Source organism: Cyclopterus lumpus, chromosome 16, assembly GCF_009769545.1.
Source record: "Cyclopterus lumpus isolate fCycLum1 chromosome 16, fCycLum1.pri, whole genome shotgun sequence".
Classification (NCBI taxonomy): domain Eukaryota; kingdom Metazoa; phylum Chordata; class Actinopteri; order Perciformes; family Cyclopteridae; genus Cyclopterus; species Cyclopterus lumpus.
The window spans coordinates 14,567,644-14,676,569 of NC_046981.1; the positions used below are offsets into that span (position 1 = coordinate 14,567,644).

General features: G+C 41.5%; 6 protein-coding genes across 14 annotated transcripts; all 6 read left to right on the forward strand.

Moving 5' to 3' along the window:
• Positions 1-35,331: 35,331 nt before the first annotated feature.
• LOC117745680 lies at positions 35,332-36,551 on the forward strand. The gene is made up of 3 exons (XM_034554166.1): positions 35,332-35,408; positions 35,508-35,566; positions 35,703-36,551. The coding sequence occupies exons 1-3, from the start codon at positions 35,380-35,382 to the stop codon at positions 36,470-36,472; spliced, it is 858 nt and encodes a 285-aa protein (XP_034410057.1). The 5' UTR covers positions 35,332-35,379; the 3' UTR covers positions 36,473-36,551.
• Positions 36,552-38,949: 2,398 nt separating this feature from the next.
• Positions 38,950-51,329, forward strand: csf3r (colony stimulating factor 3 receptor (granulocyte)). 7 transcript variants are annotated; one of them, XM_034553124.1, is made up of 17 exons: positions 38,950-39,067; positions 44,763-44,864; positions 45,334-45,408; positions 45,582-45,878; positions 46,081-46,213; positions 46,346-46,512; positions 46,855-47,024; positions 47,482-47,632; positions 47,907-47,989; positions 48,109-48,316; positions 48,424-48,612; positions 48,791-48,892; positions 49,166-49,312; positions 49,394-49,534; positions 49,644-49,740; positions 49,830-49,908; positions 50,495-51,329. In XM_034553124.1, exons 3-17 carry the CDS (start codon positions 45,345-45,347, stop codon positions 50,972-50,974), a joined length of 2,508 nt encoding a protein of 835 aa, XP_034409015.1. In that variant the 5' UTR covers positions 38,950-39,067; positions 44,763-44,864; positions 45,334-45,344; the 3' UTR covers positions 50,975-51,329. The 7 variants fall into 7 exon arrangements, with proteins under 7 accessions (XP_034409015.1, XP_034409013.1, XP_034409017.1 ...); XM_034553122.1 differs by lacking the exon at positions 38,950-39,067 and adding an exon at positions 42,724-42,892; XM_034553126.1 differs by lacking the exon at positions 38,950-39,067 and adding an exon at positions 42,724-42,892 and having other exon boundaries at positions 45,585-45,878.
• A 921-nt stretch (positions 51,330-52,250) lies between these two features.
• On the forward strand, positions 52,251-55,543 carry mrps15 (mitochondrial ribosomal protein S15). The gene is made up of 8 exons (XM_034554405.1): positions 52,251-52,576; positions 53,548-53,616; positions 53,699-53,774; positions 53,908-53,956; positions 54,082-54,166; positions 54,264-54,322; positions 54,816-55,007; positions 55,268-55,543. Exons 1-8 carry the CDS (start codon positions 52,453-52,455, stop codon positions 55,373-55,375), a joined length of 762 nt encoding a protein of 253 aa, XP_034410296.1. The 5' UTR covers positions 52,251-52,452; the 3' UTR covers positions 55,376-55,543.
• A 679-nt stretch (positions 55,544-56,222) lies between these two features.
• Positions 56,223-58,320, forward strand: LOC117745274 (cornifelin-like). Its single transcript, XM_034553496.1, has 4 exons — positions 56,223-56,542; positions 57,192-57,341; positions 57,456-57,592; positions 57,805-58,320. Exons 2-4 carry the CDS (start codon positions 57,230-57,232, stop codon positions 57,901-57,903), a joined length of 348 nt encoding a protein of 115 aa, XP_034409387.1. The 5' UTR covers positions 56,223-56,542; positions 57,192-57,229; the 3' UTR covers positions 57,904-58,320.
• A 671-nt stretch (positions 58,321-58,991) lies between these two features.
• Positions 58,992-66,314, forward strand: oscp1b (organic solute carrier partner 1b). 2 transcript variants are annotated; one of them, XM_034553494.1, is made up of 11 exons: positions 58,992-59,921; positions 60,415-60,444; positions 61,079-61,233; positions 61,638-61,805; positions 62,393-62,473; positions 62,575-62,678; positions 63,346-63,474; positions 63,781-63,850; positions 64,108-64,247; positions 64,383-64,446; positions 65,321-66,314. In XM_034553494.1, the coding sequence occupies exons 1-11, from the start codon at positions 59,810-59,812 to the stop codon at positions 65,438-65,440; spliced, it is 1,173 nt and encodes a 390-aa protein (XP_034409385.1). In that variant the 5' UTR covers positions 58,992-59,809; the 3' UTR covers positions 65,441-66,314. The 2 variants fall into 2 exon arrangements, with proteins under 2 accessions (XP_034409385.1, XP_034409386.1); XM_034553495.1 differs by lacking the exon at positions 60,415-60,444 and having other exon boundaries at positions 58,993-59,921.
• Positions 66,315-68,083: 1,769 nt separating this feature from the next.
• stk40 (serine/threonine kinase 40) lies at positions 68,084-86,619 on the forward strand. 2 transcript variants are annotated; one of them, XM_034553273.1, is made up of 11 exons: positions 68,084-68,297; positions 71,811-71,935; positions 72,440-72,525; positions 73,201-73,344; positions 74,166-74,390; positions 75,696-75,748; positions 80,635-80,750; positions 82,070-82,214; positions 82,493-82,612; positions 82,882-82,966; positions 83,177-86,619. In XM_034553273.1, the coding sequence occupies exons 2-11, from the start codon at positions 71,818-71,820 to the stop codon at positions 83,393-83,395; spliced, it is 1,311 nt and encodes a 436-aa protein (XP_034409164.1). In that variant the 5' UTR covers positions 68,084-68,297; positions 71,811-71,817; the 3' UTR covers positions 83,396-86,619. The 2 variants fall into 2 exon arrangements, with proteins under 2 accessions (XP_034409164.1, XP_034409163.1); XM_034553272.1 differs by lacking the exon at positions 68,084-68,297 and adding an exon at positions 70,267-70,373.
• Positions 86,620-108,926: the final 22,307 nt, after the last annotated feature.

The window sequence follows — 108,926 nt, forward strand, 5'->3', positions numbered from 1 at the left end:
CATTGCAGCTGTCAAGGTAAAAATCATTATTTCAACTTTTCCAGGAAGTATACAGTCATACATTTCTTTCATGATCACATCTTTTTTATTCACATGTTTAGCATTAGCACAGTGGAACATTTTCTTAAACAATAAATGTAGTCCTCCAATTTATCTTTCGATACTAGAATTAAATCACCAAACAAATGCACTCTTTTCATCGTTTGTTCACTTCAACTCCCTCTGTTAATTTTCATCTTTCTTTTTACACCCCTGCAAATTATTTCCATCACTTCTACTTAAGTGACATTTACAAATGAGGGTAAAATCAGGAAGGCAGAGGATCTCAAATTGGAAAATGCATTGAAGTGAAGATAATGCCACAGGCTCCATAATATCAAACCAAATGATATGAAATGTCAAATGATGAGCTGAATTTTATGCTTTTATGCTCCACCCTCATCAATGCAGCATTTTTTTAGTAACCCTCTACTTAGGCTCGTAAAAAAAGTGAAAACCTGATTAGATTATTGTTATGGAGATTGTGCTGAACATCATATTCAGCTGAAAAATATATATTCAAAAAGTAAAAGGTCTAATTAGAATAAATAAAAGGTCAGTTTATGCAATGCTTCATTTAAGAAGTAATAGGACAATTTGGTATAGTGGATTTATTGCTCCTCTCTGCAGATTTCCGTGATTCTTTCTTTGCCTCCAGGCCAAAAACAAAGAAAATCTATCTGGCGCAGAGGGAAAACACATGCTGGTTTTATTTCACCTACTTACTGCATGCTGCTATACTTTACATGCAGCTCATACACTAGATGTTAAGAATTTTCTTCACAATAGATGCTGGATGCACTATGCTTCTCCAGTGACATCCAATCTGAAACAAAGTTTTCCCGACGAATGGACAATTTTTAAATTATCGTTACCCAGGTTTCGGTGATGATGGCTGTTTTTTCATCTCTTTTCTTCTTCTAACTGACTCTCTCTGTTGCGGTTATTCATAGCCTGCTTTCAGGGGCTGGAAATTGAGTTAATGTAGGTAATTTGTGAAACGGAGAACAGAAAGAACTGGGGCCTGGGTCATTGTTCAACGCGAGCAGTCAATTACGCTGATTCTAATGAGATCAAACTGATGAAGGCCATCAAGAGCAACATAAAGCCTTATCGGTCACAGATTAATAGTCAGTTTGAACATTTAGGATGTTTGAATGAAATGAAGTTCTGTCTCGCTTGTCTCTCCCAACAATCTCAAGGTCAGTCTCTTGACCCTCAAAGTCATGTTGCCACACCTCTGGAATAATTATCCATATTCAATAATGCTTTGAAACTCAGGCTTGTAAACATCGTATGGACGTGCGTTGTATCTAATTAAGGGACTTGACCTCACAGCAGTGGGATATGTGTCATGGGATGAGCAGAAAATCACATCATGCTCATGTATTCTTCACCTCCCTCCTGAACCCGTGCCCCTTGTTCCATTACATTTGATTTGGAAACCCATTCACGGTCCAGTGACTCCTATTTTCTCACAGGATTATCGACAGGGAGCCTCCATTTCTTCTAATCTATCTCTTTGTCATTCAAGAGCCGATGTAGATCCCGTAATTACATTTCTATCTTTCAGTCAGATCTGGCTGAAAGATTTGTATCTTAAATACTTAGAATCTAAATATACCAACTCTGAAAAAAACCTGCAATCTAATAGAGTACATTTTGATACCTACCAGAGAGACTGTTTTCATTTTTACTCTCTTCTCTGATACGGACTCAGAGGCACATGAGTCACTCTGTTTCTTCCTCGCCACATGTGCAACACCCACAGCTCTGGAGGAGCCTCTGTTTTGTGATAAGAAGAGAGGTGAAGGCAAGCTCATGTTTATGGCATGACAGTAATGTACTTATATGTGACCCCCGGGCAAATGTGCAGATGCTTCATTACCTTCGCTGTGCATTACTGGGATTATAACAAAACATGGATCACGGATGCCATAAGGGAGGAGAAACACATGGTGTACATGGGTGTTTAAGTCATGGGCAGACAGTATTCAGAGATGAAATTGCATCAGACAGATAGATAAATGATAGATGCAGTCTGGCTTGACATATATAAATGGGCTGGATGAAGTATGAAATACTAACACCTCTGAGCCATTGTTTTAGACTGGATTAGATGGACCTAATACACTGGCAATTGAGTGTGTACATGCAAGCAGGCAAAAACATCAATTTTTTAGAATATTTCAAAGCCCCTGTTCACGTTTTTTTAACAATGTACTTTTACTGCCTCAGATTGTGATGTGCAGAATCATTCAACATGGTCGTAACTCCTGGGGATACTCGGGTGATGAACACCTTGCCAGAACTGTAGAATCTCTTCTCAGCGTCAGTGCATTGTCTGGCAGTTTAGGAAAAAAATATATGTTTATAGTAGTCCAAATATTTCCCAATTCTTTTCTTTTACATTTCAGAGCTTCTTTCCTATTTTACTGATAATTTGTGGGTGGAGTCTTTGGTCGTAATGAAAATCTACAACCTGTCGGCTCTCCATTACACAAGGTCCGGCCCCTCTGGTCCGATTGAGGTAATAAATATGGTTTTATTGTTGTTGAAAGAACCTGTTTAAGGCCAGAGTGCTTGATTACATCATGTCTACAATAGTGGTGCTGGATAGAGGTTATGCTTATCTTACCATATATCAGTGATTCTTAACCTAGAGGGCCGCAAACAACTTTCAGTTGTGCCCCTGTGGGCCGTGGGACCGCATAGGTTATCAATTGAAGACACCAGAGATATTGCTGTTATCCATGAAATGCTCAGTTACAATATAGCTTCCCACCACTTGGTGGCGGTAATGCGTCAGTCAGTTGTTTTACAAGCTCCAATAAGCAAAAGAAGACGCTCAGCCAGCCGCTAGCCTGTAGCAAAAGTTATGGAGAAGTATTTAAAACGAACAAATGAAGAAGAAAGTGGAGATTAAAAAATACCTAAAGTCTTAATGTTTGCGCAAGTACAATCCCGACTTAACTAAGTAGGGCTTTGTTAACGGAGGTTACGAGGCAGCGCCAGAGCCTTGTGTGTGTGTGTGTGTGTGTGTGTGTGTGTGTGTGTGCTAACGCTACCAACGCAGCAATGAAGCCTTCAAAGCTAAAGTGGCATCTCAAGACCAAACATCAGTGCTGGAGGGAAACATATTATTTTGAATGTATCCATTTTATTACCACAAATTATTATTTATTTAAATTTCTCCCGTTTTTTTGAGTCCCTCCTTTTTTTCTCTAGTAAAATCTATTTCTTAGTTATTTTTGTGTTAATAAGCCTGACTTGAGCCTTTACATTTGTTCTTGTATTAGCTTGATTTGTTCCATGAATTGTTCGCCTGTTGGGCAAGATGTGCAGGTTTCCATACACATGATGAATAAATGTTTTTGTGATGATCACATTGTGTCATGTTTTTGCTTGTTCAACTGTAAGTGGATTTGATTTAGTTATTGATTACAAATCAAACTCGTTAATTCGTTAAACCAAAACGGTGTTACTATTTGAATGGGCCCCGAGGTCAAAAAGGTTAAGAACCCCTGCTCTAGATGACAACTCAATTAATTTCTTTGAAGAAATACTGGCAGAAATCTTTCAGGATTTTGTCTTTATTTTTCCTCATGATCCGTACCAAATTGAAAGGTCATTTGCAGGTAGTCATAGGAAATCAATTTGTAATCACAAAACTGTTAACCATAATACTCTCCAACAGTAAATATGTGTATCTTACACAAAATAGGTATAGGTGAAATAACGTATCTTTTCACAACAGTAAAGTGTGCATTAAAGCAAGACAATTCACTTCAACATGTAATCATTAAAAACATGTCATGCATTGTAACGTAGTTAAAAATACACATTATCATTTCTTACTTTCAATTTGTAATACTTTATTTTTGTTTATCATTTAACGATCATGTTGAGTGTGTGAATTCTATCTCAATTAGTTATTTTTATTTTGCATTATTCCTTAAATCTGATTCCTGAGGGAAATTACGTTTCACCTCTTCGCCTCCTAAGCTTCCGTTGTCCCGTCTTCCCCTCACAATGGTATTTTTATTGCTGAGGGTAAGTTGTGTGGAAAATGATGTTGCATGATATTGTTCAAGCTGACGATGTTCTGTAACTTTACACGTGTTTTAAGGTAGCTAAAGATAAGATAATGCTATGGTAGCTTTTCAAAGTGGTGTTTGGTTATGTTGCACAGGAGGGATGTATTGCTTTTATAGCAGTAATTTGGCTAGCTTGTCAAGGCACGAGGTCCTTGAATCAGTATTCCTCAAACTGTCATCGTGGAAGTATGCTCGCGAGGGGAAATGCAGCCTTTTTTTTATTTCAAGAACTTTATTGAGAACTTCACATAAAACTAAGTCATTAATACATACATGACGAAATGCCTGTATTTTTGTGTAACTGTTTAGTTATGTTGTTCAATCAAGCCTTGATTGGTGATGCACCATCATATCTTAAGGACCATATTGCCCCACTAAATGCGGGGCTACTTGTGGTTCCTAAAAAGTAGGATGGGAGCCAGAGCCTTCAGTTATCAAGCTCCTCTTTTATGGAACCAGCTTCCACTTTCAGTCCGGGAGGCAGACACAGTCACCTCATTCAAGAATAGACTTAAGACTTTCCTGTTTAATAGTGCTTATAGTTAGGGCTGAATCAGGTTTGCCCTGGTCCAGGCCCTTGATATGCTGCTATAGGCTTATAGGCTGCTGGGGGATGTTTTAGGATACACTGAGCACCTATCTCCTCTTCTCTCTCTCCTTATGGATGAATTTACATCTCTCCATTGCACCTTATTAACTCTGCTTCCTCCCCGGAGTCGTTGTGACTTCACGTCTCATAGGGTCCATTGGACCTGGAGGTGTCTGATGCCTGGTGAGCCGGCCTCCCGCGTTGGCCCTGCTGATGCCCCGCCCCCTCCTCTCTACCTCCTTCTGTTTCATGGATTGGAGTTCCATTCATACATTGTCATATTCATGTAATGTGTTTATGTAACTTTGTAAATGCTGTTCATTCTGTACACATGACATCTATTGCTTCTGTCCATCCGGGGAGAGGGATCCTCCTCTGTTGCTCTCCTGAAGGTTTCTTCCCTTTTTTCCCTGTCAAAGATTATTTTTGGGGAGTTTTTCCTGATCCGATGTGAGGTCAAAGGTCAGGGATGTCGTATGTGTACAGATTGTAAAGCCCTCTGAGGCAAATTTGTAATTTGTGATATTGGGCTATACAAAATAAACTGAATTGAATTGAATTGTTAATGGGTTGAACCCTGGCCAAGATTTGGCGACTCCGTCTCGCCAAAAGACGATCTCCGTGAGGTCAGCTTTTCTGCTGTTGCCTCTCAAAACAAAATACAGATCTAAGCTCAACTAAGCTTGACTCTGCAAAAGATTTGTAGGTGAAAGCAGGCTCATTGCAGCCACTAATACTGATAAAACACGCTGGCTTGCACATATCTGCACTAATTCTGTTTTGATTTGCACAGGTTGTCAATTATTATTATCTTATAAATATATTCAGCGCTATTTTTTTGCCCAGCTAGAAATGGACCCATACAAAAATCATAAACCTGTGCAGAAACGATATGACAGCAGGATAAACAACATGATCCACATGATAGAGGATATTTAAACCTGTCACAGCTTAGATACGGTCAGATTGGCAGTTAGGACGAGTCCTCAGCATCAGCAGCTGTCGGTACTTTCTCTGCACAAAGCGCATGTTTTTCCTCTCTGTACCTACACGACTTTATGGTTATGCAACACCCGTCCCATGTTTTATTATTAATTTAATTTAGTATTATGGGAATCATTAATCGCTATTCGCAATTAGCAACATAACACTGTTTTACACTATAACGTTTGGTCACAGTATAGAAAACAATAAACAAACTCTTATTTACCTCTTGAAGTCCAAACCATAGGGTAACTGCTCGTCAGCCACTAAGTTATGAACGTTATTGCTCTCGTACAATATTCACGGTTCACTCAACTATGCTAATTTGTTCCTGCATTCCTCAAACACACAATATCTCGTAATATAATAGTATAATAGTCAAAAAGGTTAAGAACCCCTGCTATATATGACCTTAAATAAGGCCCTGGTTGTAAAATATCCTCTTTTTTATTTTAGAGTAATAAGTATTGCAACCTGCAATAATATCACTGTCTCTTAATTATAAAACATTGTATTACATGTCAATATGTTACATCATTGACTGAACCATCTCAAGAGATCCCACCACCTTAGCTGGTAGATATTCACACCACTGTGAACAATATGGGTCTTGCCTACTGATTCTTTACCTCAAACTCTGGCATTGCATGCACATGAAATGTACTACATATTCTTACTATATTCAACTTTTCTGTTCCAATAGCAGAAGTGATGATCTCCACATCTCCAAGTTCATTCCTCTTAGCTTTTCTCTTTTGTCAGTTTGCATTAAGCCCAGCAGTAGATGCAGAGAGGCCTCTGACCAATAGACCTTGTATTTTATTTTTCAGCTCAGAGTTTTCACCTCACTAACTTTATTATGTTCCACGCAGACTCTGAGCATTTGCTCTCTGAACCTAAAGTCCAAAGAGATCTCAATCCCAAAGGAGTAGAGACGGATTCCAGAGAAACCAGAGGGCGCGCTACCGAAATCCAAAGCACTTTTAAATGCAGAGACTGAAAATAAGGCCTTAAAGGGCATTTGTATTAGACTGTGAGGGCGCTGTGATGAATGGGATGCACTGTTTTCACAGGGGAACACTATTAATGGTGGACCATATGACACGGAGAAGCACAGACAAATGCAGGAGGTGTTGTGGAGAGGGATTTTTGTGTTGATGGGTTTTTTTTTTCTTGCTTTTGAAGGTGCAGTGTCAGCTCACTTCCTGTGAGTTTTGCTTACAGAGTCAGAAAGACTGGGTCACCCGCTAGGTCACGGCAAGGCGCAGATTCCCTTAGTTGCATAACGACTGCTTTCATTTTCTTTTCTTTTGGAAACTCAACCTTGTAAACTCTGTAAACAAGACTCTCTAGTGATGACCCAGAGGATATAAAAGTAAATCATTTCTTGTTACCAAAGGGATTCTATATTGATACATGTCTAAACCGCGAGGCCTTTCTGTACACAGTGTGCTACAAGGCTAGTTGGTTCGATACAATAACGCATGAAGGCAACAACATTTTGTTTCACACAAGGACCGACATACACGGGCCAATTAGAACATATTAGAGCTGCATTGGGTGACTGTCCTCAGTGGCCCATTTATTCAGACTTCATTTTGAAGTGAGAAATCAGTAAACAGGCATGAAGATGAGATAAGAGTGTCTCTTTAGTCTAAACATCTCCTTTTTATGATTATTTATACTGCCCGTAGGACTAAAGTGATGGCCTCAGCTACATGACAACAGACTGATGCAGAAATTGGAATTGGGAAGTATAGCTGTTTCCAGACAGGTTTGCTTCTCCTATACAGGGGAAAGTGCAAATTCAATTACTTATTTGTGCATGTATCTAGCCTGCAGGCCAGGCTTCACAATCTAAATGGTAATCGCAAGCCTATTTATTGTTGCTGTGGTTTCAGACAGTAGTGTTATATTTGTACCTTCTGAGGACGCTCCTCGCCAAGATATCTTCATTACTTCACGGGACGCTTGACGCAATGATTATGTTTAATCCCTGGTAAAGCAGCCACCAATTTGTATTTGGCATCAATAATGATTTGGAGATAGATGGAGTCACAGCATTTGATGTTTATGCTCCTGTTCTAATTCTTAATTTATTTAAAATTGACATACTGTTTCACAACATTACTTTAAGTTATTTTGAGCTATAACATCTTAAACATTAACCAATTCAGTCACGTTTCGTGACTCATTTAACATTCGTCCTCACCAACTGGTTTGACTGAATAACAGCATTCATGGGTGACTTTAAGATGGACAAGTGGTTGGAGTGTTTGTTTGCCCCCAGCTTCAACCTGCCAGCCTGAATACGCTGAGACATTGTTTTGATTTGAGTCTGAGCTCCAATACTGCCTGTATCAGATTGTCTATGACGGGGGAAGAAAACTACTATACCCTGCCCTGCAATCTTCACTTGGCTGAAGTAAATTGCTTTCATTTTGGCTAGGCTACCCTTTGTTATAATGTGACAAGGCTACTGATTAGACGAGAGGGAGATCAATAAACTGTCAATCTTGTGGCTCAAAAGCAGTTCAGGGAAATCAAGAGAGAGACTTTCTCCACCCTGTCAGTGACTGGAGTTCATGTCGAGCCTCCAGTCTGGAGAGTTAACGCCCGCATCTGAATTGACACTTGTGAGTTAGACTAATCAGCTAGCTATGGTTAACGATGTGGCTGCTAGTTGCTGCTAGCTCAAACATGGAGATTTTCCTCATGATCATGACGGCCTCATCCCAACATAATGCTACTGGTGCACACTTATAGATGTTCTTTTTTTCCCCAGGGCTATGTACTGTTCAGGTATCATCATACCCAAGAACAGAACAATTGATCAAAACATATCAACTATAATAATATGTATACATAAAAAAAGAAGTGACCTCGCTTGTATGAAAATAAATATTGTTCTGATTTTGTCGGTCCGGTCTCGTGGTCAAGCTTGTTTGATTTTATGCAAACAGGCTAAACTGACTTTTGTCAAATTAAAAAGTAGCCGACGGCGTCACGGCGATAAAGCCAGCGTGTATTGCATTAGTGATAAGCAATGTGACGACATGATAAACATAATGTTATGTTGGTTTATAAACAGATAAACAGAGCCACTGGGGGCTGACAGGCCATCCGCAATGTATTACTCAGCCAAGAGATTTAATTTCAGTAGAGGTGGGTGGTGGGAAATTGGGCGGTTTCCTATAAAGTTTTAGTGTTTGAAGGTGGCGAGACGAGAGCCAGTGTACTGCAGGCGGAGCATCCATAAAGTTAGCGAGCGAAGGAGCGAGCGAAGCCGGATGTGAGCGTGCAGGCAGCAGTACTGTTATAGTTGTGAACGTAGCACTGCAGTGTGGGTACAGTTCAGGCTCTTTGTCGGTGAATGAGTGCAACAACTCCAGCAGACAAGTTCCCGTGTCTCGCAACCCCCTGATTAAAGAGACGGGAGTTAGCCCCAAAGATAGCAACAACTGGGCTAGTTGGGATAACCTTGAAAGATGACCAGCTATTCCCATTTTAGTGACAAGCCCCCCTCCGAGTTTCCGTGGAGCGCCGGTAAGTTGAGAGAGCAAAGGCCGACTTGCTCTCCGGTGCCAACCCAAACAGGATCATTCTGCTCTAATGAACATCAGCAGGGGTAACTTTTGTCAGAAGCAGTCGCAGACGACAACCGAGAGAGAGCGGCGGCCCGTGTGTGCGTTATGTGAAAGTTCTCCCCCCTCATAGAAGTGTTTCGGAGACATTCTTCAGGATCCCGAAGATAAACTGGAAAAGACAACCAAGCAGGGCGATTTTGTCATCGGATTGTTCTAATTTAATGGTCTGTGTCCAAAGGAGAAGTAAGCTGCCGCAGCGGGGCAGCTGCACGGTCAGCCGGCAAGGCAGAGAGATGTAATCATGTAGAGCCGCCGTATTATTACATCTTACTCTGTGCTGATTGTTGGAACAGTGGAAAGACTTTTCTCTGTCCAGTTTGAATGGTGTGTTTTACGACGAGGCAGTTAAAGGGAGTCTTAGTTCGTAAACAATCTTAAATTCAGAAGGAGGACGGTTCTATTTTTCGGTTTAGGTGTAAGAATATTTTGTTTGTTGAGGTTTTGTGAGTTTATTTTGTTTGTTTATCATACTAATAGGACATGTGTATCAAACTTCCGTGCAATGCATCTTGGTACATGTAGGCACAACCAGCACGGCTGCGCAGCAGAAGAGATTATAGCGTTCTCCGTTAATATAACACACACTGGGGAATTTATTTCTTCATTGGACTGTTTTTACCATCCACACTGATTGGACATCTACGTAAAAGGTGACCAATTTTCACTTTAATCTCAAATCGGTTAGATATGATTTCGATTTTTACACGGCCACAACACTTATGTATAGTAAATAGTGTAATACTGTGAGACACATCCAGTGCTAAATTCATAATTGTACAAGTGGCGTTTGAGTGGTGGTTTTTAAAGGGGATTTTAACTATTTTTTGGGCTGGGAGCAGTAACTTGTCAGTAAAGTCTCTCCTGGTTGCCTGGCAACCTCAGTCATAAGACTTAAAGAAGTCCCTGTCTCTGGCCAAGAAATAGTCCGGCACATAACGATCTGTAAAACAACAATCTGACTTTTTTTACACTTCTTTTACCCACAAATGTTATTAAATAAATATGACTTTAAGGGGGCTGGTAGGTTTGTTTAGTTACTTCTGGATAGAGCCAGGCTCACTAGTTGTCCCCTGTTTCTGCTGACTCCAGCTGCATATTTACTGTACAGTGATATCAATAATCTCATCAACTCTGGAAAGAAAACTAAGAAGTGTATTTCTTGAAATACTGAAGTGTTGCTTCAGGGGGAAAACACCATAATGGAGTTTTCATATTCTTCTAACTGTATGTGTCAGTGTGTACAAACAAACTGACACACTATGCATGAACAGCAATGACTTGTATAATTTTTAAAACATGCAACCCCAAGCGAAGGAGTTCAAGTATCTCGGGGTCTTGTTCACGAGTGAGGGTAAGGTGGAGCAGGAGATCGATAGGCAGTAAAACTGTCTTACTGGTGCGGCTGCAGCAGTAAAACAGGCGCTGTACCGGTCCGTCTTAGTGAAGAGGGAGCTGAGCCGGAAGGCAAAGCTCTCCATTTACTGGTCGGTCTACGTTCCAACCCTCACCTATGGTCACGAACTCTGGGTCGTGACCGAAAGAACGAGATCTCGGATACAAGCGGCCGAAATGAGCTTCCTCCGTAGGGTGGCCGGGCTCAGCCTTAGAGATAGGGTAAGGAGCTCGGACATCAGGGGGGAGCTTGGAGTCGAGTCGCTGCTCCTTCGTGTCGAAAGGAGTCAGCTGAGGTGGTTCGGGCATCTAGTCAGGATGCCTCCTGGACGCCTCCCATTAGAGGTTTTCCGGGCACGTCCAACTGGTAGGAGGCCCCGGGGAAGACCGAGGACACGCTGGAGGGATTATATCTCCCGGCTGGCCTTGGAACGCCTCGGGATCCCCCAGAATGAGCTGGAAAATGCTGCGGGTGAGAGGGAAGCCTGGGTCGGCCTGCTGAACCTGCTGCCACCGCGACCCGACCCCGGATAAGCGGCTGATAATGGATGTATGGATGTTATCAAGATGAGTACTAACGTCTTTATCCAACGTGGAGCATAAATTTGAAGGTGCTATCTTTCCCTCTAAGTGCGTTGGTTTTACTGAAGTCAGTCAACACAGAATCAAGTTAGCCTCCAGTCGTGAGCCAACTATGATGCAATTAATTATTGTATCCCCTGTTTTGGCTGTAGGGACTGCTGCTCATTGACGGTGATGCTGATAGGATGGGGCAGGTGTCCTTTTGATGTCCTCAGCACAGTTATTAACAAGTCATATTGTATGTGGAAACCAATCATAAAGGATAACAGGCAGTAATAGTTGTTGTCTCAGCATAATTGTTTGGAACTCAGGATGCACAGCGGACACACATTCATGCTCTCTGCCTTTGAAGATTGTCCTTGTCCATGAAGGGAAATGGAGCAGCAGGTAGCTATTTGTCATCCAATTTAGATTATTATTGGAGTTTAATAAGAATACACCTTAAAAACTTTTTTTTCATGAATGTCCAATACCCTTCTTTAATGATAAAGATAGTGAGATGCTTATGAACGCTGTAGACTCAGACATATCCCTCCAGCGAGCAGCAGCCAATCAGGATTCCAATCTCTTTTATCTATTAATGAGCAGATAAGAGTCTCAGCACGGCCTGCAGTGTAAGCTGTAAGTTCGCCATGAAGTTATCGCTGTTCAGTTCATTAAGCCTAAAGCGCGGTGAAGCCCTTTCACACAACTGACTCCATCCAGTGCTGTACAATGTGAACCAGCTGTGGGTTTGGTTACTCCTGCTGTTATTGAACAACATGAGTAAACCTCTGTCGAGCATAATACGGGGAATGATGTTTGATATTTGGATGCCGCTGTCACGCTCACCTGTAGGGTGGAGTTCACATTGAAATAAATGACACTACTTCAGGTAAACATGCCTAATGAAAAATATATAAGTTACTGTGGAGCGCTGTTGTTGAACATGCAGCGGTTTGTTGTTATGTGGATCTTTAATTATGAGAGTCATGTGTGGCTTTTCAAAGGCTTTCACAGAAAACCACGCCACGAGAGCGAAATGGCTTTGCGTACATAATACCTACATTTAAGATGATCCCCTTTAGACTTAAAGAGTTGTTGATGGAAAAGCCCCGGGGGGCAGAAGTCACATCCACTTCACTTTGATCCTGACAGAAGGATGGCTGTCTCCCAAAAATATTGTCACTTCTCAGCTTGACCCACTTGTTTGCTCTTATCTTCAACATGTTGAGGGGGAGTGAGATGATATGCTTTTCCTGGTAGAAATGTATTCTGAACCTTTTTCTCCATGTGACAGTGTATTTAGTAGATTATAAGTGAAACATGATATATGCCATTTTGCGGATGCTTTTATCCAAAGTGACTGATAGTACCGCTGCTACCGCAAGTGCATGGGGCATTCGCATGAGTGAACCCAGAGAATGTATGAGCTATAATATACTCAATGAGCTATACAGGGTTATGTCCTACAAAGTCATTCATATATAAGGCAGATGGCAGATAAGAGTGTGCCACCATGTTTGATTTGCCCTTGTCTGCAATAGAGCTGCAGGATAGTATCTGACTGCAGGTCCATGGGGGTGCAACAATACATCGATCTGGATCGATATAGTGCTACAATGATCAGCGATCCAATGTCTTTGATGCAAAGTAAAAGCAGGGCTACTATTATTATTATTATTATTATTATTATAGACACTTATTATAATGTTATTTATTCCCATGCATGCTGCTTAGTGTAGTTGCAGTGACACGCTTGTCTGCCGAAAAAGACCGAACCGTTGACAGTTTACAGCGACTTTGGGACAATTAAAAACATTTTCAGGACGGTTAGTCCAGAGCCTTACTGCAAATTATAGTTCATTAAAATAACAAATGTGCAAAATCAGAATCAGAGGGTCAGACTTGGTAATTGGCAAAGAAAATTGCAATCGGTGAATCTCTAATCCACATCACCTGATGTACGCTCTACCCACACAACGGGAGGTTGTTTTTTTAATATACACTTCTTTTCTGAAATTCCCATGGCTCGTCTGTGGCACCTTTTTCATAAGGAACTTGGTCATAAAATTGTCAAGTCATATTTGAGATGCTTTTTGTGAACTGATCTAAATGTAACTAATTTGGTCAAATGGGCATATGATATTGTCTATCGATTGCAGATTACCCCGAATTGAAATCTGAATCGTATTGTGGCAGATTTAATGGTATCAACAAATGTTGTATCGCTGTCAAAATAATTTAAATAATATATTGTGTGATTTACACCCTTGGTGACAGCTGCTAGATCCTGAACAAATCCAGGTCTCCAACATGTGTGCATGGGTCGTGTCTAACCCCCCATTAGATCCCATGTGTGAGACGGAGCACTCAGATCAGATGGTAGAAAGAAACTCTTTCTTATGTTTACAACCACTAACTTCGTCTTTGTCACCATCACAGCTGTGCTGTTTCTCACAAGTGCATCCCGGTGGGCTTAATGACCCCCAACTCAAGACTGTAAAATCTAAAAGACTTCATTATTAGTCTTCCTTAATAAAGTCAGATTGTTTTGTCAGAATGCGTTTCTAAATATGGGGTCTATTCTGCTATTTGTCAGCCGGATGCAGATGCTGTTATCATCAGCAGCAGAAACAGTTGGTTATGATCTCAGATAATTGATTTTGCAACGAGTGTACGCCTTCAAAAGATGCGGGGGAAAAACACTAAGAGACATCATTAAAAAATATTGAAAATGTAAACGAGGAAATCTTTTCCGCCATTTTAGTAATCATCATTGTCAAACAAAGTGTTCTCTTTTTCAGTATTAACTGGATTGTCTGGATTCTTACAATAAGAAATTGTTGTATTAATTAAAAAAAAGAAAAAAATGTAGTTTTTTTCACGTACAGCAAGGAAGGAATCTGAGTGAACAAGGACTGTTTCAGTGAGATAAGGTGTAGAGTCTCTTTTGCCGTCTTATCAGTATCCTCTGCAGTCTTAGTACTGCCACAGCTCCAGTGGGAATTGACAATAACAACCAGACATGTATTTTTTTTTACTCTTGCTTTTTCTGCAGATGGATTTGCGGGATCTTAAAGTGTGAAAGCTGTTGCCAAGTCCCAGTATTAAACGCTATCTTCCCTCATTTAGTCAGAGAGAACTCCTGGAAACTCAAATGCATTTACTCAACTTTACAGATGTTATTGATATGGACACATAAGAAGGGCATTCCATATTTCCATTTGTCTCCCACTGGCTGTTGTACTATCCCCTAACAATTCAAATGTAAGCAAAAGTAGGAGGCTGATGAATCTCTGTATAGCTCGGCTTTTTACTGCGTTTGACTTAACGCTGCAACTGTGGTTCTGAAACATGCATGCAGACCATGTTCAGTGATTCCCACAGTATTTGTTTTTAGAGGGTGTGGTGGCATTTTCCCCCGGGGAGAAAATGTTGTATATCTTAAAGTTAAATACATAACTATGATGCACATTAAGTGCAAAATTAAGAGGCTAGATCTATGACGCACTTTGTGCTTGTGTAAACAACTCTGTGCTCTAGTTCTAGCGATGGTGGAAATGAACTAAGTATGTTCAGGATTCTCAAGTAGCCTACTATACATAACTACAATTTTTGAAGGACCCTAAGGTAAACACTGTTAGCTCCGTCAGCACCTATTGTTAGTGCTGTTAGCACTATTAGCTACAAGCTAAAATATTTCCTGTGGCGGGACAAAAAAGACTTTGGCTGGCCACCACAGTCTAGGTATTTTATAGGGGATTATAGTTTATGTGAACAGGGAACATTATCTCTTTCCCAACACACAATTTGCAAATTTCAAATACAGTTTGAAAACACTGACTAAATAAAGGAAGAATACCATTTTTTCAGTACGTCTCTAAGACAAGTAAAACAAATCTAAAAGCATGATTGAGTTTGCCACTTGTCATGGAATTATAGATGTTCAAATCCCCAGCTTTTTAAACATATACTTTCTTTCATCTCTAACATTGAAGAACTTGAGCCAGTCTTAAACCATGTGTGTAATACTGCTGGAAAAGTATATTTAATAGCATGATAATGATATGATTGTAATGATAAGGTAGTAGTTAAAGTGAACAGTTAGATGTTGTAAGGCAACAAAATTGTCCTGAAATGAAAAAATAAACAATATATCCACTGTTTATGAAACTGCATTTTTTCCCCACTGGCCTATAAAGAAATGCCGTACATTTAACAGACTTTCTCACCCAAACCCTAAAACCTTAACAAGCGGCAGAGATATTAGATAATTAATTTCAGTAATATGGTGGCTCAGGCTTCCCCTCGCTCTGCTTGCATGGCTCCTTGTTGTCCTTTGTGTGGCATATAGAACAGGACAGAGGGGCTGCAGGGAGGTGACTAATGTATCCAGGTGGGTCATATCTAGCTGGCTGTATAATAAAAAGAAAGGGATCAAATTGTGTAAGTGGAAACGGATCAGGAACAGCATCCCACCCTCTGTGAGACTGATGTTATGACCTTCACCAGACTTGGAGCTCAGCTTTGGCTGTTTCACCAGAGGTTGTCCCAAGGTGATTTAGCTTAAGCTTTCCAGCATCTGTCAGTCATTGTGAAGTTGAGTGTTGTGAAAATCAAGTCGAGTGTCAGTCATTTTTTTACCAAAGTATACGGAGGAAAACTATTGAGGGACACAGTTTATCAAGCATAAAATTCCCACTGAGAAATGCTTTATCACTTATTGACCTACTGACTGGCCAAAGTGCCATTTTCACGGAGCACAATTGGCTGTGAAAAACAAAAATAACCAAAAAAAGAAGGATTGCGAGATAGTGAAATGAGGCATTCAAATGCTCCTCAGAACACACCAGTGGATCCAGGCAGTCAAGCCACGAAGAAAGAAGCATAGTATCCCTGTTCAGACGGTATTTTACTAACAGCTGCACAGTGCCATCTAGAGGTGCCTCAGGCAGTAGTGGAGAGAACCTACTGAAAGTTGAGTATCGCGCAGGTATCGCCCACATTTATGCAGGTGTGCATTCTGGGTATCAGATGGTGAGAGGTGATATCTGTGCCCAGCACATGCACATGCTCCGATCCTCTCCAGGTGAAAATAAGGCAACATGTCACTGTGTTTGCTGATTCTGTTCTTCCTCACTCAACTAATCCCTTACTGATCCTATTTGGGGAGAAAAAATGTGATGCAACCAAAACTGGAGCAAGAATGTCTCTACCAGCCTGTTAGGAGGCGAAGAGAGCAACAAAAAAAAAAACGAAAAATACTGTGAAATGTGTCGAGTTTGTGGAGCTGTCAAACACGTCATATTTGAAGTGCCTTCTATTGAGTAGCAATGCTTTGTCCTTTTTTGTATTTTATTTTTTTTCAATCACCAGCGCTCAACAGGCCTCACTAGCAGTGAGACATCTTTAACACTGCAGGTACACGGCTTCCAGATATATGCTGTCATTGATTTTCCTGCCCACTGAGCACACATTGTTCATGTTCAGTACACCCTTGTCACAAAGTTCGCCGTTCTTAAGTTCTCCTGCGGTTAATATTTACCGATTCACTTGACCAGATACACAAAATACACTACAGCTGCTGTCGGTACTGAGGGATGGAAGAAAATACAGCAACACTCCATATTCTCTTTTTGTAAATAAGAGCCTGTATTCTGGAATGCTAAAGGTATGTTCCTGCTTAGATGTTGTATTTTAGAGAAGGATTAGAATATTGAAATACATGAAATTAGTTCAGCACTGACAAGCTATTTCCACGAGAAGAGGACCTCGGATGAGTTTACAGAGTTAAACTAACTAAATAACACCAAGAGTCACCATCAAAATGTGCAGCATGGGCCGACAAAAATATCTGTCCCGATGAGCAAAATTAGTAACATAATTGTGCAAATAACTGTAATAACAAAGTTGAATGAACATATAATAATAATAATATTACAAATAATGATAATAGCAATAACAATGTTCCTTTGTTTGACCTTGCACGCAGCAGACACACGTTCATATGATGTGCTTGTTGATTCTGAAAATGAGAAGGAAAGTATAACACATAATACAACTGCTTGTGAGTATGTCCTGTATACGTATGGAAGCCGAGTGGGTGGGTGCTGTATGAGGGAAGGTGAGCACCATATTCTTAAGGAGAAATGGGGACAAAAGTCTGCAGTGGGCCCCCGTCTGAATTAATTGCCAACACCTAAAGCAAATATAACCTCAATTTAACCACCCGATGATTACAGAGGTCACTGTAGCTCCAGGAGCCCTTGTCCTCATTCTCATTGAAAAATATGTGTTTCTCGAGGGCTTATTGTGACTTTTATCAATGTCACAGATAAAATATTCCAAATATGGGGTCCTTCTAGTACCTTTACATCTGTTCTGAAATTATGATGCCTGCATATGAACATGTTTTGGGGGCTTAAATCTTTTTTCTGTTAAATTATTTCCTTATTAGTGAAATATCACTAATTATTTTTTAATTATTATTTAATTTAATTAATTATTATTTAATATCACTGTGATTATTACTTTGTGTCCATTGGGTGCAACATTTAAATATGTTGGGTGTAAGATTTAAATAATAAACAAGGATTTAGCACAACTATACATTTAGTCTCTCCTTGCAGTGAGGCTGAAGGGTGCTAGTTTTGTTTGTATAATCTTGAGAGTGTGTCTGCTGACCAGAGAAGGGCTTTAGACACATTTTTCAACACAGTTGTAGATGTCGAATCACGTTTAATAAAACGCTCCTATGTTTTCTTGCCTCCGTGGGTCGTTGTTTATTAGCCACATGGGCCCGGTGGGATGTTTTTATATACCTTCCCTCGGAGTCTCTCTTTCTTTGATTGCAGGCGTGGCTGTTTTGTTTTGTTTGTTGCATACATTTTCACACATGCTTTCATGCTCACGTGACTGGCTACTGACTTCCACGTATGTTACATTGTTTTATTTTATTTTGTCATTAGTATTAGTGTGTCCCGTTTTATTCCCCCAGTCTCAGAGCCGTAGATGGCACTTTTCTGGTTTTCAGTAAAATGTCTCGACAACTATAAGAAGCATTGTTTTGCATGTTAACTAATAATTTGCCTGAACTGATAATCATTTCAGTTGATCCAGTACCTTGGTTATTGGCTAAATATAATGCCATTCCATCAACCTTACTTAGTTAATTCATGCTAATTATCATGTTCCCGTGCTGACTGACTGAAATAAGATGGTGAACATCTTAAACTTTGTATCTGCTTAGCATCAGCCTTACAGCATTGTCACCGTGAGCATGTTAGCCACGAGCTCAAAGCGCGGTTGTGCTTCAGTACACGCTCACACAGCCTCTAGCATGGCTGGAGACTCGTACTTTAGAGTGTAAGGCCTTGTGTGTCTTCTTCATATTCCTCTTATCCCAGCAATATTCACTCAGACGACAGTGCAGCGCGCGTGTGTGTGTGTGTGTGTGTGTGTGTGTGTGTCTGTGTGTGTGTGTGCAGAGATAAGGCTGGTAAAATTCCCCGGGTCTCATTTGTATGCCAATCGGCAGGAACGATTATAAATGCCTCCCACTGATTGGAGTAATTATTTGTGAAGTCAAGGTGCACATTGAGTTTTTATTTTAATAGCACTGCTGCTGTTGCATGGTCTACGTCTGTGTGCGTTCACGTGACGATCATGTGTGATCGTAGATGACACACAGTAAACAGGATGTGTCAGAGAGGACCGGACACATGCTTTTCGGATTAACACAGCTTGATATTGGATAACTTTGTTTTAACTGGCTGGATGGATGACCTGGATAATGTTGTTATATGAGCAACACGATTGAAATATTTTACTTCAAATAGTATAATAATATAATAGGGACTGGTTTGGTTTTAATTTGGTGCATTTTATTCTCATACCTGCAAAACTTGGCAAACTTTGAAGATCAGACTTTGATAACACCGCCATTTATAGAAGGAAAAATCCATTGTAGAAAAGGCTTACGTTCCAATTTCAAGCGGAGTTTGATATCGACAACTTGGTTGAAATTGGCACGTAAGCCTTTTCTGCCTTCTGGGAAATATAGTTTAATTCCATTTTCATCCAAAATATGATATTTAGAGTAAAGCATAATGACAATGTGAGAACTGGCTTGCAGTTTATAGAGCAGAGGAATTGTTTTTATTTGTGTTACACACTGCTTTAGGCATCCATATAATTAACCTTTAGACCCCCCATTTTCTGCAGGAGTGTCACACCCTCTCAGGCACATACTGTGGATGTCCCACTTCTGCTGCGTATGCATCTCAATACATACAATGTTTCCATTGATATTGTGAGCCAATTCGTGTTTCATCTGAAACATTATTGAAGTTTATTCGCAACATGCTCCAGACAATTCCTTAAGGGAATAGCCTTGTTCTTTGTCTCCCGTGTCACTGTCTCAGCCTGCAGGCAGTATATCGATTCATCTTTCAAATCCCTTATGCTAAAACTTCCCCTTAAATAGAGTATAGGCTCACAGATGTTTCTGCTTGCATGTTATAGCTATTTGGGTATTTTTTTTATCTTACATCAAAAAAAGACTTTAATTTGACCAAGTTAGAATAAGTTTGATAGATTTTGTGAGCATCCTTTGCATGTGTATAACAAGTCTAAACGCCCAGCTTGCTGCCGCTAGTGGGAGTGATTCATTGATGATTGACAGCTACTTAGAACAGGTAATCATCAATTATGTGCCAGGTGGGCTAATTGTAAAAGGCTATTACGCTATTCAATATCTTGTGTGCGAGTAGAAATGTTTGGCCAGCAGCAGCACCAGATGAAAAGCCACAGATTTAACAAAATAAACGTGAATCATCCTCTGGGGATCATGACTGTCCATTAGAAAGTCAAGATAGATAGATGGACAAACAAAGGCATTTCTATGCCTCAGAGCGAGCTGATCAAACATGCATATATACATTAATAACAAAACGTAAAAAAGTGTTTTAGGACATTAGTTATATTCGAGAATCCCCAGCATTAAGAGGCTGATCACTTCATCCGACCAAGGCTATTTTTGGTGCAAGCTGTAGTGCAGAGAGACGGCGCTCTGGGCAGCCATCAACACTGTGTTCATGCTTGGATATGTGGAAAAGTGAGATGGAGAAATCTGTTTTCTTGATATGCCAGATGTTTCCTCAGGAGCTCCTCACATCGCCCCAGGCTAGAAAACAAAGAATTCATTGTCTCCTCTTCCTCAGCACACCAACTTCTAATGTTGTTGTTGTTGAACTGACTTAGCTTCAACATATTAATTATTTAATAATGTCTGTCATTGGGTGTCGCCATTCTTAATTCCTAATTTGTTTGGCTACATTAAATGGTTTACACTGCAAAATGTGTCAGCTTTCTTCTTTTTTTATCACACAATCAGCAACTTATATTACACACTTTTTACAGCAAGAGAATAACGCACCATATGGCTGTGGCATGATGCAATCTGTGATCATGCAACAGCAGCTTCAATGCAGAGTGTGTTTGGATGGATGAAGGATGGAGGGTCTGCTGACGGTTGTTCTTTGTCTCCACAGATTTTCGCCTCATATGCCTTCAACACTAGTTGACAGAGTTGAGTTGAACATACATGTGTCAAAAAAGTCTGATTTACAAACAACAAACTAAGAACAAAGACACTTCGTAACCATGTATGTACTCCTTTGATATTGCATGGTACCCATAGCAGTACATCTGCCCCTTCATTGTCGCTTGCGTACCATAACATGATGCTTGTCAGTGTGAATCAGAGCAGCAGTTTCACATCAGATAACCTGAGTTCTTGTGCTGAGGGGAACGAGTGGGTTGACACAGTGCAGGTGAAGAGACCTGAGGCACATCATCCCTTTTCACTCTGCAACTCCCTCCTTATAAATAGAGCATCAATGGAGAACCGGTCTGGTGTTTTGGGTGGGGAGAGGGAAGAAAGTCTACCTGAAGCCTCAGTGATTTTAGATGAATGGAAATAAGCAGGGCAGAGAGGGTGGATCTGATACCAGGTGCTGCAGCTGCTATTGAAGGCCGTTCCTCTCAGCCGCAATCACTTTGTAAAGCCTCACCTTTCTTTGTGCTCCTTCGCACGGATCTGTGGTGGAGCCTTTCACAACCTCCTCCGCTCTTATAGAAAAGTGTTGAACCTTTTCTTGTAAAGAGGACTTAATGTACTGCTGGAAATATCCTGTATCAATTTTCAGTTGATTATGAACAAATAAAATAATAAATGTTGTGGAGATAAAGTTTGCTTGAGTGAAATTTTAGACAATAAACATGACATTCCTTGATTGATTTAAAAATAAATTCTTTAAATAAATGATTGACAGTGAAGAGTTGATTTTAGTAATGCTAAGACTTGCCTGGTCCAACCCAAGCCAATGTGAATAACTTGATGACTACATCCAAACAGAGGCAGTTTAACCACTAAGCAGGTTAACAGCGAGGGTGGCATGAATGTTAACTTGTGTATTGGATGAATAACGGCACATGGCTTTTGGATGAAACATTTTTTTAAAAAACAAAGCCAGTATGACACTAGTTTCACAGGAAAAGCTGTTGAAGTCTAGATTATATTTTCCCAAGAGAATCATTTTGACTGTGCACAGGTGGACCTATCAATCTAGTGTCTGTTTACATGGCTGCCAGATGTTAGCCGCCGTGACCAAAAGCTACTTAGATTTTATTTTTTATTTTTTAGTCTTTACCTGAAGTTATACAGAGAGCTGTTTCTGTTATTTAGCCTATCCTCATTTGTATTAATGCAGTTGGCAAAACAATAGAACCCGTCAGTATAACCTGCATAAAGGTTATACTGGTTATATATATTATATATATATTTATTCCAGGATGGTTGTATTAAACTGCATTATTTTTTTTGTAACTAATAGGGTATCATCACAACCTCACTTCCATCCTTAAATATTGTATGTACATGTTACAATTCCCTGAAGAGAATCAAGCATATAAGGCCTCATAATGCTTCACAATGAGAATTAAGCTTACACCAATGAAGGCCGAGGCTCTCAGGATGTAGATTTCTACCCAACATAACCATCTGAAATGATCCAGAATTAGAATTACACATGTTTATTTCAACCTTCGCTCCCTCCCCAAAGTCCCATAATTCTGGGCAGCCAAAACATTGCAATTCACCTGTCCAACAACAACTACTTTTATCTTTTTCATTTTAATGGGAAATTCTAATGGAGACAACGCATCAACCTTGCAGGTGAAGTGACACTCGTGTTAGAGATCAGGCCAGGTTAAGTCCACACACAGCAGGAAGGCACAGGACAGGACATGACGAGACAACCAAGGTAAACAACACACACTGCATCACTGAGCAGGACAGGACAGGCGTGCATGCCACAGGACGGGATGGGACCATTGCATATTGCATATAGCATATTGCATTGTGTTGTTTTCCTTTGATTGCTGACGGTGGACACTGTCTGGTGGATCATGTCTATCTCTGCTTCGAGCCGCCCCAGTTTCCACTGTTTTGTACATCGCTCACGATGAGCACTAATTTCTAAAATAATAGTTTTGTTGGCTAAGACAACAACAGTCTGAGAAAGGTCTCAGTGCAGCGTGTATCAGTGTTGGTTTTTCTCTGGGGATTGTGTTTCTCCATTCTGTGATTCTGTGGCTGCCATGTTGTGCATGCTGATGTGTCCCTCTGCCTCCCTGGAGGACACACCTGGGTTCCTCAGCAGTAAAACTCAAAACAGGCTATGTGTCTTACCATTAGTAACATACGTTGAATTGATATTTTAATGTCTGCCGTGTGTTTTCATCTGCTGTCCCATTCTCGTGAGCGCGATATCTCAGGAACGCCTTGAGGGACATTTGTTCCCAGTTTGCCACGATCGTCACAATTTCACTCAAATGTCTAATATATAAAATGATAAAGTGATGACAGTTTGGACAGACTTGGATGTAAATTGGTTTGCGAAGATATTCAACTGTGAGCCGCTAACTCTACCTTTTTTTTGTGCGGCCATTTCAGGGTCACCAGTCATTTTATTATTAAGAGAAAAAAAATACTTCTGATAAGCATTTATTGAACTGCTCATTGAGCAGTATAGCTCCAGACATGAAATATATGCTAACATACAACAGATGTTATTTGATACATCCTCTCTGTTTCTTTCTGTTGGAATATTATTTTTTTTACATTATGGGGACCACTCTGTTCCCACTTGGTGTAATTTAATTACGGTGGACCTTGGCATACCCGAGCTATGCCCACGCAGAGCAGTGCAGAATGCCAGCCGGGAACATCCTGTCTTAAGCGACAGGAACATCAGAAGCGACAGATGGCTCATGAATCATGGAGGTGCACGCGCAGTGTCGATGGGAGGCCTTCCTCTGGAGAGCGCACTGTGAGCAGGTGGGCAGAGACAGCATCAGCTCAGCAACGTGAGCCCTGGACGCATTACCACTCTGACGGGGTAACTGGCTGGTGTCACAGAGGCAGAGTCGGGGGGGGGGGGAACATGGAGGACGACTTCCACTGCGTCACACTGTTCACTCGCAGTCAGCTTGTGTCGCAACATTTTAAGGTGTGATTTCATAGTGTGAAAGAACTTGTATTTGGTATCTGATGAGGATGGATCAGTTTAGAAGTAGGCTATAAAAAAAATAGATGTTTACACTCTCACCTCACACACTGCAATCGATTGTTGTAAATTAAAACTGATGTAGGATTTTGTTTCCCTCTGAATCTTACAAGGCAAAGAGCCAGAATGAAACAGGTGGGACTCATTATTTGTGTGCGTGGTTCCTGGAAAACATGGAATAAAACATCAGCGTTTTTATTTATTAAAAATGCCATCAATAAGATTCAGTATTCAGCAACACAAATAACGGGTAAAAAGCACCTTTTAAAATCAGCATTTACAAAGCATTTGTTGTTTTATACTTACTTAAAGTGACTCAAATAAGCACATAATCAGCAGCTCATTCATATTTTGACGTTCTTTTATTGAAATCTACTTCTTGAGACTTTTTTTTTGACTGACATTTTGGTGCATAAAGAGAGAAAATCCAGGTGAAAATATATTTTAGATATATTTCCTCAAGAAATGTCTATATTGTTCGGTTAAAATTGGTTAAGACTGAATATTATAGCCAAGTCTCCATTAACTCTCCGGTTTAGAGGAAAATGAAAAATGTTTCTGTGATTATTCTGTCTTAATTGTATTCCACATTAATTCTCCACCCATAGTCAGTAAAGTGCTTAAGTCTATGCATCAGGTTTCCCCTCCAGCATGTTTATTCATTTCTCATCTGTTGTGAGTTAATAAGACACCAGCCCATTAATTGATCCTGATATGTTATTCATTCATAGGAAAAGTAATTTCCTTTTTGATTGCTAACTGCCTCGGCTTCTAATCAATGTTATACTTTGCATTCACTCACATGAAAGAGATGCTGCTCCTGCGAGCGTAAAGCATAATGCAGCAGGTGACAATATGCTTCATCAATAAATAACAATTCTCTTTTGATTTGGAGCTTGTTTATTTCTCTTTGAGTCCACTTGAAAGGTCTGTATGGCTGACAGTGGACGCATCTCAACCCCCCAATGACACACTGTTTAAGTATCAGTAAGTATTTACTCTTTCTTTTTTTGTGGAATGTATAAAAGATGTTGTTCTTTAACCACATTTATGTCAAATATGCTGTTTCATTGATTTAACTTTCATAAGAATTAAATGAAATATAGCTAATGACAACATGACATTCAAGACAAAGGGATATTAAGGAGAGTACGGCACAGTGAAATATACTCTTAAGTATAATAATGCCTTCCAATATATCTTGTGAATTTATTTATGGGTCGAGAACATGTGTTGCTATGCAGGTCATCCACGTGAAGCCCAGTCTGGCATTGGAGAGCACATGAGAACATGAGGCTCTGAATTGGTGTTTTAGTTCCACAACAAAAGAGGTTTCAGAGCCAGACATCGCCAGCTGGCAAAGAACCAGCCCTGCAGATATATTAAGGTCATTTAATTATATCAGACAATAAATATCTTAGTTATTGTGCCTTTAGGCAAAGAGGACTTAATGAATATGCTGCGGTATAGTAATTATACCAGGGTCAAATAGCATTTGCTCATTATAAGTGCTTTTTATGTTTGGACCTGCTCAGAGTAGTATAGCGGGAAGTAAAAATTTGATTATTTTTTAAAAACTACAACAGCATGGTGAGAAATGTGGGGCGCTAATATTTTTCTTTTATAGCTGGCTCTCACTTAGGTATGAATCGGGTGAAATCGTTATGCTTTTTTTCCATCCATTTTTCATAGGAAGGCATTAATCAGTAAAAACAGATCTGCAGGATGGTCCATGTTCCAGATGATGCCAAAGTCCATTATTCTGGCTGCAAACCTCAGTCAGTTTATGTTTACTGTAAACATGTTTATGATCCCTTCTGCCCAAAAAAATATTTTTTCATTATCCCTATCTGAGAGCTGCACTATAATGAGCTCAGGAAGGTTAAAGCTTGACAATGAGAACCCACAACAAAGGTTATCGTGTCTGTGGATTCCACCTGCTTGATCAGTGGGGTCACCAGGAAAAAAAGGCCCCAGCTAATGAAATATGGAAGATCATTTCACTTGGTGACAGGGAGAAAGAAGCCTTTGATAACTGGATATATGGCTAGATAAATGGAGGAATTGATGAATAATACACTAACAGACTTTATAAGTGAGATTGATTTTTCTCAGCTCAATGCTTCTCATACTTACCTTGATGTGAAAGTGCAGGTATGGCCATTCTGAATCAGAGCACATCACCGGCTCTCTCCAGGGAACCCCGCTCTTCAGTGTGAAAAGACTAGCTGAAATATTCAGCCTTAACTCCACTTGAATCCAATGTCACTGGTTCTCCGTTCTCTAGCTGGCTTGCAGCACACACACGCGCACACACACACACACACACTCGCACACACACACTCGCACACACGCACACACACTCCTGCGTTAGCATATCAATGCCTGTGTGCTAAACACCTTTCCATCATTCCTCTGATGAAATCTCCAGGCGCACACCAATCCACAGTTGGAGTTGTTTGTTTGGAGTTTATTATTCACTTGTTAATGACACACAAATGCACACAGCATCTTGAAGTGAAGTGCGGCATGCTGTGGAATACCCTGAATATTGACATCAAAACTGTAAAATCTCCAATGGTAACTTATCACTGGGAAAATTGGAAAGTATATTGAAATTCTGCACAACAAAGAAGCATGGTGATGGATTGTTAGTGCTGCTTTTAAAGGAACAGGCAGGATGGCAATGATCCCGACATTTCATACAGACAACTAGCTTTCCCTCCAGCGCCCCCATGAGGTTGATATTTGTGATTTTAAGTGAAATACCGCCATAACTTTTGACTAAACTGCCATGAAATACGGTGCAGACATCCATTCATCTAGCGCCACCATCGGGCCACAATTTCTACTTTTTCTAATTTCTACTTTTTCAAGCACTTTGATTTATGACCTCAATACCTCCAAAACTAATGACTTCACAAGAAATTGACCGCCATTGTGTCATCGTGACGTCACCCATCCGCTGTCATGAAGCCTCGAGTTCAGAGATTTGGATGCCGCCATCTTGGATTATCACCATATTTACTTTTTGCAACCGGCAAATGGAGGTTACCATATGTGTAATGCAGAGGAGTGACGCAGAGACGTTATGGTCATAATGAGCATATTGTTTTTACATCCTCTCATTTTAGTGGTTTGTGCACACTAGTTCTACTGCTGACACAGGTTAATAACTGCATGAGCAATCAGACGTGATCATACCCAGGAAGCTCTGTATATGTACATGTTGTAGAAGGGATTTCTTCTGAAAATTTAGATCATGTTTAAAATAAGCCAAATTTCAGCGCATATCAGTCCACTCCCAGTATATGTTTCGCTTTGCTTGTACAGTTTGCAATTCTATTGTAAAAAAGCAACTGACATATGTATTTTTTTTAAATATGGGGTTCATTTTAAATGCTTAATCATACAGTGACTGCTAAAATGGGTGCTGTGATTAGGCTCCACTTGAGGCATCATACATATAAGATGTGTGCTCAGCAATCTGTGTCTACTATACTCTGTGTTTGGTGTTCTTTTTTTTGTTGTCGTTTGTTTACCCCAGCTAGTCTTTTGTGTTTCTACAAATACAGCTTGTGGTGAAAAAAATAGCCATATTGAAGTGTTGATTTGAAATGCTTTTTTTCTGTGCTCTTCAAAGGCCGAAACTATTTACCACAACACACACCTGATTACAAATGAGAGAGGCATGTGGGAATGTTGTAGCCGAGTGACTTGTTTCAGCCATTTAGACTTTAGTTAATGATTGGGGACTGTGGTCATGCGCGTTTTACATGTGTCATTTCCCTCTTTCAGATCATATTTCTTTTTCTCTGCATGTTTGCTTACGGAAATTAAAAACAAGTCAATTAAGCGCCTCAGTAAACAAGTATGATGGAAATTAATAGTAGACTATGGAAGTTAATGCATTATAACCATAGTGCTATGAGCACAGTAACAGGATGCATAGATGTGATCATGTGATGTATTTGCATTAATTTGCTCGCTCCCTCTAATGGTGCCGGCACCGTTGTCAACTGAAATCCATAAAATCTGTCATTTTAGGAGCTGCAGCACGACAAAGCTAAGGAGGGCCGGATATTGTTTTTATGTGGAGAAGTCTCTAAGGCATTAGATAATTAGATATTTCTCCATTTAGATGACCTCATAGTTATGGCCACCACTCCGAAGCAGGCCATGCTTTTACACATTTTAGTTGACCTTTCACCTGCATCCTCACCTGGAAGTGATATCCCTATATACCAAGGTAGGGGGGAGCTGAACTCTGCAATACTGCATTCCAGAGGCAGCAAAGTCAAAAGTATAAACTATTTGAAAGACATGGTCCATCCAATCCTACAGCATGAAGCGTTGTGGCCACTTCCTGTCCGTTGCCTCAGATGGTCCAATCGACCCATTGGGTTAGCAGTGCAAAGTCCCTTTGAGTTCTTCGTACATTATCACTGCAAGTGGCCAATATACATTTGATATATGTTTATGCGTATTGATGTTGTTACTGTGGTTGTTTTTAAGAGCATCAGCCCATCAGGGCGACTTTCAGTGCAGGTCTTTTGACACCGCTGACACTTCCTGTCAGCACAAATGAGACATTGTTCAATCACGCTGTGGTTGTTCCTGGAGTAGATTTCCGCTGTATTTGCAGTAATGTCTCCTTTCACCACAAGGATGCTGACCAATTAAAAACTGAAAAAATCTGTGTTATTCAGCAAAACCAAATGACTGTCGACTGCTGTGCAGAATTCTACAGTGTGGAGGACTGAACTTCCTCTGAAAGGTTTAGGGGTTAGCTTCCAGATGGTGGCCAGATCTGCTTAATGCGCCATCGGGGAGGATAGGACTCACATTTGACGAGTCGCATATGACACTTTCTAAGCATACTATGCAGCTATTACTATACATGATTAATACTTGGTCAATGTTTGATTATCTTAAATTACTCTTGTTTAAGAATTAAAGGGGAACTCCACTTATTTTACACATTTAAGTCAACAGGTCTCAGAGAGTATTGAGCCCCTTTCCCACTGGTGAAATAAATCCTCTAACACACACTAACATCTGTCTTTTGTCTGTAGTTTTCAGGCCTTTACTGGCACTTTCTTTGTCATGTCAGCCACAAATGATGTCCGTCTCCGTCCGAGCAACGCTCGAACATCCTTCCAAATGAGTCCTCACCGAGTTAGAAGAGATACTGAATACGTAACCATAGTAACATTTTTCACTGGACCCCACGCTGCTTTCTACTGTTTAGGAATACGGTTTTCCAGTGTGTTCAAGATGCTGTACCTCACACACCAGCTAACAAAAAAAGAAAGGCATACTTATCTACAAGGGGAGTCGATTACCTATTTCAGCTAGGGTTTTTTTGCATTTGAAAATGAAATAATGTGGGGCTGTGGAGTTAGAATGTGAGCTTACCAGACCTCTGTAGCCTGCTCCTCGTTTCTGCTCAAGGCTCGAGGCAACATTGGCGGTGGTCCGGCATGCTCCATCGGAAGAACATTTTGTACATTTTAAAGTTGAATGCATCAGTCTGATGCACTTTTAGAGCTTTTAGTGTTTCTCATTAATTACCACAGTCTTGGTAATTAATGAGAAACACTAACATCTGGCATATTTCTTTTAAAGGTCATGGAAAATGACTTTTTAAATAGTGCTTTTGTGTGCTTCACGACCCTCCCAAACACAGATTGTGAATAGTCACAAACTACAGTGGATGTTCTTGGTCGTGCTAAAGTGGTGTGACCTGTGCTACAAAACCTTGAAAAGAAAAGGTTCACGTGCAGTTCTTCACCGGGAAAAATACAATTCAAGTTAACGAATTGTCAGTTTACATGACGAATGTGCATCACAACTAAAATGGAAAATTCAGTTTTTGCATATGACACTTTCTAAGCATATACTATGCAGCTATTGTTAAAGAAAACTTGAGTGACTAGATATAATCCTTACCATACATGGTCAATGTTTTGATACATGTTTGATTACCTTAAATGACTCATGTTTAAGAATTAAAAGGGGAACTCCACTTATTTAAAATGTCATCGGAAAATTCTGTTTTCAAGTTAATTTCCCTTTCAGGCGGTAGAACGCAGTGCGGAGCCAGGTCTAGACACAGAAGGCCAGGTGGGTGCTGACAGAGACGGTTGCACAGACACCATGAACAGAGGGAAGGAGCCAAGGCCTGCCAAGCATACACAGACACCATCAAGCCCCCAAATGACACAACATATGGAGTGCCGCTCAAAAATCCCTGCACCCTTCTCTACCCGCCACCATCTCATCCTCTTTTCCTGCCGCACAGCAGCTCTGTGAAACACAGGCACTGAAGCTGTGTGAGAGCAAGTGGAGAATTTGAATATCTATTTTTGTAACAATGGCAACCGTGTTAGGCATTCTCAGAAGACATGCTAAACCGTAGTCCCCCTGCTGAAAACATCTAATTCTGTAAAACAAGTGAATCACTGAAGCTTGTGAGACAATAACATTTCCCCCTGCAGTATCAAAAGCCTGCCGAGTGATACCTGAACACTGCCTTCTCGTGAAGACGGAGAATGCTGTTATTTGTGATGCATGTTCCACTTGAGAGGATCAATTCAATCGACGTGTTGCCCTCTATAACTGCTGCCCACCACTCATTAAGGAGGCAGAGGCCAATTATGACCGAGACCAGCTTCCACGCCTTAATGTGAGGCGCACCCCTTGTCTGCAGGCTGAAGACAATGGAACAATGGAAGGAGCGCTTGACCTTGACTTTCTACCACTTCACTTTCGTCAAGGGAGATATTAACAAACCAAAAACTACAAAACTTTCCAGCCTTTCTTTGCCAGCGAAATAAATATGTCTCTGCTTTTCAGTGAGATGGAGATGATGGAGGAATCAAAGCATTGGCTGTAATCTCCAGCATCAGCCATCACAGCTCTCTGTCTATGTCGGTTATCTCTCTTCCTTCCTGGGCTTATCCCCCCTCTTTGCCGACCTTCCCCTCACTGTGCCACGTTATGTAGCTCCACTGATAAAGCCCCCAAAACATTACAACCTACCACAACAGCAGCATGGCTATGACTGCAGGGCATGTCCAGATGTGCAGGGGATCAGACCCGGCGTTACCAGCAGGCCCCCGTGCCCACAGACATTTAGAAGATTCACAGGATGTCACAGCCAACAAAAACATGCTCCTGGCTTCCCAGTTGTGAGGCATTCGAAGCTGATTGAGGTGCAACTAACATTTATCCTGGGAGTGAATCGCCTCTTCTGCAAAACCCAAAAAAGGAGACTTTACCCTGAAGTTTTACAGATGGCACATTATATAATGATGATATTGGTTTTTTTGACGGCAGATGATGAATTCAGTGCCAAGACATGACACCGCTATGACCACTTACAGTATTCATCACAAATGCCTGCAACCTTCTGTCATCCCCCACAAACACAGCGATCAAATGGCTGATTGTGGGCACACAGAGAACATGGAAACAAGTGAAGTACTGGACCATGATAACCAGGGTTCACATGTCTTCTATTCTAATGCCCACTACTTATTGGCACTGTAACTTTTGTATGGTTGGTTGTGTTTTGTCATATGCGTATCAATTTAGGTGATAGTTTTGAGTATACACTTGAAAGGGTCTGTTCAACGGAAACTGTTATAATGAGAACATATTTATAAATCCTAAAATGGTATAGAAAGTGAAACTAATTTGAGGAAGGGGAAATTCAACTTGCTGCTGCTACAACTTCTGCCTTATTTGTTATCATTGCTATTTTTATTATTAATGCAGTTGTGAAAATAACGAGAGACGTTAAAACAATATAAAGCTGGCTTCATTGAATATACCTTCAAGGAAAAGTTAAAGGTGCAGACAGGAGAACTTGAATACTTACAGTATGTTGGAAAACATGCAGAATGTGGAGATAAAATACACTAATAGTTTGAATGGAAGAACACATATACTTACTTTACCAGACTAAAACCAGACAGGAGAGTTACACACATGCTGATTTGCTACAGTTGAGCTTGTCAAAATTTGCTGCTGAGCCTTTGCTTGCATAGCAAAAACACTGTGAGGAAGACACCACTGTTTTTTCATAATTACTCTCTTACTTGACTGGCTTGCTCGGGTTTCTCGGCCTCTGTAGAACCAGACGTAGCTAATTAATCCCTGACACTGAGCCACGCGTGGTGAGATGGTTTGGGACGGCACCATGCGAAGAGGAATCCAAAATAAGGCCTGACAGGCATCTGTGTCCCCAATGCGGGCCACCACATGCATGCTGGAACCAGCCACGAGGGGCATTTTGTTTAAAACATCACAAACAATATTTGCTGACTGCCCTTCTTCCTAATTGGTAAGGTATTTAAACAGGAACCATCCTGGTGGTGTCATTATTAATTACACTTATAGGCCTCACAGCATCGTGTTGTCTCTTTTCTTGTTATGGAAATCCTAGAGAGAGGGACAGATTGCAACCAACAGCCTACGCTCGGTTAGTTAACGAATGAGGAGACAGGCTCCGAAAAAGTTCAATTAATTGTTGTCTCAAGACAAATTGCATGATCAGCAAGCCTCTGTAATGAAAGTAGGAAGAACAGGAGATGAATTGGAGGGCTTTCTAATTTGATAATGTGGAAACAAATGCTTTGCTTCCTCTCGTACACAATCATTCTTTTTTGGTTGTAGATATTTCCTTCTCACAGAGACTGTTGCTCTTTGTGTGCATGTGTGTCTCCGTTCCTCGGCTCCTTTCCCTCGCTCCCTCTGCTGATTGATATTTGTGCTGTGCAGGCAGCCTGAGCTCTAGAGCTCAGCGATTTCAGTATCTGTTGTCCACACTGGTGAGAGGGAGGAAGTGGAAGCAGCAATAAAATAATAAAAATGTTAGAGATGAGAATCCTGAAATTCCCTAAATTCCAGTGTGTTTCTCTGGTTATTGATAATTTCCATGAGAATTCAAGGCTGCCTGAATCCTGTGCTCTTCTCCATCTGGAACATGAGGTTGCTGGCAGTAATATTGTTTTATGTTATATTCTCACTCAGTACATACCTTACCGTACGAAATGTATTGAACAGTATTGTGTCACTTTTACGTCACATTACAGCCTCAATAGTGTGCTTTTTCTCTGTTATTATCTTATGTCTTATTTGCCTTACTTGTCTTATTGTCTAATGTTATGCACCACCCACCAAGACAAATTCCTTGTATGTCCAGCAATAAATGGTTCCGATTCTGATTCTGATTATTCAGGCTCTTGATACCACACAGTTTCACAGTGTCGTAATGGTACATGGGACCAATTTACAACTGGGTACCCACCTGCAATCACATTGTATATATTATTATGAATATAAATAACAAATGTATGTAGAGGTAGATTTATGGATGCATTATTGTCTTGGATATGTGCCCTTGTTATTGTGTCATTACAAATTTTATACATTTTTTTTAATAAGCCTGCTTTTATTTTTATAAGCCTGCTTTGGTAGTTGCTTTTAGCTGTTTTTGTCTTCAATAAAATTCACTGTAGCATTTTAAAACAGCAAATTTAATGTTTGTAATTCCCGGTTACCGATTATTTAGTTGTCTGAACTTTCGCATCAGGGTTTGGAGTCCTGGAGATAATAATACCAAGACGTAAAACAAATGCACAAAAACATATCTCTCTCCCTCGCCTCGTACGCACACACGCACACACACACGCACAGACACACACACACGCACACGCACACGCCCACGCACAACCACTGGAAAAGACACTCCGGCAAATAATGTTTACTGATATGCGGATTGGGTTTAAGAGCGGAACGCCGAGCATTTAAATCTAAACAGTAAACACTCTTAATTGGATTGTGTGCTTATGTGCTTTGATGTGAATCCTCTAAGGACTGTATATTAATAGGCCTAATTGATTCTGATACATATTTACATGATTTAAAAAAATTAGTCTAAAACAAATGCGAGTGGTTTCATCGTGAATGTAATAGCAGCACTTTAAGCGCCATGCTCCGGCCTGAAACAGACATTACCGGACCATCGTAGTGTCGCAGTGTCAGAGTTGAGGCGGCCGTGTCTGTGTCAACATCTTGTGGAAATGACACCGCTGACCTCCCGCTCGTCACAAATGAGGCCCAGAGGGGATGATGGGAGGCGGGCGAGGGCACTGGCCGTCGAGCCCGGGGTTGAGAGGTGTCTTTTCTCTGTTGCCGACCTCGTATCGCATCTCCAAAGGCTGCGTGTCAAGCCATTCAACCTCGGCCACGTGGGATATAGGCCCGCTTTAGTGTCCCCGAGAAGTGTCGGCCGGCTCCAAGCAAAGTACAGTCTCACTTCGCTAATGGACACGCCGGCACCACCAGTGTTTATCAGACAGTTTGAATGTGTGTGTGTGGGGGGGCTTCAAGACAAGCCGTGTCCACCCTACACGACAGATGTCCTTCCAAGTGCAGGAGCAGGTTGATTTAGGGTGGGGAAATAACAGGAGCTCCTTGGCCGAGCGGGCATTCACATCTTTGGTTTTACATCACCTGCAATTTAAATTCCATTACTTGCCATGCCACACTTCAAATAAAGCTCAGGCCTATTAATTACCAAAGTATGGGTTCAGGGTAAAGGTGAGCGTGCAATTACAGAATTAAATCAAGTCTCCGTTTAGCTTGTCAGTCCTGACAGAAATAATTTCAGTGAATTATTAAATGCTTCCCCAACTCTCGCTGCTTCATCGTTGGCTCAGGCATACCCAGCTGTAAGCATACAAGCTCTGCTCCTTTCTATTGCAATTCGTCTTTAACTGTACATGTTTATGATAAACAAAAGACATTTAAAAAACACCCACTGTTACTGCTTTACCTATGCTTCCAAATGTGTTCTGTTGAACCGTTTAATAAAAGAGGTCAAGCTCAATGAGATCATTTTAAATTTGTGGTGATTATGGTAATCCTGCAGAAATGTAATATCATTATCAGGGTTTTAGGCCTGGTGAATTAGAAGTTGTAATTAGCTACCTGTTCAGGTAATTTAAGGTTCTGGGGTGATGTTAATTATGTTAGGATTGCAGTAGATAGGCTTCTACTCGCATCTATATACACACAGGTTTTTTTATTTTCCTTTGCAGAGATTACAAAATTACACTAAACCATAAATATTGAAATGACTGCTCACACGGACATGTTTTCAAATGTTTAACTAAAATAACAAATAACAAAAAATATCCTGTTTTGTCAAATTCTGCTCCAAGCAAGCACTAATTGCCTGTAATGAAGCAATTTGCCAGTGGCTGACTGGACTCAGTGGTTGAGGTTTGGTCTCTATGACAACCAGCTGTCTGTAATTAGTCAATCAAGCCAGGGTGAGGTCAGAGTGGCTGCAAAAGAAGTCAAGAGTGGCAAGTGTTTTCAGTAATTGCCATTGCCGTGTGGTTTATGCGGACATAACTGCAGGGATGTGTGTACCACTGGTGGTTTTTCTCAGGTAATTTAAAATGTGATGTTTCCTGTGGTTAAAAAGAAAATCCATCATAGCTGCTCAGTGCTGTGCTGTTTGTGTTTCACTGTTTGTTGTCTTTTGCAGCGCGGTTGTGCTCCACTCCGTGTCAGCTGGAGGTGTGTATTGTGCTAAAACAGCCAGAGGTATGGAGTGCGCATCGATTGATGTTCTTACCTTCTCATAATTATCCATTAGTGGGTATTTCTGAGATTCAACATGAAAATGGCACACGTAGAATACATTTTTTTTTTAATACTTCTACATGTTGTTCTGTTGGAGCCCGTGCAGCTGCCCTGGGTTTGGATTATCCTGGAGTCCATGGAGCCCCTTATCGCTCCGGAGCAGCTCACCATGGGATGCACCCCGACATGAGGCCGTTCGGTCCTCAACCTTACAAGAACAATGATCCTGAATTGGATCAGACTGGACCTAACATGGCCTCCTACAAACAAAGTCAACAAGACTGGAGATCCCTAGATGATAGAATACATAAACAAACGCACTCCAGGACTTTGCCTGGCACTTCCAGTCAAGTTCAAAGTGAATACACCACCGACCAGGCGCTGGGCCTTCCCAGAGGACGTTCTGTTATTAACCGCAAGTCCAATTTTGAGGAGGTCAAGCATGTTGCTCCTCCAACTCTGGCTGTAGCCCCAGGCCGGCCTGACCTTGTGAATCGGGATCCCCAAGGTCGCAACAAGCAGCTCTCGTTTGTCTACAACAAGCACAGCCTTGTTGATGAGTCTGTTCCAAATAGACGTGACATGTCTCCGAGTGGGCTCCCCCTGCCCCCAAGTGGGGGTCATGGCACTTACCCGAGCGGTCTAACTGGATCTGGCTTCGTAAGACGGGTTCCTGTCTACCGGTCATCTGGCATCACCAAGGGGGCGCCGACGTCTGGCCAAAACCTTGCTGTTGGTAGACCAAAAAGGATTGGGTTCTCTGGCCGCCTTGCTCCTCCCCTGTACAGACCCCTCAATGTCAAACGGTTGTTTCAAAGTAACTCCGTTCCGAGACGTCTGATTAAAAGGTCAAATTGGATACAGTGAGAATACGTTGGTGAGCTGAAGGCTCTGACACACAGCTTGGCTGTCTTGTCAAATGGTGTCCCAGTGAGGAGTTGTTAAAGTTAACAGGCAAGCATTTTGTGAAGAATGTGATTTAAGAAAATACATTCTTAAATCTGTTTTGTTTTTTTTCTCCTAACTTTTTTTTTTTCCAACAATAAATAAAAACTGTCCAACTTAAATGTGTACAGGCTCCTGCATTGTTGCGTCTTCACCTGCAACTCTAAAACAACATTATCTCCTTGAATATAAAATGATCCCCCTCCTCCTCATAAATGTGTCACTGAGGTCTGGTATGTTACCAGAGTGCCATCTGTTGGTTCTAATGTGTAGTTATCCCCTTTGGCTCACATTGTTAAACACAGGTGCTGCTTACCAGAAGGTCAGCTTTGGCCAAATCCTCTAATCTGGTCACAATCTGCTGTTTGCAAGTACGTGTGCTAATGCCAATTGGTCCAAATAGTCTTCTTTCCATGATGACATGTTCACTGGTTGTCTGGCATTTAAAATGGAGATGATGAGGTGTTTAAAATGCGTTTACCTCAGCAAATATTGAACATTTATCCCTGCACTTCTTTTACCAAAAGAAGAGCAGGACCTAGAAACACAGGTGGCTTTTCTAGACAAGATTAATTGAATAAAACCTTCATCGGTCAACCCCCGGCTTGGATTCCTCACTGAAAGACATTTGAGCCTGACTCAGTGATTGACCCATAAATCAACCAATCAGCAGCCAGAAAGAGAATCTGCTATGAGCACCGGTCCAAAGGAACCGTGACAGGAAATGAGTGACAGAACATTGTAAAGCAATCAAACCGTTTATGGGGAGCAGCAAGGAAGGCAGGGAAGAGTGACCACACATCATACTAGATGTCAGGTTGGGCAGATGAAGAGGACGTTCAGCAGCTGGCTTGAATCCCACCTCGAGACCACACACTTGGTAATGCCAGGCTGTATTCAGAACCTAGAAGCAGAGTATTGCATGAATAATGTTGATCTCACACACTAAATAAATGGAGGAATAGTAACCCTTCCAGCGGGTCCTCACAGGCACCGGTTGCTACACGCACACGTTTCCCATGACATCTGCAGTTGTTCGCCTCCTTACCCCTCGATCAATGACTTAATGACCCATGTACGGTTTAAAAATGGACGGTGAAAGGCAGCAAGTAGGAGAACCTGCTGTGTATAAACATGTGGCTTGAAGCAACCCGAGATGCACCTGCATTTTCTTTCAGCGTTTATCGCCAGCAGCTCCCTGGGTTAATGTCACAACATGCTAGAAGATGGAAGGTGTATTAGCATAAAGTGGCATAAGCCTGACGTCTCTTTAGATCACAACCTCTCCCTGTCAGTTTACGGTAAAGTTATTTAGTTGAACTTTTATATAGAGAGAGATGGTTGACAACACAAATCTCACGGAGAACAGTTAGCCTGGAAAACAGCATTCCTTCACATGAAAGAGGGAGTGACGGTTTATATTAGTGTCGGTTTAGTTGGAGAAAAACCAGAAGAGCTACATTGATGTGCACATTTATACCTGTAGTGTAATTTTTAAATGCATGCCACACAATAGTGTAACTGTGATGTGTACTAAGAGTTACTTTATAGTTATTTGTGATGTTGTAGTTAGTTTGTGCTTTATATTGTTGTTACTTCCTCCCGTAAATCACTTCAAACTCCAATTTTGTCCACCTGTAGGACAAGATATAGAAAATGTTGTTGCTTACAGTAAGATTCATGTTTGCTTAATTAAAAAATGTTTATGGCACTGCTTATTCCTTCACAACCCTGGAGGCAAATAAATCAATGAAAGTCTACCAAATAGTTACGGTTAGCAGCTTTACTCTGCACATCTATGCGCTAAAATATAACAAATAACTGGGATGGTATTCTTATTACACGACCAACCTTCTCATAAGCCATGATTTCTGTTTGTACATATTATGAACAACTTCAACCACTTTTTTACGGTTTATTTCTGTTTGACAAAAGGCATCCAAGGGCTCAAGCCTAACATAACCCTGACTACCTGCTCTGTGAGGTGGAGCAGTGCTTTTGTCACTTTCAACATAAATAGTAGCCTTTGTGCTTTGACAAATCTCAATGGTTTTTTTCTAAATATTTCCGCTTATTTTGAGATTCAACTACACATCTGTAAAGTTTCCTGGCCGCAGTTTTCCAACGGTCACTGTCCCAGCTGGTGATGGATGACCTTTAGCAACAAAAAAAAGTTATGAATCACTCATGTGTCAGTGTCAGACATCCCTCTCAGTGTGTCACATATGGAATACCTCACAACGTTTCACACTTGCTTAACTTCCTCTGCCTCACCAAACAAATCTCACCACAGTTGCTCAACGCTCAACCACATCCTCAGTGCACACTCGGCCTAACGCACACCTCCTATTAAAGCAACCTTCACTGTCTCCCTTTACACAATCCCAGCCAGTGGTGGTTAATAAGAACGTGTATTTTTTTCCTGTGTGAGTTTAGTGTTCTGTGTGTTTCCTCCTGGTGTTCCTTTGCTCTCTTCTTGTGGCTCCCACTATATCCTGCCAGCACAACTGGCCTGTGGTAAGGCGGAAATCGATAGTCAATTCCATTTTGCAGCCAGTGTGTGACAGGTACTAGATAGGAGTGGATTGGGTGCATGTAAGGAGCAGGAGCGTGAGTCGGTGCTTGACTTACCCCCTTTCCTCTCTCTCTCTCTCTCTCTCTCTCTCTCTGTCAGCATCTCACTGTCTCGCTCGACCAAGTACAACAACTCAGGTGTATGTAGACACATTATGTGTCATCTAGCATTCGTTTAATATCTATATATACACTATATATAATATGTACATTGAATATACTCTCTCTCCCCAAACTCATCTGAGAGTGCACTGATCTTTCCTTATTCAAATTGCAAATCAAAACCCACCTGTTCAGAACTGCTTTTAATGTGTGATTGTTTGTTTTTGTTTTTGTTTTCTTATCAGGTTCCGAGCGACTCAGAAAGTCCCTATTTATTTGTTTAATTTGTTTTACCTGTATTTTAGCTATGCTTATTTATTTATTTTTAGCTTTTAGGATGTTTTAATTATGTGAAGTGTCTTTGAGTATTATGAAAAGCGCTATATAAATTAAATGCATTATTATTATTATTATTATTATTATTATTATTATATACACAAATGATTGTGATTATAATCAGAATCCGTCTTATGTGATCGTTTGTACAAATGCATATGGTGGGACCCGTCATTCAGCACATATGCAAACAGAATCCGTACACGTGTGATTATAACAGCGCTGATGGAACATGCACCTTCCACACTGCCACTGCTCATGAAGGACATATGGTCGCTCCATCTGGGGGATTTGATTATGTGGGCAGCGAGTACAGAACACATCTGAGCCTTCGCTGCAGAATACGCACAGTTTCAGAAGTCTGTATGAATTCAGTTAGTCAGTCGGTCCACTGCTTCGGGCCAGGCTGGATGATCTCTATTGCCATGGTGATCCCTGACTTCTCCTCTGGCGCCACCAGGAGGTTGATAGCTTGGTTCACTTTTTAGTGGAATATCACGACTACAAAAGCAAGTTAGCTTGCACCATGAACACTGTTAGACTCCTTTTCGGGGTGCCCAAGCACACATAAATCTCATTTTAGCACCTCACAAAATAATGAATATTAATAGATATTTGGCCCTTTATTATTTTCTGAAATGATTTTCAGTCCTCAACATTAGATTTTGGGAGCAAACAATTACAGGTTCAAAGGGCTTCATCATGTCATTGGTGCATTACTCTGCCAGTAAATACAATGACTATGGATCTCATTAAATTGCGACTTTATTATCAAAATAAAAAAAAAAATTTAAAAAAAAATATATATCATTTATCAAACTTTCTGCACATTCAAAAAAAATAGCGCGACATTTGTTTTGAATGTGCAGAAAGTTTTAAACATAAGCAGACATCTTACTGTAACACATTTATGCTATTAAAGTCCACAGGTTTATAAATATAATTCAAATTAATGAATGTCTCATTGATGTGATTAGATGCCATATGGACTTTTGAAGAGAATAATTCCTCAAACAAATGACACAAAAGAGGAGAGAAGAGTAAATCGTGCTTACGCTTGTGTCTGCAGAGATAACATTATATAAGAGAAGTTGGAGAATAAATCTTTGAAAGAAATACAGAATGCCGGAGAGCATTATTAGAAGATTATATTTTTATATTTTAAATTCTCGCTTGAATTTTGTGTTAAGCTTAACGGCAAAAAAGACATTTCCAATCATCATATAAACATTTAACAACACTGAAGAAATAAATAATTTCAATGGATTGATGGACATTAGGCCCCATTTTACAGGCTGCTGTTGTTGTGTTACATGTTGTTATGATGGCCCAATCTTCCCAACAAGGGGCACGCACCTAATAACGAAGCTAAACACTCAAATATTGTTGCAATTACAGCTGAGAAGCAGGTATTGAGTATTTAATAACACATCAATATCTCTGACTCATAGTTGGAGATTAAAGGGTTAATTTGAGAACACTTTCAGAACTCAAATAATGTGTAATTTGCTTTACTCTTAAACCTCGGGTGCCGTATATTGATTTTAATTTATGGGGTTGAGTGTAGTAGTAGTATGGCATTATTTAAGCAGAAAGCACCGGAGATAAGCTTCCAATGATAGCCAATGTCGTAATTACAGCAGTTGTGATTATAGTTAACTACTGTAATTCTCAATATAATAGTCGATAGATATCAGAGGATATTCCCAGTCGTGTCTCCTTTGGGTTCGTCACATCTCTAATGTGAATGAGAATCTAAAGAGATAGCATTATTGAGTACAGTACAAGAACCCTAATCAAACCTAGCGAAGCTCCATCAGCTCAACTTAGCTTCCAGGCCCTCAGCTAATTTTACTGCTCACTGAAACGTAGCATGTAATACCCAGTAGATGGAGAGCGCTTTGTTCATTACTGTCGATTAGGAAAAAAGATCAAGCAAAATATGTCAACGCATGATAACCAGTTAATGTGTTTTTAATTAGTGCCTGCTTTTCTTTTCTCCTGTTGATTCCTATTCACAACCCTTCACTGTGTGCATTTAATTCCTCCTCCAGCGCCTCTTGATTAACAGTTAGCTTCCATTATGTTTTTGAGAGCGCCAGAGTGACCGAGCAGGATGCAGCCATGAGATTACAAGTTGAGTGGGCGAGCTCACTGGCTCGTGCACCATTTTAAATGAGGTCTCAGTGAATCATTTTACAATTTAATAAGCTAATAAACCTGATATGGCAAGTAGTTTGAAGTGCCCTTGGGGGGTCAAGGCGCAGTTTACAATCCCATTTGAGAAGCGTGTTCTATTACCATGCTGACAAATGCTTGGACAGGCCCACAGAGGGAGATGACTGTGTTTTGATACAGCAGATCTGCTACTTCAAAGGCCACGCGCAGCACAGAGAGGTCAGTCGGAACCGGACGACTTCATTCCTCAAGACGGCTCCCTGGAGTCTTATCACGGGGTGTGTGATAGCCGCCATAATAACACCTGGTGGGGAAAGAGACCATCAAGTAGAGTTAAAATACCTCCGTCCTCATACAAGCAAAGGCCAGACACCTTTCCTGTTCAGAGATCACATTCAATTGCTTCACATTGAGTTGTAATGACTGTTATTCCACCAGCAATCACAAATGCAATATATAATATCTGATTAAATAAATCAATATCACTTGTGTCCCAGATTCGATTAATTTTATTTATCTATCTATCAATAGCTGCAATCGTCGGCCATGTGAAATGCACGTTATAGCATGAAAACGTTATTTTCAAGTTTAACACGTTTTTGGTCTGAGCTAAAGAGTAATTTGAGACTAGATTGTTTTGTAAACATGAAAACAAATTTAAAACAGGATTCAGGACAATTTAAACACTGGATGTACTTGTACTTCTGACTAATTTGCTTTTTGTTTTTTTGTCTGTTACTTCTCTCTTTTATGTGAAATTCCTTTTTTGTTGTTTTTCACTGTTTTTCTGTCTGGTATTTGTGCATTTATGTGTGAAACCTTCATGCCGCCGTCAGGATTTGAGATCTCAATGGGATTATCCTGGAAAATACAACATAAATTAACTCTTCTGTCCCGACAACACCCCAGCTTTAAACAGCCTACTCTCCCCCCCCCCTCCCCCCCTTCAAAACACCATTAGTCATCTTCCTGGAAGATAGTGAAGTTTCACAAATTCAAAACAAGGATGTTGCTGCTGCTGCTTCAGCCGCTGCTTGGTGAACACACACATGTCCTCCAGTCTGAGCTGCTCTGAGCCGTGCTGTTTCATCTAGTGCTATCAGGGCTGATGAGAGCCTCTCGTCTTTCTGGGCCTGCTGCAGCTGCTGTGTGGTGAGTGGCAAGCCTCTCTGATGGCTCTCCTTTATCTTCACATCAAGCCATTTGCCGCTGCTTTCATTTGACACTTGTGCCAGATTGCAAAGGGAAACTTCATGGAACTTGTTCCTGAGTGACACAGGTTCAGGCTGGTCTATTTTTTATGAACCGCTCAACTTAATTTCATTAACAACGTGTTCTTAATCTGCTTAATTTTTGTTTTTGCTTGCTCTGTATTCTAGTTTTTTTTTTTAACAAACTTCTTCAGATATTACGGATTTAGAGAGGAATTATATATATATATATATATATATATATATATATATATATAATATAATATAAGACGAGGACTTCCAAGTAAAGAAACTTATTAAAACGCTATGTTACTAAAGAATTTTAAGATTTAAAAGATTTTTTTTTTTTTTCTTTATTTTTATAGAAACAATTATTTTCTGTATTTGGTCAGCTGTTTCGTGATTGTGGCATTCTTCCAAATGGCCACAGTGTTGCTGTGAAATGAACATTAGCATGTTAAGTTAAGGAAAACACATTTATGTTCTGACCATCCATTAAAAAAGGGGAAGTGAAACCGATTGCATTCCTCCTTTTTAGCTTCTTGGACTTTTACATCTGCTGACACAAAAGCTCCCCCTGTCTTGGAGGAACTGTTCTATGATGTATAGGTGTCTAAATGCATAAACAATAACGTGTACCAACGCCCTCTTTTAAAGCACAATACTTAGTGTGAGAAATATCATAAAAAACAGGAAATAGTGGCAAGTTTGTCATTGCACATGTGTCAAGGATATTGCCAAATCCTGATTGTGGGCGTTTTGTAACCCCCAACACTAACGGGAAAGGAAACATATGTTGGCTACAGCGAAATGAACCCCTACACCCAGTGGCATGACTCTATGTGACACAAACGTGAATCCAGATAACGTTTTCATCAATAAATTAGGAACAAAATACACCAACACACCTAAAATATCACATTTTAGTTTATGCTGTCCCGTATTAAATTGTGATTGTTGACAAAATACACTCCAGATTTAATGTCCCGGCTATTTTCTCCCTCTCTCTCCCTCTCTTTATCTCGACCGCCTTTTGTCAGAGCCAAAGGCAATTACCTATGAGTAGTAAGCAGAAATTCAAAAAAGGAAAATATATGCCTTTATGCACACGGCTGATAAGGAACAGGGAAAAATTCCATTTATTTCATGTAAAATTTTCATACTTATTGGAAATTTTCCAATAAGTATGTTATTGGGATGTCGTATGATACAGATTGTAAAGCCCTCTGAGGCAAATTTGTAATTTGTGATATTGGACTATACAAAATAAACTAAATTGAATTATTGTGCACTGAGGGAGGCGATCTGACTGTGAGTTTGAGTGATAGTTACAAATTATTAAAGCAATACTTTATCGGCTAAATTGACAGTCTAAACGTTTCTGCCCGAAGGTAGAGAGTTTTAATGGAAATCTAATGACAAATCATCTCAATAAGTTCCTTTGGCCTTTGAAGTACAAGTTTAATTGAACTTTTTTCTTCATACCTCGCTGAAACAATTCGAGATCCTCATGTTTTCATCTGTGAAATACATTATGAAATGTCTAAAAACCACATGTCTGTACGTGTGGTTTCTCGTGGGGATAGCTCTTTGCATGTGAAAAACCATTTGTGAGTGTGATATTACATGTGAAATCTTTCACAACTCAAAACAGCTGGATGTTAGTTTCACCGTGGATTCGGTGTGACAAGTAAATTAACACGTGCCTTTATTTTATCAGGGAACATTTTTGTTAGCTTTCTATGATTGATATAAACAGTGAAACTAATTGTTTCCAGACGAATGACTGCTTTGTCGTTCCTCCAACACAGATGCAGAAATGCTGTGACGGCATGTCTGCTCCTCGTCGGTGTTGCTTTGTGAGTCAGCTCGCAGAGTTCAGTTGAATTTTAACGTTTTGTGGTTGTGTAATGGTGAGCTTTTAAAAAACACTCTCAAAATGTATTTTGACTTCTTAACACCTGCACTTTTAAGGTGAGGTCCCACCTAATTCTTGAATTTAAGAACCAGCTTGTTGACTTACTATCAGAGTTAATTTGTGGAGAATTGCTCCCATCTGCTTGGCTTACAGGCAATCTTCAGCTATTGAGCGCATTCCCAACACGGCTGTTTACAACTAAGTCTTTCTGTGTGCTTGGAGGAGTTTTATCCCTCTAATAAAATGGTGTAAAAGGAGCGAGTTATTTATTCTGCTTACGGAGCATTTACATTTCATTTTGTAACAGCTGGAATGTCACATCATTTTGGTAATCATTTTACACAAATGTGGACTCAAGCTGTCATAAATGTGGATTTTTATATTCACGAGTGTGTCAAATATTGTGTTAGGACATGAAAGTCTGTAATTGAGGAATGATGCATTTAAATTGAACTGCCCAACAGGTTTTATTGCCATGATATCCACATCGATGTCAGTGATTGTCGTGCTGGTGGCGCTTGTGAATGGAGCGAGAAATGGTGAGTTTTTGCTCTCAAAATGAAGAAGCAAATCTAAATGGAAATACCTAACCAGCCGTTACAGAGACGATAGTTTGGACACCTTTCTTTCCTGACTCTTAGATTCTTCCAAACTGAATATAAAACTGTGCATTCTTTTCAACATCTAAATTCATTTTCATTCTCATTGCTAGAAGATGATATACAGCCGTGTGCAAAGATCCAGACTTCCAGCTCAGTGGTGCATTTAGGGTCACCTGTCACCGCCTCCTGTGTCATCAGAGAAGACTGCCCTCTGGTCATTGGGCGAGCTGTTCATATACTGTGGCGCCTTGGCGATCGTTTCCTCCCCAGCAGCCCCGTGGCCAATGAGAGCGGCCGGGTTTCTGAGGTTGTTATACCGAGCTTCAATCACACCAGGGAGTTCCTCACCTGCTGTGTCCGGACCTCTACTTATCAAGTACTAGAAGGAGTGGAGATCAGAGCTGGATGTGAGAACCATTTAAACTTCTAAATGAAATAATCATTACAGCGTGTTCAAGTTCCACTGGTGGAAACCAGAAGAAAAAGTGAATACTTGGTTAAAATGTGTTTTGAGAACACATTAATTAACTTAAAGGTATTGTGTAACTTGTATCTGCCCAAAACCTAAAGTAACAACTTCATAACATGCACCTTATTTCTCCTCTATAGATCCACCAGAAGCACCACAGAACCTCAGCTGTCAGACAAACCTCACCACCCCGAACACCCTGACCTGCAGCTGGGACCCTGGGCAGCAGGAAACCCTCCTGGACACAGAGTACACCCTCCACACCGAGATACGGTAATATTTTTGCCCACGAATGCCATCAACCAGGAATAGACTTACCAGAAAGAAAACACCATTTAGTGTCAGGAATGTTTAGTGTCGATCACAAAATATGTCTGAGTTTCCCAAATTATAATTTCCTTTCAGGGATTCAAACGAGAACCACACTTATGAGCTGCTCCCAGGAGTCCACCGTTACACCATCCCTCGCTATGGCTTTGTCCTCTTCTCAGATGTGAAGATATATGTGAAGGCAGTGAATGAACTTGGAGAAGCAACATCAGCACCGATCATTTTGGAACCTGTCAGTTCAGGTGAGAAATATAGAAGATATGCATGGACTGAAACAATATTTGATTGTTTCTATTGCCGGGGTGTCCTACTACAGATTTTGCAGTAAGTGGAATATGTCTATTTTATTCAGATGGTTAGAAGAGGCTTTAGGATTCTGGAAATACCTCTTAAGTGTTGTTAAAGGACCCTCTGGATCTCACAAAAAATGTTGTTGTTGTGAAAAGCTGATGCCTTGCTCTGTGACAGATAAATACATCTAATGTGAACTTGTTCTGCACACGTTAGGAAAAGTAAAATAATTGTGAGGAAAAACAAATGACATCTTAATCACAGCTTTTGCTTTGTTCTCTGTTTTGTCACAGCTAAGTTTGACCCACCAACGATTCTGAAGATTCAAGCTGTGCCGAAACGGTATGGCTGCCTCAAGCTGAGCTGGAGCTTATCTCAGCAGCAGGTCTGGATGCGTAACCTTCAGCTAAACCTAGAAGTCCGACTTACGACTGCTGACAGCAGCCAACGGAGGGAACAACCAGTGAGTCAAATTCATTCCAGTGTCAAGATAAACTTCACTTTAACTTTTGACATGGGCTTTGAGTTCATAATGTGCTTGCCTGGAGTCATATTGACTCAAACCCATAATATCATCCAGGCAGGACTCCCTCTATCTAGACATTTCTCAGGCTAACATTTCCCGTATACAACAAATAGCTGCTGCCCTGTTGTTAACAAAGTGCAAGAAGCAAGACCACGTCACCTTTATCCTTGCATCCTTCCCTGGGTTTATCTTTATTTATTTCCATGCACATATGTGTCCCAATGGTTGTATAGAAGCGTATGTATATCTATATACTATATATATATATATATATATATATATATATATATATATATATATATATATATATATATATATATATATATATATATATATACATGTCTTTGTGAAGTGCTACATAAATGAAATAAACTTAAACTCAAACACACAACAGATCCTGGTGAACCGGGTTAGACCAACCAGATCCGTGGACCGGTGTCGTCTCCTCCATGGGACTCAGTATCTCGCCCAGATTAGAGTCAGATACCAGCAGAGCCCCTGGAGTGAATGGAGCAGCAGCCAGTCTGGAGTCACCTTGGAGAGTGGTAGGGCTCAGATCAATTCACAGGGACACAATCAGTCCCTCTAACATGTTCCAATCTATGGCCTTTTCTTCCATTTCCTGCTCTTTTCAATATATGCTAATGCATCTCCCATTGCTTTGCTCTATAGCACAGGCTGAATTGATGTATTGAGTTCTGCCACACACTCAGGCAGTGAATCCATAGTCCACAGCCACCTGTCTTATAGAAGAAAGTTTTGGAGAGAAGTTCAGGCTTCTGACTAACCACTAAGCTGACAGCCGTCTCTTTTTTCCAGCTCCCACTGGACGCCTAGACTCTTGGATGAGGGTATCAGGGGATCACATGAACAAACAACACAACATACTCTTATTTTGGAAGGTACGCACATCCCATGTTGCTCGACACCTGTCACAGGCTGATGTATTTTCTGTTACAGCTCTTGTTGAGTGTGTGTGTGTGTAGACTGCCTTCAAAATGCCCTCTCAATTTTCTTTCAGCCATCAAAACAATTCCGCGCCAACGGCCAGAATGTGTCATACATTGTCTCTGTGAAAAAGCAGCCAGGTGAAGATGGAAAGGTGTGCTCTACAATGGGGAATTACTGTACTTTCCAGCTTCCCGGAGGAGCAAAGAAGGTGTACCTGAGTGCTGTCAATGCAGCAGGGAAATCCTCCCCCACTGAAGTGCGGATTTACCTACCTAAAGGTAGAATTGACCACCTTAAACATGCTTAAACTGGTTTAGAAAGTGTCTCAAATATGATAGTGTCGTTCATTTTGCCAGAAGGTGTATGATTTGTTTTGTGTCTGTAGCTCGTGCAGTGATATCAGACGTCACAGTCATTCCTCAGGATGACAGATCCCTGCTGGTCCAGTGGAGAAGCCTTCTGTCTTCCAGTCTCACTGGTTTTGTGGTGGAATGGAGTCCTTTGTTACAAACGGACCTCTTTTTCACCCAGTTTGAATTAACTGCCAGGAACCAGACACTCCTTGTTATAACAGGTATGTTTTATAGTATGTGTACACCCATTGATCCATGTCCCTCCTACTTTGCTCAACTTTGTATTTGACTTTCCTAATCTAGTGTTTATCCTTTATTTGTCCTGTGCACACCCTGCGTGTACACTGTTAGGAGCTTACGGCCACTGATACACTCTAACCTCTTCACTTTCATCAATAGACAGCTTTGAGCCCTACAAGCCCTATGGGATCTCTGTGTATCCAAGGTTTAAGGATGGGATAGGTCTTCCTCAGACTGTTAATGCCTACTCGAGACAAAAGGGTAAGTCACCAAAGACACAAAGAGGATCACACAGAGAGCAGGCGGGGATGTGAGAGTTGGGCTGCATCAACTTTGAAGAAGTGAGAAAAGAGGTTGCCACATGATTTAACAAAAACAGTGCAATCTATTAGAAACAGCTAATCCATGATGTAATAATGCCCTCTTGTGGATAGAAATGACTTCTTTTTTTTTTGCTGGCCTGAAGGTTTTTTAATCATGAGCATAATCGCTGTACAGCTGTAATAATGACTCACAATGTTTGTTTTTTTTAAGCTCCATCCATGGTTCCAAAAATACAAATTAAAAAGATCGGGAAGTCACATGTTGAGTTTACCTGGGATGAAATACCCTTAAACCAAAGGAACGGAATCATCCAGAACTACAAAGTCTTCTACTGTGATACAAAGGGACCCATCAGCGGTAGGTTAAATACCTAATCTAACTCTCCTCAAACAAGTTCTTATTTACTTGATGCCATCTGACGTCTGACACTTGTTTCAGTTGTGAATGCTGACCTGGAAAAGAGGAGAGTGGTCCTGAGAGACCTCAACACTGTGTCTCTGTATGAAGCTTTCATGATGGTCAGCACGTTTGGTGGGAGCCTGAACGGGTCAACAATTCATTTCGAAATTGATTCCTTCGGTTCGTATTATTTTTTGGCAGTGGCTTTCTAGAGGCCTGACAGAGAGATTAAGAGTGTGTATTCCCACAGCAGAAATTTCATCCAGAGTGTCTGTTTCTGTCCTCTCAGATACAGTTGCTGTTGTTGCAATTGTACCTGTGTCTGTCATTGGACTGTTTTTTATGGTTATCTTCATAGCCATGACTTCGTTCTCCAACAACAAAAGGTGAGATCCATGCTACGCTGACTTACGCTGACTTACGCCATGAAGCTGTGGTGTCATTTATTCTAAAAACATTCTTCTTTCTTTCGCAGACTGAAGGGGCATTTTTGGCCAGCTGTTCCAGATCCGGCTAATAGCAGCATCAAGAGATGGACATCAGAATCAACCCAGGTACAGAAAATAACTTCAAGAAATCTATATTTTATATTAACAATAAATCAATTAATTTGTGCAATGTTAATGGAATTGCTCGAAATGATGAACCCACAGATAATTATCACCAACTCGCAGGTTTTACAAGCCGCACATTTTGTCAGTGCTCTCCTTAACCCAATAACCAGCTGCAGCGTGCAGCTGTTTTGGGGCTAAAAGGCTATATTGGCAAATAGCTGGTGAACCTATTGGAGCATTTAGCAGCTAAAGAGACGGATACTTCCCTGAGGAGTTGGAGACCAGAACAAAGCTAAAAGGAGAGGGAATATTGGACTCACCAGGTGGCTAACAATACAACTCCAAATGAATTATAACATTGCTCTACGTGTGCAGAAGGTGTAAACAAGTAAACTGTTTGCCAACACGTTCACCATAACTTTATATTTCAGTGCATCATTTAAAGCTTGTTCAAAAGTACCCATCCTCGCAAAAAAACAGACAAATTCTCCTTTAAGTAAGATATATTTATGTACAGTATGTATATATTTAAGTGATATACAGTTCTTGTCAAAATACAGGCATTATTTATTTTTTCTTTTTGCAGGGTTCCCATCTTTCCTTGGACAATGAGGAGCCCAATCCAATGTACCTATCCCACCTGAGCTTCCTGGACGACCCTGTGAAACTAAGTAAAGAGGACGATGACCCGTGGTTAAGTGCAGAGGACACCAGTGACCTGGGAGAGTCCATTTGTGGTTCACCATTCATCCCTGGCTACTCTGGTTCCAACAGTGACTCTGTTCCTTACGTTACTGTGACCTTCTCTGGTCCATGCAGCAGCCCTACACCTAAAGACCCGCATGTCTACCTGCGGTCTGAGTCCACACAGCCCCTCTTGGAGACTGAAGAGTCCTTCAGTCCAAAGTGCTACCATAATATTGCAAGTGTTGGGATGCAGAGTGAGCAACGTTTTTTTGGGCCTTCCCATGATTCTGTACCTGAAAGAGTGGCGGATCCAGGCATTCTGTGCGATGACTTTCCTTTTCTTCGAGCATTATCCTTGAGGCATACTGAAATTGACTAGAAGTACTTTGCTGATTATAAGAGTAGCTGCTTTACAAGATGATCATGTAGTTCTGAGTTTGTAATGAGCCAATTGTGATACGTTGATTCAGCACATAGCTGTAAATGCATAGAAGATTTAATGCTAAAATCACTTTGCTGTATAATGATTAAGATGTCCATACTTTGTTCGTACCACACTTTGTAGATATGTCACTTCTTAAACAGATACACGTTTTTTATCGTAGAAACATTTGATGTTGTTGGGATGATTTTGTTGTGGGGGTTTTATATCATCAAAATTAATTTTTTAGGCTTAGTGTGCAGTTAAAATAATTTCTTTGAATAAAATAATGTAACTGTATGAAGACAAAAAAGGGTTCTCCTGTTTACTGATCATTCATCACAATACCTCTTACCGTGTATGCCAACAAAAGTTGTTCCCTAGAGCTGATGGATATGATTTTAAATGGAAGCAGAGTCATTTCCAGTAATAACTGACAGTCAGTTGTTCTCACACAACAAAACAGCCTGGGGTGTTGGCTAATGTTTAGATATTTTTATTTAAATAGGTCCTCCTTAAACATTACTGCCGTGAAAACCAATTGGAATATTTTTGAATAAACATAAACACAATAATAATGACATGCTGTTTTGCAAGAGATTATCTCTATTATATATTAACTTTGATGTAAATGGGACACATTATTTGGGGTAAAATGAGACTCCAAATTCTATGACTATTTATTCACTCCAACCTTTCAGTGAAACCTAAACTGTTTACATGTAGTTGTGTAGGTTGGATGTAATGTATATTAAACTAAAACGTGATAAACATGCATTGGATAAAAAAATAGGGATTCACATATAAGATGTGTTAAACAATTCCTATTCCGCTTTTCATTTGATTTGATTTAGCTCCTCTCTCCTCCTTGCAATTTGCTATTTTATGTTTATCAATAATTTAACACATGAGCTACAAATGTATTTTGTATATAGTAATCTATATGTCCATACTAAATCAAATTATTGCTATAATTGTCAAATCATTACTATTATATATTGTGTTGTGTGTATATATATATTCATCGATATTGGCTGTTTTTATACTATATTTATACTACTATAGGCCTACTATATTTCTCTTGTACTAAAAAGTCCCTCGCAATTTGAGACACTCTTCTTAAAAACCTAGAATGATTTAGTTATGAAGCAACCTTTCCTTAATGCTAAAAGAAAGCAGAAGTGGAACAACGACTCCATGACTCGGTTAACGTGTGTTTTTCATGACAGAAACCGTCATAAATGTCCCCTCGTTTGTCCAATCGATATGTTCTGGGATTGTTAGCTTAGCCTAGGAAGGATTGTACCCACTCCTCACTCAGCTAGTCTGGTCTAGTCAAAATGGCGAGCCTCGTCTAGGGGTCGAGTGTGATAAACGGTCACATTTTCATTCTTTTAGCAGGGTTTATTGGGGCCTGGTGAGCTTTCCTCACGACCATGTTCACAAACATTGCTCTGCGAGCAGTTCTCAAGTCGTCAGTCGGTGTGTTGCGGGAAGGCGTCGCTGTGAAACCCCGGACATGCAGCTCGGCGTTTTTAACGGGACCGAGAGGCGGCTGCGGTAAGTGCACGCGACAGCTGGCTAGCTCAGTGCACCTGGTTGTTCACCTGCCTGTCAATACCTTTATCAGTGAAGTGGGTCACAGACAGCGGAAGCGTTAGGAAATAAGAGCAGCAACAATAACAACAACAACAACCGTGTGGGTAACCAACTACGCCATCGTCGATAAGTTGTATCGTTATTTATATCACAGTTACATCAGTGAGCGCCTCTAACAACGAGCTGAAGTGGACGAAAACGCGTATTAATGATGTCTGGAATTATTTTTCAGTTTGAACGTAAAATAAATAAACCCCGAAATGTAACAACAAACACAACCAACGGTGTTGAGAATTCACATTAAATTAAAATGCATTGACACGTATAATAACATCACTGCGCTGCTTGAAATCCTTGAAGTATTTATTTATATATATATATATATATATATATATATATATATATATATATATATATATATATATATATATATATATATATATATATATATATATATGTGGCATCAATCGAATGTCTCGCATGCAGCAATGGAGGCGACATGCTAGGCGTGCTAAGTGGCATGTTGGAAACCATAAATATAAATAGCCTATTTATTTGCCTGTATTTCTTCCCTATCTAATACTCATTGGAAATAGATGGCAGTCAGTTTCATGACAGATTTAGAGAAATGTTGACACACAAAGCAGCTTTGGGAAGGTCACAGCATGCATTTGTATTGAAACTGAGCCACAGATTCTTTATTCAGTAGTAACTTTAGCATTATGGGAAGTTTCCGCACAGTTCAGTCTGCTTTGGCTGGAAACCAGTGATCCTCTCCTGAGTTTGTTGCTTGTCTTGCAACGTTGGATCACATTGCAGGTTTTGTTTCAGCTGTTCCTCTTCTGGGCTCTAATAAGCTACGATGTCTCCGTCTAAGTTGTTTTACTTTTACGTTAACGTCACTCCCTCCATCAATCCCTCTCTCTCCTCAGCTGCAGGCAGCTTTGCTGTTCCACCACCAGTGAGACATTATGCTCGGGTTGCAAAGAAAACAAAGACAGGTATGAGACTGTTGTCACCGCACCGGGTTTTGAACGTTTTGAAATGCTCGCGATTCATCCAAACCTTTTTTTTATTTTGCAGGCCCCGTGAGCCAGCTCAGTGATCTTACTCCTACGATGCTGAAGATGGACTATGCAGCTGTGCCCCTCGCTCAAACGTAAACACGCATTCATACTGTACATGAACTCTGATTCAAAATATATTGTATATTCATAATCAATCTGCATTCATATGTTTATTATTATTATTATTATATTTCTTCTAACACAAGAGTATTTTTCTGTTGATAGGACAGATGATGTTGTCAAAAGACTCTTGTCTCTGGAGTTGGCGAGTCATGTGAGTTCTTGTGTTCCCGCAGATCATATTTGACTTTACTGCTTTCTCAAGTTTGACTGTCGATGGCATGTCATTTATTAAAAAAACTAGACTCGTAAACATGTTGTCTGTGTTCACGTCTTCAGAGCGAAAAGCTGAAGCTGAAAAAGGAACAGTTGGTTGTGAAAGTCCAGAGGGACGAGAATGACCGCAGCTCGGTGGAAGTCAGGGGTGAGTTGCGTTCTTTCAGTGTTGTAGATATTGTTCTCAACTCAAGTACGTAAGTCAGTTTTTTTTCAGTATATTTATCCAGTTTCTCTTTCCTCAGTGGCTATTTTGACTGCAAGAATCAGAAACTATCAGGAGCATTTGCAAAAACACCACAAGGTGAGTGAAGGACCAACAAGCTGCAGCAGTTAAGCACTTTTCTCCCCCGACGGCTCCACAGAAAGGCTCGTTCTGTAAACGTTTTTTTTTATAAAGCTCTTGGATGACGTATCATACACCGCTTTACTCACACCACTCGACCGCTCGCGTATGAATGCGTCTTTTCACATTTCCTCTGTGCCTTGCTCTGGTTTGAGGCATGCGTGTGCTACAGGATATCCTGTGTACTCCCCCACATGAAATAAGAACATGCTTAGCACGGTCATGGTTGGAAATTTCCACATTACATCATACATCAAACATTGTTGTTAAAAAGTTGACACAGATTGTAGAGGTTGTAACTTTTTCTCTGCTGCTTTTGTAATTAAGAATCTCCTCATCAGCGGATGAGTGTTTAGACTGAGCTTCTATTGGCGTTCCCATGTCCCCCAATATCAGCCGGTTTGAGTCACATCTGTAATTGTCATTCTTTTTACGTGCTATTTGATTCCAGGACAAAGCTAACAAGAGGCGGATGCTCATGGCCATTGACCGACGGAAAAAGCTTTTGAAAAACCTCCGGCTGGTTAACTATGATGCCTTTGAGAAAGTATGCGAGCAGCTGGGCATCACCTACACTTTCCCTCCAGAGTACTACAGACGGGCCACACGCCGCTGGCTGGCCAAGAAGGCCTTCTGCATTAAGGTAGCACACAGATGACCCCATTGTTCTGTTCACAGCTATATGTTCTACCTTTTGATCCAAACGTGTTTCTATTTTGTCAATTGATTCACATCTAAAGAGCTTAAACACTTAACGAGTGTCATCCCACACGGGGAAACAATAGTGCATGTTGTGTCTGAGAGCTTTACTCAACTCTGTGTGTACACTCAGTTAACTGACTAACATGTGGAAGGTGTTTTGTGCCTCCGCTGACACTTAATCATATATGTGTCTCTGCTCAGGTCTTCAAGGAAGTGCAGAAGCAGAAAGAAGAGCAGAGGCTGATGAAGCAAAGTCTAGCCTCCTCAGACACCGAGGCAGCCAAGACGAAAGCCGCTGAGACCCAATAAAAGACAACGTGCTGTATATTACCATACTTACTTGTGTTCAAATCTTTACATCAACACCTTCAGATATGTGGCATGTGGATAAATAGCTCACTTTTTCATGTGTTACCATCATACAATGTTGTTTTATTTTGCTTCCATGGTGGAAATAAAATATCCCAGAAAGTTGAATTCAAGTTTTCTTTGTAAATGTTTCTGTGATGAATTATAAGACTGTCAGTTAGAGGGGTTTGGGGATTTAATTAGATGTATTTGCACAAAACAAATAAGGTTTCCACTGAACTTAAGTAAAGTATAGAACTCAAATAACCAGATTTTTGAGGAAAACAGGCTTTCTTCTATTTTCCATTCTTTGCAAATTCCCATTGCTTCATCATGTATTAACCTAACACATCACTGAGATATGTTACCAACAAGTGATTGCATAATATGAAATGATATGCAATTGAAATAGTTGTACTAGTCTGTTTCCATACTGGTTCGGCCTATTTCTGCAGGCATTGTGCAGAATTATAGTTCACATTATACCAACAACCTGCATTATCTTCAAGAGCATCGGCTGAACTAGCCATAACACAAAATTGCTTAAATAACGAAGATATTTCAGAAGCTTAAATGTAACATTTTGGTTGACTGCCATAGAAGTGTTAACAAAACTTCATTATTATTATTTTTGCAATGTGTCTCTTATTTCGTCCAAATCCATTTGAACATTTTACTCAGGCGCTTTAGTCAATCAGAACCTTTTTGTAGCTGCAGGAAGTTGTGTAGTGGTTCAAGTCTTGCGTAAACCATCCCTTCTTTTTGCTATGGTGACATAGAATATGATTGACACCGTATGACAACAGAGACATGATGCATTTGTGGTTGCCGTGTGACAGTATTGACTGAACTGAGCTGATCTAACGTGAGATTAGAAACCCGTTTCATTCGAAGGCTTCACCTATAAACGTACATGTTCGTGAGATTACACCCTCAAAAAGGAGGATTTACTGCTGCTGTGCTTTTGAGGCCGAGTTTGTCAGTGAAGGATCCAAGATCGTTGTCATCCTCAGAAACAGCAGTTAGTCTGCACACCAGTATTTCACAGCTTGACTTCGTCACAGCTTCCTGTGTGGTGTGCATCTTGTCAGTTTGAGCAAGAGGACTTCACACCGACAGACTCTTCTGGTAAGTGACACCGTTAAGTTTCCTCTCACAGTAGATTCACTTAAGAATTCACGTATTATTTAGTTCAACTGTGGCTAATAAACCACGTTTATGTTGGGTTGTACTCCACAACAAATTTGGTACACATGTTTAAACTTTAAGTATTTCAAGTTGGAAACTCAACCAAAATCTAAATCTGTTCTGAGCATCATTAGTCGCTGAGCTGTTGAGAAGGATTTTCCAGTACAAGTATGCTTCTAATAGGAACCCATGGGAAATATGTATCAATGTATTAGTTAATCAGTAAATCACAAGAGCTCTCAAAACCCCAAAACTGTAATGTCTCGTTCTGTGTTAAGGAAGAAGTCCATGAAATATGTATTTCTTGCATTGCGGGGTGATCCATGAATGCTGATTGAGCTGTAGCATATGTATAATACTTGCTCTGTCTTTTTATTCTGGAAAGCACTAGAATATATTTACTTGTACCTTTCACTTTTTTCATTTTTTTCTAAACTCAAATTGTGATATAACCTTACTCTGGCAATAAATCTTGCATGTAAAGAAACATGTAAAAAGCAATTGTGGCACATGGAAAGCTTGATTGATGTCATTTCTCCAGCAGCGTGTTGCCCTGTTCCAGTGCTAACAGCTGAATGTGTTCTCACAGGCTTCAAAACCAAGAATCAGATCCAGTAATAGAAAGTAATGTCGAACCCAGTGGTCACCAATCAACCAGGCGCAGGCAGCTATGGGACCAACGTCCAAACAGGAGAGTGGAGCACAGGCCTGTGCTCCTGCTTCACCGACTTGTTTGTCTGTGAGTACCAAGTCAAAATGCTGACATTTGACATTTTCGTTTTTTGACACACTCTCATGGGTTTTTTTTTTCTTTCAAAAAATTCCCAATAAAACACACTCTTTGGTCGTGCAGGTGCTCTCGGTTGCATCTGCCCAGTTGCCTTGAGCTGCTACACAGCAAATAAGTATGGAGAAAACTGCTGCTTGGGTTGTGTGCCAGGAGGCACGGCCGCCCTGAGGACCCATATGAGACTGACCTATGGTATTCAAGTAAGTGACTCATATATGTATCGCAACTCTCTAGAAGACCCTTGCTTGCGTTTTGGGTGGTGCTTCGGTTCTCATGTTTTCAATAACATGTGAAAGACAGATTTCAAATACAGAGGGAATGTTGGGTGTTCCCTGCAGTTGAGAAAGTACATTTCCTCATAGAGGGCTGGCTTTCCCAGTTTTGATTTTGTTGCAATTTTTTTTAACCTCAGGGAACAATAACCAATGATGCCTTGATGACCTTTTTCTGCGGGATTTGCGAGGTGTGCAGGATGGCTCGAGAAATCCACATCAGGAACGGAGAAATGTAATCATGAGAAGACATAAACGATTCTAGCCCACAATATACAGTATTTTCATTTTGGTGATGATGTGGAAATAGTTTGTTTATTCTTGGGTGGCCTGGCTTTCATGTGCACTGCAAATAAGGAATAATGAACAATGCGTTCAAGTTTATCAATTGTAATATTTCAGCTGTAGCTTGATGTGTATCTGTCTAACTCTGCGACAAAGTGCTCGTACTGATCTGCATTACTGTAAAGAAACTACATTGTTCAATCACTCACAACATGATTAATTACATTTAAGCATGGGCCATTTTGTACAACCCTGTCAATAAAGAAATATTTTCTGACTTATTTTGGTGAATATAAACCATTTCTTAAAACAGTGCTTCCCAAAGTGTGTGGCATGTGACCCCTTTTCAAATAAAGAGTGCACTTGGGACACTCTGTTGCAGATCTTTTTTTTTAGGCTTATGAGTAAAAGGTATTCGGTATTTCACAAAAACAATATTAAATCAGAAAGATATGCATCATTTTCTTCAACAGTATCTTTTGACATTTGCTGTAACATGGATGGTTTATTCGGACATGATGAAATCATAATCATCTTATATACAGTATTTGTTTGTGTCCGACTTGATCCCGACTTGCTCTGACATCATGCGCACAATCTGCCAGGCGCTGCTGCTGCTTTCCACTGACTGCAAGACCCAGTGCATGATGGGAAACGTCTTTCTGACCCTCTTTCTTACTCCAATAATGATCAGAGAACTTAAAAAAATGAGGGACTTAGTCCAGCAACTTCAGGCTGAAAGGAGCAGCGACCAACTCTACCCAGTCAGAATTGGATACAGAACCAGATCCCGGGAGCCCGGTTGGTTCACCAGGATCCTGTCACATCCGAATGTGTACTTTATAATACCAGCTATTCTCCAAGATCGTACTATTCCTCAAATCTTATGTATCTTTGCAACAAAGTTTATTTTCTAAAAAATAAACAGCAGGATGTCAGGTATAGAGTTTTCACATTCACATTCACAGTGCAACACAAAAACATCTAATGTGAGAAATGAAATGTCGTCTTCGAGTCATTGATCCGCACATTTCCAGGAATGCTCCATGCTCCTTAGTGTTCACCGAGCACGAACACCTTCAATCGGCTCTCATCCAGGTCTTTGTTTGCTCAAGCTCAACACGAACACTGACAAGCTCAAACACAATATGTCTGTCTGGAGTGTGTTTATATTCGTTTGGTCTTGTAAACTTCTCTGTGGGCTGAGACAAAGCAGACAGGAGGACAAAGGAAAGGAGGAATTACTTTCTGATCTCGGCATTATTGATTATTATTATCTATAAACTTCTTTTTTTATATCAGATTTTTTTTCCAGAGAGATATTAATGACGTCATATAGTGATTTTGCTTTATAACTGTTGCTGCTGTAGAAACAATATTGAGTTCTCCGTCAGGCTTGGAAAGGGAGGGGTGAACAGAGGGGCATGTTGTTGCTTGCAATCGGCAACATCACCACTAGTTGCCACTAAATCACTTACTAACATTTCTAAAACACACACCATATGGATTTTAAATACCTATTTTGTTGCTCTACATGAATATTGTAAATTGATTAATGTATTGACTCCTAATTATCGAAAATGGCAATTATGTTTCTCTGTTTATACTGATTTCTACCCTACTGATTTCAGCCCTCCAAGTACTGGGACTATTTGAATTGTCCGTACGTTGACTCGACTCTCTCTTTCTACGGCTCTGGCTAGTCCGGAGTCTACGTCATGAATCCCAACCCGCTGATTGGCTGTTTGCTTCGTGGCCTGGCAACCAGAAGAGGCTTTACCAAACAAGCATTCGAGCTAGCTCCGACCCGCTGGCTGCTGCCGACTAATCTGGAGAGATTCAACCCGTCCAGATACCATCATGTCCTCACGAACTCTGCCTCTGCTGTTCATTAACCTCGGTGGAGAAATGCTGTACATCCTGGACCAACGGCTTCGAGCTCAGAACATCCCCGCTGACAAAGCCAAGAAAGGTAACGTTAGCTAACTAGTTTAGCAGCCATCCTGACAACAACACGAATGTCACCCTGCAGTGAAACGTTCACGTTGCATTGCGGTAACCGCAGTCTGTTTGTCTGTTTACTGGTTGGTGAATTCTGAATCAGAATTCATAGAAAGTCAATATAAAGCATATATATGAAGCCAGATCAAGAGTTAATGATAATGAGTCAGCTGGTTTGCCTTATATATACTGTATATTTTTGATTAAAAAAATCATAACTCGCATAAACACCAGTTGCTGTTGCATTAGGGGAACTATAATTATGAGTAAATTAAATTAACATGTGTAGCTGACTCCCATTACTCCATTGTCAATACATGTGCTGTTCCACTAGGAATAATGGTAGTATACATTTAACTGGGGTTGACAACAACATTGTTCAAGTTTTGAGTCATTTGTCGTTTGAGCATCTGGTTTTCATAACATAATTAATCTCTTTTCACATCACAAAATGTTCACAATAGCTGGCTGGATAGAGGATGACAGAAGGAGAGGTATTATTACAGAGCTTAAGCATAACCATGCACTGATGCATTAGCAGCTCTTCGCTCCGCTTTGGCCTAGACTGACTGACTAGTGTTTGAGAAATAAAACAACAGATGCAAATTAAAGAGCATTTCAACCGACCTCACAGGTCCACATGCAACATAAACTACATGCACTGAGACAATTGTTACATAAAATTGTCTCTTGCCCCAGAAAACTAGTGCATTGTATGTGTTCATACTGCATAAATCAAGACTCTCATCTGGGGTCGCCTCAGTCTTTCTGCGCTTTAATCTTTCTTGTTTTATCTCCTTCGCCTCACCCTTGAGCCAAATAAAAAGCTTGTGGAATATTCTGAATATCTGATTGATGGATGTAATCCCAGCAAATGAAACATTTCTGAGGAGTGAGAACACAACCTTTTTCCGACCTGGGTATTGCCTGCTCCTGTACCAAGTAGAGCATACACTGATGGCTTTCCAAGCTGCTGCTTCATTAGAGCTGTTGGGATATGCTTTTGGTTTTGGCCAACATATAGTATACAATGCTGCCTGCTTCTCAGCCTACTGTGTGAAGGTACATTTGTCTAACCTCAGTCAACTCTTTGTGGACTTTTGTTTTTTTTATTGTTTGCCTGAATAGTTATGAATGACATCATCACCACCATGTTCAACAAAAAGTTCCTCGAAGAGCTTTTCAAGCCACAGGAGCTTTACTCCAAAAAAGCCCTGCGGACTGTGTTCGACAGGCTCGCCCATGCCTCAATAATGAGACTGAATCAAGCCAGCATGGACAAGGTAGGTCATCATGTACAGATGAAGCACTCCGTTGCATCATGCCCATGTTGAATTGTTCCTGTTCCCTTTTTTTAATCTAATTGGTATTTTAATTTCAGTACTCCAAGCTTATCTACACATTAATCACCTTCTCACCAACAGCACAGTGATGACAGTTGCTCGCGCCTCAGTATACACACTACTTTAGTATTTTAGAGTCAATCATAGCACAGATCTACATTAGATAAATCTACTTATCAATCACTTCTTTGTATTCATACCCCAAGTTTGTAAATATTGTATAATTTGTTGCCTTGAGGTATGGAACAACAACAGTAACTGAGTGATTCATATCTTAAAGATGGTATGTGGCTCCCTCTGCTGTTTATTTTACAATGCGTGTGTGTGTGTGTCCCTCCTCACAGCTCTATGACTTGATGACCATGGCTTTCAAGTACCAGGTGCTTCTCTGTCCCCGACCGAAGGACATCCTTCTCGTCTCCTTCAACCACATGGATGCGATCAAAGACTTTGTGAAAGACACTCCCAGCATTCTCAGCCAGGTGGACGAGACCTACCGGCAGCTCGTAGAGGTACACTATGCCAAGTGTGACTTCCCTCGCCTTGCATTCGTTAGCGACAACAGTGCGTCGCTTCGCAACATTACACGTGGCTTGCTGAGTTCTTCGATTTTTTTTTGGGAGTGTTATGTTCAACAGGTCTAATTTTAAAAGAAGTAGAAAGCCTAAAAAGCCTCCCAACTTGGCTAAGTATACCATAAAGAAGAAAGGGAAACTACTTTTTTATACATAATCCGGTGTGGCGTATACAACTGATTTTACCTCTTTACAACCAGTCACCAAACAGTTTTGTTTTGTTATTTCATTTTGTAAAACAATTTCAAGATGAGGAAATAACAAATGTCAATGTTAGAAGTGTCATAGTCTTATGATGAAAACTAGTATTAATGTCAACAAATCAAGCCAGCAATTTAAGTGGCTACTTTCCTGATTCAATATTTTCGGTGATATACTACTATACCATAATACTAAACTATGCTGTCTAAATGTCAAACTATTGGGATTGTAATCGCATACATCGAGCTACAGGCTGATTCCACATGTTATATATTTTCATTGTTTGTGATATTAAGCACTTTTTTTCCCTTCTTTTTTTCAAGATGTATACAACCTTGTCTAGTGGAGAATTCCAGCTGATCAGACAAACTCTCCTTATCTTCTTCCAAGATATGCATATAAGAGTAAGTCCAAATTTGTCTTGTAAAATACCGGATAATATTCGGTTGTCTTTGTTTTGTTTTTTGGTCTCACAAGTCTGTTTCTATCTTTTCTTCTCTGCCAGGTGTCTATTTTCCTCAAAGATAAAGTGCAGAACTCTAATGGCCGCTTTGTACTCCCCACCAATGGCCCTGTGCCTTATGGAACACAAGTCCCAGGTTTGATAAGGTAACACTTCCTATGGCTGTTTGCACTCGGACACAAACAATGTTCACTCTGAAGAATGAGATCAAACAAGTGGCTTGGATCGTAAAATCTACATTCTTAATGTTGACTTTTTTTGTCTTTCATGTGCTTGCTGATCTTACCCAGGAGACTGTAATCTTACGTTAAGTAGGCCTCTGCAGCTAATGCCATTACAGAGGTTTTGTTGAACAAGAATTTACATTCTAATTTTAGAGCGTTGTATGTTCATCTTGCTTCAAATTGTTTGAAGGAGACAGACATATAATGCTCACTTCCAAATCCATACTTTTATTTTGGTTATCTTGTTTACATGGAAGTAAGCGTTTCAGTACTTTCACAGCATTTATATGGCACTTAGACTATATAATAGTAAAAGACATAAACATGTAACTACAAAAATGCAGGGGGACCTTTCAGGATTTTATGTGCACATTGATACCTTTTGATACGTTGAAGAAACAAGCTGACGTGTAGAACATCCATGCTTCAACGCTGTGCTTTTAAAGTATTAAGCAACAGGTCTTCAGGGTTCCACTTAAAAGGAATGTCTTCCAACACATTTAAATACATTCAACAAAAATGCCACGCATAGAAAAAATATTGAAAGCTTGTCCATATTATTAAATGTTTTTGTCTCTGGTAATTCCAGGATGTTTAGCTGCGCTGGTGAAGAGGTGACCAGGCGGCAGTTCAGTAACGGAGGAAACTATACCGCTGCTCTCCGGGAGGGATCTTTTGAGATATTTGGAGACCGGGTCACCAAACTAGGCACAAACATGTAAGACGCTGCAAAGTACCGAAGATGTGCATGATCCCGACTCGGTGATACTGTGTCATTGCAAGGGCACTGAGTTGATGATGGTTTTCTGTCCATCCGGTTGTGAAATATTTAGAAGTACTATGTCAAAGGCAACTGAACTTAATGGTGTAGTCATGAAGACGCTTGCGAGTCCTAGATATTTAAAACGTAGTGGTTTGATTTAGCATAATTTCATGTCATCACATTGTTAACGCCTGAAATAAATAGTAGACGGATCATGTTGCATTGAAGTATTCGTGCTCTCATCTGCATCTTATCCTCCAGGTACAGTGTGAGCCGCCCAGTGGAAACCCACCTGTCAGGAACATCTAAAAACTCTGCTCAGCACACAAAGGTGAAACAGCTTCTCTCTCAGCACTGTAGAAATTCGTGATTTTTATCAATGCACAAACTTCATGCACACAAGTTATATCTTTAACAGCTTTTCTGACTTGGTTTAACCCTTGACATGTCCACAGTACATGGCATGAGCAGTGACACCGGTCCAGAGCGATACTCTGCTTACTGATGCACATTTATCAGTTGAAGGATCTTGTAAACCGCAGGTTCAGCAACAATATTCTGAAGTAAACAAGCCATGTGTATCAACAGGTCAACGTTGCTCCCAATCCTCTCGCCAAAGAGGAGTTGAACCTGTTGGCCAGGTTAATGGGAGGGTTAGAGGTTCAGAAGCTAGGAAATGCAGACAGCGGCTTCCGAGTCAACCTCTTTTCCACCGACGAGGAAGAAGAGTGAGTCTTCTTTTCTTTTTTTGTGTACCGTTATGGCACTTGATCATATGAACATGATACGAAAATGTAATTGTTGACCTTTTTTTAATCCATCCAAACTAACATTGTGACTCTTTTGTTTTGTTTTGATCACAGAGAGGCATTAATATCAAGACCAGATGACCTCTTATATGGAGTCATAAACATCCAAGCAACGAAGGTAAAGCGTAGTCCTCTGTCCCCACAACCTGTTCCTTTTCGTATGAAAGAATTGGATGTCCAGTATTTGTGAAGTGAAACTTTGGTGACAAAAAGTCTGATCTTACGTCAGTCTTCTGTCATCTAAGGGCAGTGTGCAGACTACAAGACACTAAAAATGTGCTTCTCAAAACACACAACATTTATTAATTCATCCCTGACTGTTGTCATGGAGGCCTTAGGGGGCACCGAGTGATCTCAGACAAGCTGGATAGATTGTGATCAACTACTCCCTGTGGGGAGATGTGTGACAGGAGCGTATGATTATAGAAAACTCACAAGAAGTCACTCCTCGGAAATGCTGTCCGGTTTGTTTACTAGGCCAGTGATGGAGCTTGTGTGGGCCAGAGTGCATGGAGCCTCCACTCCATCTCTTGTGTCCACTCAATAGGCCAAACACTAATCCTCATATAGCTATGATGATTGTTTTGTTTTGGACCGTCTGCTTTCCTCTGATTGGATACTGCTCTCCTCCCATCTCCGTCAGCTAATGACTTGAGAAGGACCCATCAGAGAAGGATTCAAATGTATTTGTTTTTAAAAAAAATCTAAAACGTTTTTTCTGGGACGGACAAATCGTGGAAAAAAATGTTGTAGTCTTTTACCCTTGATAATTAACACCATGATTGGAAGCAGGGCCAATTGTTACTTATCTCAATGATAGATGTGTAGATCAGACATGTGAGGTTTTGCCAGGCTAACAGGATTGACTGTAATGAGGTGTAAGTCCTTGTGATGACCACTCTGGCACTGTGATTGACGGATGTCCACGTGTGATTGGGTCATCTGAGATGCCTGTTAAGGCCAGATCTGAACGGGGAGCCCTTGTCTTTCAGGACCAGCAGGCCAATGCAGAGCTGGCCAAGATCATGGGGGAGTTCACCGAGTCTGGGGATCAATCGCCCAGTTCCATCAGCAAAGGAGATGACCTTCTGGCCATGATGGACGGGCTGTGACATGGTCACCCTGAGTGGGGCACATTGCATCGTCAACAGTACGTTCAACTGAGGACCAGTCTGCTGTCTGTACCTGCAGACACACTGCACAAACCTCAGATGCAGTTAGAAATCCTTCTTTAAAATGCAGATGTGATTCAGTGTTTCCATTGATTGTCAAGTGACCAACTGCAAACTGCAAATTTGCATAGTTAAGTTGCAAATAATGTGGGGAGCCCAGCTTTGAGCTGTAAGACACTATAATCTGATGTTTCAGTGCATCAAAATATACAATGGGCCGATGTCAGTGTGTTAAACATGTGTATGTGTGAATTGACTGAAACGGTCTTTTTGGAGTTGGTCTGCGCTCCAGCACACAAAACACATATTTCTTTAATTTCACACAATGTCATTTATCTTAAATGTTAATTATACATCTAAGTTGATTTGATTATGTATGGTCCGTAATTCCATGTTCCACAGTGTGAGCATGGAATTTGTTACCTACTGCTGTATTTTAATAAACATATAATGATATTGTGGGGGAATCTGAGGAAACCCAAGTGCTCTTTCTAATGTGATTTGAATTTCCTCAAATCTTTATTTTGGTAAGAAATATGCTTGTCTTGCGTCACACTGTATGTACTTCCTTAAAACACTATGAGGAGCAACTTGTGAGGCATTTCTCACTATCCTGTGATGTTTATAGTCTTAACGGATGACCCAGAAATGTGCTCATTGATAAGTATGTTATTATGATGGATGTACATATATGTATATATGTTTATTGCATACTTTATTTATTCAAATGTATTATTTTATTTGTATAGACATTGCAACAGTCAGTAAATTGTTAAATGTGGCATGTAGGATTTTTAATAAATAGATGAAAACACGTTTTTACACATATGGACTATATCTTCGGTTTTGGTACTAAAGCAATTGAGTGTTAACAATGGCATGGACCTTATAACAGCTTGTTGCAGTTTAAAAGCGCCAACAATAGGGGGCGCTGTCTGACCTTTATTTAAAAAAACATGTTCCATGTCTGGTCAGTCCAACTTGAAACACACACCACGTTGCATTTTAGTATGCAGTCATGCTGTCTTTATAAAAACAAATATTATTATAACTAATATAATTAAAAAGCACTTGTCTTTTCACTAATTCACTTTCTGTATGATGTTCACTGAAATGTAAAAAAACAAATGTGTGATTGATTATATTCAGCTGTAACTACCACCAAACCAGAACGTTATACAAGCAATGTGCTTGAAGGTAAACCCCAATTAGACTCCCGTCCACGAGCACAAACCTACAATGACAATTGCTATAGCAACAGCTTACTGTACGCAAGATATTTGTGTGCAGTCTGCCTGCAGATGGGTGAAGTGAGACAGTCTGCGCTCCTCCAGTAAACCACGCGCACACTCGAACATGGTGCATACCATGCAGGCAAGACATGCTGAGACATTTCTGTGATCTGATCCGGGGGAGGAAGATTCTGGTGAGGTTTTCCAAATAATCTTGGCAAAGGAGAGACAAGAAACACTGCCCTGATGATATAACCTACCTGCAAAACAAACACAACACAGAGCTCATGCCAGTCATCCCTGTAAGACTGTTCACTGGAGTCAAGCAGGCTAACTAGAAAACATGTCTATGTATATTTCATTATCATGATAATTTTACTATATTTGGCATATTTTAAAGAGGTGTACAATGTTTCAATAGTACTGTTAAAATTATGAATTATGAAAGTCTTTCATGTGCAGCCAATTTAGTTTCCACAAACATGCCAAAAAAGAGATGCTCAAATGTGTTTCTCTGACAAACCTTGCATTCGGGGTATGATTCAGTTTCCTCTTTACAGACTGTGGGCAGGACACTGTAAAGCCACAGGCTGACAAGTGTTTCATGTGGCCGGAGGTTTGTGCTCTGCTGAGTCAATGCAGGAAGACGAGTTCAACTCAAATAAGCCTTTGCCATTTAGGTTGCCCTCTCTGTCCCACCTGCCTACTGGTATGAAACTAGTAGCTGTGGGTGGAATTTAAGGTTAACAGGGGAGTCTAAATTGGGGACACGAGTGAGCTATACTAAATGTCACTGTCATTGCACGACATGCACCTATTAGTGGGCTGAGTTGGGGGTTGTGTGTTAGCAATGACATCCTGCCTAATTGCAATTTGTACTCAAAGAAAGCATTGGTACAGAAAGTCTATATAACTTACTAATTCAACTTTTAATAAGTCATATGGTTGACGGATTATTGTGTTTTTTCTTTGCACATTTTATTTATAGATCATCTAAATGCTTAGCTTGCAATGGAGCCGAATGTTAAACGTAAGAACTTATGTTCTGTCTGACAAATAATGCACCACTGCAATGGCATGTGTGATGAAATGTATTTGCACGACACAATAAATAACTTTGGCAATGTATGAAAGTGGTGTTGTTTCATAGTGCGACAAACTTTATTTTAATGGACTAAACTTTTCCCGTAAAAACAACTATGATGTAATGCGTTTCGTTTAGCAACTTGTATTACGCAAAGAATGTCATTATGGGGGCGCAACCATTTAGGAGGAGAACAAAAAAAGACAGGTGTTTGCATTGGTCGATTCCAGCTGTCAATCAAATAAGTGTGTGCGTCATATCCGTTGTCAGGTGGCGCTGTCGCTGTGGAAAGATGCGATCAGCGAAGAGCAGAGGCTTTTCCTTAATTGCTCATTTCAGTAACGGAGGCTAAACAACCCGAAACCTCTGCGGTCTCTCCTGTTAACGCGAGACGCTCCGCGTGTCCACCACAGCGTTTACCCGAGAAACATCCATGTTGTGAGCAGACATCGCAGACTTCACCCGGCGGTTTTGGCTCGAGGTAAGCGAGGTGGCGAACGCGTTGCTATATAACCTAGCTCTCCGGCGAAGCTAGCCATCTGTAATATCACCTACTGTGTTTAAATGGCCTACCGGCTGCTCCGGTGCCCCCGGCTCGGCTTTCGCTAACGTCGCTTTAGCATTCGTAAAACCGGTGTCTCTTAAGAATAACGCTCCGTGCCCAAGTAGCCGTAACCTAGCTCACGGCTGCCCTGTGTAGTTTGCTGCGAAAGCCCAACTCCTTGTTGTGTTGTGTGCCCCCTTTGTGTGGCCGGTGTGCCTGGAGCCGGGCAGCGAATTAAGCCGAATACATTTCTGTCCCCTTTTGTCTGTCGTACTAAGTCTGTATGTGCAGGTACCCTTGGTTTCAAATATATATATATATATATATATATATATATATATATATATATATATATATATATATATATATATATATATATATATATATATATATATATATATTACTCTTACGTACATGCATTACAAATATGTACGTTTGTTTCAATAACCACTTCGGACACACGCTGCCTGCCAGTGACACTTAACGCGCACCGTGTAACGCGGTTTAGTTTGTGGGGGGTTTAAAGGTCTCGGTGGTCCGATAGTAACGTTAATTGCTGTGGGCAAAACACATTAGCAGCTGGTTACTCGAGTTATTAGCTGCCTGCGGAGTGTGTTTTGTGTGTGTTTTTTTTGCACAAGTTGTGAGGAATAACGTCAGCGTTTCGTTTGGCGTTAGTCTGCTCGCTGCCAGGACTGGACGGTGTCCAGACCTCGCGGTCGCAAAATGGCACCAACCGACGTGTGACAGTCTGTGTGTGCGTTTGTCATTATTTTCCGACTTGTCATTTATAATGTGACCTTGCGTACGTGGACTTGTTGTGCGGTCGAGGACGTTGTTATTGCAATAATGTAGTCAACAACTGCCGTCATGTTGGGCTTGATAGCCGTGTGTGTGTGTGCGCGTGTGTGTGTGTGTGTGTGTAGACATGAATGACATTTCATTCAAGCAGCAGGATTAAAGCCTGTGTGACCTTCCGAGTTGCCTTACCTCTTTGTCCTGACTTTTGTGTTTCATCTATTTGTGGCTTCATTGATTCTTTTTTGGGGGGGATCCTACCATCTCTCTGGCTTTATGTTCGCTCCAGATTTGTCTACATACATATTTACTACCTGCTCTAGTGTCCTTATGCCATCTTTGTCCATCCTGATACTATCTTGATTTTGCAATCAAGCTGTTCTCGCAGAGCCAGACGCCTGGCATGGCGTCTGGGTGGGTGGGTGGATCCTGAGACACCTACGTGGTTGTTTTGTTCAGATACTATTTCAGGAGCCCACATTTCTCGTGGGCACCGGCAGCGTGTCTCTCCTCCTTTTGTGTGATATGATTCAGAGGCTGTATCTGTTCTTGTCCTCCCTCTGGTACAGGCAGAGGCAGTCTTGCTTGCCAGATCACTGGCTGTGCAAAGAGGCACAGCAGTGTCAGAAAAGGATAGCTGCGTGCTGTCATTGCGCTGATGTCATTTAGGTCAGTGTGCATTAGTTGGTTACATTGACCTTTGCTTTTGAGATGTGTCAGGGGTTGGCTCCAAAGCAATCTAGCTGGTGTTCAGTAGGTAGATGAATGGCCATGGGACCGTTTGTTGTGTGTTTATTAGTTGGGTAAGATTAGTTTATTATTTTTGTATTATCTTCTAAACTGACTGTGTTGCTATAGTACAATCACAGATCACGTTGTTTAGAAATGGCTCTTAATTTAGGCTCTGTCTGCCTTTTTTACTAGCACTCAACCAAGAATTTAAAATGAATCTGGTAGCAATGGGGGCAGTATGTACATTTTCAATTCGGCCAACCACTTTGGCCACAGGATGAACCAAGTTGAATAATTTTCTTCCCAGGATCCTCATAAATTACAGCGGTTGATTTATCCATTGCTTTGCACGCTCTTGAGTAAAATGCTCTCTTACTATTGGCAGGGCGACGGTGTCACCCTGGCTTGTGCCATAAATGCTGTCAGAAAACCTCAGCTCATCAGACTCAGTGGGTGATGACTAGTGGAGATGGAGACAGATGGGTGAGAGACATGATGATGACACTGTCTGCTGTCTGGGATCACAAAAAGCCTCATGGAAGTGAGAATTCATACCAGCCCATACTGACTGCCAACTGTCCTGCCTCCCCTCTGCCCAAAAGTGCCAACTGGCGAGTGGCGCACGATTAGTTTTGAAACGGAAAGATGGCCGAATTCATTAAGAATATTACATTTCCCTAGTTTGTTCCATTTGCAAGACCGTCATATCCTGAAGTTGTTTTGGCCTCAATGTCTAGTTTGCAGTTTGAGGTATTTTGGATGTTATTAGTCTGAGTCACCTCTTAAGTTGGCTAACATATACACACCACTGCTATCAGTTAGGGATATCTTTACTTCAGATATGTCTGTTGTCTGTCTTGTGCATGTAACTCATATGAAGGCGATTCATTTCATAATTTTTTTTAGTTGATATGGTGCATGTCAGAGGCTTGGTGGTACATTTGTCTTACACTTATTGGTGTCATCACCTGGGCAGTAAAGCATTTCTGTCCAATGGAAAGTGAGGACGACAGCAGGGTGAATCATTCCTCTCGGTTCAAGGCACTACTTCCCTGTTATGGAAAACAGATGGGGTTTCGTCACATAGGAACTCGGTCGGTAAACAAAGCATACCTACCTCTTGCTCTCTGAATTCTGGGAGGTAGATCTGCTGTGGCAGTTAAAGTAGTTTGTAATGATGATGTGTCACACTGTGTCACTGGTCCCTCTGGCATGTGAATCTATTTCCTTATCATGGTGTAAGGGATTGGCTTTTTTTGTGTGTTTCGGCCTTGTTCGAACATGCATGTCCTTTCAGAGGAAGGTATGTCAGATAAGCCGGCTGTACAGATTTTGAGATAAAACACGCAGATTAAGAGCGGAAGGATTTTTCTAAACCCATGTCCAGTGCAGCAGGAAAAGCTGAAGAAGGATATGTGCTGAGACTCAAATAAAAAAAAAAAAACTGTTAAAAAAAGAATTGTGTGCTAGTGTAAAGCCTTTACATGACAGCATTTTCTATTTAAATTGCAGATTGTGGCACATTCGCATTGCGTGTTGGGGAGGTTGAATCTGAGGTGTCACCCTTGACACCAGCAGCCATCATTCTGAATGGTGCCGTAATGGCCTCACATTCACACTGAGGTGTTGGTAAATGTGTGGGAGGGATATTTAAAATAGGCTGGGAGGAGCTGCCCTGAAGTTTACCTCCTTTCTCTTCTATTTACTAATCTGTGCATTCTGTAGTACTACTGCTGACTCTCTGGGTAGTCTTTCTTTCTAAACGGACCATTTATAAAGCCACCGCTTGGTTACTGATTACTGCTGCTATTTATCTCGTAGTCGATTAAGAGTTGTGTCCGTGCGGTCACGTGTATGCACTTAACGTTTACCTCGACTATCTTTATCCGGTGTACTAATAAGATTTATTCCCTTGTACAGCTCCAGTATGTCCAAGCGGCGCTCATCGGAGAGGGGGGCTGGAGAGACATCAGGCAGGGCCAGCAAGCTTCAATGTCCTGGGATATCAGGCAATAACGCCAAGAGAGCCGGGCCCTTCATCCTCGGTAAGGAAGCAACTTTCTTTTTGCACAAGCCCCAAAAGTATGGATACAGAATGCAAAGTTGTCTGAATGGCTGAGATTGCGCCCAGTGCCCAATTGTGTGAACATGTGTGTGCGTGTTCGCGCAGGACATCGGGAAAGATATTTGTGTTTGTGTGTGCATGTGAGAGTCGTGGGGTGTCCCAGTGTGTACTCACTCCTCGGACAAGAATGTGAAGAATTTTGCTGATCCCGCTGACATCGGCCAGAAAAGTTCCAGTCTGTGTCAGACCAAGGTTATTTCCTCCCTCTGGAAAATATGTCTCTGCCTTTCTCTCAAACTTTTATGTTTTCTACTACACAACTTCTCCACTATTTGCAATGCAGAGTGCCAAAGAAAACATGACACCAGGGGTGTTAATGTGTACGTGCACATGCAGCTTTTAATGAGTTGCAGTGAGAGCACACACTCCGGCATGTTGCCTGCCTTTTGGTCATGCAGCTGTTCTTTTTTTCTTATCCTTGCAGGACCTCGTCTGGGCAACTCACCAGTGCCCAGCATAGTGCAATGTCTGGCCAGAAAGGACGGCACCGATGACTTCTATCAGCTCAAAGTAAGTCGTTGTTGGTTGGCACGTTCTTAGGGGATCTCTTTCTCGCAAACGCATTGAGTTTAAAAAGAAAAGAAGAAGTCCCAGTAGACATCTGAACCTTTGACCTTCCTTTGTTGGTGTTCATTTTATGGTCCCCTGTTTTTGTCTGTTGCAAATAACTGAACCTCAGCTGGGCAATCTGTTTATTGGGGCTATCAAATTACACATGGGGGGGGGGGGGCACACTATAGAGAGAGGGGGGGAAGAGGAAGGTAGCGCCCCACCTGGAATGTCTACTTTTAACCCCCACGACCATGTAGTGAGTCAGTGCGTGACCCTCCCCTCATACCCCTGACTACGGCGCCTCAGTGTCTGCTGCACAGCTTGTTTGCTTCACATATGAGCCACTGTTTTTTAAAGCAGCAAAACTCTTATACCATCTCCACTGCACGGATTGTAACTTCCTGTTAAATGCTGAGCAGATGTATCTTACTGTAATGCCTTCCATTATTTAAACGCTGTTGTGTCAGGACTGAAGATCGGCTTCATACAAAATGGTTAAAGCTCTCTTTCAGCCGTCTGATCCGGTATGAGCTCTTGTCTTGTGACCTCTAATGTTTGCTCTGTGCGTGTGTGCGTGTGTGTGCGTGTGTGTGTGTGTGTGTGTGTGTGTGTGTGTGTGTGTGGTTACGGCAGATCCTTACGCTGGAGGAGCGAGCGGACTCTGCAGGGGAGACTCAGGAGGAAAGGCAGGGGAAGATGCTGCTGCACACAGAGTACTCCCTCCTTTCTCTGCTGCACAACCAGGATGGGGTGGTCCATCACCACGGCCTCTTTCAGGTAGACTGACATCGCACACATTTGGCAATTAAGTTACATTTATGTTGACGGATGCATAGTATATAGTAAAAAAAAAAGTCAAATAATTCACACAAACGAAAAGGGTGTCTTTCAGTTTATCGTGTATTACTTAGCCCTGTGTGGGTGAGTTTCCTGTATAATTGAAAATGCTTAATACATCAACATTACCATGGAGACGTGTCTAACTTTTTATTCAGTTCAGAATATGGCATCACCATGTACGCAAGTAACACTATGCTGCTGCTCTCAGCCCAGTAACAGCAGAGGTGAGCTTGTCATTAGTCCTGCCAGCTGCTTGTGTTTTCCTTATCAGGGTTGTTTCAAGGGAGAAGTGGGAGTACCATTTAAGACATATTTATCTGCCATCATGCTCTATCCATTCACAATGACCCGCCCCTCACCTCTCTTCCCGTTTGCCTCCTCCTTTAACTTTGTTATTGATTCATCTGCCAATGTCATCCCCCCCCCCCCCCCTCCCCCCTCTGTTTTTCTTTGTCTCTCTTTCACATCTGTCGCTTCCACTCTGCCTGTGTTCTCAGAATAGCAGCATTGAGCCATGCACTCTGATTCATTTAGGCCTGCAATATTGATATTGGTTATTATAGTGCATCTCCACTGAGTGAACCAGTTAATAATGTACACGTTCAGAGGTGCTGGCTGCACTAAAAAACAACTGACAACCTGATACAGCTATCAATAAGAAGTGGCGACTCTGCTATAAAAAGCATCAACAACTCGATTTGATTTAAGCCCCTTTCTGAAGATGGCTGCTCACACTTCTCTTTGTTGTTGTCCACCAGGATCGAGCCTACGAAATAGTGGAGGACATGGAGGCCAACAAAGTACGCAAGATGAAGAAGCGGATCTGTCTCGTGCTCGACTGCCTGTGTGCTCATGACTTCAGCGACAAGACAGCAGATCTAATAAACCTCCAGCATTACGTTATAAAGGAGAAAAGACTAAGCGAGCGCGAAGCCATAATTATCTTCTACGATGTGGTGCGTGTGGTGGAAGCCCTTCATAAGGTGAGTCTAGGATAGAATTTGTTAAACAAAAGATGCCCTTTCACGGTTCGTTATTGCTTTCCACCTGTCTGGTCAGATATGTACTTACTCCCGTACACATTGTTTTATTCATTAACAAAAAAGAAAGTTGGTTGTCATGCGTCATCGTTTATTTAAATAAATGAATCTGGAGTTTTGCCCACATTCACTATTGCCACCCAACTAAACTCATATAAAATATCCTGTTTCCAGGATAATTTATATGTATGCTTGTCTTTTCAACTCCTAAACTTTGTCTTTCCCCGATTCCTTTTTCTCGCACGTGCCCAATCAGTACTGCACATGTACCTGTTTTCTACCAGTTGCACGACTGGGCAAGTGAGTTGCTAGATTTACTAGCTCACCGTAGCATTTTTCTTGCCCCGGGCAAGTGGGTGAGGCTTAAACACGTATGCCAGAAATTGACGTACTCCTGGCTGACGAGTGTCAGAAAATGACATAATCACATCTGGCGCGTGGTGTATTTGGTCGTGCAGCTCTTAATTTTTCTAACTTTGTGCCGGGCTCCATCACGTGACATAGTTCACTGTTAAAAGCAATATTTAGGGTTTATACCAATTAGGCCAATTTGTTTTGAGGTGCTTTAGAAACAGGAATTCTTAAAAATCTTCATTTGAGTATATATTTAAGCCAATCAAATAGTTTCAAGGATATTCAACCTTTTGTTTCCTGCATGTTAAAATTTGACTTTATAGGGCTTATACATGGGAAATACTGTATCTCATGAATATGCATTTACATATAATTACAATCCCTCCTCTGCATTGTGGAGGTTGGTTTATGGTTTCTTGCCGGTTACTTCTACAGTCTAGGAGCATATCAATGGGTTACACTCGTTGTCATTTTGATTCTTCACAGTTCATTTTGTTGGTACGCCCTCTGGGGTTTTGGAGAATAATGCAACGCATGGAGTATAAACGCCTCCGTTCATGTTCTGCGGAGGCTCGCGCTGCTGCCGAGTATAAACAAAGCATTATTGTTGAGGCCTGACTTCTCTAAAATGGTGTTCTCCATCACACTGACGGTGCACATAAAGGAAAATAATGTGTGCATTTTCTGTTTTTAGCAATAAAAACAGCATACTACAACTTTACGTAAAATGTCCTTTTGTTATTGTTTGCTAAATTCACATTTTATCTTCTGATTACTCATCTCCCATGTTCGTGTGCCACTTTCTGATGAACTGAACTGATTGTTTTGATACCAATGATTCACTAGGCACAATCTGAGCAAACCCTTTTCCCCTCTTCTCTTTCTTCCATGCAGAAAAACATTGTGCACAGAGACCTCAAGCTGGGAAACATGGTGCTAAACAAACGGTAAGATGAAACTCGCCCTGTCATTCGAACTCTCCAGTCAGTTAGCTGGCCGAAACCCTCTCGTTACACTAGGTCAGTTCTATTAGCCTGCCAGTTAGTCCTTCTGGCTCAGCTCATGTGTGCGAGTGGCCCCAGCAGCCTGGTTCCAGTGTACATTTTCATTTTAGCAGGCGTCACATTCTCAGACTAAGACTGAGATCAGTTGGAGGAACCCAAAACGTTGCTCTTGTGTCTGTGTTGAGGAAAGGCTGATGAATTACTCCATATGTTTGGAAGCAATGTGAACAGAACTCTGGTGGAAAAACAGAGCGGAGAAATATGCCACTACTTTGTCCCCAGTGGAAGAGCGAGTTATGTTATGTAGCACGCAGGAACGGAGCGCTGCTGTGTGGATCGGCCTGCAGAATGGAAAACCCCTCTGGAAAACCTTTTCCAAGCACCATATGCACGGAGTGTTAAGGGAGCTGCTGTTTGTATTCAGTGGGGGTAACACACACTTTCACAGTGCGACTACTGCTTATCTGGTAATTTGTGCGTTTGTGCAAGTTGAGATTATTGAGCTAGATTTCACATTGAACCTGTGGATGATTGCCTCGAAACAGCAGAGGTCTGCGCACACATTCTTGGAAGGACGTGACTTCACACAAACACACTCTCTGCTCCTACGCCACCTTTTGCATCCAGACATCGAGCACTCTTGCATCACGCACCAGTGAGCATGATCACACTGTACTTAGTCACTTCTCATACGTTATCTGTCAGTATGAGTACATGCATTGAGATGTCACGTTCCAGGCTTATCTTTTTTACCACATACACACATCTCCGGTCAGAGCCTGTTGCCTTCTCCTCCACCAGCAGTAGCAGGAGTAGTGGTGGTGATGATGAAGAAACGGGAGTGATTTGGGAGGAGGAGGAGGAGGAGGAGGAGGAGGAGGAGGAGGAGGAGGAGGAGGAGGAGGAGGAGGAGGAGGAGGAGGAGGAGGAGGAGGAGGAGGAGGAGGAGGAGGAGGAGGAGGAGGAGGAGGAGGAGGAGGAGGAGGAGGAGGAGGAGGAGGAGGGGAGGAGGAGGAGGAGGAGGAGGAGGAGGAGGAGGAGGAGGAGGAGGAGGAGGAGGAGGAGGAGGAGGAGGAGGAGGAGGAGGAGGAGGAGGAGGAGGAGGAGGAGGAGGAGGAGGAGGAGGAGGAGGAGGAGGAGGAGGAGGAGGAGGAGGAGGAGGAGGAGGAGGAGGAGGAGGAGGAGGAGGAGGAGGAGGAGGAGGAGGAGGAGGAGGAGGAGGAGGAGGAGGAGGAGGAGGAGGAGGAGGAGGAGGAGGAGGAGGAGGAGGAGGAGGAGGAGGAGGAGGAGGAGGAGGAGGAGGAGGAGGAGGAGGAGGAGGAGGAGGAGGAGGAGGAGGAGGAGGAGGAGGAGAGCGGAACACTCCGTCCCAGCTGAAGACAAAGGAGAGTCCTGCCAAAGGCCCCATAACTCCGAGCTCACGCGCACACACACGCACGTCTACTGGGACATCATTTATTTACCTTCTACTCTGCTTTTGGCTTTATTTTTCCCTTTCCTGCTTTTATTGTCTTTTCGTCATATCCTCCTTTTCACTTTTCCCGTCTACTTTACGCATCATACTTTGCTTGCTTGCTTGTTTCCTCCCTTCACTCCACCCTGGATGTGTGTGAATGTACAGTCCGTACGGGAAGGACGTGGCCAGTTTTAGATGCAGACCGCTCCTAAAATCCCCTGTCCTCCCCTGCTGCTTGTCGTCAGTCTGGGAAATGCACCGATGCCATCAACAAGCTCAGCAGTTTATGCATGAATGATGTGATTTCCTCTTGCAGAGCCAGCTGTTATGAAAGCAGGATGTCGTAAATGAATCTGCAGGGTTGTTATGTGTCAGAGCTGTATTGACTTCCATAGATGGAGATGCGCCACAGCAAGGTGTCCTTTCTGTTTGTATCTCTACCAGACTGTCTGTGTAAGTTTCCGTCACCATATGTGCTCTATTGTCTCAGGAATGGATTACACCATATCACTAAATTAGACGTTATGGGGTGGAATTATTTTTACATTGCATAACTTTTTTTTGAAACCTGCAATATTAGATGAGCAGCATCCATATAGCAACTTTAGAAATTTCAATAAAATAAATGCTTCTGTAAAGTGTGGGTACTTCTATAACCCTCCAAAACACTGTTCTGAGAATTATCTGTAGAGTTGCCCTGCGTTTAACCTTTCTCATCAGCTGTTGTATTTTCAGCTAAATGTTGCGGCGAGGGAGGACAAATCATTGGGGCTGTTTAGGTTTCTGGTTTCCTGACTTACCCGGGATCACATGAACAGGAAGCAGAGATGGTGTGGCCTCTCTTCAGTCCTCGGGGACCCTTGCCTCACGAGGCAAACATGCAATTTAATTTACCCAATCTCCGGTGCAAGAATAGAAGCTTGGGTCGTGATGCAGACAGACAAAAGAACAGACTCCTCTATAGAGGAAGCTTTTATGTCGAGGGTCCTTGAAGCATTGCTCTCTGTTCTGGCTCATCCCTTGCGCAGATCACACGGCTTGGTTATAGAGATTTGGATCACAAAGTCTGTTCAAGAGTTTGATCATAAGTAGCTGGAAATTATTTGAACCAAATGTTCTCAGTGGAAATTGAGATTGGAACATTTGGTTGAAAATGGTGTTTGACAGGAATTGGCTCCAGACGCTGTAATAGGAGCAATGAGTGTCTGTGTGTGAGGGAGCAGGGTGTGAAAGTAGGAGAGAATAGGGGAAGCTGTTGACCTCAGGCTTTTTAGAAAGCGGATGTGGGTGAGGAGCGTGATCAAGAGAGGATCCAGGCTCGAGACCAAGGCTGCTTTTTGTCTGCACTCGTGCTCTTGAGTGTGCGTGTTCTCCATGGGAGTGATCTTGTGGTTGCACTTGAAGTTGCGCATATGTGTACATATTTAAAATCTTCGTGAGTTTTATATACTCGTTTGGCAACCCATCACCAATGCAGGCTTAGTCATCGGAACGATTATCCCAAGCCACAAGTTGACTCATGTGTTTGTCAAAGTGTAGCTTTTTATTTTCTCTTTCTCTGCTGAAAGAACATAGTGATATAGAACAGATATTTAAAACTGTTGGCTTCACTCGACCACCAGCAAACTACATTTACCTTAACGACTTAAGAATCTTATAGTGCCACATTGTTTCCACAGAAACCAAATTTATCTTCTCAGACTTTGAAGTGCCAGGGTGTCTGGCATGTTTTTATTTTTCTTCGTCGGAGGCCAGATGTAGGCCATCAGTTAAAACAGGTCATGTTGATGATAATCGACTTAATGTAGAGCATTATAGTTTATATAAAGCTTAATGGAAAAAGAGATAAGAACATGAAATGCACATTCAGGAGAAAATTGAGACATTGTTTCCTCATTAGCATTTCATTTGGGATAGGTATACAGTAGATTTTATTGTGAAGAAAACGTAGACTTTATGTAATTGTATATTGTCTACAGTTATTTAAAGGTTATTAATGCAATATTCAGATCATTAATACAGCATAAAATAACTTGTGTGTGTGTGTGGCTTCTCTATGCTTCATTTCTATCAGGCCGGCCTTGCGTGCCTTCTTAGTGCATGCAAGCTTGTCTTACTGGCGAGCTCGCAGCCGCCGCTCTTCACTTTGCTCATACAGCACTTGCAGCTGATAACACCGTTCCGACTAACGGCCACATTGCAGAAGGGTAGCGACCGGCCTCCAGTTCTCCCTCAAGAACACTGTTGGCTCCGACAGCACTGATGCAGTTTAGCTGCGAGCAAGGCCTCCAGAAGATTGTTGAGATTTGACAGATGTCCGGGTCTGTCACACGATACCCATAGACTTGAATTGGGAAAGAAAAGATAATATTTTTTTTAGATGAATCAACAAACACTTGAATGGCCCTTATCTAAATAATTATGTCTCAATTTTAAATGCACCAATAGCCCAATCGAGGGTTACTTTTCTTTCTCCGTACGTGAGTCTGGACCGTGAGCTGGGTGGCGGAACACTAGTAGGGCGCTTTCTCCATGAACCCACCGATGCGGAATGTTGCCAAAAGATCCGGCTAATTTAATCTGAATTTGATTCCTTGAATAGAGCTTGTTTTGCTTCATGCACCACTGAGCAACTTTCAAAGGAATGATTGGTGCCAATTTTGACGCCGTAGTCAGTTCAATTTCTACATCCCTGGCCGCGGGCTGACTACTTGTATGCTGCCGTGTTGAGAAGCATGTCGAGGCAATGGATATGCTCTGAATGTTGTACTGAACACCTACAACCACTAAATCTCAAGATCAGAGTTGTTTTCTTTTTCTGGAGATAAACATGCATGCTGAGAAATTTAGAATATAACAGCTGCTACAGAGGAATAGTGCAACAGATAACTACTGAATCCAAAACACTTTTTGGGAACATTGTGGACATGAAGACCCTCTGTCAGTGTATGAAACTGCTCAGAATCTGAGATTAGGAATCTTGTGTAGCATTGTTAAAGGAAAAAGACGTAAGTGTGTCTTAACTGCAACTCTAACCGAGGAAGATGGGAGACTTTCTTCTTGTAGACTGGCTGTGCACACTCGGTTTTGCACTCGGCCCAGTGAACCGTGAGATTATTAAAACGAGGCATGCTTGCAAGTTCTTATCTGTCGGCATGTGTTCACGTCATGCTTTTAGCTATGACTGTGCAGTCCCATATTCTAAACTTGCATCTGGGATGATGAGTAACGCTGTTTTGCCATGGTTTGATCAAGTTAAAGAGGAGAGTACTCGTGGTGTGTTCATTTGCAGTGGAATATTTAAGCCCATTATTAGATAAAAAATCTGAACTATAAAAGTTATTAATCAGGCGTTTTGTGTGTGTGCTTACAGGACTCACCGAATCACCATTACCAACTTCTGCCTGGGGAAGCACCTGGTGAGCGAGGATGACCTGTTGAAAGACCAGAGAGGAAGTCCGGCCTACATCAGCCCTGATGTATTAAGTGGTGAGTGAAAAAACTAATATGTTGCATCCATGCATGTTCTTTTAGGACAATTTATATACCAATCAAGGTGTCTTTCAGGCAGTAAGAGACATGTTTTCTGTCGTTCGGTCGGCAACAACTGATCATGTTTCACAGGTGTGGAAACCTTCCTCCCTTCTTTTCACTTTAAGATGTGAAATAGAGTTGTAAAGTGTTTTAACTGCAAGTGAAAAACAATTGTCTAATGTACAATATATACATATACAAAATACCAGACCTGGTTCTGGTTAGAAGAGCGACCCTTGTGGATCTGGGTCCAGAAGGGATCCTGCGATTCTTTTAAAGAGCGTTTTGTGCTTGATTTTCCTGGTTATTAGGCAATAAGAAAGGGTTTATGTAGCAATCTCGGATGTAGCTAGAAACAGCTTCTTTTTGTTGTCTTTGTTTGTGTAATTATGGTGATGTTGCATTTTCTCATGGTATGTGTCTGCAGAGGAAGCTGCTTTCCTCTTTGTGTGAAACATTTTCTTTTGTCTTCGGGGGGGGGGGGGGGAAGCAGAAATCCATTTTATTGTTTGGCTTCACAATGCTCATTTGTCACAGTAAATGTGCAGACCTGAGCGCCACGCACCAATCAGGTTGATGCTTAGGGGCTTCCACAGTAAACCCCCAAGCCATATCCAGAACGTCGTCCTGGACAGTGTACAAGATTGAGAGGAGCGATTTTCAAACCGAAAGCTCCGACAAACTCAGAAACTAGATCAAACCTGGGCCTGTGTAGCAGCATAACTTGACAGGCACACAATTAAACCGGGCTTCAGTGACTCACGCACTGATGACTCACTGGAGGGAAACTACTCCCATCTACCCCTTCCCCTCCCATCCCCCTCCCTGGTGTGTGTGTGTCAAGCTTTAACATAATTGCCTGCTGCTGTTGCTACCGCCTGCCAGGCTGTAACAACACTGCCTTTGGTCATGCACAGCCATGATGCTCCACCTTCAACAGCTCCAGTTTTATTCATCGCCGATTTAAACATTCAGGGTTGATGATGAAAACAGTTCCCAGCTCCCATCTAAAAGTCAGCGGTGGGCTGGAAATAATGTATATGGAGTCATGGCTTCTGTTTGTTTACTCATCTCGTTAATCATTAGACCAGGTGACATGACGGGAATTGAACTGAAAGGGTTAATCACCCTCTGAGTCACACAGGGCAAAAATGTTGATTTGAAACTCTCTGGTATACCTGTTGAGTGTAGCGGAGCACTTTAGCTGTCATTTGCATTTGAAATTCCATTTGTTGACATCAAAACACTGATCCAGATCCCCTGTCCTTCCCCAGGTCGGCCGTACCGTGGTAAACCCAGTGACATGTGGGCTCTCGGCGTGGTCCTGTTCACCATGCTGTACGGCCAGTTCCCCTTTTATGACAGCATACCTCAAGAGCTCTTCCGCAAGATCAAGGCAGCCGAGTACTCCATCCCAGAGTGAGTATTTGTCCTGTCCATGTTATATTTGTATTCAAAGCAATGGAATTTAACAGTGACTGCATATTAAAAACATGAAAACATTTGATATAACCAAATATATTTTTTGCATCCGGGACTTAAGATTTTATATGCAGAACATTTGCTGGGAATTTGTCACACTTTCATATTCAGTTTGGACCTGAAGAAATCCCATTATAATCCTCCAATAGTGTCTTTTTCTGACTAAAAGTGTCATTATAATAAATCAAAAACTGTCCTCCTTCACCTCCTCACAGGGACGGCCGTGTGTCGGAGAACACGGTGTGCCTGATCCGGAAGCTGCTGGTGTTAGACCCTCAGCAGAGGCTTACTGCAGGAGAGGTGCTGGAGTCTCTCAGTGGCATCATTGCCTCATGGTAATTGCGCCCCCTGCTGGATGTTTTAAAATGTCATCAAATGTGTTGCTTGTTAAGTCATGATTTATTGTTGAAGAAATATTTGTGTTGGATTTGCGTAAAACATCTACTACAGCCAGCTGCCATGAGTGAAGATCTCCACTGGCTTCACATTTATGATTTTATTTTGTAGGCACTTAGATTGTCAGCACATGGTGTGTACGTGTCCTGCTGAAAGCACATGATCACTGGTGTTAATCATCATCTTTGCTGTGTTTTCCTAATAACAGGCAGTCTGTTTCATCGTTGAGTGGCCCTCTGCAGGTTGTGCCGGATATTGACGATCAGGTCAATCACGCAGAACATCTGCAAGAGGTAAATTATGACATGACAGATCTGAACATGGAGCCTGTTGGAGAAATACAGCTAAAATACAGCTACTCAAGAAAGAGCCCTACTTGGATACAATTATGTGTTTCTATAGTTTTGCTTCATATTTACATTACTTCCTTGATAAACTTGGAGAACCTGCTCATCAGCTCAGATGTTGCAGCACATTGAACAGACTACATTTTCTCCCCTCAGGCCAAGGTGATAGAAGAGTCTTCACAGTACGAGTTTGAGAACTACATGCGCCAGCAGCTGCTGTTGGCTGAAGAGAAGAACACTATCCACGAGGCCAAGAGCTTTCTCACCAAGCGCCAGTTTGGCAGCATCCCACCTGTACGGCGTCTGGGCCACGACGCACAGCCTGTCAGCCCGCTAGATGCTGCCATCCTGGCACAACGTTTCCTCCGGAAGTAGTCCCCAACGGCAGCCCCCCTGACCTCCCCAGGGAGTACGGAGCCCTGTGGAGTCCCGAGAAGACCGAGGAGGACTAGCCCTAAAACTGAACTTGCATACAGGAGGCCCAGCCTGGACCAGGGAACACACAACCCCATTCGAAGGTGGGCTTTGTGCAAGCTAGGTGGAGCAGGTGCGAGTTGGGCACCAGAATGAACTGCCAATTTAAAACTTCACTCCTCGTATCTGAATCCTGTGGCGAAACATGGAATGGCCAGGAGGAAGATCTGAACCAAAGGTTCCTTGCCCTCAGGTCACCCACAGTCAGATCTCACTGTGCAACCAACCGGATGGCACAATCCCACATGGGGCGAACACAAGGCTCTGCCTGCAGTGTTGAAGAGACGTTAAACCCCATATTCCCCCCTACTGTAACACTTCCCCCATCCACTCTGGTTCCCCGGAGCAACACAGGACCAGAATCATGTAGCAACCCCCTCTTCCTAGTGGTTAATGGTATTGCCTCAAGTCAGATCACCTGATCACAGATGTCACTTCTCTATACCTCCATTCCACCCTCCTCCTCCTCCACTCGTTCCTCTTCCTCTCTATTGTTTACTGTACCGAAAATGATCGAGACTGGTCCTGTCTGTAACTCTGACTCAAATCAATCTACCTCTCTGTCTCTCTTGTCTGTTGGTAAACCATGCTCACTGTTTTGAGACAAGGGATTGTAACGATGGAGTCTTGATGCCACCGGAGACGTAAAGCATTAGTTTTCTGTCCACGTGATAATGCGTTTGAAACCTTTTCAGTGGTTTCAAACAATCTGAATAAGCTTTTTATCATATTAACCTTAATAAGTAGCATTTCATCCCTACCTTTGGATTGAAGATAATGAATATCAAATTATGTGCACACACATCCTTTGATATTTGCAGAATGCATTGTCTCCTGCTTTTGCTCATCCCTGTGGAAATCTATTTTAGCATATAGGCAGCTAGTGTGAGGTACCTGGAAGTCACAATGCCAATACCTGAATGGGAAACACTGTTGGATCCTCCCTGCCAAGGCATATTGATGGTAACGCTTCCTCAGTGCCATTATAGTGGAGATCTAAGCACTGTCATGTTTCTATTGCCAAAAATCATGTCTTAAAGTGACTCTTAGCCAAGGAAACTGGTACCCACAGCCTCATTCAGAATCAAATGGCTTCCAGGTATTCCAACTTTCCGGTTTCTCTTTATCAAGATAGATAACGGGACAAGTGTTTTTTTTGTTTGTTTTTTTCAGTATGAATGTGAACATTCTATGCTTTGAGTCTGTGGCGCTGTGGAGCTGTTCACCTCTTGACAGCCACAGGCCCTTTAAGCTAACCTCCATCATTGTGTTCTGTTATCTGGCCTGCCTCGGTGGCAGACACTGTGAAAACCAGAGCGGGCTTTGCGGAGACGGGGCTTGACTGAATGTTTTGACCGATTGCCATGAATGCTCTCTGTAAGATTGAAAACTATCTCATTCTATTGCCATTTCTCAAGCCTTCTCTCCAGCTCAACTTGTACATGCTTGTATTATCTCACCATGTAGGCTCTCTATACAGAGACACTATGTGGTGGCCGGTAATTGATTCTGTAATGTTTCATAGAGAAATGAAAATACAGACTCGTAGATTTTTAAGTTTAGTTTCTGGGGCTTCTCGGCTGTTGATGCATTCTTGTCTTTTATCAAAGGGTTTCTTGTAACCATGGCAAAGCGACTAACCAGTGACTGTTAGGCATCTGTACATTGCAAACTGCCTTTGCGTATTGGTACCTGCTTTAGGCTATTTAGACTTCTTCCTATTTATAACTGATTGCATGAACATAGGCTCTGAAATATTTTCAAATGTCTTTACTTATTCTTTTTCCTTGTAATTTCATGTTGATTTATTTATTCTCTTGTGTAGACCACCCATCCCCAAATACTAGGCTCAACGTATGCCAGTGTAACGGGGGTCCTAAACCTCTGTGCTCTCAGCTTTAAGAAGTGGTGTTAATTTTCAGCCACATTCATGAAAGAGTAGCATTTATTTTGTTCCCTTTTTTATAATTCCTAAATCTTTTTCTTGCCATTCTTAATGCTGTCAACTTAAGCTACACTAATAACAAGACTGACTGCATAGTAAAACAAAAATGATACTCGCACATTATCTTGATTTATCGGAGGGTTGTTTGTGTTTTTTGTTTTTTTTCTCCATTCATTTACCCCAAAAATCCCCACATAAGGCTGCACTCTCTGGTCATTATGTAAATATGTACCATCATGAATGCACCAGTCATATTGTATGTGGTTCCACCCAGTGAGATACCAACTCTGTTTCAACACATGCCGATTGACGTGCATTATGGGCCACGTTGGCCATCGACCGCCACATCCAGAAGCTTAAATTATATGTAAAGAGAGCTGTCGGCTCTCTCCCACCTCAATGTGAATTCCATGGGTATACAGCAGTATTGTAGTAGTTTAGGTCGTTAATCAGAACAGAGTGTTTAACGAACACCGTAGCTATCGCTGAATGCTGATCTGTCTGTGGAAAGTGTCTTACGCAATCTTCCATGAAGCCCAACTACAAATTAGTAACGACAGGTTCAATAGACCCTTGATGTAGATGTTATTTTGTCCCCCACGCCCAATCAAAAAGTGTTTCACTTTCTAGCTAGTGGATTGTACCACGCTCAATGTTTTGTTTGACAGTTGTATTGGTAGACCTCAATGTGGACTGAAAAGCATGGAGATGGTGTGAGATTCAGCTCTGTGTAAAACATGTGACTGTTGCATGATTTTAAACGAGCAAGGTGTGCCGGAGCGACTGATTGAACATTTGCAGATGGTTTCCTTTGGGAAACTACCAGGCAAAGTAGATAAATCCCCTTAATTGAATAAGTAGTGAAATTGTATTAATTTCACAAGTTTTTTTAGTTTTTATGATTATTTTCACTCTGCTTCTAAAGTTCTGTGTCTGCAGTACACAACTGATATTTTGCTGACCGTTTCAACTGGAAGCTAGTAGTTGTGAGATAAGAAACGTGGTGTGGTTTAAACCCAATGGGATTTGTGTTGTAAGCTGCTTGGTCGGACGTGGGCATCTAGATACGGAAAACTGCGTAATTGTACAGATGAAAAACACGTTTGTATAAAAAACATATTTTTCTACTTCATCAGATCTCTACATGCATGTCAGCAATAAACTTTGATATGGAAACATTCATCTTTGTCTTTGTGTACTGACACTTCCTTTTACTTCCAGTAGATGGAGCACTTTCTTAAAAAATGTAACTGAAGCCAGCCATTGGACCATAATGGACGTTGGCATCAGGAAATTATACTGAATGTTTCTTTAGTGCCTTCCAGATCTTTCATTACTATATGTGGAAAATACAGTCTACAGAACAGTGCAAGACATATATATGCACTTTCAAATAATGTTGTCTCAGGCCTCTGGGGGTGAGACTCGTGTGAAGAACGAACAGAATGAAGAATAATTGAGTCTATGCCGCCTCAGTTTTGCGGTGAGTCGATTTTTGGACCAAAACTGAGGTGGAGGTCCTCGAACAGGAAATCTCCTGATTGACAGCGCTGCCAATTCCCCCACCTCATTTCAGGGCCTTTGAACGCACGGACACACACACTCTTGAGCAGGGTTTTAATTAAATTAGAAATCCTGTCATGCATGCCAAAAGATACACATGGATATCACATCATACAGGTATTACAGACATTGGATTACATCTGTCATAATGGCAAATGTTTCATGATCAGCCACTATGAAGCCCACTCATTATAGCCCACTCGTGCGCGGCTACTGTGACTCCACAAAGATTTTCGAGCAAAGAAAGTCTCCCACTGAAGGGAATGAGATCTTCAGCCCACAAACACTGTGGCATCGAAAGACAAATTGAGAAATCAGAGCTTCGATCTATGTTGTTCAGTCAATAAGTAGGAACTAAAGGCAAACATGATGTGCTGACTGTGGGGGGGAGGAATTCCCAAGGGTCAAAGTTGCACAGATGCTTTGTCCCCATAAACTACAACCAGCTGGCCCTCAGGAGGTGCATCCTGGATTCATTGTTCATTAAAGGCTACGTCAGACATCTGCGATGCTCTTGCTTAATTACCTTGGAGAGCATTACGTAATCTGGCTTCATCCAGTTGGACGTGGATGACAAAGGATAAACGGGGATCCAGATGTGTGCACGTAACCGTATTGTTAGCTTTGCGTGTCTCTGTACTTTTCTGGTGGCAGTGTATTTAAAATGTTGAAAAAGAATGAGAAATAATTGATTGAGTGTATGAATGCGTCGCCAACCGTGTCCAGCAGGCCGAGCCATTATGGCCCCCCCATCTCGACATTCCAGCAAACGTACAAAACCAAACTTATTGTGTAACTCCAAAAACAAAAATGTGACTTCACAACATTGAGTAATAAAGTTCCCTCGTCTGCCTAAGAGGCCACATGAAACCAGCTGATCTACGCCTCGAAGGGTTTAATATCCAACGTTCTTGCTGTTGAGAAGTCGGTAGTGGAAATGAACTAAGTACATGTACTCCATTTTGTGTAAGTTATTACTTCCACTCCATATATTTCATATTTAATTTGACATCTCCAAATGTTTCAGTTTTTTTGTGTCTCCAAATTTGTCAAAACATTGACTTTTGAATGTTTGTGATACACTAAAAGATGAAGTGTTCCTTTTGCGTTGAGTAAATTGTCCTATACATGATAACTTGATGATAACTTGAATACACTATTCGATTTTTAATTAAGGTTTTGAGTGGAGCTTATAGTAGTTCCTGTAGTTAGCGGTGCTTCCACTGGATAGTGATCACATGGTGTCTGGCCTTGTCCAATCTCTGCTGTTTATGTTCTTACTGTCTCAATCAAGAGAAAAGCAACCGCAAGAGGAACGCTTACTCTCAATGACAACAATAATAATAATTTGAAAAGGTCCTTCAGGGTCGCAATGAACATTAAACACCTGAAAATGAAGGTGCTGGAGGTAGTGATCGTGTATCTATTGTTAGAGCCTTAACGGAGGGGCAGAGAATGTTTCATCATAATCATTACGATCAACAGAGTTGAGAAGGAAATCTCATGACTGAATATGAGATATCATGTATGCAAAGTAGACATTTTGGCCTAAAAGTATTGCTGGAGAGAAACTGTTGGATTCAACCTCCAAGAGGCATTGATGTACAACGTTTGACCTGTTGGGGGCGGACACAACCTTATTATCATCCTCTGGGGACAATGAATATGAAGAATATATTGTGTGCCAATCTGACCAGTGGTTATAAAAACATCCTGTTCTGGAAGGTTGATCAAATGACCACCCGATAATTATCACAGTACTAAACAACTCCTATAAAACTAACATCCAGTATAGTAGATCATAGTTTAAGTGGCAGCATACTGAAGCATTTCCATCTGTTTCCACCTTTCAAAAAGGAAAAGGAGAAGATGAGCTTAGCAGCATTATGACTTGTACTTAGACATGTTGAACTAAGTTCATTTTTGTTGGCGAGCTGTCATGGCCCCAAAACATGTCTCCAAACAGAGTGCGGTCCCCAGATGTGGAACAAGGAGGGAAAACATCTGCTAAAGGTCTTTCTTTACAAATTTAAGTTCCTCATATTAGAATGTTGTTAAAACAGGAGATCTGAAAATGACAAACACAATTACATTATCATCAACCAGTTAGTGGTGACCACAAAACATCTGAATCTTCTGAAGTGTCCACATATCCTCATTTAATGCAGCTTTTCATTGACTTTGTAGTTCTTTTGCATGCTGCCTTGTTCGTCTTAACATGATACCTCCATTTAAATCAATAAATTAAACGAGCCCCCCCCCCCCCCATTAAAGGGTGCAGTCTAATTCAGAGACAGACAGTGTGACTTCAGATGTGGTTTTGCATCTGGTGTCGAGCAGAAAGACTTTGTTGTGGCCTTTCCACATGGTGTGCCCTACAGCAGCGCGACCAGACAACTGTCCAAGTCGAATACAGATAATCATTGTTTTATTGGGATTAACTGGCACAAAAATAAAAAACGGTGCCAAATGTGTGTCTGATGCCTCCTGCCTGGTGAGCCGGCCTCCTGCCATGGCCCTGCTGATCGCCCCGCCCCCCCTCCTCTCTACCTCCTTCTGTTTCATGGATTGGTGTTCCATTCATACATTTCTATCATATTCATGTAATGTGTTTATGTAACTTTGTAAATGCTGTTCATTCTGTACACATGACTTGCATCTGTCCATCCGGGTAGAGGGATCCTCCTCTGTTGCTCTCCTGAAGGTTTCTTCTCTTTTTTCCCTGTCAAAGATTATTTTTGGGGAGTTGTTCCTGATCCGATGTGAGGTCAAAGGTCAGGGATGTCGTATGTGTACAGATTGTAAAGCCCTCTGAGGATTACTGAGTATTTTGTGATATGGGGCTATACAAAATAAACTGAATCGAATTGAATTGAAAATGTTTGCATGAATAGAATTTTATGGACTTAATTAATTAACTTAATTAGTTAGTTTATTTCCATTCCGAGAGTCAGACAAAGAGATCTTAAAAATAAACATATTTCCCAAGAATCACAGTTGAGTTGAGACAGACCATGGCTTTCTCTTTTTCAGTCTGACATGTATTGTGGGCATGACTCCTACCAGAAGGTGTTATTAATAAAGCCCCATGTAGACCCAGGGTATAACCCCTCTTACTCATATTCATCTGAGACCCATCAGCAGAAGATTGTTTACAGCTGCTCTGTGTCTCCTCGTGACCTCTTCCTGTTTCTGTGAGAGAGTGAAACATCTCTGTTTCTTGTCTCTTTTAGGATGACATCTCTGGACATTCATACATTCTGTAATCTGTCTTCTGTGCGTTTGCGTTCGATGTGATACAGACGGGTTGTGATGGTCCAGCATTTGCATATTTTGCTTACACATGGCCTTATATGGTGTTGAGAAATAGCGCGCATAAATCTCAAGAGGACGGAGACGCTGTGAAGATCCCGACCAGCCGATGAAGTTTGCTGACAGACTTTTTGTCTTTTACTATGTCGGAACTATTGTCCTCTTCCCCTAAACATGCAACAGACTTCCATCTGACTGAGCTCCTTCTTCTCCCTCTGTCTTTCTTCACCTCCTCAACTCGTCCATCAGGAAAAGAAAATGTGGTAAATCCAAAATGGCGCGAGTGTGTCATTTTCAAACTGCCCGCTAACTCTGAACATCTGGTCCTACAGGGAGGAGGGTGACCCTGTCAATGGGGGCCCTTGTCTCCCTTGTCAACAGCACGAGAACAGCCCGCCGCAAGGTGAACAAGGAGGCATGTGTGTGTGTTTTTAAATGATGTTTAACAGGCATCGTTAAGACTCACAAGTTTGTGGATGGAGCCACTGTAATTTTTCTTCGATCTGCCTTGAAATTAAGAGGCGAAACATGAGTATCATGAATATTCATTTGGAATATCCACCTTATTATAAAAGACCTTCTGTTTGTCGCTTGGATTACTTTCAGGAGAGCAGAAAAAATCTCTCATCCCTTCTTTTTAGGTGTAGTTCCGATGTGCTCGGACTTCAAAAATGACAAAGGCAACTAAAAACACAAAGCTTACCTAATGTACAGGATACTGATGTCTCAGGACAACCTCCCCTCGTCGTGCAGCATCAACACAAATACGTTGAATTAATTAATCAACAATGCACATCTGGTACAATAACCAAAAACATCATCAGGACACACACAAAGATTTCAAAATTGATCATCATGTGCTAAGCAAGAACGTTTGTCTGTTTCTTGTATCCTAAATCTTACTGGAAATGTTCATAAAAAAACATGAACAGGACATGCATATCTGTTCAGGTCATTAGGTGTGATAGGAACTGGGTTCATTGGGACCTGCTGTCAGTTCACTTCCCAATTTGATTAGCTCAACTTCACAATTGTCCTTCGTTGATTGGAGAGTAATTCAGATCACCTGTTCCCTGCTCCTAGTTACAGATTGAGAGCAGCTTGGTGCATTTCCCCCATCGGCCAATCAGGGTGTGACACCACCCGTTCTTTTTAACCCACCAAGGGCATTGTGATCCTTCCTGGACTCAATGCAGCCATCCTCCATCTTAGGCCAATTTGAGGCTTCTTTGCTGTCGTGTCTTTTCTGATTGGTTGTGATTCGGAGCATTCGGAAACCTACCTGGAGTGAAAATTGAAGAACACCGTTCCACATGCCTGCATCAAGGCAGACCATATAGTGCCACAGTTTGAAGTTGCATAACCATAAATTGAAGCCTGTGGTCTTTTTTTGTTGTTATGGTTTATTTCCATAAAAAAAACGTACGCATTTCATTTTTATTGAAGAATCAGTTTTTCATTGAGAAGGCACTTCAAATTTGGTTCAGGGTTGTTAATGTTTTCTTTGAACCCTCCTCTTGAAGGGAAAATAAACAACAACAGCCTCTTCCACAACATGTAAAATGTAATAAATGTTTATTTGGTGGGACATCAATTCAAACCTTCATATCTTAATGGAACCTATGGTATGCCACCATGCAGTAACGATCCCTGACACAAGTGCACTTATAAGAACCATGGTGCAAGGGAACGTTATCCTTTTGACATTGATTACATGTCATGTATAAGAATTGCTAATTTAATGTATCACTAAGAAATGCAAATGTTGTCTTTAATGCTCTTCTGGTTTTACTAACCGAAACAGGTGTATGTAGAATTACATGTGTTTCGGTTTCTGATCTATAAGCCTTTATGTTGAGATGAAAACATGCTCCTTTTTAAAAAATGGTCACCTAATCGTGTTTTTTTTGTAATTGCACCATATGCATCTTGTTGACTAATCAATGCACTGCCCCTTTACTGCTGCCACCTGTCTGTGAACTGGTGTCTCTCACCTTGATCAACACTTGATGGGGTTTAAAACGCTAAACTAGTTTTTGGCTTTCAGTTCATCAGCTCAAGCTGCTGAGTTGTTTGTCATTTGGTCTTTTTTAGTGATGCACCTCATTAGTAGTGGCAGCACATGCCTCCTGCATGTGAACTGCTGTCTGACATTAAGCACGCCGAAGAAGAACTTGGCCCCAAGGTGTACTTAGATCATTTTTCCAACACAAAGTTTCCATCACATGTTCAATGAATACACTTTGGATTCTCAAATGGAAGTCAACAGTCAACCTCAATTTCTTTTTCTTTTTGACTGTTTGATGTGGAGTTTTTAAGTGGGGCACTCCTCTGAATTAGGCTGATGAGATAAGATGTATTTGTTTGTTTTTATCCCAGTGACAGAATCAGGTCCTGGCTTCTGAGACACTTTTGTGAAGGAACATCAAACTGTCCTACACTCTGATTTCTTTGTTTTCTGTAAAGAAAAGTACTGAACAGAAGATGAATGTGCATCATCCCAAATGCACTTACATCCAAGCCAATCCCAACAGTTGTGGGTAGAGAGAGTGTTAGCTTGGGAGAAGAGCCGCTGTCCATCGAGGGCGATTACGACATTGCAGCTGTCCCCACTCAGCGGGGAGAAAACCGCTGATGTGGAAAAACTCAGAAAACTTAGCTGTCTGTCTGAACCTCTCGGCCTCTAATGATGCTTGGAATCATTCCACACTCTCCCTCTGACATAGAGACATAAACAGTAGAGGTGCATTATTAAATCAGATACTCTACTTTTCTGATGGCAGCTGCAGTGCGGAGAAGTTCGAGAGTGATGACTATATTGGGAAAATAGAGGTTCCAGATTCATCAAGATCCTGTCTGCCTCTCATGTAAACGTTCAGCGTGGCTCTCGCAGTCAGTCAGTTGGCACGTTGGTTTAGTCTGAAATATGTCCACAATGTTCTTGAAGGAGGGCCATGACATTTGGGAAAGATATTCATGTACCATTTGGATCCCGATGTGCAGTAGCACCTTGCATGGTAGCCTCTGCCATTTAACAATTACCTGAAAAGAAACTAAGCTTTCCAATCAGCCTCAGCTGTACTGTGCGTTAAATACTAATGAGCAAATATGATAACATGCTAAATAAAGATGGTGAACATGGAAACACTATTTACAAGCTCACAGTCACTAGTTTGGCTGTACACTCTTAGTCCAGGTGTAACCATTCTTTATTTCATCATTTTTTTAAAGCTTTGCCTTTTTTGTAACAAATGTCCATGCACCATCTGCATATAATTATTTTTGAAGTGTATTTGTGAATGTTAGGACCTTCTTGAAAAGACATCTCTATCGGCCTTTCCTGCAATACAATAGGTCCAAAAAAAGCTCTTTTTGACTCCGACATCAAAACTTTTAGTTGGCCCAACATGTCGAGGAGGAAATGAGTCTCAGCGTCAGTCGTGTGGGCGTCTAAAGGCTGAATCATTTACTGAAATCAAGGGAATGTGGCATCAAATAAAGCCCACCAGCACGGTGCTGAGAAGCCCACAGGGCTTTATGTTTGTCATTATGCCAGTAAAGTCACTAGATCACCAAAATGTTGAATCAATTCTGACTCACATCCTCCTCCTCTTCCTCTTGAGCGCCTCTCACTCCTTCATCCTGTATCTGTTGGTGGCAAACAGCCCTCAGATTTCCTCTCGTTGCCCCTTCAAAAGCGAGCTTTGGTGTGGGCGGTTGAGACACGTCTTGTTCTCTTTGTGTGAGCTGTAAATATCTTCTCCAATCAAAGAGCCACACTTCAGAGCTCGGTCTAATCTCTGAGACACACATCAAAGAACAGGATGAAGCAGATGAGTGAGAGTGAGTGCACGTCTCTTCCACTTAGGGTGTTTGGAGTAAGAAGCAGTTTAGGATTTAATTTCTGCCATTCACAGGTAAACAAACATGGATTCCTTATTGCATGACCTTTCTTTACATCTACACGGTGCATTGAAGTGACACTGGGACTTTTGAAAGATGAAATAAGTGTATTGCTTGCACAAATGAAACGCTTCATAAGCACCACTACACCATTACTTTCAGCAGGTCATCCAGACAGGTTGCATATTACGATGTGCTATCGCCCTGTAATTACCACTTGAGGTCACAGTGGCCTCTGTTCACAGAAGTTAACAGGGGATTTATTTAGTTTTAGCCCATCCCCCCCGAACACTACATTTAGTGGACTTAACTAAATTGCAACTCCAGATCAAATTCCTTGTCTGTGTCAACATAGTTGGCCAATAGTGATTCTGAATCTGATCAGGTAGCTGTATTTCAGGTTTTTAAAGACCACAATATTCTATATGTTCTTATTGTCAACAAGACTCAGGATAAAAACAACAACAACAATGCATTCTACCTAGTAAGTACATGTCTGTATATCCAAGAGCAGATTTAGCACATTCTTTTTGTGCCATAGTTTTCATTGAGCCACTCTGTTGCACCGGTTGACATGTTCCTTCATCGTTATGAATGTGGGTAAGGTGGTTTATTTTGAGTCAATCCAACATCCAACATCCTGGTGCATCAAACATGTATTAATTCATACTAAAATGTAATTATATTTTTAACCCGTTCAGATTTTAATATATAGTAGGAATGAATGGGCTTGGAGTTGAGAACCACAAAACTCGACAGCATACATTTGAAAAATGGCCAGTAATTGAATGTATACCAAGATGTGGTATAGTCATTTAATTAAATCTTTGATTTTCGACCATAATCATTTCCTTTGTTTGGTATGTGTACCTTTTTTATTTTCAGAGGTTTCAGGATTACGAACTCAGGATTCTTTGAGTTTGTTCAGAAAAACTAAACAAGTGGAGGACCTCCACCAGTACTTGTGTTGTACCTAGTGTTTCTGTTTCTCTCTGAGCCATCACTCTTCCCACAGAAAGCCAAATAGAGCCGGGGGTAGTCATTACAGGCTTCCCAGGGCATTGCTGAATGACTGCTCAGGTCTATTCTTGCTCAGCCAGGGTGAAGTGGGTGCACAGCGGTTCTTACAGAAGACACCGGGTGACACACTCTAACATAGGGTGTAATTCTTGTGGTTGTGTCTTCAACCCCAATGAGGCATGGGTGGAGCGCCACTTGCTAAAACCAAACCAGGATGTCCCAAGTGATGCCAGGCACCCATGGAGAAGAAACAAGTCTGGACCACGCTGGCCCGAATGTGAATTCCTCAGGGGTTTGGTTTGGGATCGGTCCCACCCTGGCTGCTGGTTTGCTTTGCACTTCCATGGTTGGACCAGTAGGATGAATGTAGGAAACAGGAGTGAAGTCTCCAGATGTCTGTTGTCAGCACAAATCATGTCCATGTTTGGAGGAGCCCTGTGGCTGCTACCTGTTGGAGCTTTTACTACTCGTGGTCACTGTCAGTCCTTCTGGAGGTTTGGTTAGTTGGGGATCAGTCTGGACTCTGTCATGAAGCTAACCGTGTGTTTACTTTATGTTTGTGTTCTGCTTTATCTGGAGCTGTAATAAAATATACTATTTCCTGTCCAACTTTGCCAACATCACAGTTATGTTAATTAGAGCACACATAGGGCGTGTAGTTTGGCTCTGTTTAGACATAGAAAATTAAGACGTGCTCTTTTTGTATGTCTTTTTAAAGGCAGCTGTGGCTGAAGTTCATGAGAGACTATCATTTCCCCTGAGAAAATGATTGTATTTGTAAAGTGTGGCAGCAAAGCTGTATCATTTCTAGAAGTGACGCACAGTGTTGTCTGTGAAGTACACTGAAATAACATGGATAAAGGAGCAGTTTCCGAAACCTGAATATTACACAGATAACATCTCTTCCTGCGTTAATTGAATTCAGAAACCAAAAGAGTCATTTCATCATGGGAACACTTTGCAGTGCCCTGTTTGTGTGTTTAATTATGGAACCAAAAACCTTTATCCTGTAATTATTAATTTATCACCACCAAGGGATTGCTGAGTGTGTGCACTGAACAGTGATTGGACGTCCAAAACTTCCTCCACATTAAACTAAGATGAAATAGAAATAATTGTTTGTGGAGCCATTAATTAAAAGTCAGAGCTCATCTTCTCTTTGCTTTCAAGCTGTAAATCTTGGCGTAGCCGTGGAGTCTGGTTATCAGCTGTAACCGCTGTATGAGCGCAGTGCAGAGCAGCGGCCAAGAGCGAAGCCGCAGTGCACGCTCACGTGCACGCTCATGCGCTAAAAGCACGTGCGGCCAACCGGCTATATTAACACAGCAAGGAGAACAACACACACAGAGTGAGCGACTTCACTCTCCAAAATGATCGACACTACAGATACTCTCAGTCGTGTTGAAACTTGGACCACGACATCATAACTTCTCCTCCATCTGTGGAAACGCTTTGCACCAAAGCCCAGAGTACATTTTTTGCTGCACATTTCTTGTTTTAAATGATCCCCAGTACTGTAAAATAAGCTTTTAGAGGGCCTGCCTGTTATTTATTGGGCTCACACCGACTCCATTCCTCCATCTACACTCTCACCGGTCGCCAACTCGGCAGCCGGTTAAGAGGCTTTTATTCCAAACACCTGGAGCGTCAGGGATGCAGACGGCGAACGGTACCACAAGAGATTAATGTCCAGGGAAAGTGGTGAGGGTTCAGTTACAGAGAGGAGAAAAGAAATAACATCTCAAACCTCTCTGAAGATCAGATGAATAGTTTCTGTACTGGTGTACACATTGGGCCTACATATTTGCACAATAACATTGTATTTTAATAGTAGTTTAATGGCCTCCCTCAACAAACATGCTTATGTTCAAAAGGGAGAATGGTTTGGACATTATTAGATTTTGATTTCTTTTTCAACTTTGACAAGGTGTCGGCTGTATTTATTGTCCAATATGTATTAAAACTGGCATAACAGCCTGTGGGTCAGAGTTCAAGGCTTCAAACTGTGTTTGTTATTCCAACTACACACCTGCATGCATCATCTGTCTCACCCACACACACACACACACACACACACACACACACACACACACACACACACACTGCCCCATTGCTTCCAGTGAATAGTTTGTGGGCTTGTAATGTTTTATTTTCTCCATTAATGTGCCCTGGGGTGAACTCAGCAGTGGAGCTCTCCAGATTGCCCGTCTGGCCTCGCTGCACCTCCAGGCTAAACATTACCACCTAAACTGTACTGTTCAACCAAACAGTCGTGATTCTGTTTCTGGATGTTGAAAAATTACACGACCGTGAGTCAACCTGAGCTAAGAATGCAGAAAATACAGATTGGTGTTGACTAAGAGCCCTCCTTCGATAAAGTTTGCGTAAGAAGCAGTTGTTTAACCCACAAGGAGAGCATTTTGAAGCTGAATTGTATTACCTATGATCGTCATTGAGTTGTCTTGGCCTTTTTTTAAGTTAAATGTGTATGTACTTCTTAATCTGTGTATTGTTTTATTGTAATTATGAAGCGCCTTGTGACCCTGGTCTGCGAAAGGCGCTGTACAAATAAATTTTACTTACTTACTTTACTTACTTACTACCTACAAGGTATGTTTATGTAATTAATATTCAATGAAACCTAATCAGAAGAAACTGTTTTGTTTGGAATCCATATAGTCGAATGTTCAAGCTATAGTCATTGTTCTTGGACGTGGAAGGCCCATTTCACTCCATCTTTTTAATTTCCCGTCGATTCACTCGCTTCATCCTCATGTTACAACTAATCCTCAGATTGGATCCAGAAGAAGTGCCGTCTGAAGCAAGTGGAGTAGACTTTGTGCTGTGAGAGAGATGAACCATCGGGGGGGGGGGATCATGCAGTCTTGGCCTGCTTGCTTCATAGTCGGGCGCCACAGCTGCAGTGCTGGAATTTCAGCCTCTCTGAGGAGCCCAATTTTTCATGAATCTTGCTGGAAGGATGTAGCATGTGCCAAGGAAGAACCGACTCAGAGGTCGGATATACAAATTGTTTTTCACTTTCGTTTACACCAAGCATTTGGCTCGGGCTGATGTGTGCGCTATCCGAGTGCCCTTGAGCAGCTTTTGCATGTGGGCAAAGAATTTCGACTGTTTTCCTGATTGCAGGTCGCTCATTACATCAGTGATAAGCATCACATTTTACTCTGGGGGTTTGAACAGGAAAGTGATTTATGAAGTCGTCTTTCAAGCATGCAGCCTCAACGTAAACACCCTGACACTGCACAAGTGAGGCAGATGGTTTCCACTCCAAGGGAGTCATGTTTTTGCATTCCCCTGTTAGCTGAAAAAATGCAATGCAACACGTGAACGTGCATCCACATCCACATGCAGTGCATTCATAAGGATGTAAGAACATATACATGCACACTTTTTCAGAAATGCAAAAAAAAAGCAAAGTGTTTTCAGGGTGGATTTGTTTGGCTGTTCATGCAGTGCTGCATAGATTTGAATCCAAAGAGCTTCACTCTGACTTAATTGTATTTTCAATAAACCACCAAGGTTTAAAGGTTTTGAGTCTGGAAAAAGGGTGTCCATGTTATGGATAGATCATCTTACTCTGAGCTGCCTCTGCGGCACACATGCTATCATGTTACGATTAAATGGTTCATGAAAACTGGAGCTCTGCATTATGAACGACAGCAATAATAATAATAATAATAATAATAATAATAATAATAATAATAATATATAATCTTGGCTGCACCTGAAGGAAGCAAAAGATTACGATAAGAGGGTGCTTTGAAATGGGTTGCATAAAAAGATGAGATTGGACATGTCAGCTCTTGCTCCGGCTCCTCATAGCGAGGAGCAAGTCCTTAAGTACGTTATAGCTGCTAACTCCAAGGTGTGCATGCATCCACTGAAGATCAAGGCTAGATGCTGACAGATTACAATCTTTGAGACGAGATGCTGACAGATTACAATCTTTGAGAGTTCCTTCACTCTGAATGAAGCCATTGGCTCGCAAAGAAAATCCTTTTTTTTGTTTTTTTCTTTGAAGAAAGGAGGATCACGTTCATCAGCAGGCTGAAGACGTTCTGTGAGACAAAGCATGGAAGGACAACCTGGTTCCCTAAACAAAACCTTGGGTCCTGAAAACAGAACTTGTGACAAACCTGTTCTGGCACATTTACAAGCTGTTCGTTCATTTTTTGACACAATTTTGCTCCACCGACTGTGTGCTGGTGTCAGCTGGTGTCAAAGTGCTTGTTTTCCAGTAAAAAAAGCAGCTCACCTGTTATCACAAGTGTCCATGTGTGTTGACTGTAACTCCAGGGGCTTGTTCCGGCAAGGAGGTAAATGGCCAGCAGGGCACAGCGGCGACCACAGTCCAGATGGATGCCTCTGGCCCAAAACTGTTGATTTAGTCAACCATGAGTCAACAGTTCCCAGCAGAGGGGGATGGCAGGGTGGAGGGACAGAGCAAAGGAAGTGCAATGGTGTTGAACGATTACATGGGGCTTAGGCTCCTGGGGTGGGGGCAAACGGGAAGCAGATGCCTGAGTAATTCAGAAGCAAAAAAGTGACCAACTGATGTAATTATTATAGTGTTGGCGGATGTTTGTGTGTGCAAGATTAGGATGTTGGTGTGCATGAATGATTGTGCACATAAACTCCACTGATAATCTCTAAAGTACCAAATATGCAGCCTGCGGGCTTGAACAGTTTACAGCTTGCTCTTTCAAAATGTGTTAGACTAAACAAACTATTCAATTAACTTAAAATGTTACGTCAGTCCGATCACTCATAGTTTGATTTTTAAACAGCGCCATATTTCCTTTTTACAGTATCTTCCACAGAAACGTCCTTAAACACTTCCTGGAGCATAACTCACTTATTGCTGTCAAATGGTGAAACTATGTAGCAGAAGACGCTGAAGATATGGATGAGAAGTAAAGAGGATGCGTGTAACTGTTGTGAATCCAGCTGCCATCCTCAGTGAGGAAGAAGGAAGCTACAAACGTGACTCTTTCAGAATGTGAAGGCTAACTACAGCAGTATTTGTTCCTTTACACATGCACCACTTGGTCGACCTCTCACATCTGCTCTTGCTCTCTTTTCTCTCCTGGCCTGTTGGGTCCTGTCCTGCACATGTCAAGTAAACCTGCACTCTGACTTTCAGCCGTGTTGACTTTCAACCTGGCTGAGCTCTGCTGTCCCCATCAGCAGCTGTCTGTTCAAACATGTTATTATCTTGATTACACTCCTCCAGCACACTCCTCCAGGCTCCACCTTAATGAGAGGGAGGCAAAAAATAAAATAAAACTGCATCTAATGGCTCTGGCCGCCGCCATTGGACCCACACCGTACATACACACACCTATAGGCACACGCTTGCATAAATGTAAATGCAATACACATATAAATGTGCATATAGCCACACCTAGGTTTTACACTGCTGAAAAAAACTCTCCACACATAATCGCATTTGTCTAAAGGGCATCTTTATTTTGCAAGGCGTGTGTACGTGCAACGTGCAGCCCGGCTCCAGTTAATGTTAGACCCTTCCCTGTGGGAAAAGCATGAATCGAAATAGATTGTTTGTTGACATATTATTAATGCCAGTTTCTATGTCATTATGTGCAAGCTTTTGAGAGTACTGTGCTCCCAAGGCGGTACAACAAAAAATTGCCGGCCTGCCACACATTTCTGCTTGATGTTTCACTTCGACTTGTTCTCAGCCGTCACAAATACCAGTGAGGGCTTGTATTTTTAGTTTGTGCCTGTGGGATAGTTCAAGTTCAATTCCCAAACCTCTATCTATCACTGTGTGTGTGTTTACTTACGGTGTGTGTGTTTACGGTGCTTGAGAGTGGCTGTTTTTATAAAGGGGATGACTGTGAGGCCGGGATCCTTTGGGAAATGTGTGGTTCCAGGAGTTATATGGTGGCACAGTCCCACAGGGGAAGGGGCTGTGTGGATTTTTTTGGCACCCGATTGGAAAATCTGAGGAGGGTGAATATTGTCTATAGGGACTTACTACCAGGGTGAAGGAGGGTAGAGATATTTTCATAATCAGACCTTTTAAAGTCTCCCTGCCAACGTTTTTCCTTCTTAGAAAATGAACAGATTGACCTCCTTGGTGCACATCGCCAGCAAAAGAAAGAACATCCATTGTTCCTTCTCTTTCTGCAGGCAAAACGGAATTGATCATTCAAAGTCAGTTTGTGCCATTCGCTCTTCGTCATCATAAGGTCTTCATGTGCTAAACAAGTGACTATTACAAAACTGTTTTCTTTTCACAGAACTTCAGGCACTGCTCTTCCAATGGGGCCCATGAAATAAAGAATCCTTTGATAAATATGTTGGTCGATGTAGGACAAGGGTCCCAGTGTGAAAGCGTGAATGGCAGCATAAGATCTGACCCAACAGACAACTGGCTCACAGTGGACAATGTAAGAACTGCGTCTCTGGACGTTTGACTTGTTTTTGACATCATTATAAGTTAAAGAAAACTCCCATGGTGCAGGCTGATTGGTTCCTGTTTACTAACCATCCTATCATCCTTTAGAGAGGGTGAAAGTCCAAATGAAAACAAGCTTCACAATATCTGCTATTATTATGTCACACTCTGGGGCAACATGATAATCTTATTAATGGGAATTGAAGATATTGAAGTTGTATCTTTCTAATACTCTCAAAGAAGATATTTGAAGAGTACTCTTAGCATCTCAGTGGGTAGATGCAGTCAATAAATTAGACTTAAAGCACGTTTAGAGAAGTTTATATTGTGTACAGTATGGGGCTATTATTATCAGATTTAAGTTGCAAAATGTTCACAGATTCATTAAAAAAAACTAAAAATATATAAATAAAAACCTGAGTAGTGCAACATGCAGTTGCAACATCTGGATTAGCTGTTTAATTATGTTTAGCCGATGTGTCACATATTTATAATAAATTGGTTAAAAAAAAAAAATGTGTAGTCCAACATTTAGAAATGGTCTTTGAAGCATTTAAGTATTGTTTGCTATTGTCAACAAATCCTTTCCATATTCATGAAGACACGAGACGCTTCAAAACATTTCCGATTCTTTTTTTATTCTTTTAAAAGTGTTATTCGTCTTCTTGTCCGTTGTGGACCACGAACAGTTAAGTATTTGAAACAACTTGCAACAACAGTGCGGTGTTGGAAGTCGGTCCGGTTTGTTTGTGTGTTCTTCAGAAAAGCCCTGCGGCAAATACAGCAAGTTTGGAGCTCAACATGTTGGGTTCTCAACATGCGGTTCTCAACATGTTGGGTTCTCAACATGTGCGGTGCTCAACATGTGCGGTTCTCAACATGTGCGGTTCTCAACATGCGGTTCTCAACATGCGGTTCTCAACATGTGCGGTTCTCAACATGTGGGGTTCTCAACATGTGCGGTTCTCAACATATGCGGTTATCAACATGTTGGGTTCTCAACATGTTGGGTTCTCAACATGTGCGGTTCTCAACATGCGGTTCTCAACATGTGCGGTTCTCAACATGTGCGGTTCTCAACATGCGGTTCTCAACATGTTGGGTTCTCAACATGCGGTTCTCAACATGTTGGGTTCTCAACATGTGCGGTGCTCAACATGTGCGGTTCTCAACATGTGCGGTTCTCAACATGCGGTTCTCAACATGCGGTTCTCAACATGTGCGGTTCTCAACATGTGGGGTTCTCAACATGTGCGGTTCTCAACATATGCGGTTATCAACATGTTGGGTTCTCAACATGTTGGGTTCTCAACATGTGCGGTTCTCAACATGCGGTTCTCAACATGTGCGGTTCTCAACATGTGCGGTTCTCAACATGCGGTTCTCAACATGTTGGGTTCTCAACATGTTGGGTTCTCAATATGTTGGGTTCTCAACATGTGCGGTTCTCAACATGTGCGGTTCTCAACATGTTGGGTTCTCAACATGTGCGGTTCTCAACATGTTGGGTTCTCAACATGCGGTTCTCAACATGTGCGGTTCTCAACATGTGCGGTTCTCAACATGCGGTTCTCAACATGTGCGGTTCTCAACATGCGGTTCTCAACATGTTGGGTTCTCAACATGTTGGGTTCTCAACATGTGCGGTTCTCAACATGTGCGGTTCTCAACATGTTGGGTTCTCAACATGTGCGGTTCTCAACATATGCGGTTCTCAACATGTTGGGTTCTCAACATGTTGGGTTCTCAACATGTGCGGTTCTCAACATGTTGGGTTCTCAACATGCGGTTCTCAACATGTGCGGTTCTCAACATGTGCGGTTCTTAACATGTGCGGTTCTCAACATGTGCGGTTCTCAACATGTTGGGTTCTCAACATGTTGGGTTCTCAACATGCGGTTCTCAACATGCGGTTCTCAACATGTGCGGTTCTCAACATGTGCGGTTCTCAACATGTGCGGTTCTCAACATGCGGTTCTCAACATGTGCGGTTCTCAACATGCGGTTCTCAACATGCGGTTCTCAACATGTGCGGTTCTCAACATGTGCGGTTCTCAACATGCGGTTCTCAACATGTTGGGTTCTCAACATGTTGGGTTCTCAACATGTGCGGTTCTCAACATGTGCAGTTCTCAACATGTGCGGTTCTCAACATGCGGTTCTCAACATGTGCGGTTCTCAACATGTGCGGTTCTCAAAATGTGTGGTTCCAGGAGTTATATGGTGGCACAGTCCCACAGGGGAAGGGGCTGTGTGGATCAACATGTGCGGTTCTCAACATGTTGGGTTTTCAACATGTGCGGTTCTCAACATATGCGGTTCTCAACATGTTGGGTTCTCAACATATGCGGTTCTCAACATGTTGGGTTCTCAACATGTTGGGTTCTCAACATGCGGTTCTCAACATGTGCGGTTCTCAACATGTTGGGTTCTCAACATATGCGATTCTCAACATGTTGGGTTCTCAACATGTTGGGTTCTCAACATGTGCGGTTCTCAACATGTGCGGTTCTCAACATGCGGTTCTCAACATGTGCGGTTCTCAACATGTGCGGTTCTCAACATGTGCGGTTCTCAACATGCGGTTCTCAACATGTTGGGTTCTCAACATGTTGGGTTCTCAACATATGCGGTTCTCAAAATATGTGGTTCTCAACATGTGCGGGTCTCAACATGTTGGGTTCTCAACATGCGGTTCTCAACATGTGCGGTTCTCAACATGCGGTTCTCAACATGTGCGGTTCTCAACATGTGCGGTTCTCAACATGCGGTTCTCAACATGTGCGGTTCTCAACATGCGGTTCTCAACATGTTGGGTTCTCAACATGTGCGGTTCTCAACATGCGGTTCTCAACATGTGCGGTTCTCAACATGCGGTTCTCAACATGTTGGGTTCTCAACATGTGCGGTTCTCAACATGCGGTTCTCAACATGTGCGGTTCTCAACATGCGGTTCTCAACATGCGGTTCTCAACATGCGGTTCTCAACATGTGCGGTTCTCAACATGTTGCGTTCTCAACATGTGCGGTTCTCAACATATGCGGTTCTCAACATGTTGGGTTCTCAACATATGCGGTTCTCAAAATATGTGGTTCTCAACATGTGCGGGTCTCAACATGTTGGGTTCTCAACATGCGGTTCTCAACATGTGCGGTTCTCAACATGCGGTTCTCAACATGTGCGGTTCTCAACATGTTGGGTTCTCAACATGTTGGGTTCTCAACATGTGCGGTTCTCAACATGTGCGGTTCTCAACATGTGCGGTTCTCAACATGCGGTTCTCAACATGTGCGGTTCTCAACATGCGGTTCTCAACATGTTGGGTTCTCAACATGTGCGGTTCTCAACATGCGGTTCTCAACATGTGCGGTTCTCAACATGCGGTTCTCAACATGCGGTTCTCAACATGTGCGGTTCTCAACATGTGCGGTTCTCAACATGCGGTTCTCAACATGTGCGGTTCTCAACATGTGCAGTTCTCAACATGTTGGGTTCTCAACATGTGCGGTTCTCAACATATGCGGTTCTCAACATGTTGGGTTCTCAACATATGCGGTTCTCAACATGTTGGGTTCTCAACATGTGCGGTTCTCAACATGTTGGGTTCTCAACATGCGGTTCCCAACATGTGCGGTTCCCAACATGTGCGGTTCTCAACATGCGGTTCTCAACATGTTGGGTTCTCAACATGTGCGGTTCTCAACATGCGGTTCTCAACATGTGCGGTTCTCAACATGTGCGGTTCTCAACATGCGGTTCTCAACATGTTGGGTTCTCAACATGTGCGGTTCTCAACATGCGGTTCTCAACATGTGCGGTTCTCAACATGCGGTTCTCAACATGTGCGGTTCTCAACATGTGCGGTTCTCAACATGTGCGGTTCTCAACATGCGGTTCTCAACATGTGCAGTTCTCAACATGTTGGGTTCTCAACATGCGGTTCTCAACATGTTGGGTTCTCAACATGTGCGGTTCTCAACATGTGCGGTTCTCAACATGTGCGGTTCTCAACATGTGGTTCTCAACATGTGCGGTTCTCAACATGCGGTTCTCAACATGTTGGGTTCTCAACATGTGCGGTTCTCAACATGTGCGGTTCTCAACATGTGCGGTTCTCAACATGTGCGGTTCTCAACATGCGGTTCTCAACATGCGGTTCTCAACATGTGCGGTTCTCAACATGTGCGGTTCTCAACATGTTGGGTTCTCAACATGTTGGGTTCTCAACATGTGCGGTTCTCAACATATGCGGTTCTCAACATGTTGGGTTCTCAACATATGCGATTCTCAACATGTTGGGTTCTCAACATGTGCGGTTCTCAACATGTTGGGTTCTCAACATGCGGTTCTCAACATGTGCGGTTCTCAACATGTTGGGTTCTCAACATGTGCGGTTCTCAACATGTGCGGTTCTCAACATGCGGTTCTCAACATGTGCGGTTCTCAACATGTGCGGTTCTCAACATGTGAGGTTCTCAAAATGCGGTTCTCAACATGCGGTTCTCAACATGTGCGGTTCTCAACATGTGCGGTTCTCAACATGTGCGGTTCTCAAAATGCGGTTCTCAACATGTGCGGTTCTCAACATGCGGTTCTCAACATGTGCGGTTCTCAACAGTGTTCTGCTGCCTGGACGTCAGTGGGGACAGGAGGGCGAGGGCTTGTAGAAAGTGACCATGTAATGTTTAGTGTGGAGCTGTATCTAAAATCTACAGAAGATTCTGGTGTCTCTTAATGTCTCGGTTTGTCACAGTGGAGAGTTGAGGTCATTATTCACCTCCTGAGTGGAGAATGTCAGCGTTGTTCATGTTATACTTCGTGTGCACATGTGTGCGTCTGTGTGATCTGATGTTACATCAAGTTAATTCAATTAAGAAATGGAGAAATCAGAGCTCTTGTCCATTCTTCTTTTTGTTCCCTGTTGATTTTCTTGCTTGGCCAATTGTTACACCGAAAGATGTGTCACTGTGTGTCTATTTGTCTAAAGAATACATCCGTCAATGTGTTTGGAAAGTGTCGGTCTTGTAATGCTGGATCCAACGGGGAGGTGATGCATGACTGGAGGCCGGGTCAATGGTGGAGGCAGGGTTACAGAGGCTGGGGCCAAAGAAGCAGAATACTTTGAAAATGGCGGCCAAACAACAACACTGTCATATTGACAGTCAACAGTCTCTCTCTCTCTCTCTCTCTCTCTCTCTCTCTCTCTCTCTCTCTCTCTCTCTCTCTCTCTCTTTCTTGTGTGTGTGCAGGAGAGACTAGAAAACTGGCTCCAGCTTGTTCTGGGACTGTGGCCTTTATCCAACCATAATCACTACTCTTGTTATTTTTTATGTCAGCCTCAAATCGGATACAGCGTTAGTGGCCATGGTCATGCCCCATCATATTCTCTGCCGTGCTGTAAAAAAAAAAGTTGTAATCTTTGAAATGGAAGCTGCAATTTTGTTGCCATGGCAGCAAACCTTTGAGTTCAGTGACGTCCAATACAGCAACTGAAAAGTGTCATGTGTCATATGAAATGTCGATAAAGAATCTCTGAATCTTCTTAAGTTAAAGTAAGTCAAATAGAAAACACAGTTGTTCATGTAGGTTTGGGGCTTTTTGTATTTTTTGGGGGAGGGTTCTTTCTAGTCTGAAAGAAAACAAAATATACATTTAGGTATTTATTTTACTACACTTTGTCTATTTGCACTGAACTTTCATTGTGATGTATTTTAGTTCATTGTTTTAACCATTTGACCTCTAATGTTGTGCAAAATGAATGGAATGTTACGATACATATCTTTTGTGGCCGTTTTCTTAAAGTTTCTCAGACAGTAATCTCCACTTAAGTAGCACTGACATACACCATCAGTCCTATCTATGGCCTGAAGGTTTTGAAATCTATAACCTGATTTATATAATATCTTATTCTTATTCTTTTTTTAAATGTTTTTTCATCACTGTTCTGATTTATGGAGCCATACAAAGAGATATCCAAAATGATTGCTGTGAAAGCCTTTGAATCTAATATGTGAACAAAATAAAATGCATATCAGCACATATTTAATACGAGAATGCCTCAATTGCATTGATAAACATTTTTAGTAATACAAACAAATATTGTCTAAATGTAATGCCATATATTACCATGAAACTGAAAATAGAAACTAGTGTTTCATTGACGAAGCATCGGCAGTTTCTGCATTTTTATGAAGGAAGACATAAACACAGTGCAACATTGTTCATGACATCCTATTACAGAGACTGGATCAGTCGATTGGCATTTCAGGTACCGCACTAAGTTGGTTTAAATCCTATTTATCAGATCGATCTCAATTTGTATTTGTAAATGATGAAGCCTCAATGACCACCAACGTTAATCACGGAGTTCCACAAGGTTCTGTGCTTGGACCAATTTTATTTACCTTATATATGCTTCCTTTGGGCAACATTATCAGGAAACACTCCATAAACTTTCATTGCTATGCAGATGATACTCAATTATATCTATCGATCAAACCAGAGGAGACCAACCAGCTCGCTAAAATTCAAGAATGTCTTAAAGACATAAAAACATGGATGACCTGCAACTTCCTGATGTTAAACTCAGACAAAACTGAAGTTATTTTACTGGGCCCTGAACACCTCAGAGATCAATTATCTGGTGATGTGGTTTCTGTAGATGGCATTTCCCTGGCATCCAACACCACTGTAAAGAATCTAGGCGTTATCTTTGACCGAGACTTGTCCTTTAACTCCCACGTTAAGCAAATCTCAAGGACTGCATTTTTTCATCTACGTAACATTTCAAAAATCAGGCACATCTTGTCTCAAAAAGATGCAGAAAAGCTGGTTCACGCGTTTGTTACTTCCAGACTAGATTACTGCAACTCCTTATTATCAGGCTGATCTAATAAGTCTCTTAAGTCCCTCCAGTTGATCCAGAATGCTGCAGCTCGTGTACTCACAAAAACTAAGAAAAGAGATCACATTACTCCTGTATTAGCTGCGCTGCACTGGCTCCCTGTAAAATCAAGAATCACATTTAAAATTCTTCTCCTCACCTACAAAGCCTTGATTGGTGATGCACCATCATATCTTAAGGAGCTTGTAGTACCATATTGCCCCACTAGAGAGCTGCGCTCACTAAATGCGGGGCTACTTGTGGTTCCTAGAGTCCTAAAAAGTAGGATGGGAGCCAGAGCCTTCAGTTATCAAGCTCCTCTTTTATGGAACCAGCTTCCACTTTCAGTCCGGGAGGCAG

Bases quoted from the DNA above. Each gene is read 5' to 3' on its own strand.
- LOC117745680 (XM_034554166.1), top strand. From the start codon at position 35,380: ATGTGTGTACCACTGGTGGTTTTTCTCAG. The intron at 35,409-35,507 runs GTAATTTAAAAT...TGTCTTTTGCAG, and splicing joins CCACTGGTGGTTTTTCTCAG to CGCGGTTGTGCTCCACTCCG. The intron at 35,567-35,702 runs GTATGGAGTGCG...GTTCTGTTGGAG, and splicing joins TTGTGCTAAAACAGCCAGAG to CCCGTGCAGCTGCCCTGGGT.
- csf3r (XM_034553124.1), top strand. From the start codon at position 45,345: ATGATATCCACATCGATGTCAGTGATTGTCGTGCTGGTGGCGCTTGTG. The intron at 47,990-48,108 runs GTACGCACATCC...ATTTTCTTTCAG, and splicing joins ACATACTCTTATTTTGGAAG to CCATCAAAACAATTCCGCGC. The intron at 49,741-49,829 runs GTGAGATCCATG...TTTCTTTCGCAG, and splicing joins TCGTTCTCCAACAACAAAAG to ACTGAAGGGGCATTTTTGGC.
- mrps15 (XM_034554405.1), top strand. From the start codon at position 52,453: ATGTTCACAAACATTGCTCTGCGAGCAGTTCTCAAGTCGTCAGTCGGT. The intron at 53,775-53,907 runs GTAAACACGCAT...TTCTGTTGATAG, and splicing joins GCTGTGCCCCTCGCTCAAAC to GACAGATGATGTTGTCAAAA. The intron at 54,323-54,815 runs GTGAGTGAAGGA...ATTTGATTCCAG, and splicing joins ATTTGCAAAAACACCACAAG to GACAAAGCTAACAAGAGGCG.
- LOC117745274 (XM_034553496.1), top strand. From the start codon at position 57,230: ATGTCGAACCCAGTGGTCACCAATCAACCAGGCGCAGGCAGCTATGGG. The intron at 57,342-57,455 runs GTGAGTACCAAG...TTGGTCGTGCAG, and splicing joins CTTCACCGACTTGTTTGTCT to GTGCTCTCGGTTGCATCTGC. The intron at 57,593-57,804 runs GTAAGTGACTCA...TTTTAACCTCAG, and splicing joins GACTGACCTATGGTATTCAA to GGAACAATAACCAATGATGC.
- oscp1b (XM_034553494.1), top strand. From the start codon at position 59,810: ATGTCCTCACGAACTCTGCCTCTGCTGTTCATTAACCTCGGTGGAGAA. The intron at 61,234-61,637 runs GTAGGTCATCAT...CCCTCCTCACAG, and splicing joins ATCAAGCCAGCATGGACAAG to CTCTATGACTTGATGACCAT. The intron at 62,474-62,574 runs GTAAGTCCAAAT...CTTCTCTGCCAG, and splicing joins TCCAAGATATGCATATAAGA to GTGTCTATTTTCCTCAAAGA.
- stk40 (XM_034553272.1), top strand. The intron at 72,526-73,200 runs GTAAGTCGTTGT...TGGTTACGGCAG, and splicing joins ATGACTTCTATCAGCTCAAA to ATCCTTACGCTGGAGGAGCG. The intron at 74,391-75,695 runs GTGAGTCTAGGA...TCTTCCATGCAG, and splicing joins TGGTGGAAGCCCTTCATAAG to AAAAACATTGTGCACAGAGA.